Here is a 144179-nt window from a genome sequence, read left to right on the forward strand (position 1 = left end):
ATTGCCTATAAGTCATTTACTTTTGATTTGATTATAACCAAGCACGTGCACAGACATTTTGGGGGGCAGGTGCTAAAACCAAAAAAAAGGGCACCCATCGCCCCAAAAAATGTTCTGACAGTCGAAACATAATCAGCATGACACTAATTCTGCGGTCCTCGACCTGCGTTTCCTCTTGGCAGGATTAGACGGCTAGCTTACATTTTCCTTATGAATAAATATGAATTATTACATGGCAACGACAGTACAAGAGTTCTGATTGGCTAATGGGTACTCGTGTAAAAAAAATAATTAAAAAGCCCCGTCAGATATCAAAATACATTTGGAGGGAATTGATGACAGAAAGTATTTTTTATTAAATACTGATGAATGAGGAAACAATTTGTCTCCAGAAAAAGGGGCAGTTTTCTCATCCAGGGCAAAAGGACAGGTGCTTGAGCACCACTAGGGGTTTATCTGTGCACGTGCCTGATTATAACCATTTACAAGTTAAGGCTCATGTTTAGATAGTCCGAACATTCACCTGAAGGTCCTCGTGCTCTACTTTGGGAAGCACTCATGTCACGTAAAACAAAACAATGTAAACCCTTGATTGAAGCACATGTTTGACAGTCAGGTTGGAAGTGACCAGCTTACAGCAGCACATCATGACATCCCCATGACCATGGTTGGAAAGATTACGCAAGGTTATACAACATGTTAACTCAGTTAGAGGCTGCTACATCATTATAAAATTGAAACTCCACAAACCAAAAGATGCACTCCTTAGACATGAAAGTCACTATGCGTATAAGGGTTCCTTTCCTGGTCTCGACAAGTCCTCACACTGCAACACATGTCAGTCACAGAAGCAGTTTACTGCACCATTTATGGACGTGTGGTTTTAACGATCAATGTTAACTGAATTCTGTGAACAGGAGTTGAACCAAGACAACTGCCACTGTACTTCCATGCTGAGAGATTGAGGCCGTCACCACCATCATCACGAAAAACCAGCTCCGTGATCTTTGTTACACAAGTGGGTCATGAGCCAAAATTCAATTCAATTCAGTTTATTTGTATAGCCCAATTTCACAAATTACAAATTTGTCTCGGAGTGCTTTACAATCTGTACACATAGACATCCCTGCCCCAAAACCTCGCATCGGATCAGGAAAAACTCCCAAATAACCCTTCAGGGGGAAAAAAAGGGAAGAAACCTTCAGGAGAAAACAGAGGAGGATCCCTCCCCAGGATGGACAGGTGCAATAGATGTAATGTGTACAGAAGGACAGATTTAAAGTTAAAATACATTCAATGAATGTGACAGAGTGTATGAATAGTTCATAGTAGGCATATTCCACGATGGAGACCTCCACGATCCATCAGGCAGATGGCGGTAAACACATGTTTACAGTCACATGGCTTGCTATAGCCCTAGTCGAAACATGTTGACTTCTATTTACTCTGCGTTGTAGCTGTTAGGTTACATGTTGAACATGTAGAACACCATCAGTGGGTCACTTATTTGAGAGCAATTAACTCTGCAAACACATGGGTCTGAAATTGAAAGTTAACATTAAACTGAGCACTTTACTTTACTTTACTCAGCACTTTACTTTATTTCTACCCTGTATATTTAGTATTCGTATTTAGTTATTAATATTTTGTTTTGTGTTTTAGATTTATTTTTCATTGGTGCTCTGATGTGCACCGCTGCTGTGATTTTTTAAATGTCCCCACTGTGGGACAAATCAAGGAATATCATATCATAAATCATATCATATCATATTAATATGAGAAGAAAGCAAAGCCTACCTCTAATTAGAGAATACATTATCGTAGTCCTGTGTGATCTATGATAAGCTGTGGTTCCATATGTGCATTTCACTATTTAGATATACATATTTACCAGTTTGATTTAAGTGAGGTGCAGTAATCATCTGCTGAAACAGACACACATGAATGTCACCGAAAGGGTTGGGAAACATGCATAAACTTAAAAATCTTATCACAGAACATTCCATGTGGCCCTAAGACTTCATCTCTTCAAATGCTGTCTTTGCAGCACCATTGTCGTTGACAGACACTAAACGTAAATGATATATGTTTAAGCAAGTCTATTTGTGTCACTTTACCAGGTTTCATTGCTTCTGCATAACAGCATGATTTATTTTCAAAGGATGTCCATCTGTGGATATCTTTTATGTGTCACTGAATTGACCGCAGTTTGCAGAGCTGCTACCTGTCAACAAATCTAGAAATTGTTCACATTTGCCAGCAATGCAACCTCCGTGATTACATTTTTCATCATTTTGTAGGCGTGCTCTTCAAATAAAACCTCTCGCCCCTTCTCTGTTCGCTGTTAGTAAACTCAGTGTCATGATCTGGAGTTTGTGTCTCGTTTTGTGTCTTGTTTTGAAGTCCTTGTGTCGTCTGTCTCCCTGTGATAGTCTGCCCTGGCCCTGATTGTTTCCTTCTGTGTGATTGCTGGTCCCGCCCTCATTGTGTTCACCTGTGTCTCGTTCCCCGTTGTCCAATCACCTCCGCCTGCCTGTGTATGTAAACCCTGTTCGTCTCATTCCCAGTGTGGCTTCGTTCTGTTTGGTCTGCGTTTTTGTCGTCCGTTCTGCTTTGTTTGATTAAAGATTGGTTTTTGCAGTAATGTCGGCATTTGGGTCCTCTCTCTCTGCGATATCCGTGACTTATCATGACACTCAGCATATTATAGATTCCTAGAGCATAATGCATTTTAATTGCGCTGGGGTCACGCAGGTATTAAACCGTCTTTGCATGCACTCGAGATTACTCTTTACTCGACATTACTCTGTATGTCTTGTAGTATTTATGAATGAAACCAACCAGTGCCAAACACAGGTAACATGTGCCCAGATAGCAGTCAGTTCTGGGCCGACTCTGGCTGTCTTCCGCCAGTGTCGGCTGACTCACGTACAGATTATCAGTGTATATGCCAGACTTGGTCCAGAAGTGGACGTAGCATTACAATATGTTGGTAGTAAAGCTATTACTGGGCCAAAGGTTGTTACATAGGTCATGGCCCAATACTATGCCGTTAGTTGTTGGCCCACAACACCGACTGAATGCAACCGTCTGTGAAGTATACATGTCGTTGCTGGGCCAGAACCGATAACACTAACATCAACCAGCATTTATTTATGCCAGGTGCAACAGGGAAGGTTACATTGTTTTTAACTACAGCCTGTCCCGAACTGACGCACTCGTGTCTACATTTCACAAAATGCAATTGTCTTGTCCAACCAACTGCCAGTTAAATACACATTATAAAATAGCACATCTACCTAGTTTTTATTCCATTAGTTTTTATTTAGTCAATCACAGTCGTAAAAGAAAGTAAAGCTGATCGTGTGAAATCCCGGGGGAACACCAGCGGGAGACCCTGATGAATATACCAAGCGCTCCTCAAAATCTCGACGCGGTTGGGAAACAACGGTCTGCCTTCAAGTGCGCAGTGAATTTCATCGGCGTCAGTCCACTATCGGTAGTAAGTACAAACATATGTTAAAAATATATATTTGAGTCCCCACAATCAAAAGGTTGTCTGTTAGTAGTGCGCGCTGTGTTTAACAGTTTCGATACCTATTCTTTCTCAGCTGAATTTCTATTAGCGGCAGCTATACTCTTGCTAGCTAACGTTAGTTCAGTCAGGTTTCCACTGAGTCAGAGTTTCAGTTTTTCTCATTGAATTATAAATATAAAGGGGGGCTGTACGTTTTTCATAGAGGAAAGCTCTCATTTTAAAAGCTGATATTCATATCTTTTTAACGTCAAACTCCCTCCCTCATTAAAACCTGCCGTGTCATGCCACAATGTGATCGTCTGCCAGGAACTGACTGTCGTTTGAGACACCGGTTAGCTCACGATTATTTAGTTTTCCATCGATAAAATTCAATACTTTTGAATCAGAAATGGAGGTTAAGGTGTAAGTAAGCGGAGGGCTACTTGGATTTGGCATGACTTATATTTTCAAATGCAAACTTTACATGACAATCGCTTTATTTTCTTTGTTGAGGACATTGACAAAATCTGGCGGGAAACGTGTGTAATCCTGCAGTAAGGGTGCGGCCCACATCGATATACCAACAACGGCCCAGTAGTAGGTAACGCGGTGTGGGCCGCCTGTTGAGGAAAGGTGTTCAGGTATTATTGTGATGATATAATTTTATAAAAAATGTAAACATCTGGTTTTACGCATCGACGCAGGCCCCGCCCCCAAATAAGTAAGAAAGGTAATAAGAATCCAAACTGTGGTTAAAATGTTTTGTATTCTGTCAGCAATGCATTTAACTCTAATTAACTCTTGTTTGTCTCTGTCCTCTTTACATAAGCTGTCCAGTTCCCTCAGAAACCAGGACATTCATTCAGCAGAAGGCCACAAGACAGTTCACCAAGTGGGAGCTGCAGCGGGACGCCTGCAGGAGTTGACTGTAAGAGACCTGGTTGCAAAGTGTTACACATTTTAAATTCAAGTTCTATTCAATTCAGTTGGAGTTACATTTTCTCTGTTTCAACGTGATTTTAATGGATTTTTTCTTCTATTGAAAACTTTTTGGTCATTAAGTGGTGATATTGAAGTAGAAGTGGTAAACATAAGTTAACTATCATTACTTTGATCTAAAAGTAAAAAGCCAAAATCTAATACTTATTTACTTTCTTGCTGAGAGTCAGATGTTTTGATCGACTCCACTCATGTCTGCACTGTAAATATGGAGATGAGAGCCAGCCGATGCTCAAATTAGCTGAGCTCAATACATTCTTCATACACACAAACCGCCATGAAACCACAACTTTTTTTGGCCAAAAGGCAATTATGGGAATTTGCCAAAATCTCCTCTATATTCCCACCAAAATATCTTTTGCAAACGCAACACAATCATTCATTAAACGTTGGTGTCTAAATGTTTGAAGTATTTATGTTTGGCTTAAAGTTTTCTTCTTCTTTTTCTACCCAAATCTAAGATTCTGATCATCCAGGGCCTCAGCCAGTGCCTGTGCCATCCTGGAGTCGTCAGGCCCCATTTGAAACTACAACCTGTAAATGGTAGATCATTTATGTATTATTTTAGTGTTTCTCCTAAATGTATTTAGTATTGGTGGTACGTCGCTGTTTAAAAAACAACAACATTTGTTTGAGAGGAGAAAAGATGGCTCTGTCTCATCTTTGTGCAAAATAATATGTTAGTATTTTTTAAAGGATGCTTCCTATTCAGGTCAATTCACACACATATACAAACATTGTCAAATATATATACTTTTGAATGGACATAAACAGATTAGGTGTGAATAGAACTTAAATCCCTAAAACCCAGGCTTCATCAAACGTTGCAATCACCTTCATATCAAAGGGCTTCATTGTTTTAGTAATGGTAGCAAAATCCTGTAATTAAGCACCTAAAAACCCCAAAGTCATCACATTGTATGTCATATTTTACATATTTCTTTTTCAGCATTAATGCGGGAAATGCTTGACTAAACAGGAGATGATTCTCGAGCAACAAACACGCATCCTACAGATTCTACATGCAAGAAAACAAGATGCGTCTCAATTTGAAATAGATGAGGGTCTCCTGCCAGTAAGGGACCAGCAAGGCCTCCAACGTCTTGAAAGCCAACTTCAGGAATCTGACTTTCGATCAAAACTGGTGAGTAAGTGAGTGAATGTGTATTCTTTCTGACAAGAGGCACACGTATACATAATATTTTCATACTTTAGATAAACCATCTCAGCCTGATTGGCGGAAGTGATGTCAAGGATACGTTTTGGCGTCTCATGAAGACAACAATCTCAAACACCCTGGCAAAGGAAACCAATTGGAGAGGAGTAAATGGGACGGCTGAAGACGGCTGTAATCGGTAAATGCTCCTCATAGTTCAGATAGAACTTCAACTCATTTTGTTTCTGTACCAACAGAAACTTTAATGTCTTTGAAAACTTTTTCCCACATCAGCTGCCGTACGGAAGAACCCACTGACATCGAGGGCTTCTGAACGTGAGGTGGAGATGTTCATGAAGAGGTGGAGATGTTCATGAAGAGGTGGCTACAGCTGGCAGCGGACAGAAGGGGGCAGAAGGAGGGGGGCCCAAATACCTTCAGCTCCCTGAACTTGTTGATTATTGTTATATTGATACTTGTTATATTGATTGTTAAGCTCTTCAATACATTGTTTTAAAAATAAGTTTAGCTCCATGAACTTGTTGGTTATTGTTATATTGATACTTGTTATCTTGATTGTTGCTCTATTTCAATACATTGATTTACAAATACTGTACAATTTTAATTAAAGTTGAGTTAAACTTTTATATTTGTTTTTGACTTCTAACAGAAATACACATGAATGTATATCAACATATGTGTGCACCATCAGGGTAATTTGTGTTCCTCAATGTGTTTTTTCTTTTTCTTTGGTCTGTCTGTGAAAAGCTGAAATATGATACTGGGTATTTTTATATTTTCTTTATATTTTAAACACATGGCAACATTTTAGCATTTAAAAACTGCAGCTCTGTAAAATTATATTAATATTATTAATTTACAGGGGAAAAAAGTATCACTTTCAGCTTTTAAGAAGCATGATGAAAGAAATGCAAAAGTAATGTGTGGAACAGAGGTGGGGTGGGATTTTAGGTCTCCATGGCAACAAGACAACCCATCATGCAGCACATAGGCCAGGTCTGGGCCAGCAGCACAATCGTAATCTGATAGCAGTATTTGCGCCAGAGCTGGGCCAACGCTAGAGTTAATTATAAAAAGTTAGAATGTTGTAGTATGTGGGCCAGAACTGGGCCACAGCATTTTACAATATGTTGAAACGCATCGGTCCAGGTCCGGCCCACTTATGTTTCATCTGACAGTCATGCTGTATATTGGCCAGTTTCGGGCCGAGGACCCGGGCGTATACTGGGCCAGAAGAAACTCAATCATGTGGCCCAACAATGGGCCGGATGAATTTTGCTATCTGGGTGGCAACATGCCCATTGCATCAGGAGAATTTGGATGCAAACCATGTCGCCTCGCCGACATGAAATATGTGGTATTAATTGTACCTTTCTTGAGGGAAAAAAACAACGATGTGTTTATTTGAGATATAATGCATTATCAGAGTTATAATTGAAAGCCTTGTGGTTTTGCTATTAATTCAAATCAACTGTTTGCTACCACTCGTCAAAGCATAATATGTTCCAAAGAACTGATAATACAAGGAAGCAACAACCATGACTAATGAAGCAGTTCTTCATTTGGTCTGTATGCTTGTGAATCACACCGACCAACCCCGGCGTCACAATTCCAAGAAGTTATTTTTCATCTTTTTGGTTGAAATGCCGAGAAGAACTGTCAGGGGAGTAACTGTCCTATCATCAAAAGAGAGGCTTTTCAGTGCTGCTCAAAGTCTGTTGTCAGTTCACATAAACACACATGCACACAAAGTCGAGCACCAAAACACAGAACCACACAAACAAAGCCACACTGGCAAGGGCTCACACATAACACACACACATTAATAAGCTCACTGGTGTTGCTCAGAGCGAGGGGCTTTCAGACCGAGGTTTGAGACGGTCATGAGGCAGCAAGAAGAGGAACGAGATGACAGAGAGATAGATGGGAATTGGTAAATAGTTATAAGTGGCAACATTCACAATATTTCCAAAGAATCATAGACAGTTGGGGAGTTGTTGTTTTGTTTTTTACACAATATTTCCAGAGAGGCACAGATACTTAGCGAGTTAAAAGTGTTTTTTTGTTATCTCTATCTTTATCTACATAAGAGGAATTGGAGGTAAATAATGTTTTGAATGTGTGAGAATCAACTCTAATATAAAGTTCTTCATGATATTGGTATTACCGGTCTTTACATCCACTTCAGTGATTGAAGGGGCTCAGTATGAGATACAAAGTGGGATACAACATTATAAATGAGAAGCAGGAGGTTCATGTGTTGGTCACTTGGGAGAACATTCCAATTACATCTCTGGAAATGTACAATATCCAGTATATTTCTAATCAAAACCATTACACTGACCACAAACAAGCTTTGACCATTATCTCTTGAAATACAAGGCCAAGCCTTCTTGTGTCCACAAGGGAGGTGAGTCTCTGTATTGTGACTTTATTGTTCCCACAACATGCAACAGACATTTATCACACATACTCATTCTGAGATTGCTTTTGATAAAACATTCTCACGGTTTTTCCTATTTCATTGAAAATTCAAAGTGGGTCAAATATGCATCCCCCTGTGTAATCACCTGCACTATTGCTTTTATGATTATCAGCTGTCATGAATAATAACACAATTGAAGTGACATTTCCTTTGATCTGTTACTCTCTTCCTCTCTTTCCACATGGAGTTGGTATCTTTAGGAATCTGATGAATTGGAAAGAAATGACAAGTGACTAGTGTAGATAGTCTATTTCAAGAACCTTCCAGAGATCAGATAAACTTCCGAGAATATCAGTAATTATACATTGATAAAAATGTTGATGGACATATTTTGAGACTCAATAAACTCATAAATGTCCCTCGTCGTGTTCATTGTGCTTTCACACACTTGTTCTGTTGAAATGTCTCTTTGCTTCTCCCTACAGTCCTCTCCACTGTCCTCTGCTTTTATCTCGTGTAGGTCAAAACATGAGGAATGTGTTAAGATGCCAAGGAAAATAGAGTTATATATTCAGTTATATATCAGTTTTCATGTCATACGGGTCCAACCAGAACGTACACGCTCAGAATATGAATTTAATTCTATCATTTAAAACTGCACTAATGGATGTTTTTCAGCAATGGATCGGATGACGAATGGAAAGGATCCCCTGGTGAACTTCCAGAGACCCATGACATTGGTGAAGACTTAACCCTCCTGTTATCTTAGGGTCAATTTGACCCCATTCAATGTTTAACCCTCCTGTTACCTTAGGGTCAATTTGACCCCAATCAATGTTTAACGTCGGTGTTCTTTCGGGTCAATTTGACCCCAGGCTGTTTTTCACTGTGTCAAACATATAAGAAATATCAACTTTTTTATATATTTAAAGGGCTATTTAGGTAGTCAACAAACAAACATAAAGTACCTCACACTTAAACTTGGGAAACAATATTAATTCTAATAATTTTCTGGAGGTTTTAATTGCTGGGGTCAAATTGACCCCAGGGGTAAAATATGTCAGTAAATATAAAGGTAACAGGAGGGTTAAACATTGAATGGGGTCAAATTGACCCTAAGGTAACAGGAGGGTTAAACAGAGCCAAATGTTTGGCTTCAGGGGGCCAGAAACGTCACTTTAAATGAGTGCTATTGTTGCTCTGTGGGACGGCTGGATGTCTAATCACTGCATGCACAGGGTTTTCTGTTCATGGTAGCAATGTATTCATTACACCACAGATCCCCTTAAAAAAATGTTTGTCATCATGCTGCATCTTTCAGCCGGAATATACACTACCGTTCAAAAGTTTGGGGTCACTTAGAAATGTCTTTATTTTTCAAAGAAAAGCACTGTTTTTTCAATAAAGATAACATTAATCAAAAATACACACTATACATTGTTAGATAGATAGATAGATACTTTATTAATCCCCAAGGGGAAATTTGTCAAATGTGGTAAATTAATATTCTAGGTGGAAACGTCTAGTTTCTAATGAAATATCTCCAGAGGTGTATAGAGGCCCATTTCCATCAACGATCACTCCAGTGTTCTAATGGTACATTGTGTTTGCTAATCGCCTTAGAAGACTAATATCTGATTAGAAAACCCTTGTGCAATTATGTTAGCACAGCTGAAAACAGTTATGCTGGTGATATAAACTATACAACTGGCCTTCCTTTGAGCTTGAAGTTTGAAGAATAAAATTAATACTTCAAATATTAATCATTATTTCTAACCTTGTCAATGTCTTGACTATATTTTCTATTCAATTTTCAATTCATTTAATAAATAAAAGTGAGTTTTCATGGAAGACACGAAATTGTCTGGATGACCCCAAACTTTTGAACGGTAATGTAGGCACAGCATAACGTGGGCGTTTGACAAAGCAGATGCAACGGTGAGATTCATCCTAATCCTGACCCTGAGCATGGATTTGACTGAAAGCAGCCACATATCAAAATATAAGGCATGTGGAGACAAATTCTTATGACATATTTTTAGCGACAGAGAACTGCCATGATTACTTGAGTTATAATGTTGGGTTATTTGTGTTTGAGCTCAGGCAAACCACTGGTTCTGAAAAGGGAAGGAGTGCCACAGCGTTGTATTATTCATAATCGCCAGCAGGGAGCTGCTCCTCTGGTTGCAAAATGAATTTTAATTGTATCAGAAGGCCATAAGAAAATGACCAAATTCTCACTTGATTTTTTACTAAACATTATAAACATGAGTTTATGGTCGCAATTGCTCGTTTCAAGTCTTATTCAATGCAGCATGTTGTTTATTTCGTCAATTATGGCTCCATTTAGAACATGAAGTAAAGTATGTTTTAAGTCTCTGCCAAGGCGTTGTCCCGTCTGGCACTGGTGTGTTCATTCAACCCTTCAACCCTTTCACAGTGTGTTTTCAGTTTATTAAAGTCTATTACAACTTTTATTCTTGCCAAAAATGTGTTGTTCAGCATTTTGTAGTACTTAGCTCCGCCCTCTCGTGCAAAAAACAACTTCCATCTTGGTTTCTGGCAACTTCCAGAAATGCAAAACTCAAGGCTTCAAACGTGTAGTCCAAAAACAAATGGGTGTCGTCACATTTCTCATAGACAGTCTGTGGTAACTATACCGACGTTCTTGTAAACAACAACAACATTGGCTGTGTTCACTTGTGTCTGGTGTTCTGTTTTCAGTGAGCAGATGTTGTGCTGTTTCAAGCAATATTTGTCTTAACACTTGGACACGATCTGTCATCCACCGCTGACATTCCTACCCCTCTTTTTCTCTTCCGCTCTGTCCTAAAACAGGAAATGTTTTACTCAACTTGACTTCGAACAGTCAGCATAGTATGGAAGCCCGTTTCCGCCACTGTGATAAAAAATTAAGATCATGTAAGTCATAATTATGAGATAGTATCTCATAATTATGACTTAACTATCTCATAATTTCGACTTACTATCTCATAATTATGAGATACTATCTCATTATTTCGACTTACTATCTCATAATTATGAGATGCTAAGTCATAATTATGAGATACTATCTCATAATTATGACTTAACTATCTCATTATTTCGACTTACTATCTCATAATTATGAGATAGTTAAGTCATAATTATGAGATAGTATCTCATAATTATGACTTACAGGATCTTAATTTTTTTATCACAGTGGCGGAAACGGGCTTCCATAGCATAGACACGGGCAATTTGTTCATCTCTCATGTTCTCTTTCACACTGATTCCACCACAGGATTAAAGCTATTTGTATTTCCTATCTTTCTCAAAGTTTCAACAGTAAGTGAGAAAACTGTATGTTGAGTAGTTGCGAATAAGGTTACGGTGGAGTGAAGGTAAAACACACAGCCGGCTGCACAGAGAGACGACTGCGTGCTCTCTCCCTCTCCAACGCCTTTTAAAGGCTTTTGGTTGATTTTAAGGCGGCTTTGGTGTCATATGTAAAAACCACGACCCTCTAATGTTCTGCAATGAAGGCACATCAACATCCACTCTCAGCTATAAACCCCTGTGGTGAAACACGCTTGTTATTTCTACTTATTTATTTTTTTACGTCTGCCAATCTTTTCCAAACTTCTCTTCTCTATTTGAGATTCTCAGTGGAAAGACCAATATTGAAAACATAATTCCCCAAGATAAAATATGCTGGCATTTAACTTGCTGGTGAATTGCAACACTTCCAGTGTTTTGAAGAGCGCTGAAGTTTTATAGCAGACAGCTTGAAAGGTTTTTAAAAGTTGCCCCGCCATGTGTGTGGATGACAGCCAAGCTAGTGCACAGATATCAGTTACATCAGGGCTCCATCCTCTTTATGTTTGTTTTAGATTATACAGACATGTAGCTCCTAATTTAAAATGCCTGATGCAAAAATGTTTATTTAATAAACCATCATATTGCATAATTTAACTCTCACCACTTTGCCTTTCTGCCTCATTTCACGTTGAAAACCCATTTTGATGTTTGAGTTTAAAAGAGTTAGTTTATTCAGAAAGTAATGCAGATCATATTGAACTTTACTGAATTCCTGTGACAGTGATCAATTCCTGCTACCCGGCTCTGTCTGCCTCTTTATGGTTATTGCATCAAAGGAATGAATGAGAGTGTAGTCGTCATGGGGCCCAGAGGGTATAAGAGGTACTAATGGGACCTTAATGAAAATCTTCAGTCTGCTCATAAATGTAGAAATATACACACATCATGCACACGATCAGGGAGGGGAAGGAAGACTCAAAGCTTGTACACACACACGTACACACACACACACACACACACACACACACACACACACACACACACACACACACACACACACTCACCCACACACACTCACACATTCACAGAAAAACAGATGGGTTCGTCACATTAGCTCTTTATAATGCTCTCATTTTATGTCCTTACCTTCCATTCAGGTAATGCTGTCTTTCACTCCACTAACAAAGAAAGCAAATGCTAGTTTATCATCATCATCAACATCATCACTATTTTATATCCATAAATACTCAGACAAGGTACATAGGTTTGCACTCTGGGCTGCTTGTTTTCTTGCCAGATAGTTTTATTCTGCTGCTAGCAAGTAATTGATTCCATTAAGCCCGACATGCTGGATGAATTCATTGTGCCAATTAGCGTGGCAGGTTGTCAGGGATGAAGCTTTGGAGATCATGGAGTGAGATGGTAAAAAAAAAGAGATAATTAATTGGCCATATTTCTTCACAGTCAGATGCCTTGATAAGTTCTGTCCCTGCAGGCCTGTAGCTGTGAAACCACCTGAAACCAAAACGGATCCTTTGCCATCAGGACTTGCAGAGTCCCTACAAAAACACGAGGGTTACTGACACACTGCAGGAAAGCAAATGTGAGTCTAGAGCACAAATGCATTGTTGTTAGTTCAGCTTGTACTGGCTATAGACAATAATGTGTTCCCTACTTCCTGTGTTTGACTCTGGTCCATCACACAGGCCAGATTTCCCACAGTGCATTAGGTCCATCTGGTGGACAAAACATGATTTGGGACCTGGTAAAAATTCGAAAGGAGTGTTTTTACCATTGTTCAAGTCTGTCTATCAACAATGCTCAGGGATATGCACACAGAAACAGTTTGTTTGACTGTTTCTACAGATATCCCTCTTTAATTCAACATCAGCGACGGGGCACAAAATACACAGTCCTCGTGATATGCAACAGCATTCATGACGAGGTGACAGATTCCTCTTTGAAATATTTTAATGGGATTTTAAAGTGATCTCATTTTGAGTTTTTTGTGTACAAAGTTCCATGTATTGAAGAGAACCATGTGGTGGGATGGATGTCAATCATCACAAGCCTCCAGAACCGCTTTAGAGCTCCTTGACCGTCTACAAAAGAGGTGACCACCGTTCCTACAGATACTCCCGGAATTGGTGCTGGTGGTGGAGAGTGCTCTTCAACCCACAGGTGTTTACTGGGATCTTTGCCATGCTTTTAATTGCCATACTTTTAATTGCCATACTCCTCAAAACTCCTCAAAACACACAATGACCTTTCATTTAATCACTTTTTTTTCCCAGAAATAAATTAGGCTGGGATCCATGGCGCGCACATGACATTACAATTTAATGACGAGGAAAATGTTTTCGCAAATGCAAGTTACCCTGAATACATCTCTTAAAACGTTGACAATCTTAAAGTAATGTTGTTCACCTCGGTTACATTTTAATACATTACGTTACATATTCGTGGTAGGAAAGCAGAGAGTGTTCGTTTCCATGGGTACTGCTTCTGTTGGGAAAATATTGTTCATGTTTTAATTTAAGGCATGGAATTTTAATTATGCATTTAGCATTTTAATATACATCTGTGAAAGTACATTTTAATATTTTCCTATATGGATTTAATGCTGCTCTGTTAGATCATGTGACAGATCATGTGACACGTTGACTGTATATAGGCACATTTATTTAACTAATCATTTGACTTCTGAAGGTATTTGGAGCCACCAGATCGTATAGGGATTATACCAAAGGTGGCGAATAGCCGCTTTTCCGATTTTGTTTTACTTTTTTTTTTCATTTCTCTTCACCAACTTGACTACTCTGTTGAGGTAAATTACATAAAAAAACAATAATGTAAGACAAAAAAACGCGAGAGAGGTTATTACATGTACAAAGCAAATTCAAAACTGGCACAACTCTTTTCACTCACAACTCATTTACATTTCAAATTCACTTTAAATTGTGTAATATAATTTTTTGATATTTTAAAGTGTTCTACAAGAGTCTGAGAATAAAACCCTTTTCCAATAGTTAAGTATAGAAAACAATATGCTGTCTCTGTCCATTTGAGTCAATATCATCTCGTCAATATAGCAACTTGCAGTTTCAAGAATTGACCCTCGGCCACTAGGAGGCAGTGCCAGACACACAATGACCTATAGCTGTAGCTGTTATGGCTGTGCAGACCTAGGGGAACATTAGCATTCATTATAATATGTATGTTCACCTTATGAAGGCTCTTTTAGCTCAGTGTCGGTCTCTCTCAACACGGGAGCTATTATTTGCTCTATTATTCTAAATGTCCACTGAAGTGATGGTTTTCTGTATTTTCAGCACTACAAGATATCCCTTTCTTAAAGCACATGTTTTTGATTCAGTGGTATACCTTTTAGCACCAAGCTCCCCTTTTCTACAAGAAATATATGTTGCTTCTCAAAATCAATCTACTTTTAAAAACAACATCTAAATATCCTTAACATGTCTGTATTTTACATGCTGTAATCCAATTTTAAATATGCTTCCCTGTTAATATATGGGAAATATATATCAGGAAAAAAGCGTACATGTATTCAAGAGTTATGCATCCATAATGCATGTGAAATGTATTGTTGTGTAGTAAATATTTTCAGATAGTGTCCAGATCTTTTTTCCAGCTCTTCATATACAAAAACAACTCTTTGCTCGATGAATAAATGAGGCGATGTCTTTTGACAGAATGTTTCATATTTTAGTATTTTCCAACCGATTCTGGTTCATTACACTCTATTCCTCACCGATACACTTGTTTATGAACACTTTTACAGAGTTGCACTCTAACATCTGGCCTTCTTAGGCACCCATTGCATGCAGAATGCATAAACACACAAAGTAGGTCACCTTGATGTGTGATGCTGAGCTCAGTTTGTGTACCTGTGTGTATGTGTTAAGCCTTGTGAATTGTGTGTTGTCCTCTTGTGTTCCTCTCGGTGTCCTTCTGGCCCCATAGTGAGTCTAGTCATTATCCTGGCTGTAAGTCCCTTAGCCACAACTCTAATTCAATTGCAAGACCTGCAGTCAGATGCACTTACAGTCATGTCACATTCCATATTGATATATGTTGAACGAGGCTGAAAGAGCTGAACACCCACAGATATACTGAGAACATGATGGAGGGGTGTAAAAAAATATGCATGGTCTATCATGCAAATCCATGTTTTAATTTACATAAAGACATCAACAGTGATGAATAGAGCACTACAAATCTATTTATGGACCATGCAAGGACACACGTGAAACATCTAAACAATCCGTCCTGCAGGAAGGATGAGCGAAGGCCAACACGCAGGTCGAGGATTCACACAAAGACAAACAGAAACACATGTTATATTTCCACACAAATAAATCTGCATTATCCATTTTGATGATAACTTGAAAGTTCTTCACTGCCTTGACATTCCTGTGACCTGTTCTAAACAGAACACGGAGTAATAGTATGCAGCGTTTGGCCCAGCCCCAAATAACTACGGGGAAAGGAAACGACGATGACGACAGCGCGTACGTCGATCGGCAGCTGGAAGAGGTGCCCTCGTTACGCGGTTTGAACACAGCCTGCCAGAACGATTCCAGGTGACTCCAAAGACACCAGAAAGCTTTGATTGATGGATCGGAAAGGGATATTACCCAATGTCTCTCTCACCATCTCCACGGTGTGAATATTTAAAAGAAGCGGTGCAGCTTGGGACATCCTCACATATTTGCAGCGAGTTAAACTACGCCGGATAGTCAGACCGATTTGAAACCAAGTAAAAGTACCAAAGGAGACAGAGCAGTTGATTCATTGAAAATGCCTACGACGCACATTAGCTCCCCGGCGCCCAACCTGAGCCACCTTTCCACGGCCACTTACGAGAAGACAGACGTCCCCTTGGAGGTGGAGAGGCAAATCCACCCGGTCATTTTCGGCTTGTGCGTAATCTTCGCCGCTGCCACCTTTGTCGGAGGTGTGTATTCGCTGCTCTCTCTCCTCCGGATGAGGAGGATAACCTCCCTGTGTCTTATTGTGGCTTCCATGTCGGTGGACGACCTGCTCAGTGTGGTCCCTCTCTCCCTGTTCATGCTCTTACAGTGGGAGACAGCTGGAGGGTCCGGCAGCCTGTGCACCTTATCTGGACTTCTGTACGTGTTCCAGGGTGTTTCGAGCAATATGAAGGCTTGCCTCATAGCCGCCGACACTTTTTATGTGACCAAGAGATTTGGAGTTCTTCAATCGGTCCGCCGGCCCCTGAGAGTGATGTGGGCCATCGCCGCTGTGTGGGCGGTCAGCCTTGCCGTTAGCGTGTTACCTCTGTGCGGATGGGGCAGCTTTAAGCCGCTCTCTCTCGGGTGTTTCCCAGACAGCGAGAGTTTTTACACGCTCCTGCTCTTCTCTTTATATTCCCTGTGTTTCTGCGGCTTGTTGTTTTTCTTTATCTCCCTCACCTACCAGCTGATGTGCTCCCGGGAGCCCCAGAGGACTGTACTGTACCCCAGCTACTTGGATATGGCGAGGGGACTGAGTGGCTCCGCTCCCCTCTGTGATCTTCCTTCCTTCTCCCGGGACAGTCTGACTAATAGTGTCGGTGCCTACAAGGAGCTGAGCCCAAGTTCATGCGGGACGGTGCTGTCCCCGGTGTCGGTCAGCGGACAGAGGACATCAGCTGTCGGGGACACGCCAGTCGTTTTTGCGCAAAAGCGCTTCTCCATGATCCTCGCGGTTGTCCGAGTTATTTTATGGATGCCAATGATGGTGAGCAGCGTGAAAACACATTTTAACAACAGCAACGTTCAGCATATCCAATAGTCTTTAAATGATGTGTGTGTTTGTTCACATATTGTTTTTGTAATCATTTCAAACTTGTTGAAAAGTGTTATTTAGTTTTAAATGGTCGACCCTATTTTGTACTGAAAGAAAATCCACAAAACTACAAACTAAACAAGTGGTGTTTCATTATTGACTATATCTTACATTACAATCACTTTAACCTTAACCTCTTGTTGCACTCGCTTACATTCAACTGAATTTTATATATTCTATATGTAATCAGACAATGGTGACACAGCGCTGCGTACTATATTCTTTTCAACCAAAATGCTTTGCATTGGTCAAAAATGTTCACATGTGGGACATCATTGACATTTCTTTTGAGAACCACTGTTTTAGTCAATACGGGCAGCAATCATTGGTTTGCATTGTGAAATACTTTTTATTATTGCCTCACAATGAGTGCCACTGTTACGACAATAATTGTCGTTGATACATGCTGTGCCTTGGATATGATTAGCAAAGAAAATGTCAACATTTTACTGATGCAGGAATACAACTTCAACATCCCAAATGAGTTTATTGAAACAAACATGTCAACCTAAGATCTGTCTTTATATATTTTTCATTTATATATTTATCTCCACAATTCCTCATTCATGTTGAATCACAGACTCCTCCGTGGATTAATTTCCCCTCCCCCTTCATTCACAGACCTTGATGCTGGTAAACCACACAGTGAATGCACGCAGCGACTCCCTGGAGACGCTGAGCTTTTTCCTCACGCTGCTTGCCCCCATGGTCACTCCATTATTCGTGCTGTCTGAGCATTGGATCCACATGCCTTGTGGCTGCTTCATTAACTGCAAGCGAGATCCAACGCAGGAACCCTCAGGTAAAAAATTAAGTAATAGAAACGTACTAACAATTCATCATCAAGTGTGTTTCTACATAATGAATCCCTAAAAAAGTTACCCATTGTTTTATGGAGGAAGAGGGTACTAAAGGTGTGACTAAATTATTCTCAATAACCTTTTTCACAGTGACGAAAAGAAAATTTGAATTCAACCTTTCCCTCCAACAAGGCTATGGAGTGTACAAGTTGTCACACGCCACCGTGTCTCATAGCAGTCCACCCCTTGAGAAGCCTGCCTATCACAGCCTCTTTAACTGTGACTTCCCTGTTACCGGCCTTGATGTACGAGAAAGTGGTGGACCCTCCAGCCTGGGGCCTAGTTTTGACTTCAGCCCCACCTGCCCTATGGACAGCTCCTCTCATGCAGCCCTATCGTTGGAAGTTGTGGCCAGTGAAGAGGTGCTGGCTGATTGTTCACTCCTTCGTGAGAACCAAGGAGATAAGGACCACTTCCGCTGTGCCTCTTCGCTTCCTTCTCATCACCCGGAGCGAGATCACAATCTCACGGATACATTGTCTGTGCTCGAGGGCCCGGAAAGGAGGCTGTCACATGAGGGGTGTCGGAAAATCGAGCTGACAGACTGGGAGTGGTGCAGGAGTAAATCAGAGAGGACTCCCAGACAGGTACGCCACTGTTAGTTTATTTGTCTCACGTTGAACCGTTCAATTGTTGTAATTTTGATCTGACATTCTGTGATTTATGGCATAACTTGATTTTCCACACTCACACTCTACTGCTTTCTAAAACTAGTCAAACAACTGAAGCATTCGCATGCAACGTGATGCACTCTAGATCGTTCAATTGCCCGTTTTTCAATCTCTATTTCTGTGTTTCCATTTTGTTCAAAGGGGGAAATAAATGCAGTGTTAATAAAAAAGAAAGAAAGAAATGTACACTTTTATTTATCCCTGTGGAGAGATTCTTCTCTGCATTTGACCCATCTTTAGTTATTAATGAGCAGTGGACTGCAGTGAAGGGCCCGGGGAGCAGCTGTGGGTTCAGTGCCTTGCTCAAGGACACTTCGCCATGCAACTATGGGGAGAGCGGGGATGGAACCGGGTACCTTGTGGTTACGGGATGACCGCTCTCCCCATGAACTACAGCCGACACAGATACAGAGATGCACAGCTGTTGGGCTAGACTTCAGTCTTTACGTAACTAGGCTTTATAGAAGTGTGTACATATTTGTTCGTTTTTGACTGCTTGAATGCCTCTCTGACTCTCTCATTGGTGGTCTGTATCTCTGTGGAGGGTAGGGGAGGAATAAGTCTCTTTGTAAGCAATCTGACCGACTGGGAGCTTTGCATTTGAACAAGTTAAAACGGCTAAAGTCCCCTCCTCCCGAGTCTCTCTCCTCCTCTCATCTCTCTGCCTATCATTGTTAGTGCTAAGCATCAATGCCTTTTGACTAATAGAGTAATTGATAAAGTTACTATCAGCATTATGCCACTCGTAACAAATGTCAAATTGTTCTTTCGAAACAAAGTATGCATTCATTAAAAATAAAATCAGATCAACTCTCAAAGGCTCCACTCAGTTCATTCATTTAGTATTTTGGTTTCCTGGGGATTAAAGACCGTGTTTACAATTTTAAGATTAGTATTAATGAGCTCCACTTCTTTTTAACCCTGCTGTTACGTTCGTTTCTTACATACAGCCGTGATGTTTCCGGGTCAATTTGACCCGGTGAATGTTGAATCATCCAAAGGTTGTCAGAAACCAAACAATCCTAATATTTATAGTTTGTACCTCATCACCAAAACCATCAGTAACAATTCAATCAGTTTTTAGTGACCCCTCCATAGATCAGAGTTCAATCAGGATAACTCACTCGTTTTAATGAAAAATACATGCTCAAACTATTTTGTAGGTCACATTGGAGGAATCTAGATATAAATTACATTAGTCTACCATAACGTGTATTTTCTATTAAATTGTATTTGCATTTTGTAACCTTTTTTTTTACGGGGTGATGTAGATAAATAGAGATGAGACACCTGTGCTGTTCAGGGTCAAATTGACCAGCTCACTCAAAATAAAGCCAAATGAGTCACAAACTTTAGTTATGTTTATTACCTTCGCATTGAAAATGCGGAAGGTTATGTTTTGATCGCCGTGTATTTATTTATTTATTTATTTGTATGCGTGTTATTCGCATAACAAAAAAAGTTTTAAACCGAATCGCATGAAATTTGGTGGGATGATTGGTTATTATCCGGGGACCATTTGATGAGATTTTGGGATCGATCGGGTCAAAGATCAAGGTCATGAAAAGGTCAACATCCTCTTGAATCGCATGAAATTTGGTGGGATGATTGGTTATTATCCGGGGACCATTTGATTAGATTTTGGGATCAATCGGGTCAAAGGTCAAGGTCAAGGTTGTGGAGAGGTCAAAATCTTCTTGTTACCATAGCACGGTCAATTTCTATCCAATTGGCATGCAACTAATGCCAAAATGTTCATAATTCAATGCCCAATCTTGTGATATGCGAAGGTATGCGCTCTACCGAGTGCCCATTCTAGTTTATAGTGTTAAGATACATGAATTATATTATATAAGATGACCAAAGGCCAGCACACAGTCATCCTCATGGTGCAGTTGTATGGATCTGCAGAGTATAATGTTGTAGGACTTCTCAGAAACCATTTTGTATGTTTGGCCCCTCACATGATACATGTGGGTGGAGTTTTGCCAAAGGGAAAAATAAAGGTTCCCGTCAAAATAGTATCTGTATGTCTCGCACAGGTGGGGTCGTGAGAAAGAGAGTGTGTTTGTGTTTGAGATTGGGATGAAACAGGGTGTGTGTCTCTCTCAGTCACACAGTCTATTAGAAGTACTATAGTACATGTTTATTAGGAGAGACATGAAAGAAACCCTTACATTAGTGTCCCATGTCCAATGAAGGTTTTATTTAGAGGGAACGTGAGAAGATGAGAAACATTGTTTAGTCTGGAAAGTGTGCTTCTTGTGTAGGGTGATGGGCACATAGCAGGATAGAGATGGTTCCCATAACAAACACCTGGTTCTTTTGTTTGAAGTTTGAAATGTGTACAACTTTATATATGGGGCTTTGAACAGGTGTGTATGTGCGCTGATGTGTGTGTGTGTGTGTGTGTGTATTTGGGTGTGTTTGAAGGTGTGTGTGTGTGGGGGGGGGGGGGGGGGGGGTGAGAAATGTGTTGAAACTTGGTGGAGGGAGTAAGAAAGACTGTCCCACATTTACAAAGAATGAAATGGTCTAAACGTGACACTTCTGACCTCTTGTAGCCTCCACTTTTGGAATTGTAAAATCCAGACCCAGATGAGAGGGCTGCCTCACTCTACTCCAGAGAAACCGCAGAGAAGCCACATTCATAACCTTTTTAAACAACATGACAACATAGTAATCGGGTCTTTTAGAGCAATGTCACTATGAGATGGTTTAAAAACTAACTGGAACAGGAACAGATGATGAAAACATGTGTGCACACGTGCATACGCACAATTACACTCATTATCTCTGTCTCTCTTCCTCTCCATCTCTGCTCTACTTATCATTCTAAAATGGGTTGGTTTGAAAATCACTGTCTGTCCCCCCTTGCAAACACAGATGTGTACACATCCAGTACGCACCAAGCCAAAAGAGAGAGGAAAGCCAAGCATAAAGAGTTTGGGATTCATCTCGCTTCCTGGCCTGTTCCTCGTTAGCAGCCCAGATGTCATTACCCAGCGTCTATCCTCCTTACTGTCAGCCCTTACGGCCTTCAGCATCCACAGGGGGAGGTGGAATTAGAGCTTAAAGACATCTTTACCCTCTCTGTGACTTTATGCTCTCTGCTATAGCAAGCACAGACCGGGGGCACGATCAGAAGACCTCTCTCAGAGGGGAAACAGAGATATATTGTACATTCAAATGTAGCGAACTGAAACCCATTCTCCCCTTTCTCATAGCGCATCCCAAACTGTAAATGAATGTTGTCACCAATAAAAGGTGGAGAAATAAAACAAAACAACTATTGAATGGAATTAAAATATGAAAATAACACAGCAAGAATCGTGGTGGCAGTGTGTTTGTTGATGTTGGACAGGAACACACCACCGGACGGCTCTGACTGAAAGAAACAGCGGTAGACTTTTACTTTGCATCTATCAAGCGTTTTATTCAGAAATCAGGATACAAGTAGACATCATGCATGGACCCCCCTCAGCCCGATACCTATTGTATTCAGACCAGAGAGAGGCGCTCTAGCAGAGGGCGCGACGGTTTAAATAGTCATCAAGAACAGTTCTGATTGGTCCAGCGAAGAGAGGGCGGTATCTTCTCATTGGTTCTTTGTCTCTCTGCTTCCATCGCTGTCGCTCATTCATTGGTCCTTCTCAGCCCGCCAATGAGAGCATATGTTGTGAAAAAGTGTGGGAAGAGAAAGATACAATTCACTTGTTGCTTTCTTTGAAGCTTCTTCCACTGAGCTCGGGAGTTTTCTAAGATAATCTTATCTCTTCCGAAGTGGGATGCGCTGCGTCTAGAAGGTCGTTTATAAAAAGGGGCCTCTTCACGTGTGTGTGTGTGGGTCAGAGAGAAAGCATGTGTGTGTGTGTGTGTGTGTGTGAATCCGGATAATAATTGCCATAGCTTGGACCGTTCCTTATCTTATCTGCGCTTAGTAAATGTCTCCAGTTGCCTTCTCCTGCTCTGAGAGTATATAGAGCTCTTTGTTCTATTCAAATCTAGGGTGAGCGTGGTGCATAAAGTTTCTTTCGTGTGTCACTGTTATCTTCTTTGATCAGTTCAGGCGCCGGAATGCCCTGCTGAAGCTTCTAACCTTCCAGTGATTTTCCACTTTACACATAACATTTTTGCAAACCACACTAGGCTATGCTAAGCTATAATATATATTATTTACATGTTCATACTTTGTTATTCATGCGTCGAAATATAGGCAAAAAAAGAGTCCACAGCCATGACAGCAGCTGTCTGAGATGTATTTAAGCAGATCGGTGCTTTCAACTACATTCTAAATTTAGCCAGCTCACAGGTATAGCACAATTAATATTTTCTTTGTTCATCCTTTTTGTTTCATGGGTTAGCATATTAGCATTAAACACAATGTCCAGCTGAGACGAATGGGAATGTCCTTAGTTTGGCAAGTGGTCATACATTACACATTTGACAGGATTTTGGGACTGGATGAAAGAAGGATCACCAACCTTATTACAATGAACCCTGAGGAAAACATGACTGTCATTTTATACAGCATTTCCATCTTAAAATTGACCATCCTATTGTATGATTGTGTATCCTCTGAATATACCCTGAAACCAGAAAGAAAAAAAACACACACACATGAACGCGCGCACACACACACACAATCACACACACACGTCAATGCACTTCCAACATTGATCCTCAAAGGATGATTTTATTTACTGGTCGTGTCTCTTACTCTCTCTCTCTCTCTCTCGCTCACTCTCTCTCTCTCCTTAAACAGACAGGGAGGACAAAGGATTGACGTCCTTTGTGTTTCTATTCTGCATCATAGTTATAATCAGATCATTACATTGAACTAATCAAAATAATTTGGTCGGCTGAATGAGACCCGCCACTCTGTTCCCCGTGACAGCAATATGCATTTTATTAAAGATCAATCACGTTGACAGAGGCTCACTATGATGTACTGTGTGATGAATTAATCTCTTGAAAGATAATATTTAAATATGACCATGAAATCTGATAACAAATTGAGAGTGATTAAAAACAGCCCTGTAATTGAAAAATGATGACAGTGTGATAAGAAACACACAAGGTTTTACACACTAAAATTGTATTATTCATAACACATTTTAAAATAGAAAAAATATTCCAACAGCTAAATAGCTCATAGATCATATGCGCCTTTTTTCTGTGAGCCTAAAAAGTATCTGGTTGCTTATATCATGGAACTCTGACTCTCTCATATAACCGTGCTGTTGGCAGCGCTCTTATGTTTAAGCCTCAATACCTGTTGGGATAGAAATGGTTGGTTAACACATTCATCTCCTTGCCCCTGACAAGTTGACATCATGGTCTAAGCACAATACGTTTGAACTAAAGGGCTTTGTATTCAATAATATGATGAGCAATTCAATTTATATATTTAATAATCTCAAGAAATCAGTCCTGCCAGGTCACTACACAAATAGAAATGTTGTGGTGGATGTTGACTGAACTTTATTTTGCTCTTTTGGTCTTCCTATGCAGCGGTCATCAGTTGGTCTGTCAATCCCCCTGTGCGCCTTCCAGGGCACCGTATCTCTGCAAGACCCCACTGGGAAAACCCTCTCTTTCTCCACCTACGAAGTGAGCAGTGGCGGACTCAAAATCTCACCCAACAATACAAGGAAGGTAATAGCTCTCGGCGCAATCTTTTCTCACATTTTAGGGTTCAATTCCTGTTGATTATAGGCTTATGACTTGGGAATTACTTATGCATTATACTTTCTTTTTGAGAGTTAAAGGCAGAGAATTATATCACTCTCATGTCTGTGAATGGATGAAGCTCAGTGACTTAAAAAAAAGACTGTAAACAGCTCAATCCAGAACAAAAGAACTACAAGTTGTATATCTATATATATATATATTTATATATTCAATCATAACTCTCAGACAAAAAAGTGTAATTACTGTCAAAAACAACAAGTTCACATAGACTTTGTCAATGTCCCATTGTATGTAGCAAGAATAAGTTGAGAGTAGAGAGACATTAAATAGCCCGATAACAAATCTGTGGGATGATTTGAAATAGGACATGAAGTGACGTGTATCCACTCAAAAAAGACGTTCTTGTATTTCAAGATGACTAACAATGATCCATGAGTGAGCCCTGTGATGGAATTGGGTTAATTGAACTCGGACCATTTCTAAGATTCAGAAAAAAAAGACTGGTTTTGAATAACTTGAATTATAAATCTCCCTCTGCTTCAAAGGTGGAAGTGTATCGCTCAAAATCAGTTGGCCACGAGCCCAGTGCAGACAACCCGGCACCAGGAGGCCAACCTGAAGACGTGAATGTCAGCAGCGTGGGGATGGGCATGGAGATCGGAATGGGGATGGGTACGGGAGCTGGTGTGTGGGACACCAATGTCAAAATTCACATAGAGGTTCTTGAGATTTGTGACAACGAAGATAACATGGACAGTATCTCCATCATCTCCAACATCAGCCAGTCCTCCACCCACGCCCGCTCGCCGTCGCTGCGTTACTCTCGAAGGGAGAACCGATTTGTCTCCTGTGATCTGGGTGAGACGGCCTCCTACTCTCTGCTCATCCCAAGCGGTGGCAACCCAGAGGCAGAGACCATCAATATCACGATACCTGACACTCTGGAGGCCCACCGGCAGAACAGCCGGCGGCAGACGCAGGAGAGCTCGGGGTATCGTGAGGAGATACAGATGCTGAACGAGGCCTATCGAAAGCAGGCTGGGGAGATGGAGGAGTGAAAACACGGGATGCCGAGAAGGCGTCTCTTAGGAAGAGGTTGAAAGACATTAAGGGATGAAAGAAAAAATGCCCATCACCAATTTCCGATCACCACCCCAAGAACTGAGAGGTGACCCAAATATAAATGTTGCTGTTACACAAATCTGTTTGCTCACTGCTGTACTTCCTCTTCAGGTCGCATCATGAGAGCACATACATCACTTATCTGTAGAATACATCGAGATAGATTCGTCTGAAAAAGAAGAGCTATAACTGTGAATTAGGGTAAACACAAGAGAGAGATAGAGAGAGAGAGAGAATATTCCAGCATCTGTATTCCTTGATGGTTTCAACATACGACAGCCTGTCACATATCTAAAATAGATACAGCAAAGAGATACAGCAAAGAGCCAAGTAAAGCCAGTAAAAGAGGGGCCAAAGTCTAGTCACACGTCTGATATGAAGCTACGTCACACATGACTCAGTGGTGAGGGGAGGGGTCACCTGACCCATGGATTTGACTCATCCTTGTGTGTCGTCGTGCATTCGTGTGTGTGAGAAGGAGCCTTGCTGGAAACGAATAGGAAAGACATATTAGAGTAATGGTTTGTCATGTCAGCGATTAAAAGTATTCACACGTTTCCTTCATATGAATGTGCTTATTCTACATAATATGTATTTGTACTGTGGTGCATTTTCCTTTGCGTCCAAGTGCTATAACCATCATGTATTTTCACAAATAATGTCGCCACTATCAAATGAGAAAGAGACCGCCATTCCATGCTGAAAATCAGGAAAGATTAAAGGAGAGGTCAAGTGTATGAGGGAGAGTTCAAGTGGTTATATAGAAGAAGAGGTTAATGTGATGCTTATGCAGAGGCGTTTTCTACCTCTTGCACATTTAGTGCTATTTAAATGAGTAACAGTGTGCATATTTTACTACAGTAGGCAGCATATGAATGTATATTTCAGAGCCACTTATGGGGCTCATCTGCCCATCCAATCAGTGAGCCACCGGGCCTCTCCCTCTCGATTGATTGCATGCAAAAATTCATGCAATTTTCATATAAAGTCTTGACATAAGCCTATTTCAGCATTGTTTTTGAATGGTCACTGTGCACATCTGTCAGAAGCATATACATCTTTATTCTCTTTCCTGAATAATGTTGACATATACATGTACATTTGTGTGTATTTAATCGTATAGAAACTAATATATATTTATTCAAGTTTGTTTTATTTTGGTGTCTTTTATATGTCAGCCATTTTGTCGCATGCTCTTCAACATAACATTGTTACTTTGTGGACATTATTTCCAGATGTTTAAATTGTCCTTGAACAAGTCTACTTCATCAGCTGCAGTATTTCCCATCCTCCAGAAGAATGTTGTCAAAAAAGATTCATACTCAAAAATTGCCTCCAACTGGATTGTAATGTCAAGTGCTCCCAGGCATATTGTAACAAAAATAATGTACAGGCGTATGAATCCTACTGAATGTTACGTTGTTATCAATATTAACCATTTGTGCATAACTTCATCTCCACAGCCTCACCGAGTGGAAGTCATTTGATCATCTGCTTATTATCACTTTCAGAAAGAACAACACCTCAGCTTCTGTTCTCATCGATCCTTGTGATCAATAAACCTGCTATTTGCTTTGTTTGTGAGCGACCTGCATATTAGCTGAACAAGTGCATGTTTAACTCAGTCATGTCAACCATCTGAACGGATTATGTAACACAACGTACTCAAATGTGATTCTTTATGACAGAATAAAAGCAAATGGTTAATGCAGTGATTAAAGAGACTGACCTAGATAGTTAGCCATCATCATTGTGTTCACAACTGCTTTTAATGTGTGATTGTGTGCTCTACGTTCTTATTGTTTGTATCTATTGTTTTTATTGTAATTTTAGTTATTTATATTGTATAGCTTCTAGGATATTTTATTTATGTGATGTAATGTATCTTTGAGTACTTCGGAAAGCGCTATACAAATGTAATGCATTATTATTATTATTATTATTATTGTGATTGGTTGTTTGGTTGTTATGGCCCTAGGCAGATTTAGCAAATTCTATTTCATCCATGAGTTTGTGCACACACACACACACCTATATATATATACAGGACTGTCTCAGAAAATTAGAATATTGTGATAAAGTTCTTTATTTTCTGTAATGCAATTAAAAAAACAAAAATGTCATGCATTCTGGATTCATTACAAATCAACTGAAATATTGCAAGCCTTTTATTCTTTTAATATTGCTGATTATGGCTTACAGCTTAAGAAAACTCTAAAATCCTATCTCATAAAATTTTAATATTTCCTCAGACCAAGTAAAAAAAAAGATTTATAACAGCTGAGTGTTTGTCAAGGCTCAGGAAACCCTTGCAGGTGTTTCGAGTTAATTAGACAATTCAAGTGATTTGTTTAATACCCTACTAGTATACTTTTTCATGATATTCTAATATTTAGAGATAGGATATTTGAGTTTTCTTAAGCTGTAAGCCATAATCAGCAATAAATCAGAATAAAAGGCTTGCAATATTTCAGTTGATTTGTAATGAATCCAGAATGCATGACATTTTTGTTTTTTTAATTGCATTACAGAAAATAAAGAACTTCATCACAATATTCTAATTTTCTGAGACAGTCCTGTATATCTTTCCTTCCCTCTCTTTGTGGAAGGAGAGTAAAGTGAAAGATCCCAGAAAGCAAATAGTTGAGAAGGGGGCACATGGCAGCAAAAGCAAAAAGTTAAATGTAACTAAAAACGCACTTATGAAAAGCATTAGCCAGCAGCGATCCCTAAATTATCTTAATTTCTCTCTGAAGGACGTTCACCTCCTACTCAAAACCTGTGATTATTCTAAACGCCATAAGGTGGAGGTAAACCTGCATCACTATGTAGCATCAGTGGCACAGCTTGAGACCTCTCGCTCAACACATGCACCCTGAGGGTAACAGGGTGTGGAGAATAATCTGCAAACGAGGAATAGGGGGAGGGGGTCATACGAAACAGTCCGTTCTTACATCATATCTTTTTGTTATTACATCGTCTCCCTCCACAACGTCTTTCTGGTATTTCTTCCTCACCCCATACATCTCACATTCACTCTCATCATGTTCCTTTACACATAAGTTTCTCACTATTTTTCTGCTTTGCTTATTCTCTGACTTATTTTCAATCCATCATATGTTTCTCTCAGAGCTGAGATATTGATTTTGTATTTCAAAATAATGACACAGATGAAAATATTGGCAGCAACTGCTAATTCAAACAAAGTTTTGCAGATGACAGTTGATTTTATTTTTATGTTTCAAACTGAGCCCTGCTCGAAGACAAGACTGACTCTATTTCTGTCAAAGTTTAAAAACAGAGCCAAATATTGAATTAATGTGAGATAGAAGATGAAACATACTCGTCACAACAATTGCCAATAAAATAATTCATGTCATCCATAAATGATCTTCTTGCACTGTATTTGGTTGTTTGTGTGTGTAGTTGCATTTTCTTTAATTACAAAATGGTTGATGACAGCATGAATGTGGACAAACTGCATACATTATTCATTTCACAGATTATAAAATCAAACATTTTCCATGTTAGAATGTATCACTGCTATGATAACGACAGAATAGGAGAGTGCGTCAGGATGATAAGTTGATTTCAAAGTGGCGATGCATGATAATTTATGTCAGTGACACACAACTCGAGGGTGGGTGGTATAGGCTACAGCCTCTCATGTGCATTATGCACAAACCCCATGCAGGCCACTCATAGGTCCTTTTATTCCTCTTGCATATCCTCTTGTCTCTGCCATGGGCACTAATTGGGTTAATATTGCTTTAGAAAAAATACAGAAAGAGAGACATGTATAGATAGATAGTTAGTTAGAGAAAAAAACACATATTTCACTCATTCGAGTTTTCAGCTAATTAAACAAGCCAATGTTTAGTCCTATTCAAGACATCTGGGAATAAATAACTATATATTCTTTTGTTTGTATGTACCGGAGTCAAACAGGCACCACAATACAGTAGGTTAATACAATACACAAGAGAAACATGCCGGATAGAACATCCATGTACCCGGAAGATACAATACAATATGGAATGACATAACACATTGGATACTGGGGACTAATCCAAATATGTTTCCAAGGAAATTCAATTCAATACATTTTGTATAGCCCAAACAATAAATAATGTTGTTATTTGTTGGGGGTTTGTCAGACAATGTCTTTTTTTTTTTAAAAGTCAAAACATGTTTTACAAAAGAGATTATGATCGATGACAAATCTCTGAGTGCACTCAGTTGCCTATATTTTTTGGATGAAAAGGTAATAACAGACATCTGGTTGTCATTGTGTTAATGTCAACACACAGTTTTCTGATGGAGCCGTTCAACCAACACAGCAGCGATCTTGTTATTAAACTGCCATCACGGTTGTAGTTACATTTGTAACCATAACGTAAAACTAGACCCGAAGAGTAAAATAACCTTCAACATCTAAAGCAAATGTCTAAAAACAAGATTTGTTTATAATTTGAGCAGAATTGAACATAAACGTTGCATTGCTCAGTAAAAAAACATGGTAAAACTAGAACGGGCACTCGGTAGAGCGCATACCTTCGCATATCACAAGATTGGGCATTGAATTATGAACATTTTGGCATTAGTTGCATGCCAATTGGACAAAAATGTATCGTGCTATGGTAAAAAAAAGTTGTTGACCTTTCCATGACCTTGACATTGACCTTTGACCCGATTGATCCCAAAATCTAATCAAATGGTCCCCGGATAATAACCAATCATCCCACCAAATTCCATGTGATTCAAGAAGATTTGACCTGTTCGTGACCTTTGACCCGATCGATCCCAAAATCTAATCAACTGGTCCCCGGATAATAAACAATCATCCCACCAAATTTCATGCGATTCGGTTCAATACTTTTAGAGTTCTGCGAAATATTTTGACCTGTTCATGACCTTTGACCTTAACCTTTGACCCGATCGATCCCAAAATCTAATCAACTGGTCCCCGGATAATAAACAATCATCCCACCAAATTTCATGCGATTCGGTTCAATACTTTTTGAGTTTTGCGAATAACACGCATACAAATAAATAAATAAATAAATACACGGCGATCAAAACATAACCTTCCGGCATTTTCAATGCGAAGGTAAAAAAACAGCAACCACCACCTCCACCAAACACAATTCGAACAACCAATCACAGAGCGCTGCCACATCTCTGACGTCAATTCTACGCGACATGCCGATGAGCCCGAACAAGCGCCATACGAAGGGTTGCCTACTGACAGCATCATTTGATTGTTGCTGTTTATATCTGTGAACTAGTGGGCCATCATTTAAAACTGTACTTGCACCGTCAGCAACCAATGAATGTACTACGTATCTTTAACCTCCGTCTCTGAGCCACAAGTCCATTCAACACATCTAATGTAGCGAAGCAAGCCCGGATCTTTGCTACGTTAGCATTAGCGAGCAGCTAACGCTACAATATACCTTTACCTAGAGTTACTGGTAAACTAATATTCTTCCAGCGTTTTTTTGGTCAGTGGTGTTACCACCGCTTGTTTCTGACGGCGGTATGAGTTCTGGACATGGTGGTCGAGGAGAGAGAAGAGGCAGGAGAGGAGGTCGAGGACACAGAGATGGAAGCAGAGACCGATGGGACAGAGGAGGTGGATCTGGTTCGAGTGGACAACGGTCCGACTTGGACCAGGACCCAGGAGGAGGTGGACAACGGGACCGTCCTCCTCCTCACCTGAAGGGACGTGAGATTGGAATGTGGTACGCACGATACGGAGTCGCGAGGAGGAAGCAGGGTGACCGCAGATCGGTATGGATTTTGTTTGGTAGAATGCATATTGTGTCTAGCGGGGCCGGTTGTCACTTCGTTAGAAACAGAGATCATCACCTGTGTGATTTCGAGGCACTTTATGACACGTGACAGTTCCCTCCATATGATGTGTCAACCCCTGTAGTAGACACCTGAGTTCAGAGTGCCTACTTCAGAGTGAGTAATTCACAAGCAAAGTGTGGAGCATATGCTGATTACATTAGAACATGTTTAAAAGCACAAAGTCAATGTGCAGAAATGTGCACCCTCATCAGTCTGCAACATCCTGCTGATAGGTGGCACGCCTCCTTTTAGTGGGTACACAATGGCTGAAACAATAGAGACGTCTTCCCTGAATATTTGTAAACTTTTAGTCATACAACTGCTTTTATGTTACATTACATGTCATTTAGCAGACGCTTTTATCCAAAGCGACTTACAATAAGTGCATTTCAACCTAGAGTACAAACTAAGAACAACAAGAATACAGGAAGTAACATTTCCTCAACATAGTCGAACTACAAAAGTACCATAATAAGAGCTATTTAAGTGCCACTGAAGTGCAAATCTGTGTTTTAATCCAGATATAGTCGGAAAAGGTGTGTTTTCAGTCTCCGGCGGAAGATGTAGAGACTTTCTGCTGTCCTGTCCTTTGTTATCGGAGCCAAAGAGACTTATTTTTAATTACATTTATTATTGTGTTTGGAATGGGCATCGGAAGTCTCAGGGAGACATCATTGGTTTCAACCCTGAAAGCAAGTCAACCATATTCACTGTACACGGAAGTTACAGTAGAAGCTGCATGGTGCTAAAAGAGCAAATAATCCTTCAGTTATCACTGAAATGCAAAAATAATGTAACGATGTATATCACTCTTACGTGGATTGTATTATTCACTGGGATCTTTCAAGCGGTACAAAACTAATAACATTGCTAGTTCAAACCAAACGCTGTTGTAACATTTGTCCAAGTTAACTGCAATGTTATGACTGTATTTTTCCCTTTACCTGTTCTTGTGCAGCGGGCGGTCGTCCAGATGGATGAGGCCAGAGAACAGCATATTACCAAGCTGCTTCGCTCCGTCCAAAATGATTTCCCTGGTCGTGGGAGGGATTGGAGTGCAAGAGCCTCTACGTCTAACAGCTGCCAGCCAGGTGCAAATAGCAGTGGTCATTGGTAAGAACAGCTTATGCAGCTATTCTGTTCGAGACTTGCCCAGTGTAATGTTGAGCTTATGATAAAGAAAATGAAGAATAGTAGATAGGATCAAAGTGTCTGGAGTGTCAAATATTTTTTCAGCTGTGAGTGCTGAGAAATATGTCACTCTGTGTGCCTGTAGCTACTTCGATGGGGAAATGTCTGAAGAGGAAAAACTGAAGATTGAGTTCAAATCTGAGGAAGAGGAGGAAGATGTTACTCCAGGCCAGAAGAAAGCAACTCTCAAATCACAACGGTAACTTTGAAAGCAAATATGACGCATTTCACATACAATATTGTTTAATATTTGATGGCGCTCCATGCCACAATCCCAGAACAATCTGGGGTCGTATTGTGGATATTTACACACTTTAATGTTTTTCCGTTCAGTTACTTCTCCCCTGCAGTCGTTAAAGATGAGCCTCCAGACACGTGGGATGACGAAGAGCAGCAGGAAAAGGAGAAGGAGAAGGGGAAGGAGGAGAAAGAGACACTGAGAAGGAAGGACAGGGACCTGGAGTTCTTAATCCAGGAAGTAGCCAGAGACGGTTCACTTGATGACCGCTTGAAAAGAGATCTGCAGAGCAAGAAATCAGAATCGAAGTACAAAGAAATGCTGGTGAGAATACAGATTACTATCAAGTTTGTGATGTTGAATGTCTTTTTTTTCATTTGTCAAAATGTCCACTGCACCAGACTTGCATTATTGATTTGATGCCCAAACTAATTGATATTATTTTAGATGTGATGCATACCATTCAATTAAAAATAGTTGCATGGTTATTTCTGTGGGGAAGATTGGTTTACTAAAGTAGTGGAGTCAAAATAACCAACGCTACAACAACAGAATAATTGAAGATGGAATGAATAATTAGTAAAAACCTGCCAGTTAATTTGCAAGAATTCTTCGGCTCGTTTTGTACTCTGGGATTTACAAGTCGACCGATGTTTATGTTTTCTATAAGACACATGGTGAGGGTGGGGAGTTTGTATATCACAGGAATACATGATTCCACATGTAGAATATTGGTAAATGTAACAAAAAAAAATTCATAGAGCAGATTAGTCACAGTATCACAATATTGTAATGTCACATTATTATTGTGAATATTGAGGAATTAATTAATCATTAATTAAGACTTTGGTTTGTAAGATTTAAATACGATATGTTTTGGTATGTAGAAGCTGTACCCATCATTTAGTTATAAAGAGAGAAAGTCTTCATTTTATTGATTTTGTTCAGGCTTAACAAATGTTTCAAAACATGTTTGCCTTCAGAAATTCCGGGAAAGACTACCATCTTATGCCAAACAAGAGGTACGTTTTTGATTCCACTAACTCTTCAACATTGTTTATTCTGCTAAATTAAATATTCTCCTCTATTACCGTCTATTATCGATGACTGTATGTCCTCATCTCATGATCTTTTCTCTCATCTGCTTCCATCTTTCTCTACTCAGGAGCTGGTTGAGCTAATCAACTCAAACCGTGTCCTGGTGGTGAGTGGGGAAACAGGGTGTGGAAAGACCACTCAGGTTCCCCAGTTCATCCTCGACGACTACATCAACAGAGGCGTGGGCTCAATGTGTCGTGTGGTCTGCACGCAGCCTCGTCGCATCAGTGCCATCTCGGTATGTACGCTTCGTTTTTCAGCTCTGTGTTGGATTGTATGCGCACACCGAGGACAGATGCGGTTACTAAGTTGTGTGATGTTGTGTTTATTTATGGGCTGCATATGTCATGTCCTGTATCTGTCGTGACATTTAGATGGATGATCTTGCACAATGCTGATTGTGTCCTAAAACGTTGTGTCCATGCTCCCTCTCAGGTAGCAGAGCGTGTCGCAGCAGAGAGGGCAGAAAGTGTAGGAAATGCAAATTCTTGTGGTTACCAAATCCGTCTGCAGAGGTAAGGACGTCTGTTCAAACATATGTTGTTTACAATTATTGGCATACCTCATGCTATAGCAGCATCTACACCAGGGGTCGGGAACCTATGGCTCGAGAGCCATACATGGCTCCCAGACAATTTTGAGTTGAAAAAGAAAAATCTCCGCCCGCCACCCTGTAATTTTCTCTATCGCGCCAGATTACAGCAGAAGTAATTTAAGGTCCCTTTTCTTAAAGACGTCTTTGTTCTTTTATTAAACTAAACGTCTGTTATTGATCGTCTCTACACAACAGCATGTCATTTCTGTCTCTACGTGTCGTTAACACTTCTCGCGGAGCAAAAATAAGTCACTTGCAACCCCCCCCCCCCCCCCCGTAGCATCATGCAGCACCAGAAGTCGCATTAAAAGCAAGACCTATTTTATTTATTATACGTTAAAAATACTATCTGGCTCTCAATGAAATATATTTAGAAATATTTGGCTTTTATGGCTCTCCCAGTGAAAAGGTTCCTGACCCCTGATCTACACTAACCTCTTCAGGAACCACCGTTGTTGTTTAGAACCGACAGTCGCCTCTCTGTCTTGCACACACCGAAGCCACGCCCGTAGCTGCCAGTAGCTCCTCCCCCCATAGTAACCCTTTACTAGCAATGCTAGCTCGTGCACACCGTTTCACAAACAGGTGAATTGAAGACAGTCTGCTGCTTTAGCTCCGCCTACCCTCTGTTGAGGAACAACACCTGATTGAAAATGTGTCACAAATGGTGCGTTCACACCAAAAGGGTTGCCAATTGTTCACACGAGTAGATCCCATGCAAAGTCAACAGACAGACGCGATTGGTTGCAATAGACGCGAAATTTCGCTGGGCGACGCGTTTGACGAGAATTCAGACACTCACTGCCTCATTATAAGTTTATGTCGGCACACAGAGACACAAACACACGTCGACCGTGTGGAAGTTCATAAGTGTGCCTAATAAAAGACATAAAGCATGATTTGTCACAATTGAAAGACCCAAAAAGGCAGTTTAGGACAACCTTTAAAACCATTCTGATGTTGTGTTGTAGTTCATTCACATACATGCTGCTGAGAGTAGTGTCATCAACACTACTCTCTAACTAGCAGTGATTGCCATCTTTTTTCGTACTCGTCAAATAACCACAGAAAAACAAAACGGTTTAACATATTCAGGATCATACCTCTGTCCACAATAAGATATCATGCATCAAAAACTCCAAATTGTAAACAGTAAAAGACAACATTGTCCATCTTATATGTACATCTTCCTTTACCGAATGACGATATATATATATTTCCACTACTGTTCAAAAGTTTGAGGTCACTTAGAAATGTCTTTATTTTTCAAAGAAAAGCACTGTTTTTTCAATAAAGATAACATTAATCAAAAATACACTCTATACATTGTTAATGTGGTAAATGACTATTCTAGGTGGAAACGTCTGGTTTCTAATGAAATATCTCCATAGGTGTATAGAGGCCCATTTCCATCAACTATCACTCCAGTGTTCTAATGGTACATTGTGTTTGCTAATCGCCTTAGAAGACTAATATCTGATTCGAAAACCCTTGTGCAATTATGTTAGCACAGCTGAAAACAGTTATGCTGGTGATATAAGCTATAACTGGCCTTCCTTTGAGCTTGAAGTTTGAAGAACAAAATTAATACTTCAAATATTAATCATTATTTCTTACCTTGTCAATGTCTTGACTATGTTCTATTCAATTTTCAATTAATTTGATAAATAAAAGTGAGTTTTCATGGAAGACACAAAATTGTCTGGATGACCCCAAACTTTTGAACGGTAGTGTATATATACACACACACACACGTTTGGGCTTAACATAAAGTCATCATTTCAATATTGCTATTTAATGGAGAAACCTTTATTCTCTAAAACGTGTGCTATGAAGATAGTGGGTTGAACACAAGCGCCTATTGCAACCAATTAGAATATTTATTAGAAAGCGTTTTCTGTATCAACAAACATTTTTTAGCAACATCAATCTCAGCTTTTTTGAGTATCACTATCAATATATTGCTGCTTTGAAATAGTCTTTGAGCAGAACACTTTTTAAAAGTGTGTGGAATCCTGAACTGGAAAAGGAAGATGTACATATAAGATGGACAAGGTTGTTTTTTACAGTTGAAACAAATGTAGGTAAATTAACAGAGAAACCTGAGATTCTGTCCTAATATTTTGTCTTCGCTTTATACTCGTCTGCATTTGTGTCACTTGGGAAATGTTAAGTTTTTTTTTTGTGCTTCTATATCTCAGCCGGTTGCCACGGAAACAAGGCTCGATCCTGTACTGTACAACAGGCATCATTCTTCAGTGGCTGCGTACAGACCCGTAAGTCCCCCCCGGCCTGCTTCCTCATCCTCATCTTCACTCTGCATTTGTTCGTCCTACATGCTCTTCCTCTTTGTGTCTTTGTTGCAGTGTCCTTCCTCCAGTCTTTTATTCCATCTGCCACACACACACACACACACACACACACACACACACACACACACACACACACACACACACTCACACACCTCTACCTTCTGTTGACTCATCCCTGCTTTCTGAGTGTCTTCATTTTTCTTTTAAACAAGACTTATGCTGCGTTCACCTTCACACCCAAAAACCTTTTGGTGTGAACGCAGCACAAGTGGGAGTGCCAGTTTTTCTCGTCGTCTTGCTTCATGGTCTTTTCAGAATTGGTATAGCTCTTGTGAGTCAATTAGGAATACAGTTGTCTGGCAGAAATGCTGCACATGTTTGGGCAGTTGTCTGGACTGCAGCTCAAACTTGTCAGTTTTTGTCTCCAGCCATCAATTGATGCATTTATATTTCAAGTCCAACATAGTCTTTTGAGTCATCATTAAACTACAAGCACACAGATAAGCACACAACTCAATTCTTGTTAAAAAGATCACATATATGTAATATACCTTTTTTAGATCGCAAAAGATTAGATGCAGCATTTGAAAAGTAAGTAAAAAACAGTATTTAACTAGAACGGGCACTCGGTAGAGCGCATACCTTCGCATATCACAAGATTGGGCATTGAATTATGAACATGTTGGCATTAGTTGCATGCCAATTGGATATAAATTGACTGCGCTATGGTAAAAAGAAGATGTTGACCTTTTCATGACCTTGACCGTGACCTTTGACCCAATCAATCCCAAAATCTAATCAAATGGTCCCCGGATAATAACCAATCATCCCACCAAATTTCATGCGATTCGGTTTAATCCTTTTTGTGTTATGCGAGTAACACGCATACAAATAAATAAATAAATACACGGCGATCAAAACATAACCTTCCGCATTTTCAATGCGAAGGTAATTAAGCAATAAGGTGCGAGAGGCAGTACTTCGTCGTCAATAATATCCGCTTCAAGGGTGTTGTTAAGCCCGTCGCGCAGTGGAGGGCTGGGAAACCTTTGAAAAGGACATTATTGATGACAAAGTCCTGCCTCGAGTAGCTTATTGCTTTTATATTACGGTTGCGTGCAACATCATAAATAGTCAGCTGCCTCTCAGCACAAAATAGTTGTCGCCACCAAACGTTGTGCATGCATTTCAGTAGCCGACAGAAAATAGTCCCCGTGTGTGGGTCTGTTGCTGTCGACAGACTTTTCTAACGAGACCCTCTTTCTTATCTCTGGTGGCATGACATCTACCTGAAGTTTCCTTTCCGCTAACCACTCATTTAAAGTCATTCCCCCCAAATATTAAAGTTCACACAGAACATGTTTGTAGCCGTCAAGCTTGAACTGACAACTAACGGTCGTGCAAAATCGACCGTTATTGTTATTTTGAGTGCGCACTGATATGGAACGCTCAGATAAATGTAAACAGCTGAAGGAAATCATAGCTGAATAATAGAAAGACATACTGCATCTGCCCTCACAGTTGTTGTTGTTGTGTTGCATGTATGCCTTAAATTGGGACTTTGTCATAACAATGCACCTTGAACTATGACCCCCTTGCTCATATACCTGCTATGCAGAGGAATGTGGGTCAGAATAATCAGAAAAGCATGCTGGCTAGCATCCTGCAAAATGCGACTGGATGCAGTTAGACTTCATGGTATTTATGGCATATTGCATTTATCATGCTAAAGAGCTGGGCATACTAAATAGTATCGTCGTCGGGGTATTGGAATGCCCAGATTAACCCAACCCACAATGAACCATCTTCCTTATTTTTCTGTGTATGTTTCAGATTATTGTCCACCATCAGCCACCTGGTGTTGGATGAGATCCACGAAAGGAACCTGCAGTCTGACGTTTTGCTCGTCATTGTGAAGAACATACTCACCCTTCGAGATGACCTTAAGATCATCCTCATGAGCGCCACGCTCAACGCAGAGAAGTTTTCTAGATATTTTGGTATGCGGCCGACCAAATGACATCCCGCAGGTGAATTGTTTTGGATTGTTCCTCCTCCTCATGTCCCCGTTTCCCCGCATCAAACCTTCAGACAACTGTGAGATCATTCACATCCCCGGTTTGACGTTCCCAGTCGAAGAGTTCCTACTTGAGGACGTTGTGGAGTTAACCAGGTAGAGCGACACAGCTCCCAAACATACACAAAGACATACACGCACACAAACACAAAGATACAAACCACACCCCTTCTGTGTGATTGGGGTCTTCTATAAACTGGTTGGTGTGTCTGCCAGTTATCGTTGCCAGAATCTGGACCGTCGCCCCGCAAGGAAGAGAGGCTTCATGCAGGGGAGGAACTCCAGGCCTGAGAAGGAGGCGAAAGAGGCTGAATACAAGGAGAATTGGCCCAGTTACGCACGCACACTGCAGGACAGGTGAGTTGGGGAGAATGTTAAAGCAGCTGCCAGGTGATACATGCGGCAGTTTTAAAATGAATATCTCCTTTCCGTCGCGAATTTGAGTGTTTGAGAGCTAAACGTAGAGCAGGGGAAGTGCTTCGGAACGCTCGACCCGAAAAATAATGTAAACGGAAGAGTGAATATACCTGCGTTGAAGTGTTGTACCCACGCCTTTGGTCGCTGAAGCACGGAAACGACAATGTTGTCGCCTCTTCAGGAAACTCTATGCATCGGTAACATACATATATACGAACACTGCAACAGCTGTAGTTTACATACTTTCTTACTTTTTTCATTCAACAACTGCCTCAACATGTGTGAGGGGACGAGCTTCACTTCTCAATACAACTCAGCAACCACCCTTCTTCTTTTATTACAGCTGTTTGCAGCGCAGTCTCTTTTTTCTTTGCCGAGTCGATGCAACAGAACATAGATGTGATTTCTTCGCCGTCTGAACGCACAACCCGACAATCCTGTCATGACATTGAATGGGCAGAGCTCTTGGCAAAGCCATCTGTCACTCACTACGCTGTATGCAGGTGCAATATGTCCCGAGTCGGTATAACTCACAAATGGCAAATCAAGGGCAGAGCCTATTTCACACTCCATAGCTGTGACTTGAAACAGCAGTCAGGTGCCCATTTATATATTTAAAATATTTTTCCTACATACTGGTGATCATTCCTCCTGTCCGCACTGAAGCTTCAGTCATGGGGTTATTAGACACATCAAGTATGTTCAAGATTCAAGAGACGTATTTGTCATTTGCAACTTGAAAAGTATTGGTCCATTTAAAAGGAAAACTAGAAAAAGGCAAATAGAAAAATGGAAATAGCAGGGTTTATACAGTGAATACACAATAACTAAATGCATAAACATGGTAACTATTGAGTTTGGTACCTCGTAAAGTTTGTCTTTTTAAAACAAAACCCCCCATTTGCGCTTTGTTGCTAAGCTGCAGTGCAATGTGTAACCATGTTAAAGCACAGCAGATGGATGTTTGTCTATTTATTAACTGTCTGTGCCCCATGTTTTATAGATACTCCGACAACACCATTGAGACGCTGGAGATGTTGGACAATGACGACAAGATTGACCTGGAGCTGATCGTGACACTGATTCGCCATATTGTGCTCAAGGAGGAGGTGATTTTTTTTCTTTGTGGTTTCAGGGCAGCCGTCTGTCTGAACGTGGCTACATTGTGGTGGCTTGAATTCAATGTCTATTTACATACTCCATTTGATGGAAATGGGATTCCAGGGAGTTTGTTGCATGGGTCGAAACAGCTGAAACGCCCTGAGTGCCGATGTCACGGACGCTTGTCCTGGAGATTTTAACCCTCGTGATGTCCTCCCGTTGGCCATACACCTTTTGTCCTCTGGGGTCAAAAATGACCCCGACTGGTTTGACCGTTATTTAAGGCATATCGTATAAATTGTCAATTAATTCTGTTTTACACCTTTAGTCTTACTTCAGTCTAACCCATTATCACACATGTTTCTCTTTGTTTCGGGAATTTAGGGCCAATAGACCTTGTGTATGAAAAAGTTTTCCCTGTTTTTGAACGGAAATGAAATGTACATTATTTATTTTTTTACTTTATATTATTTTGACTATTTGAATTATTACAGAGCGGTACATGTCAACGTTTAGTGAGGATGCCGTTTTTGAATCATTTACATTTTTCTAATTGCAGCACATAATCACACCTGTTGTCCTCTGGGGTCAAAAATGACCCCGTCTGGTTTGCCTGTTATTTAATGAATATAAAGTGGATACTTCCCCCAATTTTGTGTTACACCTTAATAACAGCTTCATTTGAACACAAGCACAGCATTTCTTTATTCCATTTTAAATTTAAGGCAAATAATACCTCATTTACATGAACTTTTACTTCTTTTTTTTTTGTAAAAATAAATACAATGATCAATTATTCTGACTATAGTTAACGATCAGAGTCTTTTGTGTTGATAGATCATCACAGACTGGTCGATGTCAAAGTTTAGTGAGGATGCTGATTTTAAGATTTTTTTTTTCTTGGACTTGATTGTAGACGGTTGGACAGAGCAGTGCTTCATTAGGAACATGGTTTAAAAATCAAATACTAGTGAATAGTTGACAGCGATAGATGTTCAGTACATTCCCAGGGAGAGCAGATGGAAGGAACAGGAGGGCTCGCTTCCAAACATGAAGCGGCATTCGATCAGAAGGAATATCCCACAATCGATACAAGCAGAGCTAGTGAGGGATCAAACGGATGCACTCCCAATGCACATTCATCTTTTCTTTTTTTCAATCTTGTTAAACTCTATTCTTTTCTTTTCAGTGTTCAGCTCAGACTTTGGTAACGTGGAGTATAATTCACAGTCAGATCAGACGTCTCTTTTTTTTTCCTTCACGTGACGCTTTTAGTCGTATCTATAGCTGAACAAGCAGTCAGCGTGGGCTTAAAAGTCCCTGTTAAAAGGGAGACAACAATGGTGAGGACAACTTATGAAATGTGCCGGAATGGAAGGAAAACAATCGATACTGCTCTCGCTTTTCCTGTATTTTTCCAAACGAAGTGAAACTAGTTCAACTCGTTCGTTAGTTTGTGTTGCATAGGAGAGAGAAACGGGAAAAAGAGACAGGCCTAGAATGAGATGTGACTAACACAGTCAGACAGAATAATTATCCCCTCCCCCGTGAAGCCATATCGCGATCAGTCACGGCCATCCTGATTGGCTGTGGCTTTGTCCAGCGGTCGAGAGGGAACTGCTTGATTCTCTGTGACGACGTTCTGAACCGAGGAAACGGGACGTCTACCTGGCTTTTTACTGTGATGGTTAATTTAATTATGTTGCAGGAGTTTGTGATTAGACACCTAGATGTGTGCGTGTGTGTGTGTCCACTCAGGGAGTTGATTATGTTATGCTTGTGTGTGAACATGTGTTTTTTTCCGGTTGCGCACACCGCCTGCAAGGACATTAATACACACACGTCTAGTCCCAAGTGGGTGACAGTGAAGTGTTCAAGACCCAGAAGCTATTTTCTTTTATGTCTGTTCTTTCTCTCTCCTTTCTCTTTAGGAAATGAAAAGTCCTTTTTAAAGACTTGTTTAATTTCAGGTGTTTAATTTAAAAAGATTTGTGCTGGTTTCCGAGGTTTAGAGCATCTAACATTTTTATTTGTCTTCAGTTAAAAAAAAGTGTTTGGAGCGACCATAATCGTGGTTAGGTTTGGTTTAGTCTCCTAAAATCTGGAAATGAGGAACATCTGCTAACTTCAGACAGTGTTTCATTGTTGTAATCTCAAAGGTGTTCTTCATGTTCATTTACAACTGTTTATGAAGAGAAACCTGATGATGAAAATTCAAATATAAGCATTTATAACATATAATAATGACAAATATTTGCCATATTTTGAAAACAGCAGACCATGGACATTTTCTGACACATTTATTGATTTAAAAAAAGACAAAAGGACCAGGCAGCCTGTCATCATTACAGATGTAAACGGGTTAAATAATGTAAAAAAACTTAAATGGCCGCTTAAGGTCAGGTGACATTAAACACTAATGCATTGAGATGTTTGGCATTTTGTGAAAGGAAAAAGCAAGTTTATATTCCTCAAAAGTGAATTGTAATCTCTAAATCTTGATTATTTGCTTTATTCTGTGTCCTGATTCTTGCTGCTACAATAATACAATTGCTCCTCATCACTAATTCATACTGTCATTTATCCATCGCAGCATTATGTGAAGTAGTTGTTATGTTTGAGGGGCTGATACCTACTTTGCGTTTCGTGGCCGTCCATCCCATTTGCACCGGAACACCTCCGACTTAATGAGTTACCGCTGATGTTTTCTCAGATTGCATTTGTGTTGCCTCTATATTTTCCAGGTGATGAATTGGTTTACCTCTTTTTTTTCTTTGCTGTGTTGAGAGTCCATCCCTGTGGTAATGTGAAGCAGAGGGCTGCCCTGTGGTGGGAAGATGATGATGTCATTATGATGTTGGCAGGCGATGTCCGGGCCCATTGTCTGGCCGAATGTGGGGGCTTCGAGCTCTGGGCAAGTCGGCTCCTCCGAGGACACGAAACCTCGCTCACTTGGCCTAGTTGTTGCCGAGGCTCCTCCGGATAATGACTATTTGTTTCTTGTTGTGTTTTCTCTTCTGAATCCGCTCTCTTTTATTGCGTGTTGTGTCTTGTCGGACAGGATGGAGCCATCTTGGTCTTCCTTCCTGGCTGGGACAACATCAGCGGTCTCAACGACCTGCTCGTGGCTCAGCAGATGTTCCGATCAGGTACACGCGAGGAAACACACACGTTCTAGTGACGTCGGGGTCGATATGTTTCAGAGGAGATCGTTATTCACGTACGTTGGGGCTGTGTGATGCATTTGAAGTCCTTCGCCACTCTTGTTATCTACTTATTGTCGACTCAAAGGCAGTTTCAACATGCAGGTTGGAGGGAGAAACCCTTCTCTGTGCCCAGCTTAAATATGGTATATTATACGTTGGAGCATGATTATGTTACTTGTTTGGATCATGTTCAATATTACCTTCAGAAGTGTCGAGAGCTGGAACAATTAATCCACTGGAAATTAATTGGATTTTAGAAAATCGATATTTTCTGATATTAAAACTTTAAAAAACGTAAGTGCGCATATATTCAGAAGAAATATTGTACTCTGTTGTTAAAACCATACATCATTTTTCTTTTGAAGGAGGAGTAGCTATAAATGTAAGATTATTCTTTTTTTTTCTAAAACATTACTGATGGGGATTTTTTAAATATACTTGATTACATCTCGTGTGTTTTCTGTTTTTATCTAATAACAATATAAGTTGTGTTGCCAAAGATGAACAAATGGTGAGAAGTTGTTGCATTCTTGATATTGACCAGGATATTTCTCAACATCATTTGTAAGCCTCCCACACGACGAGCAGCGCTTCTTTGTTTGATTGTTCTTCGGTGTCCTGTTGTGTTTCAGACCGGTTCGTTATCATCCCTCTGCACTCGCTCATGCCCACCGTAAACCAGACGCAGGTTAGCATTCTTCTGTTTCTCTCTCTGTCCACTTGTCCTTCTTTACTCCTCTTCGATATCAGAAAAGTCCAATCTTATGTTCTTATGTTTCTATGTTCCCCCCGACTCTTCTCAGGTGTTCAAAAGGCCTCCTCCTGGAATTCGAAAGATTGTGATTGCTACCAATATAGCTGAGACCAGGTAAGTGTGTGTGTGTGTGTGTCAGATGGAATAAAAGACTGGAGGAAGGACACTGCAACAAAGACACAAAGAGGAAGAGCATGTAGGAAGAACAAATGCAGAGTGAAGATGAGGATGAGGAAGCAAGCCGGGGGGGACTTACGGGTCTGTACGCAGCCACTGAAGAATGATGCCTGTTGTACAGGACCGAGCCTTGTTTCCGTGGCAACCGGCTGAGATATAGAAGCAGAAAAAAAACTTAACATTTCACAAATGCAGACGAGTATAAAGCGAAGACAAAATATTAGGACAGAATCTCAGGTTTCTCTGTTAATTTACCTACATTTGTTTCAACTGTAAAAGACAGCCTTGTCCATCTTATATGTACATCTTCCTTTTCCAGTTCAGGATTCTACACACACACACACACACACACGTGTGGGGGTGTGTGTGTGTGCAAACACAAACTGAGCAATTTAAGAATCTGCATGCACTCTCCTCACATCACGACTAAATATAGACTTTAAAGTTTAAATCTACCAGAGGGCGATATTTAATTTTTTATATTCTGATTTTGGTCTTTTTTCTGTCTCTCCCTCTTCTTCTTCTTCTCTCTCCACTCTTCCTCACAGCATCACTATAGATGATGTTGTCTATGTGATCGATGGAGGCAAGATTAAGGAGACCCACTTTGACACCAGCAACAACATCAGCACCATGACGGCAGAGTGGGTCAGCCTGGCCAACGCCAAACAGAGGAAAGGACGTGCCGGCAGGTGTGTGTGCGTCGGTGTAACGAGGGACCGCCGCATCAGTGCCTCTGGCTATGCGATGCTCCTCCGGATGCATTATGTCGCCTTCTCCTTGTCATCGCGGCCTTCTGTCGGTCGTTCCCTTCAGCCCACTCCTTCCTTGCTACAAAGCAAAGTGTAGTCACTCCCAGGTTGTTTCCAGTCTGTTCTGTTCACTCGCCCTGACATCAAAGTGCAGCGAGGTCCAATTAGCAGGAGCTGCTGACCGAGTGAAGTTTCATCCTGTTGACTTTTTTTCGATGAAGCTCTTATCACGGGACTGATGTAACACGCAACCTCTTCTTTCTCTCTCTCGCCCCTCTCTGTCTCGCTCTCTTCTCCTGTGCATCCATGCAGAGTGTGTCCGGGGAAGTGCTATCATCTGTACAACGGTCTCAGGGCCAGCCTGCTGGACGCGTATCAATTACCTGAAATCATGAGGACTCCACTGGAGGAGCTCTGCCTGCAAATCAAGGTTGTCTCTGAGGAGAGAACGACCGAGACGGACACACAGGTGTCGCCTCGGGAGTTCAGACGAAGACGAGATTGCCGCGAATGGGTTTAGTGAATGCAGAAGGGGGAACGAGGACGCAAGCGGAACAAAGGAATCCACGCGCTCCACTCAGAAATGTTTCAAACCATGCGAATGGAACATGAAGCCAAGGTTCACTGAGATCTAGTGTGTGCAGTGGTTGTTCCCACCAGGCTTTAGTGTGTGTGTGTGTGTGTGTGTGTGTGTGTGTGTGTGTGTGTGTGTGTGTGTGTGTGTGTGTGTGTGTGTGTGTGTGTGTGTGTGTGTGTGTGTGAGTGTGTGTGTGTGTGTGTGTGTCCCCATTGATGTGTTTTTTGAAGCTCGTGGGTGAGAGAAACACGAACAACGCGCTAACCCCGAGGTTACTCTCTCAACACCGACCTCTGAGTCAGACATAGAAATGTGGTCGCTTCCTTACTCCTTCATTTCACACCGGTAGATGTTTGGTGTATTTTTAAAAACTCTATTTAATGTGGAAGTGAATACATATTGTGAGCGTCATCTTTTGTCCTCATCATCACATTGTGTGCTCAGCACCTGGCTGTTGCTCGACACGACACTGCCCACAATGCACTGCTGCACACTACAGGCAATTAGACACAAGTGAGTGGAATTTCATGTACAAATAATGACACGCTTTTTCTGATAAGTGTGTTGTGTGCTGCCTAGATTTTGAATCTGGGGTCGATAGCTGAATTCCTGGAGAAATCCCTGGACCCTCCCACTACAATCGCCATCAACCTCGCCATCAAGAACCTCGTAGACCTGGTAAGAAAGAGTTAAGATCATTCAATTATATTAAAAGATCGGTTAAGAACAAAAACAATAAGATCTAATCTGAAATAACAAGACAGTGGAGACAAAGATTTGATGTAGCAACCCAGCGGGACTGTATTAATGAGCACAAGGCAACATCCAACAAGTGAACAAATCTTTTTAGCATCTTTAGCAGATATTTGTAATGTATATTTAGCCCCTCCCATCAGACCTTTTAACTAATCACATCAATTATTTGAAGAGCCGGGCACATGATTTACTCTGGTTGGATCACAAGGGATCGTAGTCCGCAGTCAGGAGAACATCTGTTAAACTAGAACGGGCACTCGGTAGAGCATACTACATAATCACAAGATTGGGGGCATTGAGTTATAAACATTTTTTATTATTTGCAGGCCAATTGGAAAAATTGACCGTGCTATGGTGGAAAAGAAGATTTTGACTTTTCTTTGACCGACCTTTTTTGATCGATCAAAAAAAATCTTATCAAATGTCCCCTCATATAATAACCAATCCCACCACAAAATGTGTCATTCAGAGGATGGATGTTTTTGACCTTTGATGACTTGACACCTTATCAAAGATCCTCCTCTAATCTAATTCCCTGAATCACCATCCATCTCAAATCATTTCATGCGATTAATTTCAAAAACTTTTTTTTAAAAATTTTTTAATAATACATAATATAAATATAAAATAATAAAATAAATAATCAAAAACACATTAATCCGCATTAATAACCGAGTATCATAGCAAGGTACATCATTATTTATGCTGGCTGACTCTAAGGAGTTCAACCAAGGTTATATGATTTTCCCCAACAACAGCCGCAACTAACAATTCGTTACATTATCAATTCATCGGACTCATTGTGTCAGCGTTAATTCAGCTATTTTTTCCGGCAAAGAAAATGTACCAAAGTCATTTTTCTCCTGTCTGGAAGCATCCGCTAGTTCCAGGGAGGCTCGTCCTCTCGTAAAGAAATGAGGACTAAATGATAAATCAGAACTCATTCAAAGGGTTTCAGAAGATAAAGGGAGAACAAGATTCTCACAAGGTTAAAACACTTTTATTTCTGAAAGTTTTTTTTAATATTCATGTGTTTATTTACACAGTAGAATAAACATTTATATGCATATTTATTCTTTGAATCCAACTTGTCTCATTTATTTGTGTCATTTAAGGTTTATACTCGTGTACACACCGAGATTTCACAAAATGATTGGTCATGGAAATTTGGTTTAAAGTCGTGGAAATCCATCGGTCGACATGTGTATGAACCCTGATATTATTTTCCTGGATAGAAAATATGTGTCGAGCTGGAGATGACCAAAGATGTTTGATTTTCTTCTGGGTTTTGTGACAGAATGCCCTGGACTGCTCGGAGAATCTGACCGCGTTGGGTTTCCACCTGGCTCGCCTGCCTGTGCAGCCGCACATCGGCAAACTCATTCTGTTTGGAGCTCTGTTGGGATCCCTGGACCCCGTACTCACCATCGCAGCCTCACTCAGCTTCAAAGACCCTTTCTTCATACCCCTGGTAGGACACTGAGTTCACACACATGAAAGCGTGTGCCAGCAGTGACACAACACATTGCTGCACTCCTTCTTCAGTTCAGTTTGTATAGCTCATTATCACAAATTACAAATTAGCCTCAGACGTGAAGTCACAAAGACTCCGTGGAGGAAGCAGAGTTAGTAATGTGCAATGGAGAGATGTAAATGTATCCATAAGGAGAGAGAGAAGAGGAGAGAGGTGCTCAGTGTATCCTAAACGTCCCCCAGCAGCCTATAAGCCGATAGCAGCATCTCTAGGGGCTGGACCAGGTCAACCTGATTCAGCCCGAAAACTATAAGACCGTCAAAGAGGAAAGTCTTCAGTCTCCTCTACACGAGGTGACTGTGTCTGCCTCTCGGACTGAAGGTGGAAGCTGGATCCATAAAAGAGGAGCTTGATAACTGAAGGCTCTGGCTCCCATCCTACTTTTTCTTCTTCCATTGCAAAGTCGGTCTTTACGGAATAAATCCATGTGTCTGTCTCAGGGTAAAGAGAAGATGGCAGACATGAGGAGAAGGACCCTGTCCAGAAACTCCAAGAGTGACCACCTCACTATTGTCAATGCCTTCCAGGTAAGACGGCGCACATCTCTCACGTCTGTCTTTAATCTCTGGCCGCTGTGTGACTCTGTTGTCATGTGTTTGATTGAGCAGGGCTGGGAGGACGCCAAACACCGAGGCGCCAGGTATGAAAGGGAGTACTGCTGGGACAACTTCCTGTCTGCCAACACACTCCAGGTGAGCCAGTCTGATTATGAGTGTTGTGTCTGATGTGCTTTGAGAAGAAAACCTCATCACATGTTCAAGTTGACTGCTGCCTGGGCAGAGAATGACATGCAGTTCCTATTGAGAAGCAATGTGCCCTTTGCTTTTCAGATGCTGCACAATATGAAAGGCCAGTTTGCTGAGCATCTGATGAATACAGGCTTCGTCAGCAGCAGGGACCCCAAAGACCCCGCATCCAATGTCAACTCGGGTAAATAAGAGTCACCGATTGGTTCTCTTTCTTATGAATCTTAAAACCAGACCGTGACATATCACGCAACAGGCACATCTTATTGTATTTCTCTAACTCCCATTTCCTTTACCAGACAATGAGAAGTTGATCAAGGCGGTGATTGTAGCTGGTCTGTACCCGAAGGTGGCCACCATCAGACCGTCGGGCAGCAAGAAGAGGCCCGGGTGAGTCCGCGATGATCAAAGACAGACGGGGGAAGGGATGTTCTCGTTCAAGTTCTGACATGACAAGTGGCCTCCGCACTAATAGAGGATTTGCAGACCGCATCACTCGTCTTCGGTGCCCTCCGTGCTACAATGGAACGAGGCATTGTTTCATATTAACGAGCCAAAGGCACCTGGTGGGTTGTTTCTAGAACTAATTCATAAAAAAGGAGATTTGACACCAAACGACTTCGTACTAGAAGTCGTTGCCAGTGTAGCGCACGGCGGCCATCCATAGAGGAATTTCCTGCGATCGTCCAGCTACGCAGTCATGAGAAATGTTTAATTTAAAATGAATAGTTTGAACCATTGTGCGTGACCCTGACGCCCAGACGCACTCTAATCCTCTCTCTCTCAGGGTGAAGGCGTACACTCAGGCTGACGGGAAGGTGTGCATCCACCCCAAATCCGTCAATGCGGAAGAGACGAACTTCAACTACTCCTGGCTCATCTACCACCTCAAGATGAGAACGAGCAGCGTGAGTAGGCGAGGGGGGGGGGGGGGGACGACGGACCACCACCTGTGTTTCAACTGATGCATGGATGTCGTTACACTCGAGTGTGTTTTGCTTTTGTCGTGTTGATCCTGTACGTGACCCCTGATGTGAGGGGAAAGGGGGAGGCGTGGTTTATTCCAGCTTTCCTCTGAATGAATATTTTATTCAAACGTTTCCTTTCAACTCGCCCTCAAAGGCTCTCGTGCTTCAAAGCGTCCAGACACAATGCAAGAGGTGGTGGGGAAACGGTCAGCGCGGCTCCCGACTGTCACCCGACGGTCACCCCCTCTCCTCTCCTGCTCTTTTTTTTCTTCTCGTCTTTTATAATTGCTCTTCTTCACGCTCCAATTTCCGCCTCCTTTGCATCCGTCGTTCCTCGTTATTCCCGTGCCGTCTCTCTTTGTGAACGCTCCCCTTCAGCCGGAAAGCACCTTTCATGTCCTCTGATTTCTGCCCCTCACTTTGTCCTCTTCGGTCTTCATGAGGAAAAGTGTTTTGCTGGATTTCACTATTATTATTGCCGCCATTAAATGTTTTTTTCTTTTTCCCCGCCGTCTTTAAGTGGTTTCCTGCACGATGCTCTGCATCTGTGTCCGTTGTCGAAGTAAAGTGTTCAGAGAGGTCAAGCTTGGCCAGGTCATTTGTGTTAAGTTCTAGAAAAGGAAGGATAGTGAGTGATGACGTGAAGCTTTAGCTCCGCTGACGCACTTGCTCCCGGCGGCCGCGTGACATTACGCCCTCACGGGACACACGGCGCTCTCTCCCGCTCTTTGCTTATCCGTTTTCTCTTCGTCTGCCACCCACTCCCCCGACCTTCCTCTGATGCTCATGTTCAACACTTCTCTCCGTTACCTTCAAGGCTGAAATATAAATATCTCTATATTAGGCCAAGCATACGGGGTACGTGTGTGCAGAGTGCATTCAATAGAGCATCACGAATATGTTTTGTCTAAATCGTTCACATTTTCAATTATATGTGAACCGTATTGACCTACTTAGTCATTTCTTTACAAACAGATGCTGTTTTGTATCTGTGCGTCAATAGTGACGCTGCTCCGCATGAACAGCTGTTCAGCTGAGCACAGGAAAGGAAAGAGTGGAACACATTTGTGAAATTCACAGACGGGGCGAGACGACATTTCTCTCATTCTCTTGACGCTCGAGGCACTGAACCACATTTGTAACTCTCACCGCCGCTCTCCATCCCTCCACTAATGGGACCCCGTCAGCCCGCGGCGGCGTGTCATCGCGATCCTTTCTCCGACTGAGTGAGTTTGACTTCGTCCTCAGATCTTCCTCTACGATTGCACCGAGGTGTCCCCGTTCTCGCTGCTGTTCTTCGGCGGGGACATCACAATCCAGAAAGACGAGGACCAGGAGACCATCGCCGTGGACCAGTGGATCGTCTTCAGGTCCCCGGCACGCATCGCTCATCTCGTCAAAGTAAGCAAAAGGACGCGCGCGCAAACAAAGCCGACGAGGAGATGCGTTCCACTGACCTGGCGTCTCCCCGTCTTCCCCACAGAGCTTAAAGAGAGAGCTGGACTCTCTGTTCGAGGAGAAGATCCGTCACCCGGCTCCCGTGGACTGGCAGAACCGTCAGTCCAAAGACTGCGCCGTCATCACGGCCATCATCGACCTCATCACCACCCAGGAGAAGCCAACAGGCGTCGGCGGGCGGGGCTACGAAAAGCCGTGGGCGTCGGCCCCCCCGAGGGGACAACACAGACAATTCAATGACGACGACGACGATTAGGTGTGGCCGGCTTTGAGGAGAAATGACCCGTAGCCACAGAGGTTAGTTTAGATATGTCTGACCACCAGCTGGCCTCCCTGGTGGCGCTTCTGAAAGCCAGCATGCGATAGTATTGTAAAATGTTGAACACTTGAATGACTCGCTTTGTTTTTTGCCGTTTCTGTTATTTAGCAACGACCAATCCACGTTCTCATCCACACTCTGTAGCCGTTGTGTTTGGTTTGGATAGATCTCGCTCGTCTTGAAGCAATGCCACGGCGCAATAAAGAAAGGATCAATACATTAAAACCCGGCTGGCGTGGCTTCACCTGCTCGACTCGGATGAAATGTAGGAATTCAAAAACAAAGTGATCACCATCACGCCAAAATATTGCAGGCGTTATGGGAAAGGACCATTTATTCAGAGCCTTGAGGGAGCAATCACGAAAACCACCTGCGTTGTATTCGGATACATTGAACATCTGCATGGATCTCATCTCTGATATCTGAACCGTGCTGCTGGCCAAAGGCTTTCTGAACATTCCTGATGAGTCTGCACTGAATACCGACAACAAACGGCCAATTTATTGTTCAAAATGTTACCGGAGGGGTAAAAGTCTTATTCTTTGATATCGCTAGCAGGGATCCTCAAAGCACATTCCATATTGATGAAGAGGACACGACCGGCTCCAGGCAATTAAGCTTTTATTTGAAATATTAAAAAGGTTGTCTGCAGTTTCCGCAATATAAATCTGTATTTTGGCAAACATATATGTTACAATTCAGGCTGATTTACATATTTACATGAACACCGATGATTTACAATAGTTACAAGTTCAGGAAGTGATTGAAATAAAGAGAAGTTCATGCTTATGTGTGGTGTTGCAGAGGTCATGTTCCCTGAGTGCAAGAGCAACGCTTTGTCTGGATACCCCCGTCCTTCCTGCTGGGTGCTCCGCCCGCTACATGTAGCTCAAGTTGTCCTTTGGGTCAGCGCGGTGGGCCTGATGGACGGTGTCTTCACCACTCTGACCACGCCATCCATCTCCTTTGGCGGGCCACGGCGACACTAAAAAAAGAAAGAAGCAGGGGGCGAGCTTCTCTTCCGGTCTCCCCATCAGCAGCACACACTAATTCATTCTGCTTCCCTCCGTAACATCACAGGTATAAATCCTGAGGGGGGCGTGTCTTTATTTACAACCCCGGCTGCGATCGAAGGTGATGATATTTCAGGCCGTCCCAATTATTGAGCGGACGGAGAGAAAAATAGGATCCGTGACACATGTAGAGTTTGAGTCACGGCGGTGGAGGACGGATACTTCTCCTTCAGCCGTGGACGTCACGACATTACACCTGGAACTCAAATTCTCATTCAATGAATGACACCACGTTTCATGGACTTCAGACGGTTAGCATTCATGGTTTTACTGCAGATCTGAGTTTACTTGTAAATATCATTCTACAAGTTTGACTTGTTCAGAAACACGAGTTCTCCACTAACCAACACTGTAAAGAAGCTGCCCCCCCCCCGCCTTATTATCTCACAGCCAACATCGTCATCGTGACATTGTCACTGACGAAGATCCTAATGACTTGATGATCCTCATCATCGGGCTGCTGTCGTCCTCACAGTCTTTGGTCTATTTCACCTCAATTATTACAGCGCACATCTGTCACTCAATAAATGTTTGGAGAGAAAAAAACAGAAAAAGTTCACATTCAAAGGCTTTGAAGGACGTGACTGGCAGGACGTGATGAATGAATGTAAAGGATCCCAATCGCATGGGGACCAATCGGCAATTAAGGAAATCGAAATTGTTGAACTCTCGGAGCTGAAGTCTTAAGAACCACGGCTTGACCTTTAACCCGCTGTGGACAGTCGGGCCGCCGGCCACTGATGCGGTGACTGAACTCGTTTGTTCTTACAAAGGAAAGGTCGCTGTTGAGTCACAGGCTGCCAGCTGAGCGGCGCCCTCTGGTTTGAAGCGCCGGGCTCATACGTTGGTCTCCAACCCCTGGAGGCGGTCCATCCTCTGCATGTTGCGCTCGATGGTGGCCTGGCACGTGATTGGTTCGGCACACTCGGCGAGGAACCACCCCCTTTCCCCGTCGCGCAGTCGCTCGCCTTCGTACCAGCCTGGGAGGACAAATTGCACCGATGCATGAGAACTGAAGCGCGTGCTGCGTTTCCAGACGCGGTCTGTTCTTTAGAAAGGGAAGACTGTTGCTATGGTGATCAAAAGGGAAAGGACTCTTGTACTATATACCACAAGAGGTGCACGGTCCATTATATAATTAGACGGATTGGTACTAAGAAAAACAGTTTATGAACGTGCATGATATAATGGGGAAGGTGAATGAGGGGAACCCTGAAGAGGTTGAGTGCAGCTAGAGAGAGAGAGAGAGAGAGAGCATACCGTCCTCCACAGTCTGCGAGACCAGCACCACATCAGCCACCTGCAGGGACAACTCATCTGGCTGCTTGGCGGTGTAGGTTCTGATCACCTCCACCTGCATGACGTCTACAACACAAACAGACATATATAAAGCACTTGAGATAAGTGACACCAGCCTTATTGGAATGCATCTAAATGAACTCCACAAGACAATTGTTGTGAAATATTTTTTTTTTAAAGAGACGGTTCTTCAAGTGACCACAAGGTGGAGCCACAGGCCAAAAGGAGAGTTCAGGGAGCCCCGTTCAGAGAGTACTCACTGGTTCGGTCCTGACTCTTGTTGTTGTTGACGTTCTGGCCCAGGCCGCTGATCCAGCGAGCGCGCTCATTCCTAAAAGCACACATGTCAGCACATCAAATCTCTGCCACTGACGTCGTGATGAACACGAGAGGAAGTGGTGTTCACTTCACGGCTCCAAACACCCGACACCTGTGAGAGCTGCACAACGTGACCGTGCTTGAGGGGAGTTTAACTCTCATGGGCTTCCATCAGCGATGTGTCACATGCTTCGTCACAGACGGTTTGAGACGACAAGCAGCTCTTCAAAAAAAAAGATCCGTCACAAGCTGACAAGCAACGGAGGCTAATGCATGAGGCTGCACAGCAAGTTTGGCCTCCTCCCTCCTCAGTCCCCTCCTCTCGGTGTCCCCTCCTCTCTGTGTCCCCTCCTCTCTGTGTCCCCTCCTCTCGGTGTCCCCTCCTCTCGGTGTCCCCTCCTCTCGGTCCCCTCCTCTCTGTGTCCCCTCCTCTCTGTCCCCTCCTCTCTGTGTCCCCTCCTCTCTGTGTCCCCTCCTCTCTGTGTCCCCTCCTCTCGGTCCCCTCCTCTGTGTCCCCTCCTCTCGGTCCCCTCCTCTGTGTCTCCTCCTCTGTGTCCCCTCCTCTGTGTCCCCTCCTCTCTGTGTCCCCTCCTCTCGGTCCCCTCCTCTCTGTGTCCCCTCCTCTCGGTCCCCTCCTCTCTGTGTCCCCTCCTCTCGGTCCCCTCCTCTCGGTCCCCTCCTCTCGGTCCCCTCCTCTGTGTGTCCCCTCCTCTCTGTCCCCTCCTCTCGGTCCCCTCCTCTCTGTGTCCCCTCCTCTCGGTCCCCTCCTCTCTGTGTCCCCTCCTCTCGGTCCCCTCCTCTCTGTGTCCCCTCCTCTCGGTCCCCTCCTCTCTGTGTCCCCTCCTCTCTGTCCCCTCCTCTCTGTGTCCCCTCCTCTCGGTCCCCGTTCAACGAGAGAACAGAGGTATGTTTTCAGTCAGAGAACTGAGGAGAACGAGCACAAGGCCGATTCCCAGGAGCACACAGAGCTGCTGCTGCTGCTTTCCCTCTCGTGTGTTTCATGGGAAAAGAACGAGTGGGTGGAGTCGCACAGGTCAAGTTCCACGAAACTCTCCCATTTCACCTGTTCTCATAGACTACTGAAGGGGGGGGGGAGAGATAAAGGGGGTTTAGGAAATGAACCTGACTCAGCGCTGTTGGCTTGAATCATGCAGATGGATGCGACATGCCCAGAGAATCCCACACAGGGCGGGACCCTCTTCCCAGGGGCCCAGATGGACCCCCGGGTCCCGTGAGTCAGACCTCAGTGTTGTGTTCCCGTTGTTCACATGCGGCTTTGATCCTGTACCGGACACACAAGCTCTAACAAACGGGGTCACGGCAGCTTTCCACAACTCATTGGGACCGTATGACATCACCGTAAACCTTGAAATCAAAGTAGTAACTTCAAGGCGTCTTTGTGCCCCCACAATGCAATATCATGACCAACACAACGGTGACCTTTAGAGTCCAATAATACAGTTTACAATCTCAAAATCAACAGCCATCATGACAATCATCTCTCCTTGCTACCCTCTGCCACATGTCATCATTTACCTGTCGTTTTGAATATTGCCTGGTGTAGTCCAAAGTACGAGTCGTTAAATATTTATAATGTGGTGTCAATCATTCTTCATTATGAATATTTGGTGGCCATATTTTAAATTGGTCCTCATGCGAGTCGTCGCCTTGAGGACAAACGAGTGTCGCTTCATTCCTGGAAGCGAGTGTCTCTGAAGCGGAGCTGAGGCGGCTCGGCTCACGTCAGCTCCAGCATGCCGACAATGACGTGCGGAGAACTGGCAGCTACCATGTGGGACGTGTCATCGCGGCAGTCTGAGCTCCTCGTGCTACCACGCGATGTCATCAACTTTTAGTCGTGAGCCAAAGTATGAGCTGTAATTTGGACCTGATGATGAGGAGAGATAAAAAAAAATAAAAAAAGTGCAATTCATGCCGACAGTAGCGAGACTGTCTGGACAGAATTCCATGGGAATCCGTCCGATAGCTGTTGGGAAATTTGACCACAGATGTGAACCTGCTGGTGGCGCGAGAGGAAAACAAAATGCAGCCCTCCTCCCGTCTGTTAGATGCTGCATTTACCAGCTGAACACATGCCGACAGATTCATGTGCACAAACGCTCTCGGATGCGTGAACATCCGAAATCCTTTAGGAAAACCGTGAATGCACACGTACTCAATATATCGAGCTCAGGCGACCGCGTGTGTTTGAGAAGCACTTCATGGTTATCTGTGGAATGCGAGACGCATACCAAAGAGTTCAGGTTAAAAAAAAAAAGAGAAGTGAAACAGCTGTTGAACTGTGCCAGTGTGTGTGTGTGTGTGTGTGTGTTGCTTGCCCTCTTCTCTCAATGACGACGAGCCTGTTGGGAGGAGAGTGCAGTGAAGCTCCCTCTGCCTTCAGCCATTCATCCCACCGTGCATGGGAATGCCAAGAATCATAAATCTATTGTCAACGGTTCCCGCTTACCCTCTGAAAAGGAGACTGCGCTATAAAACCTCTGAAACTAAAGAGCGCCGACGGCCTCTTTCTAACCTCAGCCAACTTCAAATCACCACCAGGCCTCCGGTCTCCACGCCGCGGCCTTCCGCTCACTTCTATCCGATAGTTTACTCTCCGCCTTAGCGCCTGGCTTGTTTCCACTTCACCACGGGTCAGGACGATACTCGGGTACAATTTCTTCTCCTCGGACAAAAGCATGACATCTCTCTGATCGGAGCTTTCCAGGCAGAGAGAATAATTCCCGTTAGCAACACTCTCGTTATCACATAAGCAAAAGCAGACTCTGTAAGATATTAAAAAAAACATAAACTTCATTAATTGAAAGCAGAAAATAATAATGAAAGTACTTCCAAAGTGTGCAACAGAAGTACCCCCTCCCCCCCGGTGCTGCTTTGTGTTATCGCTGCGTGTCTGACCAACAGAACGGTTGGGCTGCAGACTGCTGGAGCTGCTGTGTTCCAGTCACATAGAAGTGCAGTTCACTGACCGGACAGGGTCAGACACGCCGACATGTGCACGCCGAACAAAAGGGTACAGAGAGGAGGAGGAGGAGGAGGAGGACAGAGAGGAAGGCGATCGCAGGCGTCCGTGTCCCATCTCCGATCCAGCCGTCTGCATTCTTGATGCGCGGCGTCTCGGCCCCGGGGTCAACGGCCGTCTTTTGCAGCGGTTCTCAGATGGGGGTGTGTGAAGGCACTCCAAGTAAGATTAAAAACATACATGTTTAAAATGAGCATCCCCTTAAAAAAATGTGATTAATTAAATATATTTAATACAATATAAGTGTAAGTTCATTCAGGGAATGCAACCTATTCCATATTAAATCATACATTGATGGCACAGCGCTGTGTATTTTATATTCTTTTCAACCAAAAATGCGTTGCACTGATCAGGGGGGACTTGGAAGAAAAAACATATTTCACACGGGGTGAATCAGTGAAAAAAGATTGAGAACCACTGGTCTGTTTGTATGCAGCTTCTTAGAGCTCACACACACACACACACAGACACACACAGACACACACACACAGCATCGGCAGTACAAACGCCCCACTGACCAACGAGAGGAGAAGAAGTCCAGATCTGCAATTTCAATCCCCCCCCCCCCCCACACTAAAAAAAGCTAATATCTGTCTATGGTCAGAATGTGCAGAATTTCATATTGCACTAAAATTCAGTGGCTAGGTAAACAATAAGTGTACGGAATAAAGCCGCTATTTGTTCCTAAAAATATGCATCTAGTTGTCAATAATTAACAGAGGAGCCGTGCACAAAATAGTTGCCTTTGTGTACTGACAACAACAACAAACCCGGAGGTGTTGTCACAAACAATGTCAATTTGACACCTACAATCAAAATAAGCAATTTGACACCTACACTTTTTTTCCTCTTTTTTAACAGATGATTATATAATAAAATAGATAAGTTGACTATCTACCTGACTGTTACTCAATCAAAATAAGCAATTTGAGGTTGTCATTCTGGGCTCTTGGAACTTGTTTTACTATTTTCTGACATTTTATACAATTAAGGAGTATTTAAAAAAAAATTCCATCGTGAAAATATTCATTGGTGGCAGCCCTATTCTCCAATAGAAATGATGTAGCCTCAATACTAGTATTGTCCTCGCTTCCTCATTTCACTTGTAGAAGCCCGAAACAGGCGGGCTACTGTAACACCACTTCCACGCGTCGCCCTGGGTTACATCACTAATTTGTGATGGATGGCCAGAACCAGGAGGAAGTTATTCTGGTCATCAAAAACAAAAGCGCAGACACTGGCTGCCGTCTAAAAGATGAGACACGGGGCTGTGAAGAAGAAGAGGGGAGAGTGGGGGTCGTCGTGGGAAACAGCCCACTTAACAATAGGTCGCTGATAGGCAACAGCTGAAACAATGCCTAGCAACGGCCGGAACAATGGCCGGTTGCCAAGATCGTCTCTCTGCGGCTCATTCAGCGCGACAGTGAGCGGATCAGGTTTCACTGGGAGGCGGCACGGGGCTGACATCAGTGGACCAAACTGTTATTCAGCAATGTCACGCCCCGTCCCCCTGACCCCGATCAACCGCAGAAGACACCTTAAAAACATGGGATGTGTTCACATGAAGACGTCCGAACAGGAAAACGACATACTAGGTGGAGCGGCGGACCAGCAGCCCCCCCCCCCCCCGTCAGAGGCCCCTCCCCTCTGCTGCTGCAACAGGAGCTTTTACACTCGTCCTCGCCAGGCCAGGTGCACCTTGTGGAGCAATGCAGCACAGCTGGGCAGAGCCACACCAGAGCCACCAGAGCCAACCCAGAGCCACACCAGAGCCACACCAGAGCCACACCAGAGCCACACCAGAGCCACACCAGAGCCAACCCAGTCGAGTCTTTTTAAGAAGAAATATCAGAATATCAGAACTCGTCTATGAAATCATTTATTCCTTACGCAGAGAAGAGGCCCCGTTACACAGTCACTATGAGTCTGCTAACGATACTGTAGAGTGAGATAGATATAGTCTGGCCTGTGTACACAGAGAGGAGAGGTGGGGGTTGTGACGGGACATAAGGGTTCAGACTGTAGCAAACAAAGGGGTTGGATCAGTGTGGGAATCAAAACCGCCAGAGGTCTACGTCCTGTCCCTAATTTATGACCTGTCCGCTTAAGTATTTGATTACTCGACACTTGGGACGGGGCGATGTGTGCCATTTGCTTCACAACCCCCGATACAGGAGAAGAGACAGTTTGTACACATACGGTTGCCAACCACAGGAGGAAGGGGAGGAGTTACAAGTGATCACAAATCATTAAATGAAATTTTCTGACTTTTTCGCCATCTTGCGCTTTTTAAAATTGTATCTTTCCCTCCTCTGAACGAAACGGTGACACGCAACCTTTTCCGAGCGGTCGCTAGGAGACATGGATGAACGAAGGCAGAGCGGCTGGGCACAGCTGCAGTGGGCGCTGAAGGGTTAACACGACGTGGTTTGCTGATGTGAAAATTTTAAAAGCTGCGACGACTTGTAACTTGTTTCTCTTCGTCACCGTGACATGTTCAGGAGTTAGAAGCATGTTTATTTAACATTGATTGGATCCTTTCTACAACCTTTAACAATGTAAATGTTTACTGCAAGTAAAATAGTCGTATTGGGGAACATTCAGCTGATGCAAAAAACAAAAAAACAAAAAAAGAGTTAACAGACATTGAAAAGCGGAGTCGTGTACAACGGTGAAACTGGAAACCACTCCTTATGTCATGGCAATACGGAAGAGATTCAAGAACTACACAGGAATGAGGAGGAACCGGCCCGGTGCGTATGAAAACACTCTTTAACTAGAATGGGCACTCGGTAGAGCGCATACCTTCGCATATCACAAGATTGGGCATTGAATTATGAACATTTTGGCATTAGTTGCATGCCAATTGGACAAAATATATCGTGCTATGGTAAAAAAAAGAGTTTGACCTTTCCATGACCTTGACCCGATTGATCCCAAAATCTAATCAAATGGTCCCCGGATAATAACCAATCATCCCACCAAATTTCATGCGATTCAAGAACATTTTGACCTGTTCATGACCTTTGACCTTGACCTTTGACCCGATCGATCCCAAAATCTAGTCAACTGGTCCCCGGATAATAAACAATCATCCCACCAAATTTCATGTGATTCGGTTCAATACTTTGAGTTCTGCGAAAGATTTTGACCTGTTCATGACCTTTGACCCGATCGATCCCAAAATCTAATCAACTGGTCCCCGGATAATAAACAATCATCCCACCAAATTTCATGCGATTCGGTTCAATACTTTTTGAGTTCTGCGAAAGATTTTTACCTGTTCATGACCTTTGACCCGATCAATCCCAAAATCTAATCAACTGGTCCCCGGATAATAAACAATCATCCCACCAAATTTCATGCGATTCGGTTCAATACTTTTTGAGATTTGCGAATAACACGCATACAAATAAATAAATAAATAAATGAATAAATAAACTAGAACGGGCACTCGGTAGAGCGCATACCTTCGCATATCACAAGATTGGGCATTGAATTATGAACATGTTGGCATTAGTTGCATGCCAATTGGACAAAAATGTATCGTGCTCTGGTAAAAAAAAATGTTGACCTTTCCATGACCTTGACCTTTGACCCGATTGATCCGAAAATCTAATCAAATGGTCCCCGGATAATAACCAATCATCCCACCAAATTCCATGTGATTCAAGAAGATTTGACCTGTTAATGACCTTTGACCTTGACCTTTGACCCGATCGATCCCAAAATCTAATCAACTGGTCCCCGGATAATAAACAATCATCCCACCAAATTTCATGTGATTCGGTTCAATACTTTTTGAGTTTTGCGAATAACACGCATACAAATAAATAAATAAATAAATAAATACACGGCGATCAAAACATAACCTTCCGGCATTTTCAATGCGAAGGTAATAAATACACGGCGATCAAAACATAACCTTCCGGCATTTTCAATGCGAAGGTAATAAATAAATAAATACACGGCAATCAAAACATAACCTTCCGGCATTTTCAATGCGAAGGTAACAAAGCCTTCAACCACAGAAAATAATTAGTGAAAACTGCGTGTGTGTGTGTGTGCGCGTGTGTACGTACAGATTTGCTTGCACATTTGTGTACGTGTGTGCACACGAACATATAATAATATATATATCTATATATATAATATAATAACAGATATATATATATATCTCTATATATATAATATAATAACAGATATATATCTATATATATAATAACAGATATATATATAATATAATAACAGATATATACCTATATATCTCTATATATATAATATAATAACATATAAATATCTCTATATATAATATAATAACATATATATATATATCTATATATATAATATAATAACAGATATATATCTATATATATAATATAATAACAGATATATATATATACACACACAACAGATCCTCTTAGTTTGTGCAGGTTATATAATCTACGGAAACAAACTCTTGATTCGCCGTACAAAGAGAGACAACACGGCGGCAGAATATCGAGGAAGCTCAAAGCAGCCGACGGGATTCTAAGTCGGATGTGTGAGTCATCGTTTACGCTGCTCATGCGAAAAAATGTCGACTACAACCAGCTGCCTTTTACACAAAGAGAGGCAGTTTGCCCCAAAATAGATGTTTGGGGTTAGAAGAAGCTCAGTCTCCGGGCCAGCCGGGCCGCGTTACAGGGCGACAGGGCGACTGATAAACTTCCCTTTCCTCGGCCACATAAACAACCAGCAGTCGGGCTCCGGAGAATAGATGTAACTAAATATCCCTGGGACTTGATTTGGTCCTAAAAGAGATTAAGAAATAAGAGCTAATGAGAGAGGAGAATGGAGAGTGGAATGTTCTTTCTTAAAAGCATAGTGGAGAACATAAAGGAAAGAGAAGGGAGTAGGAGGAGTGTTTGAGGGAGAAGACAAGGAGCTAGAGACAGGAAGCCAAACCAAACCGTGTCCTCGGACCTCCTCCTGTGCACGCCGGTGATTCACCTGCTGGACATCAGGACTCTGGAGCACGAGTGAAGAGGGACAACGGTAACAACGTAAAGCACTCACAGCAGCTCCGTGCCCAGCACCATGGGCACCTTTTCGCCGGAGTGGTTGCTACGGAAACGCAGACGGAAGAGATGGTTGGCGCCGGCTTGCCGTGAACTCAGCATGCCGCCGCCGCTTCGGACCGGCGACAGGTTGAGATCCTCGGGCTGGCAGGACCCCACCCAGATGTGGTCCCTCAGAGCGTAGTCGATCACGGTGTAGCTCTCCTCGCTGAAAGACACGGAGCTCCAGTTAGAATTCACTAACTTAACTTCATTCAGGCGAGGGACATTCATGTGAGACGTTTTGGTGATGGAGGAGTTGACTCGTGTCAATTGAACTCTCAAACATTTTCATTTGTTTGCCTGAAACTAAATCCCACGAGTTATAGTTGTATATGAATGATACAAAAAATAATATAAGACATTAGGACATTTTTCAACGAGAATGGGCACTCGGTAGAGCGCATACCTTCGCATATCACAAGATTGGGCATTGAATTATGAACATTTTGGCATTAGTTGCATGCCAATTGGATACAAATTGACCGCGCTATGGTAAAAAGAAGATTTTGACCTTTTCATGACCTTGACCTTTGACCCGATCGATCCCAAAATCTAATCAAATGGTCCCCGGATAATAACCAATCATCCCACCAAATTTCATGCGATTCAAGAAGACGTTGACCTTTTTCATGACCTTGACCTTTGACCGATCGATCCCAAAATCTAATCAAATGGTCCCCGGATAATCACCAATCATCCCACTAAATTTCATGCGATTCGGTTTAATACTTTTTTACTTATGCGAATAACACGCACGCACGCATACAAATACACGGCGATCAAAACATTACCTTCTGCATTTTCAATGCGAAGGTAATTAATTATCTCAAGATAAACTGGTGACGGTGTTGACTTTGAGCAGATATTCAGAGACTCTTCCAGCAGGTTGGTATTCAAACAGATGTGGATTATTCTGCTTTACTCACCTTTTTAGGTTTAGACAAACTTTTTGTGTCATTGAACAAAAAAGTTTGGGACTTTTATCCAATCACTTCTTTGTGTTTGAGGCGGTTTGCCGAAAGCCTTAATCCACAATTACCATAAAGAGCCCTTCATCCTTGAATGTTGAGGTCTGCTCTCGAGTTTAAGCCCCGACATGAAGAGGATACAACAACCAACTGGAGCTGTGACACAAATGGACTATGCGGTGTTACTTTATTACATCACATCACAATGTGTATACACAGATCAGAGGGTTTAAAGAATGAATCCGTCATGGCAACGTTGTTCTTTTTTCTTATCGTCTAGTTAATTTGGAGAAATTACAATAAATATAATTTAAATTTTTTTTTAAACCAAAGCAAGTACTTGTGCTACAATAATAACTGACAGCAAAATTGAATTTAATAAAATATAATAATAGCCGATTGTTTAGTCACCATCAGCCCACGTCGTCTTGCACATTGCAGCTTATTGCTTTTAGTAGAGATCTGGTTTCATGGTACTTCAGTGACTCATCCCCTGAGTGGTTGGAGACCGGAGTTAGTGAAATTCACTTGGATTCGTAAATCAGCTCTCACATTCTCTACCGATGAGAAGTCCAAACTCTCACCCGTCTACATGTCCTTACACTAAATCTGCCGCCCTCTGGCTTCTTGAGGACATTTCCCACGAGGACCTTCACCAGGACCCCGTGTCTAGCGGCACAGAAAGTGAGTACAAACATCTGGAGCCGGTCGTGAAACATGGTACCTCCAGTCCGGCACTGAACCTGGACAATAAGTGTGCGCTTGTGTTTTCATAGTGCTCTGAAGAACTAGAGCTTTAAGTCCAGCCCACACGCGGTTCATCCTCCCAAGACTGGAACACAGCTGAGAAGCTGCTGGACACGGCTAACTCTTCACAGGCCAATTCAATTCAATTCAGTTTATTTGTATAGCCCAATTTCACAAATTACAAATTTGTCTCGGAGTGCTTTACAATCTGTACACATAGACATCCCTGCCCCAAAACCTCGCATCGGATCAGGAAAAACTCCCAAATAACTCTTCAGGGGGAAAAAAGGGAAGGCCAGCATGCCCATAAATGTGCTGAACACACACAAGATGGACAAAGGTAGGGTTAAACAAGCAGCATCTGGCTGACTCTTTCACGTACACACACACACACACACACTCTGGGGTCATGACTGGTTGGACAATCCAGTCACGGCCGGGAGGCTCTATACAAGGTTTAACTGTCACCCATCAGCCCGAATTGTCCGCCAGTAGATCAATAAAAGCCTGTTGCCCTCAACCAATTAGACTTCTTGAAGAGGAGAAAGAGTTCAAGGAGAGAGGGATCAGATACAAACCGGAGGAGTGGATGGGAAAGCTGCATCCAACTGTAACCACAAGCTGCTCCCTGCATCAGCCACACTGACCCGGAGCGTCACAGACGACCGTGGCATCTTTGGAAATACACTTATTTACTCGACTAACGATTCAAAAAGATGAGTCAAGATTTATTTTGTATCGCTCGCATGTTTTATTTTCATTAGCTTTACAGTATATTTTGGTTCAACAATTGTTGAATTAATCTAACCGGACCAAATGATTCCCCGTTTTATCTTCAAATCCAGTAAAATATAATAGAAATATAATAAGGATGTAATAAAGGTTATTTTGTATGTGATTTGAGATGGATAACATAATGAATGTATGGGTTATAGGCACCGTTTAAGTTATTTTGAAAGAGTACAAATTATGCACTTAAATTTGTTTCAACTGCCCTGAAAACATCCATTAAATGTATATCTTAAAAAGGGCTCTACTTTTTACATTGAATTGTTGGTTTATAAAAAGTAATTATCAATTATTTCATTTCCATATTTGGCGTTATTCATGTTCACCTGAAACATTTCTGACCTTTATGTGAACCAAAATGCTAATGATCCCATCTAAAATAAAACAAACACACCCTGTTCATGGTCGCATAAGAACAGAGTGTCTTCTGGGTCGTCACCATGTGAGCTCCCGAAAGAAGAAAGGGACACTTATTGACAGGCACGTGCACAGACATTTTGGGGGGCAGGTGCTCAAACCAAAAAAAAAGGGCACCCATCGGCAAAATGATTTTTATATTGATTGCTGTAACTAGAAATTAGCAAGTAATTGAAACACATTGTGTCGTGAGAAGACATGAGAGCTAAACAAAATGAAATTGTTTTCTATTAACAATTACAATTAGTTTTTATTTACAAAATGATAGGAGCGAAAAATGCCATATAATAAACAACTTACTAACCTCGACCATCGGTCATGCCGGGACATATCAAACCTCTGTAAAAGTAGTAGTTATTACAAGTGTTGTTTACCTTCGCATTGAAAATGCGGAAGGTAATGTTTTGATCGCTGTGTATTTATTTGTATTTGTGTGTGTGTTTGTGTGTGTGTTATTCGCATAACTCAAAAAGTATTAAACCGAATCGCATGAAATTTGGTGGGATGATTGGTTATTATCCGGGGACCATTTGATTAGATTTTGGGATCGATCGGGTCAAAGGTCAAGGTCATGAAAAGGTCAAAATCTTCTTTTTTCCATAGCGCGGTCAATCAGTGCGGTTACATGCAATCGAATTATTGGCTTAGTCGGACTGAAATCGAATTATCCGTTTCATGTAAACACCTTAGTCGGACTATGTGCGGTCCTCGGTCCCCGGTCCGATTAACACCCTGGAGGGTCCCCCCAGTTGATAGTCGACTCTCATGACATGTAACTCTTCTGAATTATTCACTAACTGGACTTCGTCATTCGAGATACTCGAGATCCCTCCTCTCCTCCTCCCTCCGTCACGACCCGGAAAAGAGAAGAGACGAAAAATTTCCGTCCGTACCTTTGGCGCGTTCTCTCTTCTCCCATATCAACAAAGCTCATAGCGCATTGCATTGCGCTGTACCAAAAATATACCATGGAAAAGAGTAGAGGGATGTAGCCTCGCTTCGTTTCTCCATCTTTCTCATCTTGTTGTTGTTGGTTGTTGTTGGTGGTGGTGAAAAAAATGGTTGTAATGGTAGTATCCAAAACAGTTATATTATAACAGCGCGGATATCGCATCATGGAATGAATGAATTACTCACTGCTTGAATGTATACACTGCTAGATAGCAATCCCCATAGATAGCATAGTCCAAAAGATAAATTAATCATAGTAAAGCATCATGTAATTATACTGAATTTTTATCCAATTGGCCTGCAACTAATGCCAACATGTTCACATGATATCAAGCTCCCCACACTCTCATGCCAAGTAGAGCTGCGGCGAAGTATGCGCTCTACCGAGTGCCCGTTCTAGTTTTTCTTGCGTTTACTCTTTTCACCCTCTGCAATGCTAATACAAGATTGATTTTTGTAAAACTGGAACAGACAAAACAAAGAGAAACATACCACATAAAACAATGTGGTACAAGGATAGCAATCATAGTTTAGCTGCAATTTTGTAGCTGTGAATTCTTGTGACATTTATAAAATGAATTAATAAGTTCAACATACTTTCGAAATTGTCTCAATAGCATTTATACAACACAAATAAGATGCCTGCCTGGATATCTCTCCCTCTCTCTGTTCACATGACGTCAGTAAACAGCTGGACAAGGCTGTGAAACCACGGATTTCGTGAGTTTTTTGTTTATTTTCTTCGGACCAGTTGCGACGTCATGTTTTTAGCAGCGCTAATGTCGACGGGGTTAATTTATCACCAAACAGCGTCAGGGGACAAACACCGTCATGACCTGTGTGTCTGATGCTGCTGGTCAGAGGAGAAGGAGGTGCACCCGTTTAGCGTGGCGCGAGGAGCACTGCGCGAGCACTAAGTGAAGGAGGAGGAGGAGGGGGGGCTCGTGAGCGGCGCGGAGCATGTCGGGGTGAAATTATCACAAGAACTCAAATAAATGCCCCGTCGGATATCAAAACACATTTGGGGGGACTTGATGACAGAGAGTCATTTTTATTCTTAAATACTGATGAATACAAAAAAAGGGGGCTCCAGCAAAAAGGGCACTTTTCTCATCCAGGGCAAAAGGGCTGGTGCTTGAGCACCACTAGGGCTCTATCTGTGCACGTGCCTGCTTATTGATATCGTGGGGAAATTCTTCTCTGCATTTGACCCATCTGTAGTTATTAATGAGCAGGGGAGCTACTGGGGGTTCAGTGCCTTGCTCAAGGACACTTTGACATGCAACTATGGCGAGAGCGGGGATGGAACCGAGTACCTTGTGGTTACGGGACGACCGCTCTCCCCCATGAACGACAGCCGATCGCTCCATCGTTTCAAAATTCCATGAACATGACGCTGTGGGATGGGAGGGGGAGGGGGGGGGGAGGGGCGTCCTCACGCTTGTGGGGTGGAAATACAGTGTTGGAATATTGCTACGTAGAGGAATGAAGGTGGGAAACTAGGGATGCACTGATCTGATCGGCGCCGATCCATATCGGCCGATATTCCCATTATCGGTTTTGATCGGCGTTCTCAAAACGGCGTTCTCAAAACGGCCGATCAGATGACGTAACATCTGCGAGAACTATCAGACGTTTCAATCGCCGCGCACCGCAACGGAGACGATGCGCCCGGCGAGGGCCGCAGAGTGAGAGGTCCACGAGGGGATCCTCACCACCGAGCGGCGTCCCCGTCCCCCGAGTTGAATCTCTGGGTCAACTCAGCCGACTCTCACATGTCTGCCCCTATAGACTGATGCTCACGGTAAACACATTCCATCCGGAGCGCGCGAGGGTTTTGATAAAGTTAGCGGAAGGATTTAAGTGACAACTTCCGGTTTTGCAAAGTTAGCGGAAAGAACCACGTGAAACAACATCCGTTTATCAAAATAAGATGACAACAAATCATACACGAACATATAAAAGTAAACAATTAACTGATTTTGTATCTTTATAGATCGTTTCTGAGATTTAGCTTAAATTATGCTAACATTAAAACATTTTTACTGTACCAAGGAAGAGTTTATAAAAACAAGTCAGACTTTCGTATGTTAAAAAAAGTCCTGTAAATAGATTTCCCCAAGAGTTCCAGGAAATGAATAATGCAGACGTGTTCCATACATATCTGAAATCCCCTATAATAGCAATCAAACAATTTTAATGTATCAATTAGGACATTTTTCAAAGTAAAAGTCCTAAATGTTTAAAGAAATCGGTAATTTCTTTAATGTTTGAGGTGCTTTATATATGTATTTCCTCATAGTCCTAGGCAATACTGCTACACAATAAATAGAATGCTTCAATCGACACCGTGATCGGTATTACCGGTGATCGGCAGATACTGATTTCAGTGATCGGCACCAAAAACCTGATCGGTGCATCTCTATGGGAAACGGTTTAAATATCCGATGTGGGAGGGAGTTAGAAACTGAAATAACAGAATACAGCAAAAGAATACAAAATAATCAAGCCATTGTTTGGCCTCCTCATAAGCCGAGTACACAGAAACAAACCAGCTGGAATGAAAATCCCTCTGCCGCCAGAGAGCGCACAGACATCTACAAAGCGACACACACACACACACACACACACACACACACACACACACACACACACACACACACACACACACACACACACACACACACACACACACACACACACACACACACACACACACACACACACACACACACACACACACACACACACACACACACACACACACACACACACACACAGTGTTGCGACTAGGAAATAGTCAAACAATGAAGGGAGGAAAAAAGGAGACCAGAAAGTGTTGGGATAATAGGCGTGCATGCATACACACGCACACACACACACGCACTCAAACACAAGACCATGACTCCCCAAGAAAAGGGAACGGACAGTGTGAGAAAAACAAGAGAGAGTTCGATGTATTTTACTTGTGTCTGTATTTGATTATATTTAATGTGTTGTACTGTCTGGACCTTGAGTCTGAAATAAAAGTTTGATTGAATACCAGAATAATACTGAATGTTGAGATGATGGCCAGCATCCCACAGGAAGACGGGGGGAAGTGGAGGCGAGAGGAGCCAGCTGGTGTGGACTCGGTGTTACGTAAGTGTCCCTGCGAGCCAGAGAGCACAGATCAGAGCCGTCGCCGTGGCCCAGTCCGACATGGGCTCGCTCTCCAAGAGCCAGTTTCCTTTTGGATCCAGTTTGAAGTTGATCAAATTAGCAGATTTGACACCATTTAACATTCTGAACATCTTATTGAAACCTTTAGCTTCTACATAACAAAATAAGTTAGGTGACAAAACCTTATGGTTTTAAACTTGTATCAATATTGTAGTATTGTTGACTAATCTCATACTATATTCTCGAGTAATCTATTGTTTGGTCTACAGAACATCCCCAAAAAATGTTTTTAAAAAATACATCACTTTCCTCAAAATGTCGAAGTGGAACTATATTAGATTATGACTACGTAGTTTTTCATTCGTGCTTTAAACTCATCAATGGATTATCTAAATAGTTGCCGTTTGACTGACTGTCAAATGACAGATTGTTTTATTATTTTTTTAGCTCAAACCTTATGAAACTGTATCAAAACATATTCAACCAGAGATTTGAAAGAATTTAGAATTGTAAGATTTCAGATTCGATTAGCTAATACTAGATCCATTTTTAGTTATATGCCATTGAACCGTAACTAATGACAGCATATTGAGCCTAAGAATCCCAGAACAAATAACAGGCTCACACACTCCTTCTTGTATCGTCCTGTAAGCCTGAAGGCAGCCTCAGGTCAGAGGGATGTTTCGTCTCTCCTGTGTAAGTGCCGTGGCTTCGACCTTTGCCCACGTCCTTCTGGTGTTCACGGTTCAACTTGAAACTTATGCTTAAGAAAAATGAGACGAGAAGCAGCCGGGGGCATTCCAGCACACGACATTATTGCATTTGGCAACAGCGTTCGGTTAGCTGATTGTAACACACCCGCAGTCATAATGACAAGGAAAGAGCCATTACACCATTATGTCTGTGAGCCTGCTGTGCCTGACTCGCCCTCTGGTACCCCCGGTGTGTTATTGTTTTGATTACTGCAGATGGAGTGCAGTAGAGTAGCGTGCCACAGCGCAAACCAATATTATAACGGCGCGTCCCATTCAAACAAAAATTCCAAACCGGGATTCCAAATCCAGGCCCGACACCACACACTGCTGCAATATATGCCGTCCTGGATCAGGTTGCCAGAAAAATAGCCCATGGAATGTTTTCTTTCCACTTTTTATGATTCTTCGGAAATCAGTTTTTTGCGAGTGTGCAGGACAATTGGTTCCAGACCCAGAGGGATTTTTTTTTTTTGTTGGCACAAGTAGACGCACTTGCGTAAGACCCACACTTGCACGCACACCAATGAAAACCACACTATTTCAAGGAAGTCCTCTTTGTGGCTGCTTTTATGGCGTTGCCTAAAAACTCGAGAAAACGGAGGAGACGTCACCAACACGGCTGACAACGAGCACCAGGACATGTTGAGACCGTGACAACATTCAGGAAAACCGGCTCGGATTCATGATGCCAAGTCACAGCAGGTTCAGGTAACTGCACCTGTTCAGCTTCATAAACAACACACCCAAAAAGCAGGGTGGGGGGGCAACGTGGGACATCAGTCTGATTGTAGAGTGCATCTGAGGGTGCTAATCCTGTTTAAAATCTTCCTCAACACTGTTGATAATGTCTTCACACTATGACTGACACATCTGTTGTTGTCGTTGTTTTTGTCATAGCTTTTCTTTCAATTGTTTATTTTTCTTTCCAGCATGGACCTTATTGTTCTTTTTGAGAACATGCCAATATCACAAAACCAGTTAAAACACGAGGATGCACTTCGGGTCTTGGCCGTAGGCGGTCCATGCACGCTCACACAGAGGAAGCCACAGGTTTATGGTGACACGTCAGAACAGGTGAGTTATGGGAAGAGCCAGCACACCAGCTCCATCGAACACAGGGCCACGCTCACCTCTTCTTCCTCGTGACAATGAAGACGTCATTGAAGAGGAAGAAATAGACCTGTTGCCGCGACTTCCGCTTGAGGAAGATGCCGTTGTCCTCCACAAATGCAGTCAGTTCTCCTCTCTTTACCATCCACCTGGAGGATGAGACCAGGGGGAAGGGCTGGCGGGGGGGGGGGGGGGGGGGGAATGAGAAAGGGAATGTGAATAACCGGAAAAAAGCAATACATCGATCGATATAAAGTATTTCATAAACGGTCTGAAATGGTGAATCTGTGTTTGCCTGCGTGAACAGCTGGCTATGCATAATGAGAATATGTTCACGAGACGTCTGTGAATCCCAAATGTACCAACAGCCACTTTCCCACACTAGACACACGTCAACCTTCCAAGCAATGTGGGCATCATAAGTAAAGACGTGGCGTGTTGCATGCAAGTGCATGCCCGCAAAGCCCATGTGTCATCTTCACCGGCCGCCACAGGCAGTTCATTAACACTAAATATATTCGGTCTTATCTTCATATCAACAATGTCTTGTGTCACTCTCGTACATAAGATGCGTCAACGGATTTTATCACCTCTTAATTATAAGCTAACTGAAAAATATATATACACTACCGTTCAAAAGTTTGGGATCACTTAGAAATGACTTTATTTTTCAAAGAAAAGCACTGTTTTTTCAATAAAGATAACATTAAATTAATCAGAAATACACTCTCTACATTGTTAATGTGGTAAATGACTATTCTAGGTGGAAACGTCTGGTTTCTAATGAAATATCTCCATAGGTGTATAGAGGCCCATTTCCATCAACTATCACTCCAGTGTTCTAATGGTACATTGTGTTTGCTAATCGCCTTAGAAGACTAATGGATGATTAGAAAACCCGTGCAATTATGTTAGCACAGCTGAAAACAGTTATGCTGGTGATATAAGCTATACAACTGGCCTTCCTTTGAGCTTGAAGTTTGTAGAACAAAATTAATATTTCAAATATTAATCATTATTTCTAACCTTGTCAATGTCTTGACTATATTTTATATTCATTTGATAAATAAAAGTGTGATTTTTCATGGAAGACACGAAATTGTCTGGGTGATCCCAAACTTTTGAACGGTAGTGTATGTATTTGTATCTTCTCTTCTGACTCTCGGTAAGATACAGAATAAGCAGATTCCCAAAGATGTCCAACTATTCTGTTAACTGGAATACTACCCAGGATGCAAGTGTGTAACAATGTGTGTCCATACCTTGATCTTGAATTCCAGCTGAGAGTTGATGGTATACATCATCTCTGTTCTCTCCATTGTGCGAGCGCCCTCGTTACACTTTCTTACCACCTGCTCACACAAACACACACACACACACACACAGTGTTTATTAATCACAATTCATTCTACTTTTCAACTTGTAGATATTAATTTAATAAAAAACAGAAAATCCAGACTGCTTAACATTAGTAGTCGACCCTTTAAAGCCACGCACCTTACTGACTGCTTGTAAAGCCTTCTTACACTCTTCGTATTGAGCCGAGTCGCTAGGCGTCTTCTGACAAATTGTCTGCAACACAGAGAGTCAGGGCTAAAATCAGTTATACAACTTTATGATGGAATAAAGTAGCTGGCCACGGCGGCACACAGACTTTGGCACATTTATGACAACGGAACAGAAAGTATGAGGCTTGAAATAAGTGCAGATGCTCTTGAGACGATCGCTCACAAAATCCTTCGAACACTCAGCCAGACCAAACGAAGCGCCATCGAAAGTGGCGTGATCGACCCGTGGAAAGGAAGAAAAGAGAAAAGGACTAAGCAGCAGCGACTGACGTTTATCCCCAGCCTGCTCCTAGCTAATGTCTGGTTGATGGAAAACGAGATGGATGAATAAAGACCAAGAGATCCGAAACTCTTGTGCACAGATCTTAACGGAAAACATGGCTTCATCATAACATCACGGAACAAGCACTTGACGGACGAACTTCGCAGTGACAGACTCCGGTAAGAAGAGGGGAGGCAGTTCGTGGGTTTACATCAATGATTGGTGCTTGAACGTCGTCAAAGTCGATGGGTCAATGTTCTTCTGATGTCGAATTTTTAATGCTCTGACGTCGGACATATTTTCTGCCCAGAGAATTCACCAGTGTTATTTGTTGGTGAAGTTTAAATTCCCCCCTCCCGATGCATATACTCCTAAATACCTGGGATCTGTTATACGTAAATTCCACCAGCATGTCCACATGTCCACCAGAGGGTATGGGACACCAGACCATGTTAACACACATTTTTGTGTTTAACCCTTGTGTTGCCTTCGGGTCAATTTGACCCGATTCAATGTTTCACCCTCCTGTCGCCTTCGGGTCAATATGACCCGATTCAATGTTTAACCCTCCTGTTACCTTTATATTTACTTACATATTTTACCCTTGAGGTCAATATGACCCCAGCTATTAAAATCTCCAGAAAATTATTAGAATTAATATTGTTTTCCAAGTTTAAGTGTGAGGTACTTTATGTTTGTTTGTTGACTCCCGAAAGAACACCGACATTAAACATTGAATCGGGTCAAATTGACCCGAAGGCGACAGGAGGGTTAAATATTGAATCGGGTCAAAATGACCCGAAGGCAACACAAGGGTTAACACCGGAGCCCCACAAGGCTATGTGCTCAGCCCCCTCCTATTCACGCTGTACACCCAAAGCATGAAGAGAATCTAGCAGCTTGGCAGATGACACGAGCTTCATCTGCCGGACTACAACAATGAGACTATATATAGAGAGGAAATAAACAAACTTGCAGAGTGGTGCTCGGAACAATGTACTGCTCATCGTCAGTATAAACCAGGAGAAGACGACGCCCAAAGCTCATGGACGGTTGTGGCAAAATTCCTTTGCAAAGTTTATTAAACAGGACCAATAGAAAGCATCCTGACTGCAAACATTACAAAGTGTCATGGGGTGTGTACACTGGCTCTGCAGCGGTGATCAAAACCAACCAGAACATCATTGGCACCAATCTACTAAGCATCAGTGATACTGGTGAGAAGAGGAGCCTGCGAAGAGCTAAAGGGATATTCAAAGACAACCCCCCCAGCCACAACCCGGTCACCGAAGAGATACAGAAGTATCAGCTGCCGAACCACCAGACTTCAAAACAGCTTCTTCACTGTGGCTGTGAGAAGCCTTAATTCATCATCCACCTTCCATATTTAATAGAGTTTTGTTGTTGTTTGTTTATATTCCTTTGTAACAAATTGGTAATGGAATCCACATGTAGTTGTGGAACCCTATCGCACAATGACAAAAATGCACAAAAACACAAAGAACTAGAATGGGCACTCGGTAGAGCGCATACCTTCGCATATCACAACATTGGGCATTGAATTATGAACATTTTGGCATTAGTTGCATGCCAATTGGATAAAAATTGACCGTGCTATGGTAAAAAGAAGATTTTGACCTATCCATGACCTTGACCTTTGACCCGATTGATCCCAAAATCTAATCAAATGGTCCCTGGATAATAACCAATCATCCCACCAAATGTCATGCGATTCAAGAAGATGTTGACCTTTTCATGACCTTGACCTTTGACCCGATCGGTCCCAAAATCTAATCAAATGCTCCCCGGATAATAACCAATCATCCCACCAAATTTCATGCGATTCGGTTTAAACTTTTTTTGTTATGCAAATAACACGCATACAAACAAATAAATAAATAAATACACGTCGATCAAAACATAACCTTCCGCATTTTCAATGCGAAGGTAACAATAAATGTGCATTCATGCACACCACTATCAGACACTTGAAACAATAGGAATGCATAAAGAAAGCTTTGGAGAGCAATGAATTAAAACCAAACTTTCTCAGGTTCCAAAAGCATAAACCCCATAGTCCCTATGGAGACACTAAGGGGGGATGGGAGAGAGGGGGATGAACATAGAGCTAGGAGGAGGAAGAGAGAGAAAGGCACACTAGGGACATAACATGGCGCCAAAGGGAGCAGAAAAAGAAAAAAAACATTAAACGAAAGAGGGGAAGGTTAGGTAAACATTACGATTGCGATTTTCGAGGAATGACGTAGGGTCACACAAACATCTTTGAGGTTAGAACACACCTCATGTAGAATTAGTCAGGCTGGTATGAATAAATAAACACTCACATCCATGAGGAGAGGGAGGCGAGTAATCCTCTGCATGGGCAGGATCAGGAAGGAGATCATGGGGAGGTTTTTACAATCTGGGTGGCTCTCTATCCTGGTCAGCACCTCCTTAAAAACTGGATTCTTGGACCTGCAAGAGAGGACGGAAGGAGGGAGTTCAGAGGGAGGTTCGACTGATACAAGAAGAGAAAGATGGGGACAAAATGAGCCAGGAGGAAGAGCAAACCCCCCTGGTCCACAGTGTCAGAATAGTCACTCACACCAGCCTCTGCAGGGTTCTTTGCTGGTAGACCTCATTGGAGCAATATGTGACAAAGGGATCAAAGTTGGACTGAGCATGCTTGTCAACGATGTCGCTGATGCCATCGATCACAATGTTCTGTTGGTGTCTCTCCTCCAATTCCTTAAAGAATCTGAGTACAGGATGAATACAAGGTTAGTATGCCAGGGATTCAGAGCGTACATGGCAACAGCTCGAGTCACAGGCATCCAATCGAGAGTCACCCCACACGGGAGTAAATAGAGGAGACAATGACAGATATAAAGTCAGGACGGCAGGAAGCAGAGACACCACCTTTCTGTTAAACCCGCTGGAAGATCACAAAAGAGGATGTTCCCGCCTCTTAATATAGACACAGCCTACCATTAACCATAACAGAGGCTTTTCCTCTTCCTGAGCGCCACCAGATGGTCCGTCTAATGGCACACCACATGACCAACTTCAAGAGAACAAGTGTTTTTGCATGCACGATCCAAGGTGACAAACAGGAAGGTGTCACGCGACACAGGACGCTGACCTTGACCAGTTGGACAGAGTTGGAGCTCATCTGCAAAACCACCTCTCGTGCCCCCTCCTATACCAGTCTGCTCCACACACTGCGCTATGACTAGCTTGTGTCCGTGACTGACCCCGAACACTTGGAACTATGACTTTTCCAACTAGGGCATGAGCACACAGGATCACCGAGAACAAAAGTAGGTTCCCCTGCCCTCTGGCCCTCATCCAAAAGGTGCATTCAGGGCTCGAGCAGGTCAAGGCTGTTCATGTTCGGGCAGCGCTCCATCCTGGGGCCAAAGTAACCGGCTTGCCTCAAAAGCAATGAATGTGGTATGTCATATTCTAGGGCTGCAAGTGAAATACAATCAAGAACACACCAGCGTATAAAATACTCAACAGCCCTCCCACTCACAATCACACAGACTACACAGACTGCAGGTAGAGAGAGATTTCTGCTACTTTCTTTGAGAGGCTAAACTCAAAGCCTGACTACCCGTTCCAAATCAAACATGTTCCCGATTCAGTGCGACTGACAAACTTGAATCTGAAGAGATGCCGTCCCTTCGTCTCCATGCTCTGCTCTCGGCTCCCGAGGCCCATGCAGGTCTCCATATTTAGGGGGGAGGGTAAAGTATCGCATTAATGTGGGTGGTCTGTGGATCGGAAGGAGGAAGGGGAGCGGGATGGGCTGCAGCACGTCCGAACACAGGGAGGAATTGTTGAGGCATTTACAGATGCCACCATTCATGCGGAGTGGGAACCAGGAGTGATTAAATGTGCACGTCAATCCACATGTGCTTAACAATAAGCTGCAGAAAGCAACACGTATCTCGTGTGGAAGCCGTTTTGCCTTCACGGTTTATCGTACGCAAAGAGGAAATCTCTCTCTCTGAGGAGGGGGCCGCTACCCCGACATGGAGCCCTTGAGCAAATGTCGTGAACAGTTGCAGAGGCGAGGCAGTGAATGCTCAGAGTAAACTTACGACCTCGGCAACAGTTGAAGCCGAGCTTAACCTCCTTCCACGCTCAGATGTATTAACCCACATTATTGAGAATAACGGCGGAAAGCTTGGAAGAGCTTGTTGGCAGAGTCGGTGCAGTAAACATGTGGCTCCGGTAACGTGGAGAGACTGAACACCTTGGAAGGATTGTGGAGTCTTAGCAGACTTGTTGAATGCTAGGAGACTGCTGCTGGTGAACAGTGACTTCAGACCTTTCATGGACTCGGAAATGCAAAAACTGGCAATGCAGTCTACAGAGTGAACTTTCACTCAATGTACACAACATCATGTGACCACACAAACACAATGCCGGGCGCCGCCTACCTATAATCCCGTAGACACAACTGGAAACAACTCGGGTTGAAGCTTCAGCGTCAGACACACAGTAAACAGTGGCAACAGACACACCCCTGCGGTCTGTTTGAATAAGTAAATCATCAAACTCATTAACAAAACCACACACCACAAACACTGAGAGAAGTGCTGGGAACATGCAAGAGCAGCCGAAAATCACCAGCCTGCACATAAGAAACACAAACTCATAAGTCCTTGAGGCCAAAAGAGTTGTGGAAACAGACACCGCGTGATGCACACATGGCAACAAACGGCAATAACACGGCTGAAGATAATTCCGTCTACAAAAGCGATAGACATTACAACACAACCGTGCGGCCACCGCGCACTTACTTTTTGCTGGCCTCACAGACGTCCGTGATGTTGGAGAAGAGGTGGTGGTGTTCGGTCTTGGTTATGGCCTCGCTGAGCTGCGCAGAGCTCTTGAACATGCGGATCAGGATCTCCAGACTGTGGAGGTACGAGTGCTCCGACGAGATCACCTCAAAAATGGACTATTTGAGGGGCAGGGAACAGAAAAGACTCATGTTTGTGTTTTTATTTCCATAACAGTTAGATACACACAGTAGTGACGACGCTTGCTTCTGTGACCTCATGAGGCCCCGACTCACTCCCTGCTGTACGAGATGGGCTCAGTCAGGAACATGCTCGACATACCTACGCCTCGCAATCACGTTGGTATGCCAATGAAAAATGTCATTACCGATGTGGGCACCAATATGTAATGTTTAAACTCATTCGCCTTGTCATTCTTAGTACGACGGTGATTGAGGAAAATACATCTGTCCTCCTCCTCCCAATTACAAAGCATGTGCTTCAATTATAAAATAGTCCTTAATTCGTGTGCTTTTTTAATAGCTTTTTAATTTTTTTTATTAAAGGCTGGAGTTTACAGAGACCAAATGGGCAGACATCCTCCTCCCGGCGCTGAGTAACTTTTAAAATAGCATGCAATTTGTATTTTTCTCACTCTGAACCCAAACGTCGAAGTGTGAAACGTGACTCCTTACCTCTTGTCTTTTGCGTTCCTCCTGACTCAGCCGCTCTGAAAGACCACTTCTCTTCACCTTAAGAAAAAATAAATCAAGAAAGATTTTAAATACAAAGTCACACTTGTTTGACGACTCTGGTTTTTTTCAGGGCAGCGGCCCTTTGCATTTGTAGCAGGGGTGTGTGCCATGGGTGTGCGTGTGTTTGTGTGCCACTGTTGTCCTCACACACAAAGACAGGAGCACTTTGCATACCTTACTGAATAGAGAGGCAATGAAGAAGGAAGGAAGAGGAAGTTCTTCACTGAATAAAGAGACAAGTGTAGAAAGAGGAATATGTGTTGAAAGCAAAAAAAACCTCTTGGAATAAAATGTAATTTGGCCGGAGACACGTGGTTGAAAAGGAAAGTGTGTGTGTGTGTGCGCGTGTGTTGCTGTGTGGGTGGTGAGATTTGGTCTAGAAATATTTGACTAAGCTTGAAACAAAGCAATCTTTTGGAATTAACTGGGTGCAGAGTGCTGTTGAATTATTCAGCCTGTGGCTGAAGGTAAGCTCGAGTAAAAAGCATGCCTCCATATCCCGATTCACCAGATACAACCGCGATGAGCTGGGGCACATTCACCTCTCCATTAGCGTCTCATACGCTTTTGAACAAACAAACCCACAGCACACCAAACACCTCGTGTGGTTCTTTCTTTACACTCCTTTCGCACATACATCAGTTTCCCTTCTGTCAAACCTTCAACACCATAACGAGCTTTCAATATGAGGCGGTTTTAATAAGCGAGCAACCGTGCTCCATGTCATCTGCACTTTCCCTGGGTGTGTGACTGAAACACATTCAATTAGGTCTCCTCTCGCTCTTTTTGAAAGCTTCAATAGATCGCAGCTTCCAATGAAGCTCCACCTTCTGGAGCGACAAAGGGTGATTCTTGGAATGGCATAAATCCAATGATGTGACATTTCACCAAACCCTAATCGGCGAGAGGTGCCAGGATTAGAGAGGGGAGGAGTCGAGTGAGATGAGACTTGTTGGAAAGGCAAGACTCGCACGATGACATCTTGTAGATCTGGTTTCCGGCTTTACTGGAACTAAATGTATCTCCCGACGAACACTGAAAGTGCCGTGCCAGCATCCTGAACAGCTGTAAAGCAGTGTGTGTGTGTGTGTGTGTGTTGGTCAGCATTGAAGCGTCAACCCACTCCACCCCCTGTGTCTCACTGGTATCCACAGGAACAAAAACGACACAACATTTTAAACTTTCAATCCAATCTCCCATGCATGAGATTCGGAGTGCAGGTCATTCTCTGCTCAGCAATTTCAGAACTTATCCTAATTGCCTCCTCCTACGTCGTCGCCGGTTTTCACTCCCACATTTTCCCTCCTCAACAAGTAAACAAACTGATGGGAATGTCCAAGTCCAAAACCAAATTAGCTCCTCGGTATTCCTCTATCCGTCCATTCCAATCCCAAACTCTATTGCGTAATGTAAAGCCGCCGCACTTCTCTCTAGACTAGAGGAAACATTTTAAGCATATTTGCAGTCTGACAAATATGTAGAGTTTGCCAGAACTCTGGCATTAGGCCCACCAGTGCTTGGAAGGCTTCCTGCGAGTCTGGCTGGCTGTCTGCCTCCCTGCCAGCCCCAAGTCCTCAAAGAAATGCGCCGGCCCTCTCTGATAAACAGAGTGCGGGACAGAGGAAGACAGAAGCAGTGGGAGGATGGGAACGGACTGGGGCCAAACTGGATATGACAGCATTCTACAGAACACCAGCATTCCAACACTCCATAGCCACAGCACTGCAGTGGAGACTGCAGGTTTGTCTATATACTGGATGCAGAGAAAGAGTAAGGATGATATGAGAAGAATGGAGGCTGCCATGTGTGTGTGTGTGTGTGTGTGTGTGTGTGTGTGTGTGTGTGTGTGTGTGCGTGTGATGTCTGACCACAGTGAGCTGGCTCCAGGAGGTGCGTATAGGTCTGTACTGCACCACAATGCCGTCATCAGGTTTGGGTTCTCTGGAATCGGCATCCTCATCAGAGTCATTGTGTAAAGCCTTCTCCTTGTAGTTCTGGTACAGCTCCTCTTCTGAAACAGATATTTGTTTTGTCGAGAAGTTTTAAAAAGGGACGATGAGTTTTGGTGAAGAGAGAAACAGAAAAGGCAACAAAGAAAAAATTACATTAAAAGTAGTTAAATTAGAGGGAAAGTGTGCTGCAAACAATGTTCTCTCACCCTCACTGTCAAACGTCCGCTGATTGGTTAAAACTTTCTTCTTGTCTGGACTCTGAAAGAAAGAAAAGCAACACAATTGTCATGAAGCAGCCACACACGTTAAAGGAAATTGGCCTCTGTATCTCCGTCACCTGTCTGTGACCTTTCTGCTGACCTTCTTTATTGACCCCTGTCTATATACAGAGCCATTGTGTGCACTACGTGTGTACGTGTGGCATGGTGTCACGTTACGTCATGTCTGCCAACAACCACATTAATTGTTTCCTTATTGTACACCTCGTCTGACATGCTGCTGAGTTTGTCCCACAGTACTCCGTCTGTGATGTCATTTTATGGTTAGGACTGCACCCCACAATACTGGAGTCCATATCAATGCCACATGCTGGATTATGATTAACTAAATAAAAAAAAATCATAATCTGTGTCAAAACAAAGGAAAATGTATTACATTACATTACATGTCATTTGGCTGACGCTTTTATCCAAAGCGACTTACAATACTGTTACATTCATTCACCGTAGACACAGCTACAGGGAGCAACTCAGGGTTAAGTGTCTTGCTCAAGGACACATCGACTAGGGTGGGGATTGAACCTCCAACCCCTTGATTGAAAGACGGACCTGCTACCCACTCACCCATAGTCGCCCCATGTATGTGTGCACCGACAGTTCCGCAATAGGCATTTGCCTTGCAGATTGATGCCAACATTGATTTCTTTCTGCATTCATTATTTTTAAGCTAGTCAGGTTTATAAATCTTGTTTCTCTCGCGCTGGTCAGGAATGGCGTATCAGAAAAGTCCATCCAAACATGTAAACCAACAGCAAACCTTAAAGACACAATGAGTAGGATTTGCTGGATGAAAGCCAACCTCACAGATTCACTCTGGTTTGGAGCAAGCTTTGTCCGCTTGGCATTTTGCCCATCAATATTTGCATTATTTCACCTGGACGCCACGTTTTCATAGGAGGTTGAAACCCTGAAAGATTCCAAACACAGAAAGTTCCAAAGAAAATAGAAAATACAGCCGGAGGGCCGGGTGATTGTAGAAACATACACCGCCTCACGTAAAGTGATGATTGAGAAGGATTATTTTAGTACGAGTATATACATTGTTTTAAGGGAACATCCTATTTAAATGTGCCTTGGACCACATTGAGGTTAAAAGCCCTTTAGTTTGTAATGGTCTTAATAGCTTTTTATGGTAACCTCCAAATTACTCCTGCTCCCAAAAGGTGATTTTTTTTTGGTGTATTGGGTAAGATTTCAAACTCTTTTTTCTTCATGAAAAGCACACCCACCTTGTTTTCCCCTGTGCTGGTAGGCTTTGACATCCTGTGGAAGGCTAGTTTAGGTGTCCCAGGGCTCGTAGGTTTGGTTGTCCTGGGGCTCGTAGGTTTAATTGTCCCGGGTCTCATAAGTTTGGGTGACCCGGGGCTTGGAGGTTTGGGTATACCAGATCTCAGAAGTTTGGGTGTCCCGGGGCTCGGAAGTTTGGGTGTCCCGGGGCTGACGGGCTTTGCAGTTCCAGGACTTGCTGGGCTGACTGGTGAATCCATCTTATCCTCAACTAGCCATCTCAAGACAGGCTGGGACAATCGATGGGCCTTTGAATTTACCGATGGGACCTCCAAGTCGACTCCAATCACGACTGCCCTCCTGTAGGAAGTACTCCTCAGGCCTCTTTTTATTGTCCCCGGGCTCTCGGTCTCCCCATCTGTCCCCTCAGCTTGACCCCCTCCTGTAGAAAAGTAGGATCCCGTTTCTACCATGCTGAGGGCTTTCAATGCACGCTTGGAATGATCCAGCCCCAGCATCCCTGTTAAACCCTGGCCCTGCGGCTCAGGGGGAGGCCCCTTGCTCTGCCGAACATCGGATGCTAAGCCCTTGGGAATGAGCTGCTGGGTGCCCATCTTCAGGGCAGCGAGGCTGTGGGTGCTGAGGACGATGGAGGTGGAGGGAGAGATAGATGGGGAAAGTGAGGGAGAAAGTGAGGTGGAGGAGATGGAAGAAGAGAAAGACGCATGCCTGGTGTCCTGCGAGGACGAGGACGGTCCGAGGAGCGCGTGTCCTCGGTCGGATGGCGACGGGGAGCGTGGGGTCGGTGGGTCTGAGGAGGTAAGGGAAGAAAGGGAGGGGATGCTGGAGGTGGAGCTGTGGGAAGGGGTGGGGGTACGCCGTGCCGGAGGAGAGGGGCTGGATGCGGACGAAAGGGAGGAGAGTTCTTGAGAATTGTAGTTGTTGTTGTTGTTGTTAGAAGTGCGTGGAGATAGGACAGGAGAGGAGTTAAGAACAGCTTCAGATGAGGGTGAGCTCATCTCAAATGGCTTCGGGTCTTTCCATGAGCGCCCGCATTTCTGGGGGTCCTGGAGATGCTTTTCCTGCAATACCGTGTGTCCATTATTGGTTTTCTGCCGGTCTACATTACACACTCTATTGTCCAGTGAGGTGGATCTGCTATCCTCGGACCGAAACTTGGTCAGCGAGAAGAGTCCGTTGGAGAGGTGCCCGATGCTAATGCTTCGGACCACTCTGGATTTCTTGGAGGGTTTGTGCAGAACATGCTTCAACACCACAGTGTTCTTGCCCCAACTCGGGGGAGTGACCGCCAGCCTCTCAGCAGGTTGGCTCAATGTGAAGGAACACTTGTTGTCCTCCACTGGGAAGTCCGTCGTCATGACCCCATTAATATGGTAACTAAGGGGTCGCGGTTTCCTTGAGTCCTGGGGGGGGTTATAATTGCCTGTACGGCGCCTCCACAATGGGGTGATGTTTTTATTGGACAGATCCACATCGTTGCCGATGTCCATGGTGCTAGAGCGTCGGTGACCTCTTCGCTATCCCGTGTCCAGACCTCCAAGTCACAGTGCAAACACTGCAGCCCTGTCCCAAACGGATCTCACCCTAAGAGTCAACAAAAAGAAGAGGAGCTAAGTTCAGTGTCGAATTTCACTAAGATTACTCATTAACAGGTATTCAGTGCAGATAGTGGGAGCCAAACTTCAACACACGAGTGAAGAAGTTTTTGAGCAGTGCAAAACAGAAGCCGCCAGTGAAGGCAGCCGAATACATCCTTTTGTGTATATTTACTGCAGTGGAATATATGCCCTTATTAGGCACAAAGCCGACAGCTGGGAGCAATCACTGCAATATTCCAAAAGGGAAACAGTCGGCGACAACAGTGAGTTCAGAAAGTATTACTGTTATCATGAGTTGTTTATGTCATTTGTCCCTTAAACTCCAGACGCTCACATACATGTTGGTGTGCATAAACATCCCAACATAAACATGATGCTGCCGTTATGTACTGCAGAGAGACTCAGGTGGAGAGCAACGGTCCCGTCATCGTGAGGTGGTGGTGCGTTCAGGGTTCAGCTTACCTCTAGTGGTGGCTCCGCTGCAGACCGCGGTCATCGTAACTTCTCTGGCCGAACCGCACTGGTCGGTGGGCTTAATCCTGCGTGGTACCGACGCCAAATGATGTTTGTGAATCTAAAGTTAGAGCCGCAAAAAAAGTCTCTGAGGTTTGTGTGGTCGACTGGAAACTCGCGAGCGCGTCTGAAGCGCGCTGCACCGAATGAGCAGGAGGAGGAGGAGGAGGAGGAAGAGGAGGAGGGGTCCTGAACAGAAGCGAGAGACAACAAAACTCCCAAATTCACTCGCCTCCGTTGCGACTTAAAGGCGTGGTTATGGTTGGATATGATGTCCACTTATTTTAATAAAGCTTCACAATGAGACGACATGATTATCGATGTATTATATTATCATAAATGCATTAACCCTAATATCAAACCACAAAAGTACAATGCTGTCATTTGTTTCGTCATTTCCTGTAGCCTCTAGTTAATAGAGATCGTTCTCTGTATGTTCTATGATATTTTATTATATTCACATTTATTTATTCACATTTCATATTTAATTTGATAAGCATTAGGCTACTTATTTATTTAAGTTTAACACTGAGCGTTTTAATATAATTATACACCGTTTTGGCTCCACCAGGAAATCACTAATCTGCACTATCCTTGTAGGTTTAGATAAATCCACGTTTAAAAGATCGATTTTAATACAACTGCACAGAATCATTCATAATTTGATAGCAAACTGACCCGTTGCTGTTGTGCGCCTGCGCCATCTTGTGTTTTGTGACGTAATTGCAACAAGCGTTTCACAAACATGTCCCAAAGTAGCCAGCTGGGTATAGCGCTGGTACTGAGGCCGGAAACAGCATTCACACAGTGTTTGGACACTAATGAATAAACAACAACAATACTCCATACAGATGTACGGTCTGTCTAGTCATGATTTAAGCTCCTCTCAGAGGCTAGTATCATTCAATATCCCTGGATATTGTGTTTTTGATTTGTAGTGACAATGGCAGGTGCTTTAACATAGTAAATAGTGATGGTCTGGGAGGATTTATATTTGTTCATTCCCGCTCCAATTAAAACAAATCCAACTTGAGGCTGGTTAATTCATGCGTCACTGAAAAGTTGAGATGACAAAACTATGTTCTCGATGTAGAAACACTTTTTCATTTTCAAAAACACAAAGACACAGCTTATTTATAGAAACGTAAACGTGTATGTTAACTTTTAAACATTTTAAAACTGGTATTAACTGATCATGCTGACGATAATGTCATTATAGTTGTATATGGATGGTGCCCCACCGCGTGGCTCTTGTGCACCAGTATTTCATCCATTTGACCGCTAGATGGCGCCACTGTCATGTTTACTGCAAAGAGGGGTCAGATATCATTCTACAAAGCAGTTTACGTGTTTCATTTAACTGCAAATGATTTATAAATGGTCCCACGTATTGCTCTCTGATTGCATTGCAGTGACAGACCATACAATGTATTCTCAATTTGCATAAACATGTGTGAATCAAGAGTGGCATGTGTGTGTGTTGAAGCGATAAGGTGTGTAAAGGCAGTCAAAGCACAGGATTTGTCAACTGTCACCTACATTAGAAGCGTACAGACACAATAACAGAGAGCGAGGAAGCGATCTTTACACAGACTTGTAGAGGGGAGGGAAACGTTCATGAATAGACAAACAGGTCAAGAACATACTGTTTCCTGTGTATAGTGATGCATTCTGTTTATAAAGGAATAAAACATCATTATGACAGCATGGCCTTCTTCCTTCTCGATGTTTATCACTTATGTATGCACCATGCCAAATTACTCCGCAATAAATCCACAGCCATATCAATGGCATTGCCAGAAACATTATCCTTGCTGCTTTAATCACATTTAAATAATCGTATTCATCATAATTATCATGAAGTTCCACAAATGTAGTGCCATGCTAACATTGGTCACAGACCCCGTGTGGTGTGACAGTCCTCATGATGTTCTATAGAGGAAGTGCAGCTGCCTCTCCTGATGTATTGTTGGAAGGAGCTATATGTTTCCTTGTGTTGTTTTGGTTCCTCTGCCATCGGACATGACACTCGCCTCCAAATGGAAGGCCCCAAAGTCCCCTGAGCCAGAGAGCATCCGCCCCGATGAAAAGTTAATGAGTGAGACAGGGAATTTCCACATTGTTCTGACCAGGACTCGATGTCAGGGGGCAAAAAAAAAATAACTTGCTTTTTTGTGGATCAGTGAAGTGTGACAATGGGGGGTAAAATGGTATCTCAGGAGCAAGCATTGGTATCTTCTCCAATCGACCATTTAAAGAAGCTACACAGCAGGCATGCTTTGTTCGTGCAGACTGAGATCACACCTTTAGATAACTGTCTTTATTCTTCCACACTGAAGACTGATAAGGCGAGAGCAGCAGCGTTGTCTGTCTGTGTGGGCTTTTGTTTTTCTAAACAAAGTCTGCTTCAAGACAATTTGGAGCAGCAAAGTTAAACTGAATAGAACTATGGTGAAAGTAGTTGAAGGCATAAGACGGCACGGCATGAAAGCACGGCAATAATATGATCAATACACCAGAAAAGATCCTCAAAAGGCCATCCATCCAATCGAGAAAGTCTGATTGCTGTGAAAGTGAAGTGGAAGATTGTGGAGGAGTTCGCAGGCAATCAACAACAAATTGATCATGTGAGTAACTGAGGTACTGTTGTTTGTGGAGCATGGTGGGGATTGAGGGCTTTCGTCACATCGTTTCCAGAGTGGTGAGTTACATTTTGATTTAAAGCCACGGTTTGTTTGCGCTGCTAGGAAGGTGGAAGTTAAACCCCCGTGGTCAGGGCGGATAAACCAGTTTTTCTGGTGGAGTTATGTTTATGAGGAAAAGACAAAAAAGAGAAGAAGAAAAAACCCACCATTGTGACCCCTCCCACTTGTCCTTTTATGAAGGAATCTATCTATCTATCTATCTAGTGGTCTAGTTTATCTTCAAATGAGTCATCAACGCTCTCTACTTGTATAAACATGGTAAAGTAGTGTCCCTTCTGACCCTCTCTCAATAATCCAGCGTTCCCTGCAGGTTTCCGCTCTAAGGCCGCTCTGCTCCAATGATAACACTCACTGAGTTCATGAAGTTCATCCTATACGATACTCAGAAAAGATATGAATTATTATGTTTTTCTTAAATATTGCACACATTCAAAAGAAGCCGATTCAGATCCAGATTCTTTTTGAAAGAGAAAAATAGGTTAATGCTAAAAATAAATTTAAAAAAGATATAAAAATACTGACACATAAAATGTTTGACAGGTTTTATAAAGCGCAAATAGCTAAATGTAATTTACATTACAGGAAGTGACTACTTCCCTGAGTATTTACGCTGCTTAACCTGCTGGGTTTATTTTAAAGGTGTGAAATATGTAAATTGACCCCTCTGAAAAGACGAGAGTGTTGTGTTTTGAATTGTTTTTTAGATGCATGATCTATTGGACCTACTTTAGGTTAAGATAGACTTGCTTCATGATTTTCTTAATATACAGTCCTCTGATTTATTTAGATATATGTATCACCACGTGTGTGTTATGCATTTGTCTCCATTTCTTCTGGACTGTTAAAGAGGCATTTCACCCAACATGCAAAAACAAACAAACTAAAACAATATAATCTCTGGTTTTCTGGGAGGTTTTCGAGATATTTGTTTCTGTTGTTTCTGCTTCTGCGGCAGAACAAAGAAGATGGATGGAATTACATCCTTGCAGGCTTGAAAAAAACACACAATTAGCGGCAAGACCAGCAACCCACGAAACACACACATGTTGTTTTAGGGTCTATTTCTTTGGATAAAAAAATGCTGGGTCACAAAAAGGGTCACTGGGGTACAGAGACATTGTCTCTGACGTTTTAAGTGTAAATTAAATCCTATACATCTCTATTGTATGGTTCTGGAGGCAGAAATCTCAGATTTGGATATACCTACACTTGATATTTACATTCCTAAATACTTATCCCACCTACAGAATACATTGCAGGGATTACAATCTGACCATTAATGCAAATACATGAGTAAAGCTCTTGATGTGTGATGCCATCTGATCTTGATGGTGTTGTGGTCAGCTGTGGATATGAACAGCTGGGATGACTGTGGTGTGTGTTTTTCCTGCTGGCTGTGCAGTGCAGTGTAGCATATAATTCAATCACAAACAATGTGAATAACATCATCGTGTGTAGCCCTGGGAGTCGGGAATGCAGGGGTCAGATGATTCCTCGGCAAGATGTTGGCGTGGAACAAATACATCTGTGTTTGGGAAAGCAGGAGGGACACATAAATAAATGTCTCCTCCTTTGTATTCTAGGAGGAGGAATGTATTGCTGTACATCGTTTAATACATTTTCATGGAGCCCCCCCTCTGTCTCTCTCCTCTGTTCATCGTGAGTCCCCACGCAGCCGAAGTGTAATGCCAGATATTATCATTAAAGCCTTGAAACTGAGAGATGGTTGGAGCACAACGTCCCTGAGCTTTTTTCGTCTTCTGGCTTTTTTTCTTCTTCTTTTCATTTAAAAGCCCTCCACATTGACCTTTTCTCAGCGTACCTATTTCTTTCTCTCATTCCTCTCTCCTCTTCTTCCTCTGACTCACAGCCCATATAGTCCTTCTGCTCAGCGGTGCTGTTTGCTCGCTGTCCTCGCCTCCTCGCCTCCTCGTCCCCTCACCCCTTCACTGCCATGCACCTACACGCCTCCTCACTCATCCTCTTCGAGAACAATACAGAGGAGAGCAAACGACTGCAATTAGCACAGCAAAGGGCTCAGGAAAAGAAGCATGTGTCATACATGTACGGATGCAGGAGCACTATGTTATAAAAGTAGTATAAACTAGGTATAAACAACTCGTTGTTGTTTATGAGTTTGCCTCAGTGTCCAGTGATAACTGTTGGCCAGCGTTATTACAATGACCCGAGATCGACTCTCCCCCCCGTGGGTTCTCATTGGCTGTTTTCCCCGCGATAATGATGTCATCACGTGTGCCACGTTGCAGAAGATGTGTCATTGGGATATGCACGACTGGGCATGGATGGAGAAAATAAAATTAGATCATAGCTAGTGGTGATGGCAGTTTTTTTAGCTTCCTGACAGTAGATGTCAGAGAGCCGATGATGCATCACAGACTTGTTACAGTGGCTTTTTGTTTTGATCAGATAGAAGGAAAGAGAAGATAGAGAGATCATTGTGAGAGAAATATACGTACCGATGCTTTAATTGACACTTTGTTTCATAACTTTTTCACATTTGAATAAGCCATTTCCACCAAACATTCCTGTCACAACTTATTGTTGGCGGAAATCACAAGTTTTTCAGCCCATCTGATCTTTAATTAATGTCTATTTACACCTAGACTATGCTTCATTATGCATGAGGTACACACAATAATCCCGGCTGTGGCTTCACTGGTCTTATTAGAGCAATCAGCTGCTTCCAGAGTCAACACGCTGCACTCATTGATCAGCTGGGTTCCCGAGATCAATAAAACACACCAGACATTTGTTCGAAAGCTACTTTATAGAAATATAAATTAAGTTTTGACTGCGTTGCATCTTGTGAATGACAATCTGAAGGGGATATTGCTATGAGAACCTGTGGTGCTTATTATGGTGCGGTGAAGTTTGCAATTCGAACAGTAAATGTGATAATAAGACTCTATGGAATCTTAAGATAATAACACAAGAGTAATGCATCAGTGGACAAAGAACCAGTACAATTATATATATATATATATATATATGTGTGTGTATTTGTGTATTGTTCAATTAAATGGGCTAACATAACATGAAATCATTTATTGGCCGTGTGTGTGTGTGTGCACATATATGGAAATTGACTCCGGTCACACATTGTTCTCGTAGTACATTATGTACATATGATATAGAAATAAACAAGAGAAATATAAAAAAATATATTAAAAACAAGCATAACACAGAAACTAAGCATCAACATTAACAAATTAACTAGTATGTACAGTTTAAATATATATCGAATAATATATATATACTTCCTGAGCTGGCACAGGAAGTACAACCTCTTCTTGGTCTTTTTCCGGATGGTGTTGATGTTGGAGGCCCACTTCAGGTCCTGGCAGAACGTGGATCCTGGAAACCTGAAGGTCTCCACCACAGACTTAGTGCTGTTGAGTATCTTCCTAAAGTCCACTGTCATCTGGGCTTGTTCAGCTCCAGGTTGTTCTGACCACACCAGAGGACCAGCGGTTCAACCTCCCATCTGTACGCAGACTCATCAGCTTTCCAGATGAGGCCGATGACCGCTGTGTCGTCTGAATGCTGAGTTGAAGTCCACGAACAGAACCATTGCATCTGTGCCTGGGGGGGGGGGGGGGGTCAAGGTGTTACAGACGACAGGGCGACGGGCCTGTAGTCATTTCATCCTGTGATGGAGGATGTCTTGGGGACCAGGATGACCATATGTACACATACTCCACATACACACATCAGGAGGACCAACAAATACGACTCCAACAGGAAGTGGCGATAGCGTCACTTCCTCCCCCGGGAGAGTTGAGAAGTTCAGTTGACAGTGGGAAAGACATTGTGAATGTTTCACTTGGCTTTGCAGTTTCTTCACATCTCTGGACGGACTGAGGGTGACATCGAGCTTCACCAGAACTTCACATTGAATATTCTTTATATATACTGTATATAGACTACCGTTCAAAAGTTTGGGGTCATCCAGACAATTTTGTGTCTTCCATGAAAACTCACTTTTATTTATCAAATGAATTGAAAATTGAATAGAAAATATAGTCAAGACATTGATTGGTTAGAAATAATGATTAATATTTGAAGTATAAATTTTGTTCTTCAAACTTCAAGCTCAAAGGAAGGCCAGTTGTATAGCTTATATCACCAGCATAACTGTTTTCAGCTGTGCTAACATAATTGCACAAGGGTTTTCGAATCAGATATTAGTCTTCTAAGGCGATTAGCAAACACAATGTACCATTAGAACACTGGAGTGATAGTTGCTGGAAATGGGCCTCTATACACCTATGGAGATATTTCATTAGAAACCAGACGTTTCCACCTAGAATAGTCATTTACCACATTAACAATGTATAGTGTGGATTTTTAATTAATGTTATCTTTATTGAAAAAGCAGTGATTTTCTTTGAAAAATAAAGACATTTCTAAGTGACCCCGAACTTTTGAACGGTAGTGTATATATATTCATGCAATGTAAAAACTGATGAACCAATGCACCCTGATACTTCTCCCTCTGTGATTTCCCCCTGCAGCTCCTGACTCATCACTGCAATTTAGAGGTAAATAGCTGTAACAACGGAGACACATTAGCAATCCGTTGGCTGTAATAATGGATGACCTTTGAGATTTCCAACAAGACACAAGGCCAGAGGCTCGCACCTCTCTGACTTCCCACTTACAAACACACACGCAACAACAGACTTGCCATTTACCGGCTGCAGCGTCTGGAGGCAGAACGTCTCATATTGGAACAGAAGCAAAGCAAAAAGGACAGATTGTGATATGGAAGCAGGGAGAAGAAGAAGAAGCTCTTGAGGTGCGAATCACACCAGAACTTTTACTATGTGGGAAGTGTGAAAAGAGACGCAGACTGCAGGAATATAGGGATCTTGTTAAGTGATTGTGTGTGTGTGTGTGTGTGTGTGTGTGTGAGTGTCTGAATAGGTCACCAAACAGTCACTGCAATTTAACCTTAGATATGAACAAACAAAACATCTTTGTTAAGTTTCCTCACCAGCTGACAGGTAAATCTGAGGAGACGCTGTCATGAAACCTATTTCCTCCAAACTGCATGATAAGCGTTATCTTTGTAGTGGAGATAAACAAAGAAACATCTACACATCGCATACAAGCAAGAACACACACACACACACACACACACACACACACACACACACACACACACACACACACACACACACACACACACAGAGGGCCACATCTCTGTCCCTCTGCAATTAAACTCTTAGTCATACTGCAGCAAAGGCTATTTCAGTCTTCTTCCAGCCCAGTTTCCCCAGGCATCTTCATCGCGTGTTTAAAAACAAAAACCTCCTTCTGTCTCTTTTGCTTGATGACAAGTTTGTGAGTCGGTCTATTGATGCTGATCTTTATTGACGCACGTTAGAAGACCAATCGTAACACACAAAGCCGAAAATTTCTGTGTGTGTATTTCGAGGGTCAGTAGAAATTGCTCTTTTCATTCGTGTGACAGCACACACACACACACACACACACAAATATATACATATGTACAGAAAAAAACCATCTGCTTGACGTGACACACTGAAAGTCCCTCTACATCCCGTGGATGCTCAGGCCTCTCACGCGCCTCACTGTCCTGCCACTCAGTCACAACACAAAGAGGCTCCGTGGACAGATCCCTCTGCTCCGGCTCTCGTCTTCCCTCCCAAAACTTCCCAGTTCGCCGTAGATCCCAGAATACGGCCGAATGACGGTTCAGCCGAACATGCCACGTCCGCTGACAGATTTGGCAGCATCCCTTTTCTCTGTCATCTCTCAAGCTACATTTCTGTCTCTGTATTGCGCAGCTTGTTTTCATTGTGCACACCCCTCTTTCGAGACGCGCTGATGTCAATTTGGCCCCGAACCTTTTTTTTTGGTGTCGCCCGTTGCCAATGGCGATGTTGCAAAAGTGCACACATGTGTTGTGTCACATGAACCGTGTGACAAGCAGCTGGAGGAGAGACATGACACTCAACACTGGGAGGGAGTTTTTTAAATTTATTATACGTGCTACAAGTGCTGGGAAGCAGTGGCACGGCATGAAAGCCCCCCCCAATGGAAATGTTCTCTCTGTCCTCCTCTAGATGCGAGTCTTTGGGAAATACCCTGCGGGATGTATTGAAGCAGCTCACACTCGGAGATATCAAGTCAATGTCTAACAATCAAAGCCGGCAGGGCGAAGATATCTACAATAAATGATTTAAGATGTCTTGCCTCCACAAAAGCAATGACATCAGGGCATACAGACTGACATCACTGACACATTCACGCCCTCCACTGCAGCGTGACCAAAACGACAGTGGGAAATCTCTGAGGGTGAATGGTTGAGATTTTAAGTCACCATGGCGAGAAACAGGGAGAGTTTTTTTGACTGAGTGAAAAAAGACACTGCAGCATGAGCTCACCGGGGGAAAGAAGTGAGCTCATGTCTGAGGGCACGATCACACCAGACGCGACTGTAAAAAACACGTCGCTAGCAAAACTATTGATTCCCGATGCTACAGCGCGCCTTTCAGATGCGCCTTATAAATGCCGCGCGGCGCGCTTAAAAGTTTAAAGATTCTCAACTTTAAGCGCGAGGCGCGGAGGAGCACCGCCCATCAATGTCACAGTCGGCCAAGGCAGCCAATCGGATCAAGCAGGAGGCGGGCTTTCCTTACGGTTTTCGTGTGGTTTGAACGGCATTTTTGAAAACTAATGGAAAACTCGGACGCAACATTTATATTAGCGATATTTAATTATGACGAACTTTACAATTCAAAGTCTAAAAATGACTCTAATTCAATTCGGCGGACGCATGCGTGGAACTGTGAGAGCAGCCAGGTGAATCTCTCTGGTGGGTATAATGCCGTTTCTAAAATAAACGTCTTTTTATAATAGACTAGCGAGCTTAACTGGCTAGTTAGCCGTGGGACAGTTCTACGGGAAAGGTGAGTTCAGGAGATTAGCGATAGATAGATAGATACTTTCCGAGGGACATTAAGTGTGTGTGTGTGTGTGTAGTATGTGATTGCAAAAAGAAATGGAAGTATTTTAAGGACAAGTACATCAAGGAGAGGAGAGAGGAGAGGTCCCCAAGAAGTGGTGCAATTTGGGAAGTCCCAGATTTTCAATCTCTGGTTGTCGGTACTGGCATGTACTCAAGGCTGTGATCACGCAATGCACAATACCAACCACCGTAGAACAGCCGAGAAATTAAGTTTTATCGCCCGGTTGCGCACGCAGGTCCTCTCTCGAGGCGCACCGCTCTGTTTTCCCTGCGCGTTTTTGCCAGGGCGTTTTTGACGCGGCTGCGCATCTGGTGTGATGGCGCCCTTCATGTTTTCTTTTTCCACCCACCTCGACATACTGGAAGCCCGTGCACGATGAAGTTAGCAGAGGGCCGGAGTCCCTGTGAGAACAACTCTGCCACGATGAACCAGGGGATGGGACCCGGTCCCATCGAGAAGAATGCCACGAAGGAGAAGATGGCCACGATATACCACATCCACTTGAGCTGGTCCTGCAAGAGCAGAGGGCCAGAGGGAGGTTACACACTGGTATTCACTGGGTGGGAATCCTGACAACCGCATGAGAGAAACCTCGTAAAGAGTGAGTTGTGATGGGGCCCCTCGCGCTCGATGGAAATCAGGACTAGGATGCAATGAATCAAATTTAACAGTATTTAATGGCAAGGAGTAGAAACGAAAGTTTAACAAATAATCAAAAGCTCACGATCGTGGATTCCGTGGCGGTGCAGGGCTCCGCAGGTACAATGTTCCAAGGAGAAACCAGTGTTGCTGCCTAACCAGCATCAGAACGAAAGAACGAGTTCCCCAGTACATCGTGTGTTAGTTGCATATCAGCCAATCAGCTACTCTCAAAGGTTAGGCAAACCCTTAACACCTTCTCGTTGCTTCAAAGTCCCGCTAGAACAATGAGGGGTCGAATGTCACTGAACCCCGGGTCAAAAACGTCACTTCCGGTCGAGTCGCTAAACAAGTATTTTCACAATATATGTCCCATCTATTATTGTCTGCATTAAAGTCACTTTCACAATAAAAGTCCCGTCACGCTGCACTCAAAGAAATGACTCATTGGATGAACTCAATTAAATTGTTGGCAGGTTTTCCATCCAATAATTATATGCAACTCCAACTCAAATGTAGCACATCAGTGCAATAAAATGTAATTAAGTTAGTCCAACTCATTTGTATCAAATACATCTCAAATAAAATAACGATATTCATTAAATTAAATTAATTTGTGTTTGTCCAACTAAAAATATAAACTAACTAACTAACAAAATATGGAAACTCCACACAGAAGGAAAGCCCCGACTGGGAATTGAACCCACGGCCCTCTGGCTTTGAGGCGACAGTGCTAGCCACTACACCACCGTACAGCCCTGAAAGTGTCCTCACCTCATGTAAACAACTGATTTTCAGCTGGCGCATGCGCAAAGGGTAGTCCTCAATGAAACACATTTATTTTGAGTTGATATGCACACCATCTAACCTAAATAAATCTAATAAATGAAAGTATTCATACATTTTGTGTTACACCCATTAAATATAAACATCTATTTTTGTAATTAATTTATTTAAATGTATCAAACAATATTTAAATGTGTCACCTCTAAGAAGGGCTTGAATCGTTTTTTTGAGTGCAGCAGGAGAGAGGCAGAGGCAGGGAAGCAGAAAACACACATTTAGATAGAAAGATGGATGGATGGTGGAAGATGACAGAGAGACAGAGAGGCAGACAGACACATAGACACATAGATACATAGATATACAGGACTGTCTCAGAAAATTAGAATATTGTGATGAAGTTCTTTATTTTCTGCAATGCAATTAAAAAAACAAAAATGTCATGCATTCTGGATTCATTACAAATCAACTGAAATATTGCAAGCCTTTTATTCTTTTAATATTGCTGATTATGGCTTACAGCTTAAGAAAACTCAAATATCCTATCTCTAAATATTAGAATATCATGAAAAAGTATACTAGTAGGGTATTAAACAAATCACTTGAATTGTCTAATTAACTCGAAACACCTGCAAGGGTTTCCTGAGCCTTGACAAACACTCAGCTGTTATAAATCTTTTTTTTTACTTGGTCTGAGGAAATATTAAAATTTTATGAGATAGGATTTTAGAGTTTTCTTAAGCTGTAAACCATAATCAGCAATATTAAAAGAATAAAAGGCTTGCAATATTTCAGTTGATTTGTAATGAATCCAGAATGCATGACATTTTTGTTTTTTTAATTGCATTACAGAAAATAAAGAACTTCATCACAATATTCTAATTTTCTGAGACAGTCCTGTATATATATATATATATAGAGAGAGAGAGATACATAGATAGATCAGATGTCTTTTAGCTGTCACGTTGCGCCGAGAAACAGTCTTTGTTTTTGCACCTTTCTTTCACTCGTACAAGATAAATAAGAGATAAAATAAAAAGCCTGAGGGTCCAGAGGACTCTAATCTATTTTTCCTGCACCTACACATGGTGAGTCATCCTTTTCTCCCTCTCTCTGAGGATGGCACATTGGAAGAGAGCCTCCTCTCCCAGACGGGCTGTTTGACTGTGACCCCCACAGACTAATGGAACACTTCACTATAACACCCTTTCATATCTAATCCCGAAGTAAACAACACAGGCTTATTTGTTTAACTTTGAGTTATAATTAATGTGGTCTGATGATTTGCAATGCATTCATTGGATATGTGGAACAACACTTGACCTTCTATCCTGTGAGTATTCGGCTTTCCCTCAGTCCTTGAAATTATTATTGTATCCCTACATGCAACACAAGTGGTTCTCTGAGAAACCCCAATCGATACACTCTCCAGCAGATGTTCCCAAAGTCAGAGGAGATTTTATTTGGGTTGCCAAATCATTTTGCAGAGGAGACCTTCAATTATGCACAAATGTAATCTTCATGTTTTATAGAACGGGGAACTGGGTCATTTTCAAAAAGTGAGTCCCAATAATTTTTTTTGGGGGGGAAACATTGATCCAGAGTGACTCAGACATCTGTTTTCTTATCTGACACCTTTTTCTGTTAGACGGTATTCATCTGTCACAGATTACTGTTGAAAAGAAAATGTGTGACAAGGGTTAGTGAAATATTCTATTCCCTAAACACACAAGCCTATCCATAAGTGTATCACACGTACTAGATGTGAAGTTCTCGTTTTCACACTTGTTACATTAGCACGTGAAATATAATAATCCCGTATATCATTAATACTTCACAATGCCGCACTTGAACCCAGTGACTTGGGTAGAAAACAGAGCGAGGTCAGTCTGTGTGGGTCCATGACAGGGCCTTCATTCACAAGGATACAATAGTACCAGCCAGTACAGTCACCCCACTGTCCCGTCTGGTGGCCACATGGCAGAATGCAGACTGACCTGCAGTTTGGCTCCTCTCTCTCTCTCTCTCTCTCTCTCTTTCTAATCTTTCTAATCTTTTTGGGGCAGACGCCTTCATTCACGCAGAGCACAAGAGCCCACTCAGCCCATGAGTGAGACGAGGCATTCATCCAGGGAAAACAGTATATTTGGGAAACCATTTGACCAGCGTTTGACAGGAGGGGAGAGGGCAAAGGTTCACTCAAGCACAACACACACACACACACACACACACACACACACAGACAGACAGATACCAACAGGCATGTAGATTTGGAGCCGCACCATCCCACCCTGTTTCAGTTTCCTGTCAACGACTACAATAGTATCTGCCTGCAAGCTGTGCAACCCAACCCTATCTTATCAACTGCAGGCTCAGACACAGCCACAATACTCTGCAGTGTGTGTGTGTGTGTGTGTGTGTTCCCGAGGAGGTGTGGGGAATGAATTCACTTCACAGGAATGCACAGCTGAGTCTTGATGTGTTTACATCAAAACCCCTCCCATATGTTTTGGATGAACGATTCCTTTCCCCTCATTTCTCTATAAACGCTTGTGTTTTCTCGACCTCACGATAGCTACCGTGCTGTTTTGGCGTCCTCACATTGTTGAACATTTTTCACCTTTTTGGGGCTGAATTATGTCTCGGAATATTAAGGACAATAAATTCAAATCATATTCGTGAGCAATTTTCCTGAAATCCTTATGTAAGTATCAAGGTGCTGAAAACAGATGTATGAAGGTTTCAGTTGTGTCTTTCATGAGCTATACAAGAATAACCTATAGCTTAGCTTGTTGTTTGTTGTTTGTTTACATACAGGCTTGTTTCCTCCTATACAGTGCGTGGTTGAACAGTAATTAGACGTGCTTATTGTCCTTCTGCATGTACATCGATGTCACTGCAGCTGTTACATTAAAATCAGAACATCTCATCTTGTCCTGACTTGAATGATCGCTCCTAACCGCCTACAGTTCTCTGAAAATAGAAGAAAAAAAATGTGTGGGGGGGGGGGGGGGGGCCTGAGAGACACATTCAGAGCTCTGCACCTTTTCCATTTGCCGAGCACGGCACTCACTTTTCCCGAATGTTTTGTGCACGCCCATGAACGGCTATTACACACAATACTGAAATACAGAGTAATGATTAGACGGAGGCTGAACACGAGCAAAATATCAAAATCAAATACACAGTTTTCTGTTTTAAGCTCTCCAGACTTGGATTGTGTGCAAAAGCCTGGAGTCAGACCTGTGCATCACATCACTTACTTAAGCACGCAAGTCCTGACCTGAAAGACAGCTAATTGCTTATAACACTGGTATATACACTGGTATATTCACTAGGAGTTACTAGGAGTTAAATAGTATGAGTGATACAAATGTGACACTCATTCTCTCACAAAACCAGGACTAATCCTCGCTAGGTTACACAGAACCTGAGTATCTTTCTCACAATCAGCCCCGTCTGATCTGACTTCCCAAGAAGCCTGTGTTGATTTCTATCCCTTATCATCTAACGACTCATCTACTAACTCGGATTTCCCTCAAAAGAGCTCTCACAAAGCACCCCTACATCTTTAAACACTGTCTGGTACAAGAAACATCTAATTCAGCACGTACTGTACAGGCATTATATTCCTCTTTGCACATAATGGTTAGTTATCGTTCACATGCGACAGTATAGCTTTACAAACCAAACATAATAATATATACCATATCGCAGGCATGTCTGTGCTTCTACATGATAACCACAAATCACAGTGTAATTACTGTACACAGAGGGAGCTGGATGGAGATACAACAGGCAAGTGTAGACAGCGCCAATTAAATGCTGGTTTAAGTGTGTTGTTGTCATGGTGACTAAGCCAGGAGGTTACCTCTGAAATTCAGTTTCATATTAAATGCTGTTGCTTTTGTTCCTGGGCCTGTCTCTTTATCCTTCTCTTTCCTCTGCGTGTGACTGTCTCTCACTTCCTCCGTCTGAAAAACATACAAAATAGTCAAAAGCAGTCGCAGTCAACTGGCATCAAACCCCCTCGTCTCATCCTCCGCCCCTCTCTTTGTACGTCTTTCCATCTCTCCTCCAGCTGCGCCCTCATCCGTGTTACCACGTTCGACAGTCAGCAGCCATTGTGGCATAAGATGCAGCGGGGGTGGAGGGTTTGTGCCACAGGGGAGGGGGAGGTTACAATCTTTCTCCCCCGCATTCCTAAAGAAAACGCCACGTCGTTGATGGTTTATCTCGGTGTTATGAGATAGCGAGGTAAATGGTTTTATGTGATCTGCCTAATTGGAGAGAGAGAGCCTGACTAGAGGAGAAGCGTGGGAGCTTTAGAGGGCTTTGATTCCAGTGACCTTCCCTTTTCATGCAGTCTGACTCAGCTGCAAGTCTGCGCAGGTAGAAAACAACGACAAGCAAACATAGAACATATTCAGGGATGATTGCAGTGCTTTTTCAAGTGTGGGCGTCTGACATACAGTCACCATCTCCTTGCTTCACAGCCACCTCCAATTATTCATGAAAATAAATAATTATTCATGAAACCCAGACAGAAAGCTTGCTTCAGATGTGTCATCTATCACAGTGTAGAGTAAGTCCACTATTTATTATAGCTACATTATTGCCGTGTATGTACGCAGTGCCGAATTTTCAAATCAATTCAACTTAAAAATAATGTTTTGTTTATTACAAATTATGATATTTTATTATATATATACTCGAACACAAACAACAGTTTAGTCCGATTATTTGAACCACTTTATTTTGAGGTTCAACAGAAGCAAATTAATGTATGTGACATCAAAGTTGGACCCAAGAAATCAGTCTGTAAACTGTGAATGATGTTTGCGAAGCACAGTTTGAGTAATAATTGAACCTTTTTCTTTTCTTCCCCTCTACCGAATACATATAACATGTCCGATTGTGTCAAGGGCAACTGGACTAGATTCTTGAAGCAGTTTTCTCTCATCCGAAAGGCTCCCTCAGTTTGGTCTGATTGTTGAACTGCTTGTGTTTATTGCCACGATGAGATCAGGTTGAAATAATACCCCAAACATTTGAACCAAAGAAATTAAGAAGGAGAAAGAAAAAAAACGAGTGAGAAAGTACAGCTCGCTGAACCGACAACCTCCCGTACGGCGGCGGGTTGGACGTGTGGGAAGTAGGTGAGTTGACTTGTGTGTTATGGCTCAGGAAAGGCCCGATGTCTCAGGATGGCCGGGGGCAAGATGGAAAGCTTGAGATGTAGACAAGTATAGGCAGGTGGGTTGAAAGCGAATCAGCGGAGGAGGAGGAGGAGGAGGAGGGACGACAGCAACAGCGAGGGGAGCAGAGAGACTGACAGATGAACACAAGAAAGGCATGTTGGGTATTTTTGTTATACAACAACAAACGTGAAGGTATCGACATTACAATGCACAATACAAGTGCATGATACTATATATTATACATTGAAATAATTGTGTGTGTAAAATAATTGTGCGTGTGTGTGTGTGTGGCTCTGCTGCCTTTGCATGCAGGATTTATCTTTGCCCAGTAGGCAGTCTCATACCATATGGTCCACAGAGAAGATATTCCTCAAAACAACACACATGCACTCACTCAGACACAAAGCCACCTCGGCTCTGACATGAACACAGACATGTGCACATGAAAAAAAAAGTGATGGAGAGAAGAAGAAGAAAAAGAAGAAAGAAGAAACAACAGAGATTCATTTGTGAGCAAGATACAGCCATCTGCCCACCCTGGAGCTCCACTGATCACAAACCAAATGATAATTACTTTCGCATTAAAATGATCGCCGTGTATTTATTTATTTATTTATTTGTATGCGTGTTATTCGCATAACAAAAAAAGTTTTAAACCGAATCGCTTGAAATTTGGTGGGATGATTGATTATTATCCGGGGACCATTTGATTAGATTTTGGGATCAATCGGGTCAAAGATCAAGGTCATGAAAAGGTCAACATCTTCTTAAATCGCATGAAATTTGGTGGGATGATTGGTTATTATCCGGGGACCATTTGATTAGATTTTGGGATCAATCGAGTCAAAGGTCAAGGTCAAGGATAGGTCAAAATCTTCTTTTTACCATAGCACGGTCAATTTGTATCCAATTGGCATGCAACTAATGCCAAAATGTTCATAATTCAATGCCCAATCTTGTGATATGCGAAGGTATGCGCTCTACCAAGTGCCCATTCTAGTTCCACAATAATCGAATGCTGTACTGATTAAAGCAATGAATATTATATTTGTTTATGAACATGCAAATCGTTCGGGCTTAAAACAAATTAGGCAGGCGGGCGAAAGAGATGGGGAAAGCAAAATAAGACAACTTAATGATAAACCCTTCTTTCTTCTCCAAACAGGAAGTATGAAACAACTGAAAAGATGACACCATGCCCCCTGAATCCCCCTCACGCAGCAGGCCCACCAAGCCCCTTTGAGCCCATATGGTCCGGAGGCGTACGGACCCTGAGATGACATGAGAAGGCGAGACCAGAGGCGGACACAAGGTGCAGGAAGAAGAAACAGGGCGTTCAGAGACGAGTGCTGTGCGACACACTCGAGGAAAGGTGTCATCTGTGTGAGCCCATGAGCATGTTCGGGTTAGCGTGTGTCTGGGGGGAAATATATGGGCTCAAATCAACTAGAACGGGCACTCGGTAGAGCGCATACCTTCGCATATCACAAGATTGGGCATTGAATTATGAACATTTTGGCATTAGTTGCATGCCAATTGGATATAAATTGGATATGGTAAAAAGAAGATTTTGACCTTTTCATGACCTTGACCTTTGACCCAATCGATCCCAAATCGAATCAAATGGTCCCCGGATAATAACCAATCATCCCACCAAATTTCATGCGATTCAAGAAGATGTTGACCTTTTTCATGACCTTGACCTTTGATCCGATCGATCCCAAAATCTAATCAAATGGTCCCCGGATAATAACCAATCATCCCACCAAATTTCATGCGATTCGGTTTAATACTTTTGGATTTATGCGAATAACACGCACGCATACAAATACACGGCGATCAAAACATTACCTTCTGCATTTTCAATGCGAAGGTAATAATTGCAAATGCACACAGAGACTCACAAATGCAAACACACAGATTCACAAATATATTCGATTTATAAATGCACACAGAAGGATTTACAAATAAATAATCTCCGTGGCTTGAATGTGGCTATTCTCGTAGCGCTAGAAAGCGGCGGTCATTCAGACGTAGTCGGCGAAAGTCACCGAGCTGCGTGAGCCTACGGGTGATGTGATGAGCCCAAACACCAGGGCGCTAGATGTTCGGAAGATGGCGGAAAAGTTAACCGTTTCCACGGATTCAAACCACGGAGATAAGCCACGCCCCTCTAAGGCGGGAATGAAGCGAATGCCACTCATGTGATTGGTTGAAAATGACGGCGACATCTGATTAGCGACAGATAGGTCTATGTTGAAAAAAACGCCTTTTGCGAATTCATCCACGGCAGGGGAGTCTCAAAAACCCACAAACAAATGCAGTGCGATCGATAAACAAACCAATCGTGCATTGGAATGTATTTGCGAATCGTTCTGTGTGCATTTGTGAGTCTAATTTATTTGTAAATCCTTCTGCGTGCATTTGTAAATCGAATATATTTGTGAATTGTTCTGTGCGCATTTGTGAATCAGTGTGTTTGCATTTGTAATGATTGAGACTGATCTGACCCCATAAAACTAACTCTACAGGATGTGTGACATGCTGGAATGTGTGTGTGTGCGTGTGTCAGGGAAAATGAGCAAAGAGCTATAATGACTGTCATATGATCCGCCTGCACGGTAACACGAACCACATTCCCCCCGATGAGAGACCTGCAGTCCGGCCTCCTCTTGCCCGCCGTGTCTCCGTTTCCTCTCCTCTGTCGAACACTTTCCCCTCTCCAGCACTCATCTGTTCAATGTTGTTTATTGATTTGTTTTAGATTGTTTTAGACACACTGCTGCTGTAATGACCCATCCTTTTAATTGGATGGCATCTCAATACAGATGAACAGACTCAGAGATACACAACCCAGATATCAATCTGTATTACGACAGTCAACTCGCCGTTCCAAATTGTAAGAGGGTGAAGGGAAGACATTAAGATACTGAAGATGTGATGTGCCTGTCGGAGTAATTATACGAAGACTACAAAGGGGTTTGTTGTTTTTGAGTCAGATTTGAACACATACTGGATAATGAATTAGCTTTTGGAGTCTTTTTAAACTAAGACAGAACACACATTAAAGGAATAGTTTTCCTTTTGTTTTCTTATCGCTTTTCTCGAGAGTGATTAGATTAAAAAAGGCATATATATATATATTTACATGTCTATATATATACAAATATATATTTTTTATCTAATCACTCTCGGCAAGAAAATAAAGGAAAACTATTCCTTTAATTTGTGTTCTGTCTTAGTTTAACAAGAATCTCTCTCTCTCTATTATATATATATACAGATATATATAGCTATATGTATATATCTTGCTGGTCAATATAATGTAATTGTCCAACCCAGCTAAAACAGTAATTGAAGAAAAAATGTGTGAGAGAAGTAATTGAAGATAGTCTTCGGGGCATGATCTGGGGCAGGGAGGAAAAGAAGAGTGAAGGGAAAAGGAAAAGGAAAAGAACAGCACAAGGACCGACACTGAGTGGGACAGGAAGTCTTAAATGGAGACACCCTTCCTTCCTGTCAGCGCAGTGATCACTAACTCTAGACACCATTCAGTCTCATAACCCACGACACGTGTGACACATATTGTGGTGGACAGCTTTGTGCGTTGCATTTTGTGCAGTTTATTCAGAGCTGTACTCACGACTGTGTGTTGCCCATGGTAACTTGTTTCAGTCAAACTGCAGCTGCTGCCAGTGTGAAATCTTTTCAGGGAACCGTAGGTTTTTTCCCCACCTTCTGCTTTTCATTTCAGTGCCTGTGATGATCAAAGATTGATCTCCCCGGGGTGTATACTTCATCTATTCTAGTGTTTTCTGTTGGTAAAAGCCCACAGGCACCAGGATTAGGACCCACTGAAATCTCAGCAGCCAGACAGTGAATTTGAGCTCACCCATTGATCAGCAAATTACTTTGTAACGAAGCACAACATGCCAAAGGCAGAAAGGAGCAGAGAGCTCCAGATTTACATGCAGCTCCCATCTGTTAACACACTTTTCACTTCTTTTTGTGCCTGTAGCCCAGCAAGATATTTGCATATGAGCACAAACAGACTGCAAATATAATTTTGACACCTTTAAAAAAAAAAAAAAACAGTGAGCAGAACTGCGTGTCATTTTCACAGGGAGACACTGGATAAGTTATATCACACCAGTAAGACGCTGGTCTGTTATAATGGGGGAACATTGACAAATAGCTAAAATGGTCTCCGATTGGATCCTCTACCATTGCTCAACTATTGGACCCAATATGGCTGGAGATTTTGGCACTCAAGTACTCCAATTGACTTTGAGGGTTATACCTCATTCACATCACACTGTTCAGATCATGACATACAACCCAGTGTCCTGTGAGATGCTATTTTGCACACAAGCAGCCAAATGTACATGAGCATGCAGGTGACAGGTCCATGCTACTGCAGTGATGGAAACAATGATGGAAATGCCCCAAAAAAACACATGGATGCATGAAAAGAGTTGCTTGCTTGATATTCAAAACATATGTGATTTTATGAGAAACACCGTATATCAACAGAACTGTTGCAACTCCACAGGGTACCTTTACGTATAACTGCACCGACATATTAACGAGACATGTTCTCCAATTGATGACATCAGAATTATGACTTCAAATGTCCATGGGCCATAACGTATATACTTTAACACGGCAGAGCAATCGTGCTGGTGGCCAAAGGGCAGCAGGATCCAGAGCCCAGTGATGTGGGTCAGTAGACTGGAGATTCCCAGTGTCACAGGAGACTTCCTCTTCCAGCTCCACACAGGATATGACCAATTTCCTCTGCGCCTATAGCGTCGCTAGAATTCCCAGAAATAAATTCAATGGAACGGGTCATTTCTTGGGAATCTACGACATTATAGAACAGTTTCATGCAGGATCTTTATGCTCGTGAGTATATGAACAATGAGGACAATGCAGGTGTCATTGCACATACACACACTGAAACATCACAGTGGTTTTGGAGAAAATGAACAGGACCAATGTGTGACTCATTACTTCGTAAGTTGGTGTTGACACTGATTTGGCTGTAGAGGATTGCGTGTTTGCTTCCGATTACTGCGCTGTCACGCTCACGGTTGCTGTATGAGGCAGAGACTCTGGCATTCGGGGTGTGGCTCCAGAGTCATTCTTCCAACTAAACTAAGTAAACATATTCGGAAAATGTTTCCCGAAAAGGTCAATAAACAGGCTCCGATACCTCGGCTGTCGTGTAACTTTAGACAATAATAACTAGAATACACCGTCAAGATAAAGAAGAAGAAAAGAGGAAAAGTAAAATTGATTTTTTTTAAAAGGACCTTTTGTCCAAGAAACCAACGTTTGTGTCCTGTGCAAAACTCAAAGTTAACATCGACATTGTGTCACCTGAGATGCTAGTCACATGACTTGTTTGTCAGTCGCTGGTGATGTGAGACGATAGGAACTACACTACCGTTCAAAAGTTTGGGATCACTTAGAAATGACTTTATTTTTCAAAGAAAAGCACTGTTTTTTCAATAAAGATAACATTAAATTAATCAGAAATACACTCTCTACATTGTTAATGTGGTAAATGACTATTCTAGGTGGAAGTGTCTGGTTTCTAATGAAATATCTCCGTAGGTGTATAGAGGCCCATTTCCATCAACTATCACTCCAGTGTTCTAATGGTACATTGTGTTTGCTAATCGCCTTAGAAGACTAATGTCTGATTAGAAAACCTGTGCAATTATGTTAGCACAGCTGAAAACAGTTATGCTGATATAAGCTATACAACTGGCCTTCCTTTGAGCTTGAAGTTTGTAGAACAAAATTAATATTTCAAATATTAATCATTATTTCTAACCTTGTCAATGTCTTGACTATATTTTATATTCATTTGATAAATAAAAGTGTGATTTTTCATGGAAGACACAAAATTGTCGGTGATCCCAAACTTTTGAACGGTAGTGTATGTGACATCACTGCTTTTTAACCTCCTGTGAAGATGGAAGTTTATTTTGAAAGGAAACAATGCATGTAACGACATGTCGCCCCGACACGTTGACGCGGAGCCATTTGATAAGAATGTGTTGCCGTCGTTCTCCATATTTCACAATATCTTTACATCGCAACTAGTTGTTTGCTGTTGTATTAATTCTCTGAATCCCACAAATAACTTTTTAAAGACATCCGGCTGGTTTTAACGGTATCTGAAAAGCCACAGAGATGGTTGGAGGCCAGTGGGTGTTTTACTGTGTGGACGGGCTGATTTATTGTTTTTGGTAAACTTATGAACGTGACATCTTGACATTGTTAGGGCTATTATTCCCACAATATGTTGTGTTGGAGGTATCCATACTGACTGTCCCTATAAAGACGATGGCAAACAAATATACCGTCAGAACTCAGAAGTCATCTCAACAAGGCATCTCACACGCACTTCTCACTAAACATGACGTCAGCTATTCCTTCTGTTGCATAACCCTGTTGGATGATGAAGGTGGACAGAGACTGACGAAGAGTGCATATAGGCATTAGACAGTAACATGGTACCGATATATAAAAAACCCTCTTCGTTTCTCACAAAGTGGAACATTCCTAGAATGGAATAACAAACCAAATTGTCAGAAAAAGGTATTTACGAAATGACAGAATACAGAGAATTGATGACAATGGTCAGAAGAGGAAGGAGAGAAAATAGATGATGGAATGAGAAAATTAAACGAGATTGCAAATGAGTGAGAAAGGTCTCAGATGTCTCCGCCTGTTAGTCTGAATGCTCATGTTGCTGCCAGCGTGGTGGGAGGCAGTCACATGACCCAAGAGCAGGAGGATGCCACAAACCCTCTTCTGACCACAGCTCTACCAGATGGAAAGGAAAAGAGGACAGGGAGATGAAGCCGATTGCAAAGTGTACGTGTAAAAGTTTAACGGGAAGTGGAATAACGTGAGTGGAGTTGAGTGAAGACATATTTATTTTACCAGAAGGCCAGAGTTCAGACCCCATTGACATCCAGCATCCTGTCGGGCCACAGTGTCCACAGCTCAATGTTGGAGTAACTGTGGAGACTGGGTGGAGATTTCAGCATCACAAAAACGTTTACGAGTGATTTAAACTCCTCAGCTATTGTGTGAATGTTTTGTAAAGATAACTGAACCAACTGGCAATAGTTTTAGCTTCAAAATGTTTCGATCGAAGTGTAATATCTGGCCTTGAATGACAAAACATACGGTCAATATAAAATAAAAAGGTAGATAAACATATTTCCCACTGATTTTTGAATGAATACTCTGAAAAACACTTTACCGCATGTGTGCGTGAATGAAAGATAACACACCAAGTACTACCCACAGTTTCAAAGTATTTGTTTTAAGTTGTAGTTATTATTAAAGTAAGTATTTACAACTGCTCAGGATGCTCCAGTGACTTCATTGGATGGCGTTTCAGATTAGCTTTTTTTATTATTAAAAAGATAATATATATACTTTTTTTGAAGATGTAATAGGATTTAGTAGACCAATTGTTTGATTACCAAGCACTTTACACACAAACTGTGGAATTGATTTTAAAATGGCAGGCTTAACCCAACCCAGATATGCTTTTGTGTTGCTGACCTCAGATATCCTTATGGTGAGGGTGCAGAATTATTATATCCCACCAGAAACCCCCCCGAGGGCATTATTACAACCAATAGTTCCCAACGTCTAACTTCCCTCTTCGGTGGTTTTACAAACAAAAAATCACAAATCAAACAATTCACATCGTGGGGTCAACATGATGTTATTTTCCTTTCTCTAAATGTGACCTAATGCATCACTTCTAAACATCTTATGAAGGCCTACGATCAAACACAAAGCACCAGGATGTATTCAAGGCTCATAAATCCTCTAGCAGAGGAGCCAGCGTGTCATTCAAGTAAAAGAAAAAACCACACCGACCGCAGGAGGAGCTCCAGCTGAGGCCGACTGGGGAGCCAAGTGACTGACGCCGTGCTCAGTCGGGCCAACGGTAACAACGCGGTCACCGAGATGTTATTGAACGCCTCATACCCTAAATTCTCGAGAATTATACAATTAATTATACCTCCTGAAAGATCAAATTGCACACAAATGGAATGACCTACTTTCCACCTTCACCATAATTAAAAACACTGACTTCCACTGTACTCAATTACGAATCATGTCTTTAAGCATTCCTCGTCCTTGAAGAAAAGTTCTTTATCCAAACTGCGAGCAACTCGTGCCGTCTAGCTCATTTGGCCTAGTTTCCTCTGTCAGACGGAGCTCTGGTGTGAACTAAGGGTCTTGTGCTATGATTATCTAAAGATGAGTATAAAGAGCATTTGGACTTCATGCCCAGTGGGATCCATCTTGTGACACAGTGGGCGGTATCCGGAGGCCCGCGGACGGACCCTGCACTTTCTAACTAAAAGCTGGGGACCAACAAGGAGGAGTCAATTCCAATCGGACTCGAGAGGGCAGCAGCCCTGAGATGAACCATAAAGTAACCGTAAACAACTCCTCGTCACATCCCGACCCATCGCTCGCTCCGCCGAAGACATGTTCAGACATTACAGTTGAAGGAATGACAAGAATGAGAGGAATTCCGGGGCATTCCCATCTCAACATCGTCCGCTGTGAATGCGAAGGCCGCTCCCGGATTTATAGGTTAGAGAGATCTCACCGAATAATCAATCACGAGTCACGACCCCTTGTTATGTTTCCTCAGTCCAGAAAAAACTACTTTACACCATCAAGCCCTCGTCTAAACTATTGTGATCGACAAATCTTTCTCTCGCAAAAATATATACACACATATTTGAAGACTGCTCACAATCTACCGTCAATCTTGCAGTATGGTGACAGACCATGATAGTCACATGGCCAAAGTAATAACTGGGTGATAAGGAAAAGGGAACCAGTTACAGGAGGAGGAGAGCGATGCCTCTGCTGCTCGTGTCTGGACTACGTTTTGGTGTTGGAATGCAGCCGGAATCTAAACTGCAGTGCGTTTCAATGTGAACAATGTGAGTTAACTGCAGTGTGTGTGTCTGAAAGAGAGCAAAAACAAAGCTCATTCAACCTTCGAGGCGAAGACAAGTCAGGAGCCAATGGTTATCCATGTGTTGTCATGGTAATGCTACGTAGAAGAAGAAAAAAAAGAGTGTGACGCAAACTACTAAATAAACTACGCTGCTTACAACTAAAATGCAAAACGCTGTCGAACGCATTTATTGATGAATTCTATGTCAGGCGATGTGTCGGAGTGAACAATGTGTTGAAAAGGAGAGGCTAAAGGAGTCGGAGGGATTCGCCGACGCGGTACGCAGCGGCCACGTCTGCCAAGAGGACCGGGAGAACACAACAGAGCCTCAGAAATAGCACCATGACGCCGGGAGAGAGAGAGAGAGAGAGAGAGAGAGAGCAGTCTGTAATTCAGCTCGGAGCCTATATAGTGATTAAGTCCCATGTAGAAAATGCAAACACACCACCCACTCCCACTGGCTGTCGCAACACTTCCTGTCAGAGCGACTGCTACCGACAGCAACGTCAAAGCGTCGGCTCTGTGCCGCAAACAACACATCATTTGACTTTTAACCCTCCTGTTACCTTTACATTTACTAACATATGTTTACCCTCGGGGTCAATTTGACCACAGCAATTAAAACCTACAGAAAATTATTAGAATTAATATTGTTTCCCAAGTTTAAGTGTGAGGTACTTTATGTTTGTTTGTTGACTACCTAAATAGCCCTTTAAATATATAAAAAAGTTGATATTTCTTATATGTTTGACACAGTGAAAAACAGCCTGGGGTCAAATTGACCCCAAAGAACACCGACATTAAACATTGAATGGGGTCAAATTGACCCTAAAGGTAACAGGAGGGTTAAGGATCTATAATATAGATCCTTAACCCTACTACCCTACTCTATATTTTGTTCATTGCAACCGAGGAAGGGAACATATGCGTCTCATGCTGTTGAACATCGACACATGTCGTGACATAGCAAACAGTAAAAACACTCTTCCCGTCATGAGCACAGAAAATATGTGTTTCTGGAAACTCAAGCGGGAGACGCTCCAACAGGCCGACACCCTTCTTCTCTTACAGTCACCAGACCCGCAGTGGCTGAACTTCCATAGGTCACGAGGCCGCCCACCCCGAGCTGCCACATCCCAACCCCCCCTTAACCATGGCAACCGCATCACATGACCATCTCCCATGACAAGCTGGGTCATCAGTAGGACTGAACACAACTGATCTTATAAAGGCGGCGTCGCACTTCAGCTCTGTTCACGTCTAATGGAACGATCCGAGTTTGGGCTTTACAGAGATAACACAGCTGTGTAGCTGGAGCTGGTGGTGCTTGTGAGGGAGACGTGAGAGCGGCAGCACCACCCAGACCCTTCTGCAGAGGGCACCGACGCCTCATATCAGGCTGTCGTTCAGCTTTAGAGTGAGAAGAATACACAGTCTGCACATGGTTGTGTACTCACACAGGTAATATCTGCAAATACTATACAAAGATTGTCGTTTACGCCGTAGGCCTGGGCCGTATCAGTGTGTATCGTCTTTCGCTTAAACAGCTTTGTGATGATATGGATGTGGTGTAAAGGATGCACACATCCACCTCAGACAGACGGAGCTCCGTGTGATGCTCGGGGGGGGGGGGTCATCCTTGTTACCGGCCTCTCCACATCACAACGCGACACCCCCACACACACACACACACACTGTACCTGGGCTGAAGCTCTGGGCTGAAGCACGACGACACCCACGCAGTCAAAGGAGACATTTCTCTGGAGCAGCCCGGCCTCCACTCCGTCTGCACGCTAGATATCGGCGAGCAGACGGAGGCGTTTTTCATCTCCATGACATTTCGTTGGTGAATACGGCCGAGGTTCATCAGAGGCAGGAATAACACATCTCAGGTACTTAACAACTATCTTCACACATTCGTGACGTTGAGGCGCATTTGCGTGAGCTCCGACAGCCTGACAGTAACCACGCTGAGGTTGTCACGTAAACACGGCAGCAGACCAACAGAGGCGACTTACCGACCACGTCGAGGTCTGCTTCCCATCAGCTCGGGATTCTGTACATTCATCAGTCTGAATCACGCATAAGCGGATACAAATTGTTTTAAGTAAAAACAATCTGTGGGGCAAACGGCGTTCATGTCAACAGTAATGCGGTAAAGTTAAATCCGTCAACATGAAACTCAAACACATTGAATGTTCCTATTGTACGTCGACCACATGTTACCTTGTGGGTTAACCTCAACTATCAAGGACCTCTTGTAAATTTGGGTTAAGTTATGTCCTGTAAATTATACAAACAACTGAATACTTACTTTTTGTAGTAATTAAGTTATTTGTGTGTATTCAAACGTACTAATCTGGGGATTAAGCAATGATGAACTCCAAACGGCTCACAACAACTTTGTTTAGGATCAGGAAACTGGAAATGAGTCATTGTGGTAACACGTTGAAGTGGACCATGTCAACAAGAGAGAAAACACAGACTGGGTTCTTTACAAAAAAAATGCAATTTGTATTAAAAGTCTTTTTTTTTTTTAAAACAGACATCCAATTGTTAAAGGGCTCGTCTGAACTTAAAGTTACAATCAGGTTAGATTCGTCAACGATACATCATCACATTTCCTGTTAAAAACAACAAAATAAACATGAACAGAATTGGATTTAAGTGGTCTGGAAGGTAAGCGTTGTTGTTTTCACGTCGAGGAAGATTCCAGTACCTGCGCATTTCAAGAGATGGGTTTGGCCAGACTAAGTACATTTCAAAATGAACACCGTAGACTTTAAAAAGGCCAACGTAAAACATACAGAAAATCGCCATACCATTAGCAAAAAGCCTATTGTAGTTAATTCTCAGCCTCCACCCCTACATGATTATCCAGAAGAACATTTCACTAAATTGTGGATTGCCATATCGAAGGGTTCTTTCGTTGATACATGTAGGTTGGCACTAAATCTGAACAGATGACTTGTTTTGGAAAGGCACTCGACGCGAGGGCGATGGGGTCACCGTCCCCATGTCTCTTAAAGTTACGGTCCTCTCTGGCACAAGAGAAGATGGACGAAAAAAAGTGGCACTCATCACGTTTACTCCACCAGCAGACAAGGGGTGTCATCTTTTTTGGATTTTTTGGAGAAGAAAATGTTTTTTTAAAAAGGTTTTGGAGTGTTGTGGAGCATCGCGCCAAAACGGATTAGGCAGAGACATCACTCAAATCTTCACCAGCCCTAGAATGTGCAGTTTCTTTAACAAAATATACTCTCTCTTTCTCTCTCTGTCTCCTTATACAGAAATATCCATTTATGAGTGTCTAAGTGTTGCCCTCCATATCTTTTCCATTGGGGTTTAGTTCCAGTGTTGAGTACAGTTGGAACTGGTGAGGGGGTGTTGCTGAAACTCTGGATGGCACAACGTGTTGACATCAATGGTGGACACTGATCGTGCATCAAAGATACTCCAACCCAGCAGAATTCCTGAAGAGTGGACCCCTCCCTCTGAGTCTCAGTTGCTGCTCCCCTCCTCCTCCTCCTCCTCCTCTCGTCCCCCTGCAGCATTCTTCTCTGTATTTTCCTCCAAGGCCAGGGTGAGACACGAAGAAGAGCTCAACAGTACAGACTTGCTGCAACACACTGGCACAAACAAGAGATAAGAAGAGTTATGAACGGACGACAACAACCTCTGACCAAAGATAAAGCACAATAAAACGAGGCTAATTCTGGGCTTGGCTCATCAGAAACCAAGTTGCTGAGCCCCGAATGAAGGCCACACAAGAACACTGGAATCTCCTGACTGGGAAAACAAGAACAAAAACAACAAGAACAAAAACAAAAAGACATTTAATCAGATGTTTGGAAACTTCAAACTGTGTGTGTGTACGGATTCAATCACTAACTTTGTAAACCTATGCAAGTCCCTCATAGCTTGCTCCTCTCGTGTGAGTCAGACACTTCCCCAAATCTGCTGAGCAAAACCAGAGCCTGCTCGTGTCTTCCTGTCCGTTACCAGTGGAGACCAGCGGTGGGATTTGAGGAACGAGAACTAACAATAAACTAGATAATAAAAGACTCATCTTTGAAATAAAGCTGAGCATATACTGCTGTCCACCACCATGTATACTGACTGTGGACGTGTGCCAAGCGAGGAGGTCAATAAGGTGCACACCAGGTTCATATCACGCGTTACATGTCCAGTGGGTGGTGCGTTCACTTACCATTGCAAACTTAAAACCGAGCAAAGAATAACACTTTATGGTGGTTCTCGTTGTTAAAGGATGACACATGACGAGCAGCACTGGTCGTCGCCATTTGGTGTCGCGGCATAGTTCATCTGTCGGACGATCTCCGCGAACAGTTCGTCCACCGACGTTTTATTTTTGGCGGAAGCTTCAATGAACGGGCAGTTCCACTCGTCGGCCAGCGCCTTCCCTTCGGCGGACGACACCTCCCGCTCGCCCTCGAGGTCCACTTTGTTTCCGACCAGAATCATCGGCACCCTCTCGTACCGCTTCACCCGGATGATCTGGTCCCTCATCGGCTTGATGTCCTGGAAGCTCTGCTGGTTCACCAGGCTGTAGACCAGGATGAAGCCCTGTCCGTTCTTGATGTACAGGTCTCGCATGGAGGCGAACTGCTCGGTCCCCGCCGTGTCCAGGATCTCCAGGACGGAGGGAGAGGAGTCCACCTCGATCTCCTTCCTGTAGAAATCCTCTATCGTGGGGTCGTATTTCTCTATGAAGGAGCCCGTCACGAACTGGACGGTTAACGCGGATTTACCGACCCCTCCGGACCCGAGAACCACTACTTTGTACTCTCTCATGGTTCCCAAACCAGCCGACACTCCGCCGTGAGCCCGCTAGCCGCCCTGCTGGGTTTCAAACCGCGCACCGTCGCGTCTCCGCCAGCAGTTTTGTCCGGGCTCCGCTCGGTGGGCTCGGGGCGTGGCTGTCAACTATCGCCGCTCCGGGGCTGAATCCGCGTGTTTCGGACCCACACTCAGCATTTGTAAAGAGGCATGTTGAAGCCAAGCCGGTTCTTGAGCGAGCTTCCCCTGTTTTCGTACAAGTAGCCACCGTGCGCCCGTTTCTGTCTGTTAGAGTCAAGTCCAACGTAACTAAAGGCGTCTACTTCCGGCGGGACCTTTCAAAATAAAGGTGCAACAGCCAAAACGTGTCCCGCGAAATCAACCCACTTACGGTCTCGTGACCTGTTGACAAACAACCATTCACAAATTATCTCGCTAAGATTGTTGTTTTCTTGCGCCTTCTTCTAGCTAATGATCACTTTATGGAATAACTATAGCATTCCGTCTTTGAACGAGGGCCATTTATTTTCCGGTATAGTCCTTTCTAACTCACGCTAACTTGACGACGTGAGCTCTCTGCGCTTCCAGCCCACACTCAGCACGCAGTCTGCGTCCCACGTCACTCAATAAATACTCCAGTGTTTAGTTAAAGGTGCAGTGCGGCTGCAATCGCACAGTCAGCGCTGCTGCACACGAGCTACCCACGCAGATCTTGCCACACCTTAGTTTCGACATCACTGATCCTTTGGCTTACTACCGCTTGACTCATGCTCACATCATTTACCGGAGGTCTATTGCAATATGTGTAGTCCTCTTATTGCTTAATCCCCAAACACAATATGGGACTTTGGGTTTCTTCATGTCTCTTAAACTTTGCGTCCATCACATTCATTTCAAAATATTAAAGGGAACCCCAAGAGTAGTTTACAAACCTGCAAACCTGAATGGCAGTAAAGTGGAAGTGACTCACTTTATCATGGGAAGAATGACCCCAACTATTCCACATTTTAGCATTGTTGTCATACATGTGTGGAGATTTAGTTTTTTTTGTTGCAACCCATTAGGTTACCAGATTAATCTCCACCTCTTTGTTCACTGACTCATGCCTTTGAGCCTGTTTTCTGTTATCTGTTAAATCAATATTGGATCCAAGTGCTGACCGATCAAGAAGGAACGTTGTTTTTTTCTCCTGGTTGTTTCTCAAACTATTATGAATCTGGAATTTATTCCTGACTCATGAATTGTGGTGTGATCTAAAGTTTAATCCATGTGACCACCACATATATGTGTAATACAATAAATAATTGAAGTCATCACATTTCTCTGTATGTGTGCTGGGTGTGTATAAACCCATTATTCCATCCTTGTGAAACTACAACTGTTTCCAATCAATTCCCGTCAGTGCAGCACAGTGATGATTAAACCACAGTCATGACCTCATCACCTCGAGGGATGGCTGGGAAAACTCTGCCGGATCAATAGCATTTGAATTAATCCGCATGTTCACCAACAGCAATACAACACACACTCATGCAGTGCTCTTAGACCCGTAAATGGGGAAGTACATCTGTGAGTCAGTGCATCACTGTGGTTGTTGGAGCTCAAACAACATGTCATGGTGTTCATATGCAGACGGTTGAGATTTCCTTAAACCAACACACACATGTCGATTAACCCGTCATGTGTGCTTTTCAAGTGCTCTGTCGCCGGACCCCTCCCCAAATCCTGTTAACAAACAATAAGTCAACGCCTGAAGACAAGCAGCACTCTGCCCCATGGGGAGTGAGGGGAGCCACAGCCTTGTGATGTGGATTGGCACATCTGTGAGAGGGATCACCGTGAATGTAAGAGTGTCAGAGTTTATTTTCACACATCACTGATAATTAGATAGACATATCCCTTCATCAGTTAATGGTATATCCCACATGTGGTTCATGTATTTCAACAAAGAACTGGGTTATGGGTTATGGCTTTTGGCTTGAATTCACATTTACTGCGAGCTATTTGATGATGATGTTATAAAGTGTTTTTTATGTTGGAACACATCGATGAGTGCCAGACTACGAGGTCAGTGTTTGTTTATACTGCATCTTTACAGAATACTCAACTTGGTATTTTTGCATTGCTCTTTTTCCACATGTTTCAGCTTTTATTACAGTTTCTTATCACCTCGACCGAGGGGTCCGGACTCCTTGCCCGTGACTCAATACCACTTGCATCTCATATCATCCCCAGCAGGCTCTAATGGAAACAGCCTGAAATATTCTGATGACTAACTCTGTGTAATCTATTTAGCAAGTGGTGATGGTCTACAACACACTAAGATATACAGCAACAGGTTTTTAATCCGCACTCCTTGTTCTGTGAGAGTGACATCAGACTATTTAAAATGTCTCAGACCACAGAGCTAATTCATGACAGAGACAAGTCCCCTGCAGGGTGTGCATGCCACAGGGATTCAGAGGCCTTGCAAACTAATTTCAGGCTCTAATTTCAAAAGAAAAAGACTGCTGGCAACATTGTTGTACTTTGTTTGAAACCTCCTGGCCTTGAACACTTTCCCTATTTTCATAGTTTCTATTTCCACTTATCCTCTGTGGCAATATGTGTGTTTTTAAATGTGAATGATTCAGATGGCGGGAGATGCCCGCTCATCATTCCAGTAACATCAGATCACTGTGTGAATAAAATGCTTTCCAAAGCCATTTTGTGATTAGACTGCATACACTTTAAAAGCCACAGGTATGGGCAGGAAGTGGCAGCTGTAGATCTGACATTAGGGTTTTAAAGTGTTACTCATGACACAAATAAAGTAAATTAAGGGTTGTTATGTAAATTGTTTCCTGTGTTTTATTGACTCCTCTTGCATGTGTAATAACCTGAGACATTCAGCATGTTGTCTTCACATGTCCCATCATCGTGTCCATGTTTTACATCGTTTCATCAACGTCTTATTTCGGGACTTTTCCTAATTTTATGAACATTGCTAATATACATTATTCCTGTTTGGGGTCTCAAAAGCCCCAGCTTGTGAAACAAACACAGTGGATACTAAACAACTATTTGTCAAAAAGTAACGCTTTAGACGCCCTGCAATTTAATTGACCACAAACTTATTATAAAATCAGTATAATTCTTAACTCACTGTGGATTTACTATTTGGTTTGTGAATGACTTATTGGTCTCCAATAGCAACTTGTACATGTGTAGGCCTTACAACACATGAAAGCTAACGCAAACCTACTTTAAAGAATATTTCATGAGCTTCATTTTGTTCACTTACTCCTAAAAATAAATGTGAACGACTGAGACGAGTGACAGCTCAAACCAAGCCTATAACAGTTGTGAGGATTCTGGATTAATCGGAGGGCAAAAAGAAGGAACAAAAAAATGCTCTGATGAAGTTCATTTGTTTGTTTTTATGTTGGCTAAAAAGTTTGGGAAGACTAGACCAGAGGAGTTCTTCATCTGCAGTGAGGCACTTTGTCCAGTTGAGGGCAGCAGACCTACATCCAATAATATGAGAGCACCGGCAGTTCCTCAAATGTTGTTTTCATATCTCAGGTGAGCTCCACACAGAGGTGAGAGTGCTATGGAATGTGCAGGACATGTGTCATTTATACACAGAACAATAGTTTATAGTACATTTATGGGAATGCATAAGAATGCTATGATATTTGGATTTGTGTCAGAACATGTTTTATTGCATTAATATGTAGCATAGCTTCACACTTCTGAAAGGGACATGCATATAATGCACACATACAGCAGGGAGGGGATTTCCTGTCGATGAATGAGAATTCATTATTGTTCAAACTGAAGGAATGAAGACAAAAGGCTGTTGTCTCGCGTCAAATGCCATTATACTCGCAGAGAAAGTGGGAGCAGCCTGGAGAGGATCTGATAGACAATGTGGCCGACACTTTTTCAACCAAACTGATTACAAAATGAATAATACAATTTAAAAAAGCAGAGGAAGAGAACACATGATGTTACAGACAAGGCAGAAAACAGAAAGAAGAAGTAGAAAATAAAAATAAACTGGGTGACAGCGATAGAGAGTCGAAGACACAGGGTCTTTCATCAAGCCCATAATGCCAGCCTTTCATGCGTGGAATTTGGCCATCATTAATAATACATACAGCTCTAGCCAGTGCGGTACGGTTGACTGCTGGGGGTTAATGTTTAGGGTGGAGAGTCACAGTAACCATCATCCTCACAGACAATAGCCTTCCATCCTCACTGAAGCTGATTGAGGGTACTTCATAATAATGAGAACTGCTGCAAGCCAGTGTGTTGTCGTCACGGTTTGGAGCTCGAAAGGTTGCCTCGGGAGGCTGCGTCAGTTTTGTAAAGTCCTCAGGCAGATGTGAATATTCTTGTCGGACTCGGAGGAGTGTGATGTCCACAGTTCAGTGTTGGGTCCAAAGAGAAATGGCAGAATCCCAGCAGCAATGTAATTACTGCTGCTGCGAACACAATGGGAGCAATTCATCCATAAAAAAGGAGGTGTGTGCATGTGCGTGTCTGTGTGTGCAGTCATCCCTCAACCACAAAGTCTCACATTATCATGCTAAATAGGAAATGGAATTGGAAAGACTCTGAGTTCCACTGGGGTTTTCACGGAAGACCCAAAATTGACTCAAATAAAGTGTCTGACTTCTCGCATTATCTCTCAGCCTGTCATCGCAGGAAGCGCTTGGGTGACACATTTGGGTGTTGAAGGATGTCGGTTCACACGAACACTTGCTTTATTGAGCTGTTTCCTTTGGCCACACTCCATTCTTTGAACTCGTTTTGAGCGAAAGGACGTGGTAAACATGTATGCCTGTTTGATTTATTGCAGTCAGTTAAAAAGATCAACAACACTCGAGTGTCTGTGCATTAAAAAGGACGTTACAGAGATCGATTAAATTAGCATACAGGCTGAAAGCAAATGGACACAGTCCGTATTAATAAGAACAAATCCACATTCCACCACCTCTAAAAGCTCATTAATTACCACAGTATGTCTAATATCAAAGTGTATAAATGACGATTCAGTGTTACAGGGGATTTTGAAACAGACTATTGATTGGCTGGGCGCAGTGAGACCCTGGAGTGTTGTCTTTGAGGTTCATATACTAATCTAAAACAGTTCTGGCTCCAGCTGTATACTGAAGGGATTAATAGTGTCAAACTTCTTATCTCACTCTAAGCAAGAATCTAATATACGTGTCGATCCCAAAACTTTAATGTGAGTAAAACACAAAATAGTCATTACAATCCTAACTCAAAGACTTCCCAGCCATTTGAGAAGGTATTAACTTTGTTAAATGGTCTTCATCAGTGGTTATATAGTTTGCACATAGTTGTCATGGAAAAGCATTGAGAGCTTTATTCATAGCACTTTTAGGACTTCTGCCCAGATATAGCTTACAAGTTATTTATTAAAGGGGATTCTTGATCTTGAGGATAGTAGTTTGATAAAGTAATCCACATCTCAGGGTCCGAGGCTCATAACCCTTTACCATCGACTTCATCATGAAGATTGTGTGAAAAAAGTACATTACCGCTATCATCGCCATGAAAGAATGAAAGACTCTGATTGTGTCGTAGCTTTGTCGACGTTGAGTTGCAGTTATCTTACAATAGTCCTTTTCACAGCAGATATTTTGACTTAACCCTCCTGTTACCTTGAGGGTCAATTTGACCCCATTCAATGTTTAATGTCGGTGTTCTTTGGGGTCAATTTGACCCCAGGCTGTTTTTCACTGTGTCAAACATATAAGAAATATCAACTTTTTTATATATTTAAAGGGCTATTTAGGTAGTCAACAAACAAACATAAAGCACCTCACACTTAAACTTTGAAAACAATATTAATTCTAATAATTTTCTGGAGGTTTTAATTACTGGGGTCAAATTGACCCAGAGGGTAAAATATGTTAGTAAATGTAAAGGTAACAGGAGGGTTAAGAAAAGCATAGATGTTTAATTTCTCTCTGTTCTATTCAATTCAATTAATTTCATTTCATTTCAGTAAATACAAAAAAAATGCTTCATTCAAATGGTGTCTACATTAGAGAGGATATGACCTTAAACCCGCCGCCAGCCCACAGAACCGGGCATCAGGGATTCACCGTGCAGCCACCCACCGCTGCCTCCAGCTGGATCAATATTCATTTGATCTGTAAGTTCATGTTGTGTGAGATCAGCGGGCTGCAGCAACAGGTATACTCAGAAAAGAGAGGGCTCGGCTCGCCAAAGACCTCCTCAGTGAACCCTGCGGATGACCACTCAATCATGACCACCGTCAGCTAAGTTTAGCACGGAATCCAGGACACGGGGATCAGCTTACAGACACACAGTATTAAAACACACACACACACACACACACATATGCATGATCCCAGAAGGGAATCCCAAAAAGAGGAATCAAAAGTTGGGTAGAAAAGTTTTACGGGCTAAGTGTTCTCTGAAGCAGTTTTTCTCTGAACCGTCACACTGTGTGTGCTCAGGAGGGTGAAGCTCTTGGTCAGCAGCAAGCTTTCACAATTACAGAATGTTTCCCTCCAATGATGCAAAGAATCGCTTCCTCTTCATTTTTACCACGTCCCCATATCACTTCTCGGTCGAACACAGTGCATTGAGTGAGACACAAGCCCTACAGACTATATATCATGGACACCTGCACAAGGTGAGTGTGTGCATGTGTGTGTATGTGTGTGTGTGTGTGTCATTTTTCACCTCGCCTAACACAGACCATTAATCATCTGCAGGCATTCGGTAGCCTCTCCACTCTCACACAGGCACCACTTTTAGTCCTCGCCGACATCTACACACACACACACACACACACATTGTCAAACACACACTGAACTGCTCAGATGAAAAGTGTGAGGCAACCAAGCAGGAGAGGATAATAGAATCTAAACCACGAGGCAGAAGAGGAAGCGAAAAGGAGAAATGGGAAGACGAGGTGTCTGGAGAGAGAGACGACTTATCACTGCAGGAGGTCGGGGAAGGTCAAGTTCATTTATAGGGGCGAGGTCCAGATGAAATCGGAAACGCAAAGTACGTTTTTAATTAAAAAATATATATTTTTTAATTTTGTCCAGCTGTGTTTTTGTTTCAAGTTTAGATCAACCCTCACGCTCTAGGTGTGCTTAGGTGTCGGTGCAGCAATTTTAGAGAGAGGCAAAATGTGTTGTCAGCTATTTTCCTGAGAGGAGAATGCACTCCGCTGCTGATCATGGCGTTCTACTAATGGATAAGGGAGCAGTGTGTCCACGTACGGCGTGCGGATCCATCGGTGTGGGCTCGTCAATATTCGTGAACGCTTGTCTGCGTTTCAGCAGAATTAAAAGAAAGTTGCCAACGGTTCACATCGAGAAAGGAAAATCTTATATATGAAAATATATATTTTTGTTTACGTTATAAACCATTTTCTAATTTACTGGCTTGTATTATTTCTGTACCAGGAAGCTGTCACAATCGTATCTTGATGTGGATTTAATGGGAGATGATTAGCCCTTCCTTTGGTACATTTCACACTCCAAACATACCTAAAGCAACAATGGAGCAGCACTTAAATAAGCAGACAGTGGGAAGGTCACCTGCTAAGCATGCGAGGTGTATCTGAGTTTTGATAACGCAGCTTTACCTGCAGTGGATCATTGACACGCACATGTTCTGCCTGTCCTTAAATGTTGGTCTTCAGAGACTTGTCTTCCCCCCTGCAGCAGGATAGCAGGCAGACTGACGGGTTGCCAGTTAATAAAACCATTGGACATTTGGCGGAGTGCATAGCTCGATCCTCACCCTTCCAAGTACTTTTATAGCTTGCAGACGAGCTGCAGGCGGAGAGGAGCTCCAAACGAAGGATGTTTCTTCATACTTTTGGAACGATGTTGTCTTCAAAGCCATGGTATTAATGTATATTTTATTGTAACTTAAATGTTGGTGGATCTTGTGTCATGAAGTATTATATAAAATGACATCATAAATGACCCTCGTTCTTTCACTTTGACTGCAGACGCATGTGCAGTAATTGGTGATCTGCTTAACCTGCCACATTGAGGTTTGTTTGGACCTTCACGTCAAAAAAATGTCTCTGTATTTATCATTGTGACCTTGATGTATTTTTCTTCTTCCCGCATCCTTCACTAACACTGTATACTCTGTATATATATACTGCACAGAACAGCATGTGCCCGTTTATTTTGAGCTCTACTCTCAACTCTCCTTTCTTACTTTATTTCTCTCGCAGCTTTTTTAATATGCCGACAGCACATTTGGTGTTGCCGTTCTCAGCCTCTTGTTCTCACACATATCTCGTCCCTTTCCTCTCAAGTTTAAATTTAACCTTGGTTCCTTTCAGAGCTCCACTTCCTATGATAACTTGTATCAAGTCAGGCAGCCTGTCTGTGCTTCGTCTGGCGAAGCCATTCTGATAGTCAACAGCAAAAAGCATCAGCATTACTTAAAGCATATAGAGTCATACATTCAACACCAACCAATACAAAACACTTTTAGATGTTAACACATTTTCCTCTCAGTTCCAGGTCAAACAGTTTCATTTGATAATTGTAATCCCATTCGAATCAAAGACAGAGGTCTGTGGTTGTCGGCCAGTCAGCCAATCATTCAAGTTGATCGACGATGAAGCCTAGAAGCGGCAGAAAATCAACAGAAAGCCAGACGGGAGTGGCTGCAGAGATATTGATCATAAATCTCATGACAGACGAAATATGACAGCTCCTGCTCTCTCTCACACACGCTCTCCGCTGCTTGGGCGACCAGTCCCATCTAATCCTTATCTTGAATACAATGCCAGTCTAATATTGTTTCTGGTAGCAGCCCAAAAATAAACATGACTTTACAGCAACCCATAAGAGTGGATAATGATGATGGTTCTTGTGCCTGGTTATGCTTACATCTGTAAAGTGAAAGAGCAAGGAGTGTGTGTGTGTGTGTGTGTGTGTGTGTGTGCATGTGTTTTATTGTGTTCCCTTATCAAAACCAGTCTGAGAGGATCACAGTCTAATTTTAGCTTTAATGGCCAAAGATGTGCAGTGTCTGACAACATAATGAACATGAAGTAATCATTTAATGCGGTCAGCACCTAAGGTGATGGTTAAAATATTGCCCTGAAGACAATCCATCTCATTTAAAATGGGTTCTTCTGTCAAGAGCAGCCACACCTCAGGTTAATATCATTGATGCGGCATATGTATATATATACTGTATATGTTGGCAGTATCATTATGGATGCAGGCGGGCAAACAAAAGGAAGGATGGTCATCATTAAAAAACTCCAGGACTGTTTTTGTGGTATTTTTGTTTGTTTAATTACATTATGCTGCACTTGTGTTTGTTTGATATTTCATGTTAGATGTTTTTGTTCAAAGCTAAGGGCTATAAATAAATCTTATTTCCTTACACAGTAGTATTTAGATTCCTTAGTAAAAGTAAAAATAGCAAGATCACAATATTAACATTATCTGCTCAGGTTTTGAGAGCAGGGCACCATTCCTCGTATGTGGCCGATTAAATGTCCTATTAGCCAACTTAAATTAACCCGATGTTTGAAATCTCAGTTTCTTAAAGGCTGATACGCGCTCAAAATCGTGTTAATTCAAACCAGACTTCAAAAATCAGGATAGTTGCGCATGCCCGTCCTACTTCCAGGGCCAGAGAGCGATTTGATGGCTCGAAAAGGTCTGTAAATAAAAGATTGCTTTTGGGCAGATTGGATAGCGCTCATATAGGAAGTCATCATGGTGTGATAAGAACGCTCTCTATAAAAAGCTCATCTAACTAATATCACTCCTTCGTCAATGAGATCACTGAGGAAAAGAGCTGCAAGCGTATCAAGCTAACTTAAGTTAGCCTGCGCTGGGGCAGGTACAACTTTTTGGATGTGTTGCTATGGCGATTTTGCCAAACTTGCTTTGTGGAAACAAAAAGCCTGACTTATCCTAACAAGTATCTGGTAGTGTTGTTACGAGATGTGCCGACGCTTCGAAGCGTGTGTCGAGTAATGGAGGGGGCGTTTCCTCGAAGCGCGTATCGAGGCTTGCTTCATTTAGGGGAGGAGCCAAAAATGATGACGTCCGAAGCCTCGCTGCCCGGCTGTACCACGTGACTGCTTCGGGAAGTGGTTCAGATATAAACCCCTCAGGCTCCATTCAACATGTGGGTTGTTGGTTGAGAGTTTGGAGAGTTTAGAGAGAGAGATAGTTTGGAGAGTGAGGAGAGAAGGAGAGGCGATAAGATGGAACTGTTGAGAAACTTATTTCTGAATAAAAATGAATAAAATGTCCCCTGTCCTGTACATCACTGTCCAAGTTACACACACATATTCAGTCCCCTCTTCCTAGTTACACACACACTGTCCTCTGCCTGCTTAAGCCCATGCCATTTTCCTAAAGTGACATAATAACATTATTACACAACCTGCCATATCATATGATACTACCATTTTGGGAACATTTACACACACAGAATACATTCACAAAATATTTTATTATGCACATATGTGATAATGTATGTACAGAAATGATTTGGTCATACATTTTTGTAATTCATAGTCATTCCCAACAGCCATAACAGACACACAAATGCAATGCATCACATTATGTGGTTCAGATACAGCTGCCTTGGATGTGCACTTGGCTATGGGGGTTTTACCAATTGGCTGAAGTGGTTCGATGCCTCATGAGGCTTCATCCTGAAAAGTATCTGGCTAACTGAGTTAGCCGTGTGCAAGGAACAGGGCCACAGAAAGGCAGGATGCAGACCCCAAAAAGGGCAGAAACAAATGTATTAATGTATAAATATTGAGTTTAATAAAGGACACAGTCCAAACGGCAGAGTGGCAGAACACAGGCAGACCAATAGTCTATACAGCAACAACAGCTAACTATCAAAGACCAAAGGAACTGGTATACATAGTAAGTGACTAATGGGGAAGTGGGACCAGGTGAGCTTGAGGTCTGTTGATTGCAAGGCTAACGAGGGTCAGGTGAAACTCATTAGACACAAAGACATGAAGTGAAGTGATCTGAGACAGTGGAGGTGAGTAACAAAATAAAACAGGAAAGATACCTGACTGAATAAATGCCATGAGTCAAAGATATTTAAATAAAAGGAAAAAGAAAAAAACTAAAGCAGGGCCCATGTGATGATACAAAACCCACAATTTCTTCAGCAAAATGTTCTAAAAGTATACAAATTAAAAGATACTTACAATGCAATGGTAGCCTATCCATCATCTGGGAACCTGATGATTAATTTGAGATAAAGCTTAGCAGTGTGTGTCATGCTTCAAATAGTAAATCAGATATAAAGATTCATTTATTCATTTAAATAGACCATTTTCAATTAGGCAAACATATTATCCTGCATTATAAATAATTACTACTGCATTATGCCAAAAACTGCATAGTTTAAGCCAAATTGATTTGCCATAAAGTGGGCATGTCTGTACAGTAGAGAGTCAAAGATACCTGTGAGGTGAGAGGTCATGGAACCGCTGTGAAAATTGCCATTCCAGGTTTTCCTTTTGCCAGAGTTTAGCCTAACTTTAGTGCGTTATTTAGCCCCGTTCTCGACAAGCTAGCATGACGTGGTACCAATGAATTCATTTGGTCATCCAGCTTCATATGATACCAATGCATAGCTTCAGATTGAGCTGTCCCTCAATGTATAATGGCCGAGATATAGTATCTTAGTATAAAAATGTATTGTATTTCATATGCTCACATGTTTTATACCAAATAGATGTAGTGGAGTAAAATGTATATTATTCAACCCTGAAATGAAAAAAGCAGAAAATCGAAATACTTGCATTTGAATTTTTCTCAACTAGGGTACTTGAGTACACACACAATAACCACATTCTTGGTTATGGATACATATTCATCTGTATGTTTATGAAACACGACGGGTCATCCCACCTCTACTCATTGACAGTCAGGTTCAGCAGCGATAATGTGCTGAGTGCCTGCCTGCCTGGAAGCTTCATCAAATCTGCTAAACTATGTTATGAATCTGTTTGACTATTCATGTGTGTGTGTGTGTGTGTGTGTGTGTGTGAGAGTGTGCGCAACTGCATGCAGGTTGGTGCCTGATCACAGCAAGTAAACACATGTTACCATAAGAGTGTTTCAGTACCAGTGTTGTAACCAAGACACTGAACACACATTTTTCCTGAAGTGTTTACTTAATTGTTATTGTCGGAAAAACATATACCTCAAGTGTTATGATAAATGTAAAATACGTAACTAAAGCCTGATAGGGTTACAGGTTATTGCAGGATTCATAATGCTGCCGTAACAATATGGGAACTTTATATTTCCTCAAGTGACCTTTGCAGCATTGTCTCATGGTGTCAATGGAAGTCGCTAAATTGTGCAGCATAATCCCAGCACACCACTCATGCTATCATATAATTGTTTGTATCATGGGTTGCATACCAACGATCAAACGCTGAAATTTGGATCATGTTTGGGTTTGGTGTGGCTTGTTTTTTGGCTCAAGCCGCCGCCTGTGAGGAAAGTAGGTGTGCCAGCTCCCATTGTAAATCTCTAGACACAAGGCTGAGTCTTTTAGTTGAGCTGTCCTGACTGATTAGTGATTACCCAGCGAGCCCCCCCTGCCACCAACAGTGTCCTCGGGAGAAACATGCGGACATTTTGTTCTCCACAACTGCCATGACTCTTCACTCTCAACTCGTCCCTCTGTTTCTTCCCAGCACCTATTCAAACAGTAATCCACTGAAGGTAGTGAAATGCAGTGAAGGAAAGGCCTTTTTCTAATTCTAGATTGAGCATGAAGAACAAAGCATGTGAGAGGAAAGAGGTGAAAGTTGGTTGAGAAGGGAGGGAGGAGATACTGGCAAGCATCCCAACTTTCTACAAGTCAAGATTTGACACTAAAAAGCACTGGTGTTGGCCCGAGCTCTGGCGCAAGCTGAATCTAACCTTGCTTTGATCTGATCAAGTGTGACCGAGCACAGCGGATATACATTCTACAAATAAACACATATACATGCATATTAACCTCTCCACTTGCATGTCACAGAGCCTTTGGACGATGAAATCTCCACCAATTGTCAACAAACAGATATAATGGCAATAACAGCCACCTACCCACGTAAGTTCTCCATTGCCTTAAGGCTCCCTAACACAGAGACACACACACCTCTACACACACACGCACACACACTTGTTTGCCAAGTCCAGCGATGCAGTTTGCGCCTCAGAGCCAGGAAATCAAACGCCGTTTGTATTCATGGGCCCTGTTTGGAGGAAGAGGGTTGGTCGGCTTCCTGTGCCCACAACAGCACGCAGCCCCGGGGTCCTGGCGACAGCCTCACACCCCCGTCTGCATCAATAACTCCACACCATTGTGACGGGCACAAAAGCTGGAGAAAAAGGTGTTTTGTATTCCTCCCTCGTCCCCTCGCTTCCTCCTGGCAGTGTTGGGCAACATATTCAACAGCAGCGCGGAGGAAGAGGAGGAGGAGCATCGAGAGGACGGAGCTCTGTAGGAACGCTCCACCACCGACATTGTTCGTTCACTCAGCGTCACCGTGCACCCGTTCTGCTTAGGACACGTGGAGTGGGCACTAAGAAGGAGACATAGAAGCTACAAATCACACTCAAAATGACCCACAATCTCGAAAGAATGTATGCAAGTCGTATTACATCGTCTGGCATGTTTTAAATATAAAAATTTATTGACATAGATACACGTGGCGACACATATCCTGTACAGTTAAGTCACTTCCCTTCTTAACAGCAGCTGACCACATTACGTATTAACAAATGTATTAGTACCGACATCAAACACCGACAGAGTCCAGGGTCCACGATCATTTCTCCACAGTGATCAACCACAGACGCAACAGAGACATGATTATCTGTCAAAACACAGACATAGTGCAGTATTTACTTTGATATATCTCATACAAAACAAGTCTTCAATATGTTGGAGTCACAAAGCAGGTGACAGAGTGTGTGTCAGTTATGCTCATTTAAAAGACATTATTTATTCCTCATGCCGCATTAAACACGAGATTAGGTCCAACCTCCTGCGGTTAGTGTTTCACTGATGACATTTTATTCGTGACACGAGGGTCTGGATTAGTGACACCGAACCAGTTAACAACACATATTGATTTGGAACGACACACAATCCTGTACAGCCCAACCCTCAAAACAAACAATCATCATAGTATCATATTCACACAAACACTGTATGGAGTATCTTCTTTTTTTCTGTCAGTAACATGGTAACAAGGAGAGAAAAGGTTGTGGGATCAGAGCCCCGGCAGACCTTCACCTCAGAGCTGTCAAAATGAAAAACGAGTCGACCACATTTCTCGCCCAGTCGGGACTAGATGGAGAAAGAAATGAGGAGTTATAGGTCGCCCTCTGAGCAGAGAGTCCCCGGTCCTAGTGCATTACAATGTCTGCACGGCACATCCATGCAGCAATCTCAGGTTCAGTGCATTTACTTTTTACTCGAAAAGCCATCGCAGGTACACACCCTCAACCACCAGCGTTCCTCCTTAATAGCTCTGGATTAAGTCTCAGCTCGGTGGCTCCAGGAGGTGCAATCCCTTCTCAGGCCCATTTTTTTTCCAGAACAAATTGATCGACGGGACATCACAGCTTGTAGGGACACCTATTTCCTCCGGCTTGCCCGACCGTAATGTTAATGTTATCTAAGCATCTCCGGCTACTCGATAAGAAAGAAGAGCGGTTGGCTCTCAGGTTTAGAGTACAATACGTGTCCACGACGATACAGTACGATAGCTTATCAACAACGGCGGGCTGCCATGGTTATCACGGGGGTTAAATGAACAGTTTTATAAGCCATCACACATTACGTTTCACACACAGCCTTCAGTCCACACAATGCGCTCATTCAACCAAGACTAAAGTCCATCATGGTTTCTAAAGCCGACAGCGTTCCGCTCCAGTGACCAGGAGGTGCACAGAGGTGGCCGGTCACAGCCTCCGGTCTCCATTCTCTACTTACTCTGCCAGGCTGTTGAGCGCCGTCTCCTCGCTTTTGGACTGCAGGACATTGTCCCCCTTCCTGGAGGGCTTTTTAGTGGCCCGCGACAGCTTCCTCCTGAAGTTGTCTCCAGCCAGCAAGTAAAGAATAGGATCCACACAGCTATTGAGGCTGGCCAGCCCCCGGGTCACCTGGTAGGTGGCGTAGACGCGGTTATTGAAATCACACATGTCAGGGCCCTGGAAGTACAGCCTGGCCCGCATGTTGAGGTTCTTCATCACGTGGAAGGGCAGGTAGGACAAGGCGAAGACCGCCAGCACGATGATAACCAGGTAAATGGATTTCTGCCGCAGCGGCGCGTTGTTCATATCATTGCAGATCAACGCTTTGACAATCATGCCATAGCAACAAAATATGATAATGAAGGGAATGCAGAACCCAAACACAGTCAACGTCATGCTGTAGATAAAATAACCAGGTAACTCATCCTGAGTGGTGGTGTCATAACAAGTGGTAGCGTTGCGCTTCAAGCCAGTCCTGGAATAATACAAGATGGGGGAAATAGCTATAACAACCACCGCCCACACCAACGCGCTGGTAATAACCGCATTTTTCTTCTTCAGTCTGCCCAGAGACTTGAGCGGGTGCACGACCCCGGTGTACCTGTGAACACTGATGCAGGTCAGAAAGAGAATACTCCCGTAAAGATTCACATGGAATATAAAGCGCTGCAGTCGGCACAGGACATCCCCGAATATCCAGTCCGTTTTGTTGAAGTAGTAGAAGATGAGGAAGGGCAGCGAGAGCACGTAGCAGAAGTCGGCCAGCGCCAGGTTAAACATGTAGACGGAGATGCTGCTCCAGGGTCTCATGTGGCACACGAACATCCAAATGGCCAGGCTGTTGCCCACCAGCCCCGTGATGAAGACCATGATGTACACAATGGGCAGGTAGTAGAACTGGAAACCGGTCCTGGTGAGGGAGCATCCTCTTGTCTGATTGTGAAGATCGGTTATATTCAGCAGGGAGGTCAAGTTCAGGTCCGTGGTCATGGCGTCAGGGGCACAGGCGGGTCCTTTTACTGCGTGAGAGGGATGGACAGATGAGGACATATTTCACGTCCAAGCTTATATTTGCTATTACATTACAAACACAACAATATAGGTTCAATATAGAAGTGACCTGTTGCTACAATAAAATAAAAAAACGTTGTGCAAAGACTCGAGCTGCAAACTTAATGTGTGCACACTGCATCCACAGTAGTCCGACCGACACTAACACACACACACACACACACACACACACACACACACACACACTGAGAGAGAGAGAAGGGGAGAAAGAGGCATGTCCACCGTATTACAACACTCACCGCTGAGATAGACTTGTATTCCACATTCCTGTAGCCGTCACAGATGCAAAGATGTCAGTCACCACGCAGCTGGGGCGTTACGAGCTGTCTGGTGTCTTCATTCAGACCCCCCCCCCCACCCCCCCTCCCTCTCCCTCTTCCCCCCCACCCCGTCCAACTGTGTTTTGGGAAAGTGTTTTTAAAGTTGTCGATATCCGTCAGGTTTGCGCCGGCACGTCCAGGGGAGGAAAAGAGTACAAAGTCTGCCGTCCGGGGGCGACGCGTGGGACGCGCGAGAGAAAGAGAGAGAGAGAGAGAGAGAGAGAGAGAGAGAGAGAGAGAGAGAGAGAGAGAGAGAGAGAGACAGCTGCAGACTTTGGCATGGATTGCAGGCTCTGTGAAGCAAGAGGAAGCTGTGCGCGCTCTGGAGAGGGGAGGTGCGCGCTCTGGAGAGGGGAGGGGCGCACTACGCAAACCACCGAGCTGCTTCTTCCCGACTCCAAGCGCGCTCTTTCTGTCCCTCCCTCCTCTCATTAGACCAGGATCAGATCTGACCCGCCAGCACGAGCGGGATGTGTGTATAGAAATGTCCTCGTATATGTACTCATGCTCATGTGTTCTCTGGTTATAGAGAGTAAATATGATTTAAAATGTCTGAAGCGCTATTTCATTCAAGCTGTGTGGATTGTGTTATATATATAATATTTGGATGTGTTCTTATATTCCTTGTTCTTATATTCTTATATACTTGTTATATTAAAGCTCTCATCTGCCTTTGGCCTGCAGGAAGCTCATGGTTATAAAAACAAAGAACTGAGTTCAGTTTTGGGTCAGACAGGTGATTTATTTAGGGTTATCTAGGAGCGGGAGAGCTCACGTGCACTCAAAGAAATGACTCATTGGATGAACTCAATTAAATTGTTGGCAGGTTTTCCATCCAATAATTATATGCAACTCCAACTCAAATTTAGCACATCAGTGCAATACAATGTAATTAAGTTAGTCCAACTCATTTGTATCAAATACATCTAAAATAAAATAACAATATTCATTAAATTAAATTAATTTGTGTTTGTCCAACTCAAAATATAAACTAACTAACTAACTAAGAAAATATGCAAACTTCACACAGAAGGAAAGCACCAACTGGGAATTGAACCCACAGGCCTTTGGCTTTGAGGCGACGGTGCTAGCCACTACACCACCATACAGCCCTCAAGGTGTGTTCACCTCATTTAAACAACTGATTTTCAGAAAGCGCATGCGCAAAGGGTCGTCCTCAATGAAACACATTTATTTTGAGTTGATATGCACACCATCTAACCTAAATAAATCTAATAAATGAAAGAATTCATACATTTTGTGTTCCACCCATTAAATATAAATATCTATTTTTGTAATTGATTTATTTAAATGTATCAAACAATATTTAAATGTCACCTCGAAGAAGGGCTTGAATCGTTTTTGTGAGTGTAACCTAAATAAATCAAATAAATGAAAGTATTCATACATTTTGTGTTACACCCATTCAAAATAAATATCTTCGTTTTGTAATTGATTTATTTAAATGTATCAAACAATATTTAAATGTGTCACCTCTAAGAAGGGCTTGAATCGTTTTTTTGAGTGTATTTGTCAGACTTTCACTTCAACCTATGAGTTGAATAGAACTTCTCATCTTGCAATTGCTGTGCCGACACTTTGCCTGTGGCCAGAACAAAAAAAATTCAACTTAAACTTATTGTTTGACCGTTATTATACACCAAAAGGCTTCCAATCCTTGATTACGCTTTTAAAGTAATGATATTAAGCCTATAATGTACATATTTTGTAAGAAATGACAAGGAAAACGGATCACATATTTACCCAAATCCCAGTGAGAATAATTATTTAAAAATACTGCGTGAGTTTTACAGCAATGTAATGTGGGGAAAACCCCAATATGATCATTTAAAAGGTAAGTGGGCAGAGCTGTAAGGGACTAACACAGATGTGTGATGGTTATCGGGTCATCATTGCAATTCATTAAATACCCTCTGACAATAATGACGATTTTAGAGGAGTGATAATAATAAAAAAACGCAAAGGGTTAGCCAGGGCCGAAGCATAACACATTACATTACTTTTATCTCCATCAAATGGTCATTTGTGTCCCCTAAAAAGCTAAGACAACTGGATGTGTCGGACACAGCCAAGGGCAAAGCAGACTGCAGCCGTCAGAGGGAGCATAGTGATGATGATGAAGAATAGCGGGCAGTAGAGAGAGAGAAAGAGAGACAAAGGTTAAGTTAATTATGATGTGATGCCAAACATTTAAATAGTCTAGAAAGAGCAGTTGGACAAGAGCAATAATATAATGGAGGATATTAATGGTCAGGGAATTATTGTCCACCATGAGCCATGAACGTTTCTTAATATTAAGAAGCTGTTCCATAACAATTCTTTCTTAAAAAGGTTTCTGGAGAGGATGTGTAATACTATAGGGGAAATGGGTGCAGCATTCTTGCTGACTTTCAATCATTAACGTTTTAGGAAAGCTCTTGTGGAAATCCTTAAATTCTAAGAAACTATAAATCTATATATTGTTGACTCCTTAAAGCACGTTTTCGGCATGTGCTGCCTGACCAGCGTCTTACCAGCGCAAAACATTCACAGCTGACAAAGCATGGTAAGTTGCGTGATTACAACACAACATTGTATGCTTTGTGAGCTCAATAGTTTCTCACAGTAAAGATTAGTACTGGGCACTCAGCCAACAAAACACCGATGGGAAAACTATTCCACCACAAACTCATCTACACAGTCAATTCCCCAGTGTAAAAAAATCAGCGTTAAAGTATATTGACTCTTCCAGAGTTATGACACCACTGGAGCAAATAGCCCTCAGTGTTGGGGTCAATATTCAGAGGTAAACATGTATGTGTAAAATAAACAGGTGTGTGAAGTGTGAATAGGGTGATCTTGGTGAAACAGGTGAGAGAGGAAGGACGATAAGGACCAGTACAAGTATCCAAATCAATACTACAACATGTGACTCAAATACATTTCAGACACCTCTTTAAAGTTGGAAAGCTAGATTAATAAGCACTAAAATACTGTTTGCCTGATTCACGTGACAGCGACAGCCTTGCTGGGTCTGTGGAGACCAGTAGCCTAAGGTGACTGGTGCTGGAAAGCTTTCGGTAAATATCACACAGTGAGTTTGTATGACTCTTGTTTACTTATATGTTAAGTTTGACCATGTACCATTAACAAGTAACTGTCACAACATTGGCATAACATTTAAGATGTGACACTGCTACTAATAGAGACAAATCCGAAGACAATGAAGTCGATGAACAAAACACTCTGTCAAACTGCTGCATGTCAATATCATGTTTGCATAAAGACAGCACGGCTTTCACTTGCTGTGCGCTCACTGCCACACATATTGGTGAGTCAAGTGTTGCCAGTCAGAACCAATCCACGAGGCAGCGGCTTTGCTTTGCACATGGCTGCAGGTGTGAAGTCAGATCAGGACAAAGTTTAAAATTTCCTTCTGCAGCTCCCATCTCCTCACTCAGTGTGGCTTACGGATCACTGCCTTCCTATCCGAAACACCCAAACCACTTCCTCATTAGGTCTCAAGTGTGAAAAGAGCAAACACAATACACAGAGAAGTGTGACATAAATCCAGACACTTTATTACAGGAATTACGTGAGAGTTGCACCTGAAATGCTTGAGAGGGCGATTGGATCCTGGAGATTTTCAGTGGATTTAGTCCCATTGCCAGAAGTCACTAAACTCTCTTCATGTCCCGGATGTAATCGTGATGACAAAGCACAGAAGGGTTTACTATTTGTCTCAAGCTCTGACCTGTATTTCTTTGCATCCTGCTCCCCTGCTCCTCTGATCAGCATCAGAGGCCAATAGTGTGTCCTGCTGGTGTCATTCTCATTAACTGTGGCTGTACCGACTCTCTGCAGCGACACTGAGCAATGAAAATCAGGTCCAAAGCTATTATATATATATATATATACATATATATGTGTATATACAATATATAATACATTATATATATATATATATATATACTGTATACATATATAAATATATATATATTTAGACCAGCATGCATCTGTCAACATTTTTTTAACTTATAACAGTATGTATATATAAACAAATATATATATATATATACTGTATATAATACATAATAATATATATATATAGTATGTATTATATACAGTATATATATACTGTATATAATACACAATAATGTATATATATACTATATATATATATATATATACATACATACATATAAATATATATATATTTAGACCAGCCTGCATTCTTCAAAAAAACATTTAACAAATTAGTAGACTTAGTCTTTTTCCTCTTTAAAATCCTGTGTATCTCCAGAGCCCCATTTTATATTCCGCTCCATTAATCCATTCATCTCCATTCGTCTGCCCCGTTCATCTTTTTGTTTTCTTTCTGTGCCTTTGTGACCATCTCGAGTTTCCTTTTTTCTATTAAATTGGTTGGTTGCTTCACTTTGTTTCTTCCAGTTCCAGGCTCATCACGTGCCCTTTAGAAGGCCAACGCACACGTGATTCTGATGAGCATCTCTGCTGGTATTGATCTCTCTTATCAGCTGTCAGACAGACCAACTGGAACATAATACATTATTTTCTTCTCTTTCTCTGTCACTCAAAAAACACTCTACCATTCAGTTTCTTTTTGTAATCCCTCTTTTATGTTTCTCTTTATCTCCCTTCTATTCATCCTTCTTTTCAGATGAACATCCACCCGCCTCACTCTCTCCCCTGAATGAACATCTGAAAATGTGAGCTGACTTGAATTTAGCATTGACAGCTTTACCCACGTGGAAACTCTCAGTAGCCTGTATTTTCCTGTTCTGTGTTTCCAGCCTAAACACCAATTACCACTCAAGGCCTGGGAAAGTGAAATATTTAGCCACATTTTCCAGTAATAGCATGTCTGATAGCCTGGCTGACTTTTTCCCTGTGGGACTCTCGGTCTAATGACAGTGCATGGCTCACTTGGTAACACACTTGGCACCGACCACTGTGTGATCACATTGCAGCTGCTTTCAAACAGGTCCATGTTGTGTTTGTAGAACCGAGCCGTGTGCAACAGAACCCAGATCAGTGTCGACAGTCTCTCATCGTGCACATTTGGAATCAAATTATAATATTCTCACATTATTTGAAGACAGGCTTTTTGTGTGTTTATGTTGGCCTGGCATGAAATATGACATTTGAAAAAACCCAATGTACACTTGTGAATAAACAGTCTGCAGTCTTAACAGTGGTATTTAATCCACATGACTGTAAACTCACTATATAATGTCCATTGTAATCAGGTTAGAGCACGCAGTATAACTGCATTTCAATCAGGAGAGACGGGTATTTAGAGTTTAACAATAATTTACTACAATTGCATAATGAAATAGTGCAAAGTCTTTGGCAATTGGACTCCATCCTGAATTAGGATAAGCAAGGGGTAGAGATGCTGATATCTGCGAAGGCAGAATCCCCCCGTGGCGTCCAGACACTGGCGGTGGTGTAGAAGAAGAGTAGCTGTGACGCTGATTGGACGAGCCCGGGTTGGAGGAGGGTCACATCGGTTTGAGCTGGAACGACAACTGACAGCAGCAGAGAGGAGAACATGGTTAAAAGATTGCCAACAACGCTGTGATTGGCTTACAGAACTGCGCTGTCTCTGATTGGTTCATTCAGAGACTGCTTATGAATGAAAAGAGTGTCTTCCTGACTGAACTTATGCTTGAGCTACATGAAGACGACCATGATTCTTATTCGTGGGGTGAGCAGTGTGTTTATTGTGAAAGAGATCTCTCATCATTAGATTCATTGGACTGCTTTGTAATAACAGAAAGGAACAGTTTACCCAAAGCTGCTGTAGTCAATATTGTTGTCGGAACAATCGATCAAATGGTTCAGTCATATGGTCTCGGCACCACTGTTCCTCTCAGCGCTACGGAGCGTTGTAGCGTCTTGTCGCGATGTCTTTTCAGTAAAAGAAACGGATAGAGACAGATACCTCTCAAGTTAGTGGAGTTTGTCTCATAGGGTCCATTGGACCTGGCTGGGTCTGATGCCATGGCCCTGCTGATGCCCCGCCCACTCCTCCTCTACCTCCATCTGCCTGATGGATCATGGAGGTCTGGATCGTGGTCCATGCCTACTACTAACTATTTATACACTCTGTCATACTCATTGCATGTGTTGTAACTCTGTAATTAATCCTTCTGGTCACATGACATCTATTGCTTCTGTCCATCCTGGAGAGGGATCCTCCTCTTTCGCACTCCTGAAGGTTTATTCTCTTTTTTCCCTGTGAAAGTTTTTTTTCCTATTTTTTGGGAGTTTTTCCTGATCCGATGTGCGGTCCTGGGACAGGGATGTCGTATGTGTACAGATTGTAAAGCCCTCTGAGGCTAATTTGTAATTTGTGAAAATGAGTTATACAAAATAAACTGAGTTGAATTGATTGAATAGATCAAATCTGAACTAAAAGGAGAATGTAAGTTGGACTTTTGCTCGATGGTCAGAAACAGAACTCCAATTGAAGGCCGATGTTGCCATATGCCGAATGTGCAAGGAGGCCCAAGTGGACACAAATAATATGTTAATTAGATTTATCCAGACAGATTTATGGGCACACTGTAATGTTCCTTGCAAACATCATCATCGCATTAACTTTTAAAGGACACTTATAAGTCATCTAAAGTACAACGCTCTACTACTTTCCACATTGCAGAGAACTAACGGTGACATGAAATGGCCCTTAAAAGATAGGTCAGTAAAGTAAGGTGCACTCTTTAGTTTACAGTAAAACTCACACACACACACACACACACACACACACACACACACACACAAAGGTCAGCTGCTTCCTGGGGTTCCTCGGACTGCAACTGTGATCAACAGGCTGAACCGTATGACCAAACCCACATGCAGCCATATACTCCATCCGTACTTTGTTTCGTTTATCTTCCTTCTCCATACTTTCCTATTACTGTATCCGGATTTTTCAAATCCACAATCAGTCTATCTTGACCAAATGGCAAGGTGTCATATACTTTAGTTGATCCACATTTAGAAACTGACTCTTCTATAATCTGATCAATGCAGCTGAATGTCACAGAGATGTTCTCTCAAGCCGAGAGAAGGTCAGTGTGTCTGCTCGGTGTCAATACCAACGTGATGGAGCCGCCACACCGCCATTCTGCCGGGCCGTTGACGGAGGAGTGATCGTTGGGCATATTTGCAAGGCAACCGTTACGTGAAAACAGTTTAATGTTTTTTCCCCCCAGAGAGTCTGAGTTTTGACAAAAGCGGCCAGCGGTTTTCTTGTGAAGTGGTGATGATCAATCACAATCTCACAATCTGTCAAATCTGACTCTTTTTTTACAGCAGTAATTGTACATTTCAAACTGTTACTGTACTAATCCCACTTTCATGATTTGTAATCATGTTCCCATTGGAGCTTCTTCTCATGTTCCCAGGGGGTCACAAACACAAAAAAGGAACACTTTGTGATCCAGTCAATCAGCTTTTCAAAGGCTATTGACATTTGTTGGAAGACTTGCCAGTTTGATGGATTTTTACCATTGCATTCTGGTTCAATGTTTTCCTTTTCTTCTTTTTTTCCCCACCCCTGACACAAACTATTTAAACTCCTCCCCTCTGGTAGACGCTACATATCCCTGTTCGTCAAAACCTCCAGACACAAAAACAGTTTCTTCCTCCTCGCCGGCTCACTACTCAGCAGCTAACTCACTGTTGCATATATATATTTATATATTTATCCCTGCACTTCTTGCACTCTCGCACTTGTATATACTTTCTTAAGTCATTTTCTTAAACGTTTGTTTTGTACTGCACTGTTGTTTTGTTTTGTGTTGTATTGTGTTGTAATGTATATTTTGTGTAAGCACACAGTCACTTTACCAAGTCAAATTCCTTATCTGTGCAAACTTACTTGGCCAATAAAACTGATTCTGAACCATTTTTATTTCATCACACGACATAAAGTCACATGAGACTCTCCTGAACCTCAAACAAACAAAGTTCATGTTTATGTCACCAAATCAACACACATTCCATACAGTGAGTCCTTTCCTTTCACTTTCAATTATAAGTAGGCTACATGTACTACACTTGAGTATTTCCAATTCATGCAACTGTATACTCTTCATTTTCAGAGAGAACTGGAAATGAAGTGGAGTAAAAGGATCAGGTTACAGCCCATCATATATGAGGTTTTACAGAACATAGTTCAGTTGGGGAGACCACGCCCCTCATTCAGCCAATCATTCGAGCCGACGGTACTTAAACACGTCACACCTATTCACACCCTCTTCGTCTCAGCGGCGACATCCCTCCCTCCCGACCCCGTTCTTGTCTTCCCATTTCTCTACTACAGGACTACGGGAACAACGGGGGACTCTGCACCGCCAGAGCTTCAGAAGAGACAACTCCCACCCACGAGTCTCCACCTCCGCCGTTCCCTCTAACCACCAGACGTCACCAGTCTCCAATAGCACCCCTCCAACCCGCTCTTCACGACCCTTCTCGTTCCAGACATAATCATCCCTTCATTCATTTATTTCACAATAAACTAACTGTAAACATGTGGTCTTCCTTGGTGAAATCCCTTAATACAGCCGTATTGACTTCAGATTCAGTGAGTTCCCGTTTGAGAGAATGTCCTCATGCAAACATCTGGAACATCATAATCATGATGATTTATTCCCATATTTATTGAAATAGCCTAATAGTTGTATTAACGTCTGTGTGTCGTCAACACACAGACGTTAATACAGTCGGATTTAAAATTTAACTGGATGAATTGTAATGATGCATACTTTAATAATATATACATGTTTTTCTCTCATTTTAAGTCAGATAAGATGTGGATTAAAATACAAAAAAAATACAAAACCGAAAACTTTTGAAAAATGTCAGTGAAATTATTCTCATTGTCTAAAAAGAAAAACTTTGTTTGCAGGAAACACTTTTTTGCAGCTTGGTTTACATCATCGTTGGGAAGTAATACAAATGTGATAAGAATCTGATCATATTGGGCTCAGACCTTTCTATGCCTTCATTTTGGATGTACTGTGTGTATGTTTACTCAAAAGATGTGTGCTTTGCCTCTATTATCATTACGATCTCTGAACAAACTGATTTTGAACTGCTTGTGGGAAGAATGAACATGGAAGAGTCCGTCTTTCCTTGGTCAAAGGCTCTGGTTAAGCTCTCCCATTTGAAATAACTTCTCTGACTCACATATTTCTCCAACTATTGGTTGTCTCCCCGTTTCTCTCATGCACTCGAGTCGAGGGCAACGCTTATCGGAATACACATATTCGATTGGCAGAGTAGCATCACATGATGTGGTTTACAACACATGTCCTTTGTTGGTGTGTTTCATAGACCGTTGAACGAGTGCCCTAAACCTAAAAGGGTAGGAACAAAATAGGTTAAAATAGAAGCACTACGTGTTTTTTAAATATTTTAAAATATATTTTTATAGTTCCAGGTCCTGAGACAACGAGGTCTGGGTCCGAACACGGACTAACGTCAGACTATTCGTGACCCTTCCCCTAATAGCTCCCTATGACACTGATCCTCGACGGATTGACTACATCCATAACATATAACACTAGTTTAAAGGTGCAAGACCTGAGATTGGGAGCACTTTGATTGCTTCTCAACAGCTCTCAACATGTCAGCTAGCGTTGCCATCGAAGACGAGCTAACTCACCTATTGAGCTAACGGTGTTTCAATCAGAAGGTGGGAGCTACGCTTCATTCGGGATGGCGATATCAGCTGTAACCGCCATATGAAGGCAGTACAGAGCGGCGGCTGTGAGCGAACCAGTGGGTTGACTCACATGCGCTAATATGCACTCAAAGCACACGCGGCCAACGGGCCAGCCCAGCGCGACGACCACAATTCTGACACATTTTTAAAGGACATAAAAAATGTCGGTATACTTTAAAAAAAATAACGTGTTCATTGGGGGCAATATTGATAACAAATACGTTTTGTGAATTATGTAAACTGGATACATTTTTTTTTTAAGAGCATGGAATGACTGACTAGACACATTAAAATTTTAAACGGCTGTCATTACAATCAAATAAATCCCTGAACCATAAATGATTTGCCTTATGGTAGCAAAAAACATAATAGTGAAAAAAATTAGGTAAGGTCACCTGGATCCTAATACCTTGAAACGTAAAGTGTTTTCCATTATCGGATCACTGAGTCACAGTACTTAAAAAATGGTTCTGCTTATAGCTTGATGCCAACGTAAATGACCAAACAAGGAAATGTTGAACTGAATTTGGAACGGTGAAGAAGTAAACAGGCTGAAACCACTCACTTAGAGAGGAGTCGGGTTTAATGACGAAAACATTTCTAAAGTGGAGGGTTTTAAGTGTTCACATTTGAGGAATGTGGAGGGCTGGATGGAGAGGATTGCAGGATCGAGATGTTGCTTAATGGAGCGGTTTCTTTTTTATTCAATAGTTCGGTTGCCCCTATGCTGGAAACAAGGATGCTGAAATGCTGAGATGCTCAGAGCAAAGTGGGAGTGCAGGAGTTAGGGCTAATGGTGGATATTAATGTGAAGCTCTTTGCTCATATAGTGGGGAGATTGAGACTCACAGGAGCTTGGTGAGACGTACATGATGCACATTAGCCCCACATCGATCTACACTGATATGATGATATTACCACACAACTACACAAACACAAATGTTGTGAAATATTACCTGAATTACTTCCATCTTTACCCAACACAACTATAGTACGTGTCTGTAAGATTCCGTAAAAAGGTGTGTACATTTGTATAAGCGGGTAAATGCATTGAAGAAACATCCTATTTTGTATGCAAGAAGATAAAGGGGTAAATTAATGATGTCATCTGAATGTATAGTCCTGAGCATAATCATAATTGCGCTGATTCACAAAATCCTTAAAGGAATAAAGCCTGATGATGAAAGAAAGTGTTGACAAATGGAAGAGCGGGAGAAAAGAGAAATGACTGTCAAACCTTTCCCAAGGAAGTTGTGCATTTCATGAACCGTTTGACAAAGTACAAATGTGCATATGTTTGCTGTATTTGAGGCAAAGCAAAACCTGAGCAGCACATCATGTTTTAGACTGGGGACCTACTGTATGTGTGTGTAAACATGCAAGTTTAAACATGCTAAGGAGTGTTGCTACACATTTGACAGGCATTAGAGAGGAAGAAAAAAAGAAAAGAAAAGATGGTTAATAAGAGGGTAATAGGTAGTAATTGCATGATGAAACAAGTTCATACTCTCTCATTCTCTGTGTCTCTCTCTTTGTCTCTCACACACACACACGCACACACACACACACTTGAATCTATCCATGCCAAAAACGTCTACAATCTATTCACCCACGTCATGTTATTGTTTCTTCATTGATTCACACCACTGCCTTGGCATGGAGAAACAGTTAATGGAAGTGGTTGTACACAAACTAATGTTCAAAAGTTTTAATGATAAAATGTCATGCTTAAGTGAAGCCACAAGACAGCTTGCCAATTCAGACCAGTCGCAAGTCAATGTCGAAGAAATACAAAGAGAACCTGAAGTGCTCTGTGGAGGTTTTTCAGAAGCTGTTAAGGACTCTCCTTGTCAGATTGCTGCTTATCAATATTCTACCCGGATACCGGAGAGGAAGAGAGAGATGGATGAAACGCATGGAGGGAGGAAGACTTAAAAGGCTGCTGAAGGGACGGCACACAGAGAGAAGAGAGATGTGACAACGGGAAGCGTAAGTGACAGAGAGGGGGGCCAAAGGGTGAATGAATAAAAGAGAAGCAGAGAGGGAGAGGGCGAGGGGGGAAGACTACACGTAGAGCTGAAAACAGAGGGAGAACAGATATGAGAAGAGGAAGGGAGCAACAGAGGGTTACATCTGGGAGAGAAGGGAGCGCCAAGACTGAAAACAATCCGTCCTTTCTTGTTATAGGAGGCGAAGAAATGGACAGGAAGGCAGCAGTGCACCATGGGAGTTCTGAGGCATTTAATTGGAAGACGAAGACAAGAGAAGCAAGAGCCAGGTTCAAACGGAGAAGCACAGAAGAAAATCATTTGACGTTGAGAGCAAACTGTCAACTACACAGAGCAAGATGCCACAGTCACTGAGTTGAATTTACTTTGTAAACATGCACTTAGAGGGAAATGGATCTCATCTCACAATTCTATTTGTAGATTTCTTTCGAATTTCTTAAAGAAATGTTACTTTCTGGATTCTTGTTGTTCTGAGTTTGTACTCTTGGTTGAATGCACTTATTGTAAGTCGCTTTGGATAAAAGCATCAGCTAAATGACATGTAATGTAGTGTAAAGAAGCAGGGTCATTTTCTCATAGACTTCTAGACCATCTGACTCTGGTCTTTCATCAACTAAAAATGTATATTTGCCCAATAATTAGATTCAACCAATACACGTAGATGGTGATTATGTAAAAATAAATAAAAGCTTAATCGTGATAACTTCCGCATTAGGCACCACTGGTACAGAGCTGCTAGCATCATTGTATGAGACAAAATCATTCAATGTAATTGTTTCAGGCATTAGCTGGCTTATAATGAACATCATTTTCCATATTAAGCCCACGGCCATCTCAGGAAAAATTGACAAGTCAAATCCATATTTCTTCAGCCCATTCATGAGATGTTACAGAAGCCAGTGGAACAGCAGCTCATCAGGTCATAAACATATCTGTAATGTCTGTCCTGTCCACCCTGACCGGATGCGGCCACTGCTACTTACTGCATATTAAACTCGCCTATATAACTTTCTCCCTCTATCCTCCTTCCCCCATTGTTCAGTTACCCGCTCCTTCTTTCTCAGACGCATCTATATGAAGCTTTTTTCATCTTCATATTAGATAGCTGGTCTGGTGAGCCCCATGTTCCAAGCTGAATAAAATGAAAGAAAGGATTACAAGAGCAACTTCCAACACTTTGCAGCCTCAGTGTTTTAATACCAGAACGGCAAACACAGATTAGTCAATCTATGATTAACCTTAAAATAGAAAGTGGTGTCACAGCTCAGGCAGTGTGAAGAGCCCAGAGCAGCTGTTTGCTCTTCTGT

General features: G+C 42.5%; 5 protein-coding genes and 1 long non-coding RNA gene across 8 annotated transcripts; 3 read left to right on the forward strand and 3 right to left on the reverse strand.

Moving 5' to 3' along the window:
• Window positions 1-2872: 2872 nt before the first annotated feature.
• Window positions 2873-6317, forward strand: LOC130210845 (uncharacterized). 2 transcript variants are annotated; one of them, XR_008834862.1, is made up of 6 exons: window positions 2873-3499; window positions 4347-4445; window positions 4978-5052; window positions 5466-5660; window positions 5732-5871; window positions 5967-6317. It is a non-coding gene; the product is annotated as an uncharacterized LOC130210845 (long non-coding RNA). The 2 variants fall into 2 exon arrangements; XR_008834861.1 differs by lacking the exon at window positions 2873-3499 and having other exon boundaries at window positions 4088-4445.
• Window positions 6318-16149: 9832 nt separating this feature from the next.
• Window positions 16150-27619, forward strand: LOC130210867 (probable G-protein coupled receptor 149). Its single transcript, XM_056441367.1, has 5 exons — window positions 16150-17181; window positions 17911-18091; window positions 18240-18736; window positions 24335-24478; window positions 25060-27619. The coding sequence occupies exons 1-5, from the start codon at window positions 16240-16242 to the stop codon at window positions 25570-25572; spliced, it is 2277 nt and encodes a 758-aa protein (XP_056297342.1). The 5' UTR covers window positions 16150-16239; the 3' UTR covers window positions 25573-27619.
• Window positions 27620-30872: 3253 nt separating this feature from the next.
• dhx36 (DEAH (Asp-Glu-Ala-His) box polypeptide 36) lies at window positions 30873-52557 on the forward strand. Its single transcript, XM_056440350.1, has 26 exons — window positions 30873-31429; window positions 32451-32605; window positions 32769-32882; window positions 33017-33245; window positions 33905-33943; window positions 34087-34257; window positions 34455-34534; window positions 36816-36890; window positions 38760-38926; window positions 39018-39099; window positions 39220-39360; window positions 40424-40529; window positions 43583-43670; window positions 44360-44415; window positions 44531-44595; window positions 45207-45350; window positions 45723-45840; window positions 46567-46665; window positions 48041-48214; window positions 48718-48804; window positions 48886-48969; window positions 49108-49207; window positions 49323-49413; window positions 49811-49931; window positions 51240-51392; window positions 51475-52557. Exons 1-26 carry the CDS (start codon window positions 31178-31180, stop codon window positions 51703-51705), a joined length of 3222 nt encoding a protein of 1073 aa, XP_056296325.1. The 5' UTR covers window positions 30873-31177; the 3' UTR covers window positions 51706-52557.
• On the reverse strand, window positions 52373-84600 carry LOC130210290 (rho guanine nucleotide exchange factor 26-like). The gene is made up of 15 exons (XM_056440351.1): window positions 84419-84600; window positions 82340-83942; window positions 81039-81090; window positions 80749-80891; window positions 78821-78877; window positions 78144-78304; window positions 75938-76090; window positions 75678-75807; window positions 73000-73074; window positions 72765-72854; window positions 71523-71677; window positions 62560-62769; window positions 54401-54471; window positions 54102-54206; window positions 52373-53821 (listed from the first exon to the last, which is right to left on the reverse strand). The coding sequence occupies exons 2-15, from the start codon at window positions 83846-83848 to the stop codon at window positions 53679-53681; spliced, it is 3054 nt and encodes a 1017-aa protein (XP_056296326.1). The 5' UTR covers window positions 83849-83942; window positions 84419-84600; the 3' UTR covers window positions 52373-53678.
• Window positions 84601-112324: 27724 nt separating this feature from the next.
• LOC130210293 (ras-related protein Rap-2b) lies at window positions 112325-115361 on the reverse strand. Of its 2 annotated transcripts, none has more exons than XM_056440356.1 (2): window positions 114049-115361; window positions 112325-113627 (listed from the first exon to the last, which is right to left on the reverse strand). In XM_056440356.1, exon 1 carries the CDS (start codon window positions 114651-114653, stop codon window positions 114102-114104), a length of 552 nt encoding a protein of 183 aa, XP_056296331.1. In that variant the 5' UTR covers window positions 114654-115361; the 3' UTR covers window positions 112325-113627; window positions 114049-114101. The 2 variants fall into 2 exon arrangements, with proteins under 2 accessions (XP_056296331.1, XP_056296330.1); XM_056440355.1 differs by having other exon boundaries at window positions 112325-113467; window positions 114049-115357.
• A 12980-nt stretch (window positions 115362-128341) lies between these two features.
• Window positions 128342-131113, reverse strand: p2ry1 (purinergic receptor P2Y1). Its single transcript, XM_056440354.1, has 2 exons — window positions 131023-131113; window positions 128342-130731 (listed from the first exon to the last, which is right to left on the reverse strand). Exon 2 carries the CDS (start codon window positions 130700-130702, stop codon window positions 129668-129670), a length of 1035 nt encoding a protein of 344 aa, XP_056296329.1. The 5' UTR covers window positions 130703-130731; window positions 131023-131113; the 3' UTR covers window positions 128342-129667.
• Between the last annotated feature and the right edge of the window lie 13066 nt (window positions 131114-144179).

The sequence above is a fragment of the Pseudoliparis swirei genome, chromosome 20 (genome assembly GCF_029220125.1).
Source record: "Pseudoliparis swirei isolate HS2019 ecotype Mariana Trench chromosome 20, NWPU_hadal_v1, whole genome shotgun sequence".
Lineage (NCBI taxonomy): Eukaryota > Metazoa > Chordata > Actinopteri > Perciformes > Liparidae > Pseudoliparis > Pseudoliparis swirei.

Excerpts from the sequence above, each read along its gene's own strand:
- LOC130210290 (XM_056440351.1), bottom strand. The coding sequence starts at position 83,848 with ATGGACATCGGCAACGATGTGGATCTGTCCAATAAAAACATCACCCCA. Across the intron at positions 80,892-81,038 it reads GCGGACGTTTGACAGTGAGG|AAGAGGAGCTGTACCAGAAC; the intron begins GTGAGAGAACAT and ends TATCTGTTTCAG. Across the intron at positions 76,091-78,143 it reads GTCTGTGAGGCCAGCAAAAA|ATTCTTTAAGGAATTGGAGG; the intron begins GTAAGTGCGCGG and ends TCCTGTACTCAG.
- LOC130210867 (XM_056441367.1), top strand. The coding sequence starts at position 16,240 with ATGCCTACGACGCACATTAGCTCCCCGGCGCCCAACCTGAGCCACCTT. Across the intron at positions 17,182-17,910 it reads TTTTATGGATGCCAATGATG|ACCTTGATGCTGGTAAACCA; the intron begins GTGAGCAGCGTG and ends CTTCATTCACAG. Across the intron at positions 18,092-18,239 it reads TCCAACGCAGGAACCCTCAG|TGACGAAAAGAAAATTTGAA; the intron begins GTAAAAAATTAA and ends CCTTTTTCACAG.
- LOC130210293 (XM_056440356.1), bottom strand. The coding sequence starts at position 114,653 with ATGAGAGAGTACAAAGTAGTGGTTCTCGGGTCCGGAGGGGTCGGTAAA.
- p2ry1 (XM_056440354.1), bottom strand. The coding sequence starts at position 130,702 with ATGACCACGGACCTGAACTTGACCTCCCTGCTGAATATAACCGATCTT.
- dhx36 (XM_056440350.1), top strand. The coding sequence starts at position 31,178 with ATGAGTTCTGGACATGGTGGTCGAGGAGAGAGAAGAGGCAGGAGAGGA. Across the intron at positions 33,944-34,086 it reads CATCTTATGCCAAACAAGAG|GAGCTGGTTGAGCTAATCAA; the intron begins GTACGTTTTTGA and ends TTCTCTACTCAG. Across the intron at positions 48,805-48,885 it reads CTATTGTCAATGCCTTCCAG|GGCTGGGAGGACGCCAAACA; the intron begins GTAAGACGGCGC and ends TTGATTGAGCAG.